The sequence below is a fragment of the Manihot esculenta genome, chromosome 18, assembly GCF_001659605.2.
Source record: "Manihot esculenta cultivar AM560-2 chromosome 18, M.esculenta_v8, whole genome shotgun sequence".
NCBI lineage: Eukaryota > Viridiplantae > Streptophyta > Magnoliopsida > Malpighiales > Euphorbiaceae > Manihot > Manihot esculenta.
This window is the reverse complement of record NC_035178.2, coordinates 33,306,065-33,450,243: the sequence shown is the minus strand read 5'-3', so window position 1 is coordinate 33,450,243 and position 144,179 is coordinate 33,306,065. Positions and strand designations below refer to the sequence as shown.

Below are 144,179 nucleotides of genomic sequence, written 5' to 3'. Positions count from 1 at the left end.
TCATGTAATAGAGTGGTAGTGGACATGTAATGTAATGTAAAGTAATGTAATGAGGATTAGTATTGTGCTTGGCCCTAATGTTTATTGTAAATCCCTGTTGTACATGATCTTTATGTAAATGTTTTAATGATGAGATATGTTGAACCAGGCTTGACATATGAGATGTTGACCCAACTGGAGCATTTGATGAGGGCTCCAATAAGGGGTTTTATGTATACAGTTATGATACATGCACAGGTCAAACTTAGTATATGAAAAGTTTAAAGTTTTTATAAAAATGTATGATCATGTATGGGATTTTATCAGATGTACAGGATGTATGTTAGACTTGCTATGGGTTCCGGCGACTTTAAGTCGATCTGAATCCTAGTGCCGATAGCGGTTCGGTTTCTGGGTCGTTACAGCTTAGCAAGGGGACTAATAGCCTCAGCAATAGCCTTACCTTTGCGGCAGCATGCCCCGCTTCAGCAAATTTATTTCTGAAACTAGCCATATCTACAAAAATCACAAAGTAAGTAAGAAAGATCGTTCGAAATCTAAAAGAAGACAGAAAGAAAGAGTACCCTCATCTCTAGCTAGGGAGGTGTTTTTCCCCAGGCTGGGAAAGCTTGGCAAGTGAGGACCTCAAGTCTGGCTTGCTTGCAGATGGCTCTGCCAAGACAAAATGACATTCCTCAGCACCTGGGTGATGTCCATTTTCTTTGGGGATTTAGCATTCATTAAGAGAAAGTCTAAAGCCTCGTCCTCATTCCTCCTTCGATAGATCCCATCCTTCCTCAATTCCACCCATAAGTGCTAGCTTGTTTGAAGGCTCTCAAAACCCTCCCATTTCGGTGATCAAGGACAAAAAACTTATTTTCCATCACTTCAATGAGAAAGTTATCCAATCGAACATGGTTAGGTGTTGTCGTTCACTAAAATACCAAAATTTTTCATTTTTATGGGTACCAAGTTGATAAAGCTGGGGAAAAATCGCTACACTCAGTTCGATGTTATTATTGAACCAGACGAACAGGAAAGCTACTAGGATTCTTCAGCTATTAGGATGCAGTTGGACAACTGAAAGCTTATGGAACTAAAGGACATCCACAAAAAATGGGTACATAGGGAATCAGAGACTGGTCTTCAACTGCTCCTCGAAGAAGATAATGGTATCCTCAATAGGAATCAAGTCATTCACACGAATGCGTTGAGAAGGAGCAAAGACACAAACAGTCTCTCGAGGAATTTGGTAGGTATCATAGAGACGGTCTACATTGCACTCCGATAAGATAGACGGTGTAATACCCGGCTAGACTCTAGCGTCGAAATCCCAATCTTCCGACGGAATCTCTGTTGGAATCCAGAATCTCGGATACTGGAACCTCTAGAAGGGTAAAATATGTTTTTACAAAATGATTTTCATGATTTTATTGATTGGTTTTGAGTTAAAGTTTTAAAATGAAAGAAAAATGTTTTTGAAAGTAAAATCCAAGTTCGGCCGCCGAACATGGTGCTGCCGCGGGAGCTCTCCTTTCGGCCCCCGAAGGTGGTCTGGCCAGCCATCTTTAAGAGGCCTCCAGTCTGAAAATGGGCGAGTTTTTCTCTCCATTTTCGGGTAAGGGTGAGTTCTTGCCCTCCCTTTGATGATTTTATGTTTTTTCTTTCAAATCCTTCAATGTTTTCACGAGTTTTCTCTTGTCTTTGAAGATCTAAGCTTAAACCCGAGTTTTGAAGCTTTGGAGACCGTTTGACTCATCTCCATATTGGGGTTGCTGTCACTCCTAGATCTCCAAGAGGTAAGCCTAGATCCTTGCCTCTCTTATGTTTTTTAATTAAGTTTTATGAAGGGTTAAGGGGTAAAGATGCATATTATGGTTAGATCTAGAGTTATAGGCTTTGAGTTGGGTTTTTTATGAATGTATGCTTATGTGATGTTTTTGTTGTTGTTGTTGGGGCTTAAGTCAGTTTTTAGGCCCCTTATGCATGTTGTGGGAAGTTGAGTGTGAGGATTTGAGAGTTTTGGGGTTGAAATGCATGAGGCAGAATCGAGTTCTGCCATTCTGCCAAACCCAGGTTCGGCCGCCGAAGCAGGGTTCGGCCGCCGAACCTACATGGGAGGCAACCTTTTGGCCGCCTAACATGCCCCCAAAAGCATGCACTTTCAGATCTGGAAGGGAGTTTCAGCTGCCGAACCCCCCCCCCCCCCGAAGTCCCTGACTTTCGGATCTGTGGAGGACCTTCGGCCGCCGAACCTGTCCCCGAAGGACCCCAACTTTTGGATCTGTAGAGACCTTCGACCACCGAACCTGCCGCCGAAAGTCCTCTGCCCAGCCTTCCTTTGCTTGTTTTATATGCATGTTTTGTGATGTTTAAGGGGGTTTTTGAGGAGTTGTTTAGAGTCTTAATAGAGTTATGTTTGGTCTCTCATTTGAGTCCACCTGTGTATGTTTGGACCCGAGAGACCGTAGAAGCCAGCAGTGAGTCAGCTGCTCTTTTGTCAGTAAAGCGTCAGCCAGAGGTGTAACGACCCGGAAACCGGACCGCTACCGGCGCTAGGATCCAGATCGGCATAAGGCCGCCGGGACCCATAGTGTCACGGTTTCAGATTTTAGCAATCGACAGGAACCGTGCGGCACTTGACTTGAACACCTTCAAGCCAAGTCAGCCTTAAGAATCACCCAATATCCTGTGAACATGAATACCCTGATTAGTCAATGTTATATAAATGAACAACGAAGCCAACAGACAGCATTCCATCAAAAGCCTCACAGTAGGTACAAAAGATAAGAACTGAACATGGAAATTCATGAACAGGCTACTTATTTTATTATAGGGGCAAAATAGTAATTATACATTATCATGAGACTCAAAATAGTAATTATACATTACATTCCAATAATGCCAGGGGCGTAGAATGGGCCTCGACCTGGTCTTTCTCTTAACATAGTGCCAGGGGCGTAGAATGGGCCTCGACCTGGACTTCCATATCATACCATATCATATCATACGAGGACTAAAAGATCATACAATACCCATCATCATCATATTATGCAATAACATAGTCGTGAATTCTAATGCAAACAACCTAATATATCTCATGGCATTCGTGATGCATGGACATGCTCAAAAATTGATTTATTTATTTTGAAACATAAAGAGTTATTCTACTCACCTCAGGCTAGCTCTGAAAAGACACTGAAGCAGCTATCTCACTGCTGGGGTCATCGGTTCCTCGGGTCCGAACCTACACAGGTGGACTTAGATGAGGGACCAAACATACATGAACATGACTCTAAAATACTCCTCAAAAACCCCCTAAAACACCTTAAAACAATCATAGAAAACATGTAAATGAAGGCTGAACAGGGCACTTTCGGCGGCAGGTTCAGCGGCCAAAAGTCCCTCCAGAGCCGAAACTCAGTCACTTTCGGCGGCACCTTCGGCGGCCGAAAGTTCCTTCCAGAGACGAAACTCATGCATGTTCGGCGGCACCTTTAGCGGCCGAATCTCCCCTCCAGAGCCGAAAGTCCAGCTTTCGGGGGCAGGGTTTAGCAGTTGAAAGCTTGCCTCCACAGGCAGGTTCGGCGGCCGAAAGTCCTTCGGCTGCCGAACCTGAGTTCTTTCAAAGGACAGAACTCAGCCTCCTCATGCACATTTTGCCTCCCAAACCATTCAAACATGCATTTAGCTATTCTACAATATGCATACACAAGCAAATAAGCATATAGGGGTCTCAAACTAACCTAAACCCCAACACAAACACATATAGCAACTCATCCAACATACATTACCCATAAACTCAACATTTACCATAACAACAAACAACTAACTTAAACATACATTTCTACCCCATAAATTTTCATAAAACTTGTTTAAAACATACAAGAAAGGTAGGATCTAAGCTTACCTCTTGAAGATCGAGAGGAGAGACGATCCTAACTTGGAGATGGGAGAAATCTAGCTCCTTGGGTCTCCAAGCTCCAAAACTTGATCTTAGCTTCAAAGATCTTCAAAACCAAGTTAAAACATGTTAAAACTTGAAAGATTTGAGGAAAATCACCAAAACCAACCATGGGAGGGCATGGACTCACCGTTGATCGAAAATAGGGGAGAAAGCTCGCCCATTTTCGGCCATGGGTCCTTTTATAGGTGGCTAGCCAGGCCACCTTCGGAAGCCGAAGGCGACTCCAAAACGCATGCATGTTCGGCGGTCGAAAGAAAGCCACATTCGGAAGCCTAACGTGCCCCCCTAAACTATCCCACGTTCGGCGGCCGAACCTAGAAATGCCTCCATGGTCTTTTTCATTCAAAACTCAATTCCTTTCTTACTTAAAACCATAAAATACATGAAAACATTTTGTAAAAACATGTTTTTACCCTTCTAGAGGTTTCCGACATTCGAGATTCCACTGGACGGTAGGAATTCCGATACCGGAGTCTAGCCGGGTATTACAAGAGGTGAGTAGAACTGAACTATATTTTAAAGTAACTAAATTTTAAGCATGTTCATGTATCACGAATGCCATGTTATGTAATAGGTTGTTTACATTAGACTTCACGAATATGATGCATTGCATAATTTACTATTGATGTGGATGGATATTAGATGACCCACTAGCCCTCGATATGATATGATATGGAAGTCCAGGGCTTGCCCATTCTACGCCCCTGGCACGATGTAAAGGAAAGACCAGGGCTTGCCCATTCTACGCCCCTGGCATAGTTGGATATGTTATGTTATGTTTAAGAGGAAGTCCTGAGGAGCTCCGTCGAGGGCCGGGCACATTGGATATGTAGAGGGTTACTGGTGACAAGTCCATCCTTGATGTGTATTGTTTGTGATGTGACACATTTCATATGAGCATATGTTTTTAAACTGTTTTTACTGTTCTGCTCACTAGGCTCTTGTAGCTTATCCTTTTCCCCTAACCCCAGGTTTGCAGGATCAAGAATAGCTCGAAAAGTTGGCTAGAGGTTGGTATAAGTGTATGTAATAGATTAGTAGTGGACATGTAGTATGTAATGGATTAGAATTGTGCTTTGCTCTAGTTTATGTTTTTGATAATCCCAGTGAACAAGTTTTTATGTAAAAGTTTTATAATGAGTTATGTTGATCCAAGCTTGATGTATATGATGTTTGACCATACTAGAGCATTTGATGAGGGCTCTAGTGTGGGCTTTATGTATACAGTTTATGATGAATGCACAGGTCGAGCTTGGTATATGAAAAGTTTGTGGAGCTGTTGCCATTTGTGGAGCAGACCTATGATACGGATCAGAAGAAGGCAAAGAGGTATACCATGAGACTCCACTCTAGGTATTCCTCCTTGATTCTTGCAGCGGAGAGGGAGAGCTTCCACACTATAGTGGATGCAGCACGGAAGATGGAGGCTAGTGCCATCATTCAGGGGACAGTTAATGTAATACCCGGCTAGATTCTGTCATCAGAATCCCTACTTTCCGGCGGAATCTCCGTTGGAATCTGGAATTTTGAAGATGCCAAAGGCTTCTAGAGGGGTAAAATGTGTTTTCTAAAAGGTTTTTACTGATTTTATGGTTTTAAATGAAAAAGAATTGAGTTTTGAAAAGAAAAGACCAAGGAGGCATTTGCCAGGTTCGGCCGCCGAAAGTGAAGTTCGGCCGCCGAACATGGGAAGGTTTTGGGAGCGCTTTTGGCCTCCGAAAGCTTTGTTTAAACGAACCAAGGTTCGGCCGCCGAATATGCATGAGTTTAAGGGGCACGTTAGGCTGCCGAAGGTCTTTGACCAGGCCAGCTATAAAGAGCCCTCAGATCGGAAATGGGCGAGTTTTCTCCCCATTCTCGAGCTCAGGTGAGTTTATGCCCTCCTTAGATCGTTTTCATGATTTCTCTACCCATCCCTCAAGTTTTTCATGATTTCTACCCTTGTTTTGAAGTTTTGAAGCTTAAAAAGGAGTTTTGGGAGCTTGGATCCTCCACACCTCCGAGTTAGGGACCGCACCACCCCTCGATCTTCAAGAGGTAAGTGTAGATCCTTGCTTTTCTTGTGTTTTAATGAAGTTTTAAGTAATTTTAAAGATGTTTTGATGGTTGAGTATGGGTAGATATGCATGTTAGGGTTTATGTGGGTTTTATGCCCAATGTATGTTATGTGATGTTTGTGTTAGGAAGTTTATGTTAGTTTATGCTCCTTTATGCATGTGGGAGAGTGTATGCATGATTGGGAGAGAGCAAGTGAGGTTTTGAGTAGTTTTGATGGTTTTGGCTTATGTGGGTCATAAGCTATTTATGTGTGCTTTATGATGTTCTTTGTTGGAGTTTAAGCTTGTTTAAGCTCCTTTGTGCATGGTTAAGGGTTTATGCATGTTTTGGAGAGGTTGGGTGCTTGTTTGGGGTGTTTGGAAGGTTTGGAGGCTTGTATGCATAAAAGGCTGAGTTCTGGATGAACTCAGGTTCGGCCGCCGAAGGTGGTTTCGGCCGCCGAACCTGCCTGTGGATGCATGGTTTGGCCGCCTAACCTTGGCCCCAAAAGTTGTGTTTCGGATCTGGAGCAGACTTTCGGCCGCCGAAGGTGATGTTCGGCCGCCGAAGGTGCCTGACTTTCGCATCTGGAGTGAGGCTTCGGCCGCCGAACCTGCATGACTTTCGTTTCTGGAAGGGACATTCGGCCGCCGAAAGTGCCTTGTCCAGCCTTTTCATGGTTATTTTCTATGCATGTTTTGAGGTTGTTTTAGGGGGTTTTTGGGGAGTTGTTTATGAGTTGTTTAGAGTGTGTTTGGCACCTCATTCGAGTCCACCTGTGTAGGATCGGACCCGAGGGACCGAGGAGGCCATCAGTGTTAGCAGTTACAGAGTCAGTTCAACATCTGCTAGAGGTGAGTAGAACTAAACTTAATCTTTTATTTTACGAAATCAAATGCCTAAAGCATGTTCATGCATCATGTTTATATGTAATAGGTTGATTGCACTAGTTACACGAATATGACGCATTGCATTATTTACTGTTGGTGTGGATGGACCAAGGCGACCCCAATAGCCCTATTTATGTTATGTTAATGAAGTCCTGAGGAGCCCGAAGGGCCGGGCATAATGAAGTCCTGAGGAGCCCGAAGGGCCGGGCACCATGTTATGTTACAGACAGAGGGAGTTTTGGTGGTCATGTCCATCCGTTATGCGAAATGTTTGTGCTTTGACGCATTACATGAAAGCATGTAATTAATGAACTATTTTCTTTGTTTCTACTCACTGGGCTTTTTAGCTCACCCCTCTCCCCTAACCCCAGTGTTGCAGGTAGAAGGTCGACCGGGAAGTCTCAAGAGTTAAGGTTGTGCTTATGTAATAGATTAGTGTTAGTGTGGACATGTAACATAAATTGAGATAATGTATTGTAAGATAATGTATTAGTGTTAGTATGTTTGGCTTGCTACGGGTCCCGGCGGCCTTAAGCCGATCTGGATCCTAGCGCCGGTAGTGGTTCGGGCCGTTACAGAGGGGTATCGGTTTCCGGGTCGTTACAGAGTGGTATCAGAGCTTTGGGCCTCATTAGTATGGTGTGTTGAGCAAAGATGCTCAAGGATTAGAGACATCCCACATCGGAAAGAGGTTGGTTTAGAGGTCATAGAAGGGCAAGCACAATAGGCAAAAATCATGTCCACTAGGATAGGATGTAGAGTCCTGTCTTGTATGATAATGATGTGGAATGCCATGATTTTATGCATGTGCATTAATGTTATGTACGGTATGCTATGTATGCTATGTATGTTGCAGGTTCATATGTTTTCATATGAACCGTATGATGCTAATGTTTGTTTGTTTGCTGGTGTGTTGTTCTTCAGAGGAGCTAGAATGCGAAGCACTCGTCGATCTGTAGAATCGACTGGAGTTCCATCTGAAAGGGAAGGTTTGGACACCTTTCCCCCTGCTCTGCCAAGAGCGCAGTCATGGGGAGTCTGCAGATGGGGAACATCAAGGGACCCTGGAAGGTCTTTTGATGTAAGCAGAGAAGGAATGGCTCCAAGAAGGATGTCAGCTAGTGTGAGGGAAGAGGAGTTGGATGTTCAGAGAAGAGATGTCAATTTGGGAATCAGAGTGCCAGGGGAAGGCATGGGAGATTCTCAGGAGAATGCTCAGACTCAGGATTCCAAAATTTCAAGTTCAGGAGGAATTGATCCCTCCACTCTGAGTACAGCCGCCACAAGAGGAATAAAGTGGGGCAAAACCCTAAGGGGGAAGAAGAGTAAGTTTTGGAAGAATTTGAAAGCTAGTCTGGGATTAGGTGGTGGTTCGAGCTCTGGCTCAGGCAGTTCAAGATGCATGAGGTGCGGAAGGCCGCACAAGGGAGTCTGTCTGATTGGGACTAATCTATGTTTTAGATGCGGTCAGGAAGGGCACATGGTACGTGAGTGTCCCATTGCGCCTCGGTTGGCACAGTCTTAGCGGGCAACTTCAGGTAGAGCGGCTCAGCCAGCAGCTCCAGCCCTGGTTCAGGTTAGTGGTCGAGGCAGAGGAAGAGGGTTAGCCTTTCTTTCTGAAGGTTCCCGTGGAGAAGGTCCGTCAGCTCCGGCTCAGATCTTCACCCAAGCTCAGCAAGAGGCAGACACATCGAACATGGTGGTGTCAGGTACGTTCACTTTTGAATGTTTTGATGTGTATGTTTTTGTGAACCCTGGAGTTTCTCTTTCTTTAGTTGCTCTAGGAGCCGTCGAGAGGTTGAGTTAATAGCTTCTGGGCTAGAGTGTTCTCTTTGGATCAGTGGACCCGAGTGTGATCCATCTGTGGCAGAGTCAGTCTGTCGGTTCAGTTATGTGTCAGTTGAGAGTAGATGCCTTCCACCCGACTTTGAGGTCCTAGACTTGACTGTCTGGACGTCAGTTTAGGGTTGGACTGGGTTTTTCTGCTCATGGTGCTATCTTGGTCTATAGAGACAAGGTAGTCAGGTTCAGAGGACAGGATGGGTCAGAGGTTTTCTTCTGAGGGAACACAATAGGGATGCCTAGAGGTTTGATGTCAGCCTGTCAGGTTCATAGGGTGCGTAGGAGGGGTTGTCAGAGGGTTCTAGCTCTTGTTTGAGAGTTTAGCAGTCAGGTCAGGGAACCAGCCTCAGTGCCAGTTGTTAGAGAGAGTTCTTAGATGTCTTTCCAGACGAGTTGTCAGGTTCACCATCTGTTAGGGAAATGGAGTTGAGCATAGGAGTGGTGTCTAGACCTAGAACCATTTCTATTCTCCCCTATAGGATGGCACCTGTAGAGTTGTAGAAGTTGTTAGAGCAGTTGTGAGACTTGGTAGATAAGGGTTTTATCCGACCTAGTACCTCACCCTGGATTGTTCCAGTGTTGTTGTGGGAAAAGAAGGATGAATCCTTGAGACTTTGTAACAACTGTAAGCAGTTGACCAAGGTCCCTACCAAGGGCAGGTATTCCCATGTAGGATGGATGATCGATTGAAACAGATAGTAGGAGCTGTTTGTTTTCCAAGATAGATCTGAAATTCGGGTACTACCTGTGAGAGTTAGAGTTAGTTTTGGGTTAGCAGTGACAAGAAGCCAGTTAGTAAAGATGAAGAGAAGAGAGTAAGGATCAGAGAAGCGCAGCGGAAGGTAGTGGAGTTCAGGAGAAGGTTGGGTATTGCTAAGGTGTTTCTTTTGGGAAAAAGTGTACCTGGGAAACCCGGGAGTTCTTACTCCAGCAGTACCTGTGTCTCTCTTTTAGGAGAGAGGTTTTTAGTTTTGCTTGCATGTTACTTGCTTGTTTATGTATGATTGATGTTATGTTTGAGATTGCCTGTTTGTTTGTGGAACATTCGGGGACGAATGTTCTTAAAGGGGGGAAGAATATAATACCCGGCTAGATTCCGGCATCAGAATCCCTACTTTTCGGCGGAATCTCCATTGGAATATGGAATTTTGAAGATGCCAGAGGCTTCTAGAGGGGTAAAATGTGTTTTCTAAAAGGTTTTTACTGATTTCATGGTTTTAAATGAAAAAGAATTGAGTTTTGAAAAGAAAAGACCAAGGAGGCATTTGCCAGGTTCGGCCGCCGAAAGTGAAGTTCGGCCGTCGAACATGGGAAGGTTTTGGGAGCACTTTTGGCCTCCGAAAGCTTTGTTTAAACGAACCAAGGTTCGGCCGCCGAATATGCATGAGTTTAGGGGGCACGTTAGGCTGCCGAAGGTCTTTGACCAGGCCAGCTATAAAGAGCCCTCAGATCGGAAATGGGCGAGTTTTCTCCCCATTCTCGAGCTCAGGTGAGTTTATGCCCTCCTTAGATCGTTTTCATGATTTCTCTACCCATCCCTCAAGTTTTTCATGATTTCTACCCTTGTTTTGAAGTTTTGAAGCTTAAAAAGGAGTTTTGGGAGCTTGGAGATTGTTGGAGCTTGGATCCTCCACACCTCCGAGTTAGGGACCGCACCACCCCTCGATCTTCAAGAGGTAAGTGTAGATCCTTGCTTTCCTTGTGTTTTAGTGAAGTTTTAAGTAAGTTTAAAGATGTTTTGATGGTTGAGTATGGGTAGATATGCATGTTAGGGTTTATGTGGGTTTTATGCCCAATGTATGTTATGTGATGTTTGTGTTAGGAAGTTTATGTTAGTTTATGCTCCTTTATGCATGTGGGAGAGTGTATGCATGATTGGGAGAGAGCAAGTGAGGTTTTGAGTAGTTTTGATGGTTTTGGCTTATGTGGGTCATAAGCTATTTATGTGTGCTTTATGATGTTCTTTGTTGGAGTTTAAGCTTGTTTAAGCTCCTTTGTGCATGGTTAAGGGTTTATGCATGTTTTGGAGAGGTTGGGTGCTTGTTTGGGGTGTTTGGAAGGTTTGGAGGCTTGTATGCATAAAAGGTTGAGTTCTGGATGAACTCAGGTTCGGCCGCCGAACTTGCCTGTGGATGCATGGTTTGGCCGCCTAACCTTGGCCCCGAAAGTTGTGTTTCGGATCTGGAGCAGACTTTCGGCCGCCGAAGGTGATGTTCGGCCGCCGAAGGTGCCTGACTTTCGGATTTGGAGTGAGGCTTCGGCCGCCGAACTTGCCGTCGAACCTGCATGACTTTCGTTTCTGGAAGGGACATTCGGCCGCCGAAAGTGCCGCCGAAAGTGCCCTGTCCAGCCTTTTCATGGTTATTTTCTATGCATGTTTTGAGGTTGTTTTAGGGGGGTTTTTGGGGAGTTGTTTATGAGTTGTTTAGAGTGTGTTTGGCACCTCATTCGAGTCCACCTGTGTAGGATCGGACCCGAGGGACCGAGGAGGCCATCAGTGTTAGCAGTTGCAGAGTCAGTTCAGCGTCTGCTAGAGGTGAGTAGAACTAAACTTAATCTTTTATTTTACGAAATCAAATGCCTAAAGCATGTTCATGCATCATGTTTATATGTAATAGGTTGATTGCACTAGTTACACAAATATGACGCATTGCATTATTTACTGTTGGTGTGGATAGACCAAGGCGACCCCAATAGCCCTATTTATGTTATGTTAATGAAGTCCTGAGGAGGCCGAAGGGCCGGGCATAATGAAGTCCTTAGGAGCCCGAAGGGCCGGACATAATGAAGTCCTGAGGAGCCCGAAGGGCAGGGCATAATGAAGTCCTGAGGAGCCCGAAAGGCCGGGCACCATGTTATGTTACAGACAGAGGGAGTTTTGGTGGTCATGTCCATCTGTTATGTGAAATGTTTGTGCTGCGATGCATTACATGAAAGCATGTAATTAATGAACTGTTTTCTTTGTTTCTACTCACTGGGCTTTTTAGCTCACCCCTCTCCCCTAACTGATACGAACCAGCAAGCACAATCACACGAGAATCAAGGAAGCAAGGATCCATTGGTGCTCCCTAGCGGACCAGTGACAAGGAGCAAAGCTAAGAAGCTTAAAGCAGCTATGAACTTACACATTCAAGAACAAGTAACACAAGAATTGACTGAGCTTACCTTTAGCAAATGTCTCGTGAAGCTTGAAGACACACCTAAGCTACTCACCTTGCTTAAAGTGTGTAATGGAGATAGCGCTGTCTAATTTATTCAGCATTGATATGATGGGCTTGCTACATTTTTATGATTTAACACTTGTTTTATTTTAACTTTGTTTGGGCTTGTATTCTGGCCATATTTTACCTTTTAAGTTTTAGAGTGTTGGGCCATGTTTTTGGGCTTATGTTTTAATACTTATGTGTTATTTTAGTATGTGATTGGGCTTGGGCCTTATGTGTTTAAGTCAGGCCCAAGAAGAGTGTCTTAGGGTTTTAATTGTTTTTCTCCTTACTATATAAGGATAAGAAACAATTGTAAGAGACAGCTTTGAATCAAATTATCAGAATTATTTTCATACCTTTGGCGTGTATTGCTTTGAGTGAGAGTGAGGATTTGCTTTCATCAATTGCACCAGGAATCTCGATTAACTTATCAACTATTTGTTGTGGCGTTTGTCAGATTCTCATCTAAATCCTTCGATCATTGGTGTTTCAGCTTCTCTAAGTTTGGGGTGCCATAGGAGGTGGGTTTATCAGATCTTTGGATTCCGTATCTACTTGTGCGTGTGGGTTTGAGGCTTGTGCCATAGGGTTCCGCGTCAGTTGGTATCAGAGCCAAAGTGAGGTAAATTCTTATTTATCTCAGGATCTAAAGTTTTTTTTTCTGAGTTTTCCTTTTCTTCGTTATTGATTTCTGTGAGTTTCCTTTCCTTCGTTATTGAGTTTTCCTTTTTTTCTGAGTTTTCCTTTTCTTCGTGCATCACAAAAAAAAAAATCGCAATACAAAAAAAAAAAAAAACGAAAAAAAAAAATTCCCTTTGCCTTATCTTGTTCTGGCAGAAATTGTGATTGTATCTATATTTCCGTACCTATCTCAATTGATTGCTGTAGTTTGTGGGAATCAATTTGGAAATTTGAAATTTGAATTGGGTTGAATCCAGATTAGAGACAAAAGAAATCTGCCTATTGAATTTTTTTTGATTTTTTTTTCTGTCTCTATTTGTGGGTCTTGATACTTGCCTTTTTGGGAAGATTTTAATAGATCCATATTTAATTTACTTTGAAGTGAATTAAATTCAAATTTTTCCAGATTCGTTTTTATTTGAATTCTAAGTTTCCTTTTTGGTTTAAGCTTGTTTTTATTTCCTTGACATTGCTGGAGTATTATTTGCTTGTGTCTATACTCTAGGTGATATTTTCAAGTAGCACACCACCTAGTTCTGGTGTTACTTTCCAAATTGTCAGTGCCTTCTTTCTAGTTTTTGTGCGCTTCCTTCTTTCCTTAGGTTTTTTTTCTTTGTTTCATTAAACGCACCTTGTGGTTAGTTTGTTGACCTTAGTTTCTGAAGTGCAATTGAAGAATCAGCAAAAGAGTGGTAAGTGTGCAGACACTTGAGTGCTTTCTTTTCTAACACAATATTTGCTAGTTTCTTTGTTCTTTGTTGATTTAAGGTAGGATGAGTAAAGACAAAAATGTGGTGGATAGTACTGGTGAAAGTGAATCGGACATGGGTAACGATTATGTTGGCCAAGTGGGCCAGCATCCTGCTCAGATCCCTTCGAACCATGGCGCTTGGGCTTGCTACGCTATAAGGAATTAGAGTTGCACCTCTGCTAATAGCTTAAGCTTTTGGCATGGTGGTAAGCGCTCGATCCTACAAGTGGTATCAGAGCAAAGTCTCCCTTTCTTGAAGATATAATTATCTTGGAGTAAAGATCTAATGGCAGCCCTCAATTCTCAAGAAGGTCAATCGGTTGTGAGACCACCTTTCTTTGATGGAAATGACTTTCTATATTGGAAAAATAGAATGTATTATTTCCTTAAATCAGAAGGAGTTGATTTGTGGGACATTGTAGAGAATGGGCCTTTCTTTCCCACAAGATTCATTGATGGAAACCAAGAGCAAAAACCTAAGAGTGAATGGAGTGAGCTAGAGAAGAGAAGGGTAGCCCTCAATGACAAAGCCATTCACATCTTGTTTTGTGCTCTTAGTAGAAGTGAGTACAACAAAGTGTGCATGAAGTCCACAGCCAAGGAAATTTGGGATGCTTTGGTTGTCACTCATGAAGGTACCAATCAAGTCAAGGAAAACAAGATGGAATCCCTCATCTATCAATATGAGTTGTTCAAGATGAAATCCGATGAAACTATTAGCCAAATGTATGATAGGTTCATTGAGATCATTGGAGGGATGAAATCTCTTGGGAAGACATTCACAAATGAAGAGTTGGTGAAGAAAATCCTAAGATGTCTACCTAAAGAATGGCTACCAAAGGTAACTTCCTTAAAGGATGCCAAAGACTTGACCAAAGTGCAATTGGATGAACTCTTGGGGAATCTCATTGACTATGAGATGACTCTAAAGAGAGAGCAAGTGGAGGAACCTAGCAAGATGAAAAAGAACATTGCTCTAAGGGTAGCCTCCGAAGATACTAGTGAGGAAGAAGAAGAGATAAGTGAGGAAGAATTGGCCTTGGTAACTAGGAGAATAAGGAAGTTGCTTCTCCAAAATAAAAGGTTCATCCCAAGGAAGAATTTTAGAAAGGAAAAGGGTGAATCAAGCAAAAAGGAAGTAGTCATTTGCTATGAATGTAATAAGCCGGGTCACTACAAAGTGGATTGTCCCAAGTTGAAGAAGCCCATCAAGAAGTTCAAGAAGAAGGCCTTCAAAGCAACATGGGATGAGTCAAGTGATTCCGAAGAAGAGGAAGTTGGTGATGAAATTGCCAACATGTGCTTCATGGCTCTAGAGGAAAGCTCCGATGAGGTAACTACTCTTGATGACTTTACTTTAAATGATGATGATGTTGAGTTTTCATATGATGAACTTGTAGGTGCTTTAAAATTGATGAATGATGAGCTTGAAAAGAGTCATAGGAAAAATAAAATTTTGAAATGTGAGTTAGCTAGCTTTAAAAAGGAAAGTGAGAACTCACCCAAGGAACATTTATCCTCAAATGATTCTTTACAAAAATCCTTAGATGAGCTCTCACTAGAAAATAAAAATTTGAAAAATGAAATCCTTGAGTTGAAAAATTCTCTTTCAAAATTTTTAAAAGGCAAGGACAAACTTAATGAGATTTTAGACTCTCAAAGGTCTCCTAGCATCAAGTATGGCCTTGGCTATGATAAATCAACTCAAGCAAATTTTTCTAAAACCGTTTTTGTTAAAGCTACCAACTCACATGAACCTAAGGTTTCTAGCTCAAATGGAAATGTGCCTAAAGTTTCTAGTAGCAATATGTCTATGAGGAATGCACCTACAAGGAATGAACATGTACACCAATCCACTAGTTACAACACTCATATAAGACACACACCTAGGCAAGTTGCACATAAGAGAAATGATCATTATAGAACACACACTTATAGTTCACAAAATCACTACTCCAATCATATCTCTTGCTCACATGCTTTTAATAAGCAAAGGAGAAATGGCCACATGAGAACTCAAACACACTCACTCACCTATGGACCTAGAGTAAGAAGGTTCAATGGTCATTGTCACTATTGTGGTAAGTTTGGTCATACCAACTACAAGTGCTCTATTAGAAAATTGCATCTTGGATATGGTAGCATATGGAAATTGGATAGTGGAATGACTAACCCTCAAGGACCCAAGTACATTTGGGTACCTAAAAGTGTTTGAATTCTTTCCTTTAGGTGTGCTTGAAATCCTCAAAAATTGAAAGCAAATGGTATCTAGATAGTGGATGTTCAAGGCACATGACCGGAAACTCAAATCACTTCATCTCTCTTGAAAAGAAAGACGGAAGTGGACAAGTAACCTTTGGAGACAATGGAAAAGGTAAAATTGTTGGTATAGGTAAAGTCGGTAAGGAAAACTCTCCTATTCTTGATAAAGTTCTATTAGTTGATGGTTTGAAGCATAATTTGTTAAGTGTGAGTCAATTATGTGATAAAGGTTGTAGAGTTATCTTTGAACCAAAATCATGTTTTGTGTCTAGAATGTCGGATAACAAAATATTGTTTGTTGGTGAAAGAGTTGAGAATATTTATCTTATTGACTTACAAGCTATGACTAACCAAGATATGAAGTGCTTTGTGTCTATTAGTGATAACTCTTGGATTTGGCATAGAAGGCTTTCTCATGCTAGCATGGATCTCCTCAAAAATTTGAGCAAAGATGAGCTAGTTGATGGTCTTCCAAAGATCAAATATGAAAAGGACAAAATATGTGATGCATGTCAAATGGGTAAGCAAGTTAAGAGTTCCTTTAAAGCTATTAATAAGGTAATCTCTTCTAGACCTTTGCAACTCTTGCATATGGATTTATTTGGTCCAACTAGAGTAGCTAGTCTTGGTGGCATGCATTATGGGTTTGTTATAGTTGATGACTATTCTAGGTATACTTGGGTTGTGTTCCTTGCTCATAAGGATGATTGTTTTGATGCTTTTAAAAGTTTTACAAAGAAAGTTTAAAATGAAAAGGGTTTTCAAATTTCTTCTATAAGGAGTGATCATGGTAGAGAATTTGAAAATGAAAAATTTGAAACATTTTGCAATAAGTTAGGGATCACTCATAATTTTTCATCTCCTAGGACTCCCCAACAAAATGGTGTTGTTGAAAGAAAAAATAGAACTCTTTTAGATATGGGGAGGACTATGTTAAGAGAGTATAATTTACCTACTTATTTTTGGGCGGAAGCCATAAATACGGCTTGTTATGTTTCAAATAGAGTTTTAATTAGACCTCTCTTAAATAAGACTCCTTATGAGCTTTGGAATGGAAGGAAACCTAGAGTTAGTTATTTTAGAGTTTTTGGTTGTAAATGCTTCATATTAAACAATAAGGATAATCTAGGCAAATTTGACTCCAAAACCGATGAAGGTATCTTCTTGGGATACTCTATCTCTAGTAAATCATATAGAGTATTCAATAAAAGAACCTTGATAGTTGAAGAGTCAATGCATGTTGTTTTTGATGAATCTAATCCCTTTGCTCCTAGAAAGGAAGTCTCTTGTGATGATGATCTTGTAGGTAACCTTGATGAGTTGACCTTTGAAGATCCTCAACCTCATGGAGATCAAAGTCAACCCAAGGAGGATTCAATAGATGCAAGGGAAGATGAAGTTGGACTTCAAGAGCAACAAATGCAAATTACACAAAGTCAAGGAGTCCAACATGACTTGCCAAAGGATTGGGCCTACAAGAAGGATCACCCCAAGGATCAAATAATTGGTGATACATCACAAGGGGTAACTACTAGATCCTCTCTTAGACATGTATGTAATAATATTGCATTCATATCTCATATAGAGCCTAAATCTATAGATGAGGCTATTGGTGATGAGAGTTGGGTTCTTGCTATGCAAGAAGAACTCAACCAATTTGAAAGGAACAAGGTTTGGACCTTAGTGTCTAGACCAAAACATCACCCCACCATAGGCACCAAATGGGTGTTTAGAAACAAGCTTGATGAAGATGGCAATATCATAAGGAACAAAGCTAGGTTGGTAGCTAAAGGCTATAACCAAGAGGAGGGCATAGACTATGATGAAACTTTTGCCCCCGTAGCTAGATTAGAAGCCATTAGAATCTTGCTTGCATATGCATCATACATGAATTTTAATCTCTTTCAAATGGATGTGAAAAGTGCCTTTTTAAATGGTTTTATTGAGGAGGAGGTTTATGTTGAGCAACCTCCGGGGTTTGAAAATCATGCCTTTCCAAATCATGTTTTTAAATTGTCTAAAGCTTTATATGGTTTAAAACAAGCTCCTAGAGCTTGGTATGAAAGACTAAGTAATTTTCTTTTGCAAAATGGTTTTTCAAAAGGCAAAGTGGATACAACTCTCTTTGTCAAAAATCATGAAAATGACATCCTTGTGGTACAAATATATGTTGATGATATTATATTTGGTGCTACTAATGTGTGTTTGTGTGAAGAGTTTTCAAAAGTTATGAAAAGTGAGTTTGAGATGAGCATGATGGGAGAACTCAAATTCTTCCTTGGGCTTCAAATCAAACAAGCTAAGGATGGCATCTTCATCAACCAAGCCAAATACACAAAGGAGCTAATCAAAAGGTTTGGAATGGAGAATAGCAAGCCAAGTAGAACTCCAATGAGCACAAGCACCAAGCTTGACAAGGATGAAAAGGGTAAGCCTATTGATGAAAAGCTCTATAGAGGTATGATCGGAAGCCTTTTATATCTCACCGCATCTAGACCGGATATCATGTTTTCCGTATGTTTATGTGCACGTTTTCAATCATGTCCTAAAGAGTCTCATTTGCATGCCGTTAAACGCATTCTTAGATATTTACATGGCTCATTGCATTTGGGGTTATGGTATCCTAGAAGTTCATCCTTTACTTTATGTTCCTACTCGGATGCCGACTTTGCCGGAAGCATTCTTGATAGGAAGAGTACCTCGGGTACTTGTCAACTTCTAGGACAATCTCTTGTTTCTTGGTGTAGCAAGAAACAAAATTCGGTTGCACTATCAACCGCCGAAGCCGAATATGTGGCGGCGGGTCTTTGTTGTAGTCAAATCCTTTGGATTAAACAACAATTAAGAGATTTTGAAGTATCTCTTGATCACATTCCTATTAAATGTGATAATACAAGTGCAATCAATCTAACCAAGAACCCCATTCAACATTCTAGAACTAAGCATATTGACATTAGACATCATTTCATTCGTGATCATGTGTTAAATGGTGATGTTGTTCTTGAGTTTGTGGATACAAACAACCAACTTGCTGATATTTTCACTAAACCTTTGAATGAAGAAAGATTTAACTTCATTAAAAGGGAATTGGGAATGCTAGATGGTAGTTGTTGAGTGTATTTTTTTTGTATCTTTTTGAAAGCATGTCAAAATTGTTTGTTATATTTTTTTAAACACAAAGGGGGAGGGGAAGCCCAAAAAATTCCAGGTTCGGAGGCACTTTCGGCCCCCTAACCTTCAATTTCAAGGGCAATATGAAAAGCGGGAACTTTTTTGTGTTTTCTTTTTTTTCTCTCTTTCGGCCGCCTAACATTTTATTCGGCCGCCGAACATTCTCAAGTTTCGGCAGCCGAAGATTAAGTTCGGCCCCCTAAACATGCCCAGTTTCGGCCGCCGAAGCTTAGTTCGGCCGCCGAAACTGCGCGTCCCTTAAAAACCCCCGCGACAGCTCATCATCTTCCTCGCGCGCCCTTCTCTCTCCCCGACGCTCTCTCTCTCTCTCCCCGAAGTCCTCTTCGTCTCCCTCTCCCAAATCGCTCGTTTCTGAGCCATTTTTCTCCAAAAACTTCCTTTTTCCTTCTTTTCCTTCACTCAAACGCCTCAAAACACCTCCTTTTCTTCTCAGGAACCCATTTCGCGCTTTTCTCCTTTGGGTATGTGTTTTTCTCTCTTTTTTTTGTTGCTTGTTTTTGGTTTATTTTCTGTTGATTTTATATTGTTTTTAGCTCCTAATATGACTAGGTTTGTGTTTCTGATTTTTTATGTGTTGATATGGGTATATGTAAAACTGCCTGTAATTTTTTTTTTCTTTTTTTTCTGTTGCTGTCTTTATATCTACATTGATAGCTGGGTTGTTGATATCTTTATGAAAACTGCCTGTTATTTTTTTTACTTGTTGCTCTTTGTTAGCTGGGTTATCTGTTGCCATGAGTATATGTAAACTCTGCTGGCTAATTTTCTGTTGCTCTGTATATGCTGTTAGATGGATTATTTACTGTTAGCTGGGTATCAATATGCTGTTAGCTGGATTATTTTACTGATTAGCTGGATTCATATATAAAAACTGTTAATATTTTTAGTTCTGAATATGGATGTGGTGCAATAACAATTATATGACTAGTTTGTGTTACTGTGGTTTATGGATTGAGTTTTGTGATAATGAATTGCTTATGGGTTGGTATTTTATTTTCTGTTTGTTTCTTTCATTGCCTCTTTAGCTGCTGTGTTTTAGAATGGGTAGAAAATCCACAGCCCGTAGGCACCCATATTTTAGAGGTCAATCCAGTAGAGCTCCTAGGTCTTCCTCCCCAGACCGTCCTGCCTCACCACCCTTTGAGTTCCCTGTAGTTAGAGAGCAGGATCCGGCTTTTGAGCCTTTTTCTCTCAGGTTTGTTCATCCTGGGAGAACAATCCATGATAATAGTGTTGAGCTTTTTCGCACTCAGGGTTTCCTACAGCCCTTCATTGTTCAGGGATGGGACCACCTTCTTATCACTCCAGCAGACACCCATCCTAGAATTATTAGGGAGTTCTATGCTAACCTACACACCTTTACCCGTCACACTCCCCCTCACCTAGTCAGTTTTGTAAATGGTCAGAGGGTTTACCTCACTCCTGACATCATTGCTCGTCACCTAGGTATCCCCAACTCTGGGGCTGTTGTATCCACCACTCATAAGTGGATTACTGGTGAGGTCTCTTCCCTTCACCAGACTAGGGTCATTTCAGGAGACGTAGATCGTGAGGAGCCCTCTAGGCTTAAGGCCTGTGACCTCAACACTCTCCCCAAAGTTGTTCACCACATAGTCACCTATGAGATTCTCCCTAGATCGGGTCATAGGACTGCACTCTCCTACTCTGACATGTTTGTAGTGTCTTGTCTGCTAGAGGGTCGACCCCTTAACCTGCCACATATTATGATTCACTCTATAGCAAACTCCCTTAGGCTGAGTCGAGGCTGTCTCCCCTTTGGTCGTCATCTTACTCTTCTTCTCCGAGCCTTAGGTGTTGACCCAGGTACCGAGTCGGCCTTACCTTTGTCTAGTGAGTACACACCCTATACTGAGGCTACCCTCCACCACATGGGTTTGACTAGGAGAGGCAATGAATTTTATAATTCTAGGAGAGATTTTGCAGCTCGCAGAGCAGCACATGCAGCAGCACAGGCACATGATGGTTCTGATGAGGAGTCAGATGATGCTTCTCCTACTGATCTTGAGACAGAGCGAGCTCCCAGAGGCGACACTAGTACCGGGCGGTCCACCGAGCAGGGTACATCTTCTCGGACTGCATCTGATCTGTATGATGCCATGGGTCGTCTGGAGTTGCAGGTTGCTCAGATGTCTGATCGCCAGACTCAGATGGAGCAGCAGTTAGCACGACTTACAGACCAGCAGCAGACCATGATCGAGCAGCAGAGTCAGATTTTACACTTCCTTCAGCAGTCATCTGGAGTGCCACCTCCTCAGCCTCCTCAGTGATATATTTTTTTGTTGTTTATGTAGTTGCTTTTGTTCTTTCCCTTTTGATATTGTGATATTTTTTTTGTTGTTTTTGATGATGTCAAAAGGGGGAGAATGGATGGTATTTTTTATGTACATATTTGATGATATTGGCTATATTTGGTTATTACCTTGGATTGTGAATATTGTGTGTATTCATTTGAGATGCATTCCTTGTTAGCACTCATTCATTCATATAGGATCCATTGCATCTCATTGCATTGAGTCAAAACCTCCCTTATGTGCCTTCTCTCATTTTAAATATGGCATAAATTATTTTTGACAGGGGGAGCACATTAAGGGGGAGAAATTTTTAAAATACACACACTACACTTATGATTATTATCCTAATGTTTACCAATTGTTTGTCATCATCAAAAAGGGGGAGATTGTTGGACCTAAATGTCCTAATCCTTGTTTTGATGATTAATAAACAATTGGTGTGCTACTAATTATCTTCAAAGGTGTTTGTATTGAGCTTGCAGGTTCCCTATTGAAATAAATGAAATTGCTTCAATCACAAAAGTGAAAAGTGCCAATTATGGAAGCATACCACAAGAAAGGGATAAGAAATTATTTTTGTTTATGCCTTGTTAAATTCTATTCATTGTGAATTTCAAGTAATTAATTGTGATGGCTCAAGGGTTCTTTCATTTCTAAAAGTTCTTTTAGATATGGCCACTTTTTTGAAGTACTTGGCTTTCAGGGACCAAAATGAAATTTTCCAAAAGAAGTGATTTTGAAATTATTTTTCATCAAAATGAAAGATCTAAAAATATAGGTTGCAAAAGTTCAAACGGTTTGAAAAAAGGATTTTTACAGCCTAAGTTATGATTTTTCAAAGATTTAAATAATTATTTTTTGCCCCCCTAAAGTCATCTTTCGGCTTCCGAAAGTCAGGGACAGAAACGAAAGTCCCCTATGTTCGGCCGCCGAACATTGACTTTCGGCCGCCGAAAGTGGGTCTTCAACCAGCCCCCTAAGTGTAACCTTCGGCTTCCGAAAGTGAGGGACAGAGACGAAAGTCCCACACCTTCGGCCGCCGAACATTTAACCTTCGGCCGCCGAAAGTGTGTTTTATGTCTGCCTCCGAAGCCTAAAGTTTGGCTTCCGAAAGTGAGGGACAGAGACGAAAGTCCCACACCTTCGGCCGCCGAACATTTAACCTTCGGCCGCCGAAAGTGTGTTTTGGGTCTGCCTCCGAAGCCTAAAGTTTGGCTTCCGAAAGTGAGGAACAGAAACGAAAGTCCACCATGTTCGGCCGCCGAACATTGAGTTTAGGCCGCCGAAAGTTCAGTTTTAAAGGAATAGTTTCTTCGCCCCAAATGGTTCGGCCGCCGAACTCTAAGCTTAGGCCGCCGAACCTGAGTTTTTCTGGGCACGGTATAACGGTTATTTCTGAACATAAACGGCTCTATTTGCATTTAATGCACCCCCAACGGCCATATTTATGAATGAACTATAAATACAACTTGTTTTTGTTGTTGTGAGGTTACAACAACCTTCTAAGCAAATATTAATTGAGATTACAGCATTTTTCATTCTCTCTCTCTCAAAACCTTGAGCCAAAGCATTGATTTCTTGAAAGCTTGTTTTGAGTTGTAATTGATTGGCTTCTCTGAGTGAGTAAAGGTTGATTGAGAGATTCTGTTGTTGTGAGTGTGGCATTGAGCAAAGAATTGCTCTTGAGTTGAAAAAGAGATTTGTAAAGAGCAAAGGCTTGCTCTAAGATTGTAAGGGTTTTGATCTTCACCCAAAGAAGATTTGATAGTGGAGTTGAACTCTCAAGTGGAGCTTGAGGAGAGGACGTAGGCTTGGATAGCTGAACCTCTATAAATCTTTGTGTTGATTTTTCTCTTCCCTATTCTCTTCTAATTTCTTGTCTTTGCCATTAAATTTTTATAAACCCAATTCACCCCCCCTCTTGGGTTGCCTCAAGGGACAACAGATTATGAGATCTTTAAGAAGTCAGTCAGTGGTGAGTTACAAAGGCTCAGTAGGGCTCTTGAGAGGATGACCGTAAGTATGGAGAGTTTGAAAGTCTCACAGGCTTCTACTTCTACGAGAATGGCTCATCGAATTCTTAACCCCGATAGACCACAAGTCCGAGAACCTCAAGTTCGAGGTGAAGTTGATGATACAGAAGATAATGTCGGACAAGGGAGGGGGAGAGGAGAAGTTCATGGAGGTAATAGAACAGGCGTAGGGTGGAATAGAGGTGGAGATGCTAGGCTTGGCAGAAATGATGATGACACCGAGACATACCAAACCAACACAATTGACGGTGACTTGAGCTCCATAAAGATGAAAGTTCCTGAATTTAAAGGGAATAACAATGCTGAAGAATACATTGAATGGGAGAGAAAAACTGAGCAAATCTTTGAGTGTCATAACTATACTGAGGAGAAGAAGTCTCATATTGCCGCCATTGAGTTCACGGGTTATGCCTCTTTCTGGTGGGATCAATTGAAATCCACTAGGAGGAATAAGGGCTTAAGGGCAGTTCCACCATGGGACTACTTGAAAGAGTTGATGCGCCAAAGATTTATTCCTTCGCACTACTATAGGGATTTGTACAACAGGTTGGCAAGACTGGTGCAAGGAGGAAAGAGTGTGGAAGAATACCACAAGGAGATGGAGATGATGATGGCTAGGGCTCATATTGAGGAGGATGAGCAAATGTTGATGTCCAGGTTTCTAGGTGGCCTTAACCACTACATTGCTGAAGAACTTGACATGTACCAATACAATACCATGGAGGATATGGTTGATAAAGCAATGAAAATAGAAAGGCGACACAAGGGCAGAAATAATCTTAAACTCACATACAAGTCCTCAAACAGTGGTGGTGGATTTCCAGGCTATAGAAGTGGAGAAAAGAAAGATTATAAAAGCCCAATCCAAGGGGGCAAAGATTCGGTGGCCACTAACAAAGGACCTTCTCAAGGGAATAACAAGGAACAGTCAGGTACTTCTAACTCTTCTAACCCTACTAGAGAGATAAAATGTTTTAAATGTTTGGGAAAAGGACATATTGCATCTCAATGTCCTAATAAAAGAGTTATGATAGCAACTGCTGATGGGGGTGTAGTGTCTGATTCTGATCATAGTGATGATGAGATAGATGCTAATATGACTGAATTGATTGATGCTCATAATGACTGTGATGATTCGGATGTGTTTGTTGATAACGTGTTGCTTGCTGAACGTGGTGAGATGCTTGTTGCTAGGCGTGCTTTGAATATCCAGGTTAAGGAAGAAAGCCTGGAACAACGGGAAAACATATTTCACACTAGGTGTTTGGTTAATGGAAAAGTGTGTACTGTCATTATTGATGGAGGTAGTTGTGCAAATGTGGCTAGTGTGTATATGGTGGAGAAATTGGGCTTGGCTTCTATTAAACACCCTAAGCCATACATATTGCAATGGTTGAACGATTGTGCTGAGGTCAGAGTTACACGCCAGGTGGTTATACCATTTTCTATTGGTAGGTATAAGGATGAGATCTTGTGCGATGTGGTACCTATGCAGGCAAGCCATATATTGTTGGGTAGGCCGTGGCAATATGATAGAAAGGTGCAACATGATGGGCTCAATAACAAGTACTCCTTCACTCATGAAGGACAGAAGGTTATACTCGCTCCTTTATCACCTCAAGAGGTATATGCTGATCAAATAAAGATGCTGGAGAGGGCGTGGGAGGCTTCGGCCTTGGCTACAACGGGGAGTGAGAGCTTGAGTTCTGCGGAAAAAATGAGAGACAAGTGTGAATCTAAGGGTAAAGAGACTGGAAAAGAATCAAGACCAATAAATGGCCCATTGGTGAGAGAAAAGATGCAAGAGGGGAGGGCAAAACAGACTTTTTATGTGAGAGCGAGAGAGGTTAAGAGTGCTATTTCTTTAGGGCAGCCCGTGTTGCTTATCAGATATAAGGAGATTTTATTTACTGACACTGATATTAACCTTTCTTGTTTGCCTTCTAGTTTTAAGTCTATGATGCAGGAATTCACTAATGTCTTTCCAGATGAGCTACCTAGTGGATTGCCACCGTTGAGGGGTATCGAGCATCAGATAGATTTCATACCTGGTTCTAGCATTCCAAATAGACCAGCTTACCGAAGCAATCCAATGGAAACAAAGGAAATGCAAAGGCAAATTGACGAGCTTATGGAGAAGGGACTGGTGAGAGAGAGTTTAAGTCCATGTGCTGTTCCTGTGCTGCTTGTTCCAAAGAAGGATGGCACTTGGCGAATGTGTGTTGATTGTAGAGCAGTTAACAAGATCACAGTGAAGTACAGGCATCCTATACCTCGGCTAGATGACATGTTGGATGAGCTTCATGGTGCCAGGTACTTTACAAAAATTGATCTTATGAGTGGATATCATCAGATTAGGATGAAACCTGGTGATGAATGGAAAACTGCATTTAAGACAAAGTATGGTTTGTATGAATGGTTAGTTATGCCTTTTGGTTTGTCCAATGCACCTAGTACGTTTATGAGGCTAATGAATCATGTGTTGCGTGCATACTTAGGAAAATTTGTTGTTGTTTACTTTGATGATATCTTGATCTATAGCAGGTCTCTCGACGAACATATTGAGCATGTTAGGTTGGTTCTGCAGGTTTTGAGGAAAGAGAGCTTGTATGCTAAACTTAAGAAGTGCACATTTTGTATAGATAGACTTGTTTTCCTTGGTTTTGTTGTGAGTGCACAGGGAATTGAGGTAGATGAAGAGAAGGTGAAAGCTATAAAGGAGTGGCCTATTCCTAAATCTATTTCAGATGTGAGGAGCTTTCATGGCCTTGCAAGCTTTTACAGGAGGTTTGTGCGCGATTTCTCTACGATTGCAGCACCACTCACAGGAATTATTAAGAAGGAAGTTGGGTTCAAGTGGGGAGAGGAGCAACAGAAAGCTTTTGACTGCTTAAAAGGGAAGTTAACATCCGCTCCTATATTATCTTTACCTAACTTTGATAAAACTTTTGAAATTGAGTGTGATGCTTCTGGCATAGGTATTGGGGCTGTGTTGATGCAAGAGAAGAAACCAATAGCCTATTTCAGCGAGAAGTTGAACGGAGCACATTTCAATTATTCAACCTATGAAAAGGAGTTGTATGCCTTGGTGAGAGCATTGGACGTGTGGCAACACTATCTCCTGCCCAAGGAGTTTGTGATACATACGGATCATGAGTCCTTAAAACACTTGAAGGGACAAGGCAAGTTGAATAAGAGGCATGGTAAGTGGGTTGAGTTTATTGAACAATTTCCATATGTGACTAAGTATAAGCATGGGAAAGACAATGTGGTTGCAGATGCCTTGTCTAGGAGGTATGCTTTAATTAATGTTATGAGTTCTAAATTGCTTAGTTTTGAACATGTTAAGGACTTGTACATTAATGATGTTGATTTCGGCAATGTGTTTGTGGCTTGTGAGCATGGAGCTTTTAACTCTTTTTATAGGCATGATGGTTACTTGTTTAAGGGTAAGAAATTGTGTGTGCCCAGATGCTCTATGCGTGATTTGCTTGTGCTTGAATCTCATTGCGGGGGTTTGATGGGGCATTTTGGAGTACATAAGACTTATGACACCTTATTTGAGCATTTTTATTGGCCCTCTATGCGCAAAGACGTTGAGAAAGTGTGTGCTTCTTGTATTGCATGTAGACAGGCCAAGTCTAAGTCTATGCCTCATGGTCTTTATATGCCTTTACCTGTTCCTAGTTCACCTTGGATGGATATTTCTATGGACTTTGTGCTTGGCTTACCTAGGACTAGGCGTGGTAGAGATAGCATATTTGTTGTTGTTGACAGGTTTAGCAAGATGGCTCACTTCATTCCTTGCCATAAAACTGATGACGCCATCAATATAGCTGACTTGTTCTTCAGGGAAGTGGTTCGACTTCATGGAGTGCCAAGGACAATTGTGTCAGATAGAGATGCAAAGTACCTTTCGCACTTTTGGAAAGTAGTTGGGTACTAAACTCTTATATTCTACTACTTGTCATCCACAGACAGATGGCCAAACAGAGGTGGTGAATAGAACTCTTGGTACCTTACTCAGAGCTATAGTGGATAAGAATTTGAACACTTGGGAAGAATGCTTGCCTTTCATTGAGTTTGCATATAACCGCAGCATACATTCTTCTACGGGGTTTTCTCCATTTGAGCTTGTTTATGGTTTTAACCCACTCACTGTACTTGATCTTGTTCCTTTACCTTTACATGAGCTTGCTAGCTTAGATGGTACTAAAAAGGCAGAATTGGTGAAGTCCTTGCATGAGAAGGCTAGGTCTAACATAGAGAAGAGGAACAAGGTGTATGCTGACAGGACAAATAGGAGACGGAAGGAAGTGGTGTTTGTTCCTGGTGATTGGGTTTGGGTGCACTTCCGAAAGGAACGATTTCCAAATCAGAGGAAGAATAAGCTGGATGCTCGTGGTCATGGTCCATTTCAAGTCTTAGAGCGAATCAATGACAACGCTTATAAAATAGACTTGCCAGGTGAGTATGGGGTTAGTGCTACCTTTAATGTGTCTGACTTGTCTCCTTTTGACCATGTTCCAGATTTGAGGACAAATCTTTTCGAGGAAGGAGGGAATGATACGAACCAGCAAGCACAATCACACGAGAATCAAGGAAGCAAGGATCCATTGGTGCTCCCTAGCGGACCAGTGACATGGAGCAAAGCTAAGAAGCTTAAAGCAGCTATGAACTTACACATTCAAGAACAAGTAACACAAGAATTGACTGAGCTTACCTTTAGCAAATGTCTCGTGAAGCTTGAAGACACACCTAAGCTACTCACCTTGCTTAAAGTGTGTAATGGAGATAGCGCTGTCTAATTTATTCAGCATTGATATGATGGGCTTGCTACATTTTTATGATTTAACACTTGTTTTATTTTAACTTTGCTTGGGCTTGTATTCTGGCCATATTTTACCTTTTAAGTTTTAGAGTGTTGGGCCATGTTTTTGGGCTTATGTTTTAATACTTATGTGTTATTTTAGTATGTGATTGGGCTTGGGCCTTATGTGTTTAAGTCAGGCCCAAGAAGAGTGTCTTAGGGTTTTAATTGTTTTTCTCCTTACTATATAAGGATAAGAAACAATTGTAAGAGACAGCTTTGAATCAAATTATCAGAATTATTTTCATGCCTTTGGCGTGTATTGCTTTGAGTGAGAGTGAGGATTTGCTTTCATCAATTGCACCAGGAATCTCGATTAACTTATCAACTATTTGTTGTGGCGTTTGTCAGATTCTCATCTAAATCCTTCGATCATTGGTGTTTCAGCTTCTCTAAGTTTGGGGTGCCATAGGAGGTGGGTTTATCAGATCTTTGGATTCCGTATCTACTTGTGCGTGTGGGTTTGAGGCTTGTGCCATAGGGTTCCGCGTCACTAACCCCAGTGTTGCAGGTAGAAGGTCGACCGGGAAGTCTCAAGAGTTAAGGTTGTGTTTATGTAATAGATTAGTGTTAGTGTGGACATGTAACATAAATTGAGATAATGTATTGTAAGATAATGAAATGTATTGTAATGCAAGTAAAAGTAGAGTTATGTTTGTGGATTAGTGCTGTTCTTGACCCTAAGACTTGGTTAGTCCCTGTCTAGTACATGATGTATGTTATGGTTTTATGTTGAGTTGTGTTTGAACTAATCTTGTGGTATGTGTTGTTTACCACGCTAGAGTTTGATGAGGACCCTAGTGGAGGTCTTATGTTTGTGGTTTGATGCATGCACAGGTTAGGTTCTAGTTCTTTGGATGTGACTCCAGCTTGATGTATGTTATGTTGACCCAGCTAGAGTTTTGATGAGGGCTCTAGTAGGGGGTTCTTTATGTTTTCAGTTATGTCGCATACAGGTCAGGCTCGGGATATACATCAAATGTTTAAGTTGCTATGTTAAAGTTTTGATCATGTATGGGATTTGACCAGGTGATAGGATGTATGTTTGGCTTGCTACGGGTCCCAGCGGCCTTAAGTCGATCTGGATCCTAGCGCCGGTAGTGGTTCGGGCCGTTACAGAGGGGTATCGGTTTTCGGGTCGTTACAGTTAAGCAGTCAGTGGCACAGTCTTCAGGTTCCAAGACCCCAAGCGGGGGAAGATTAGATCCCTCTTCTCTTAGTGCAGCAGCTTCAGGCAGTAAGAGGTGGAGTAGTACCACCAAAAAGTCAAAGAAAAATAAGTTCTGGAACAGGTTAAAATCAGGTCTGGGACTCGGTGGTGGCTCGAGCTCGGGATCTGATGGTGCATAGTGTTTGAGGTGTGGCAAGCTACACAAAGGAGTGTGCCGGTTTGGGACCACAGCCTGCTTCAGATGTAGGCAAGAGGGACACATGGCACGGGAGTGTCCTAGGGCACCTTTCATGGCACCGTCCCAGCAGACAGCTTCTGGTAGTGTGGCTCAGCCAGCAGCTCCAGCCATGACTCAGGGCAGTGGCAAAGGCCGAGGGAGAGGGGCAGCCTCTTCTTTAGTAGGTTCCCGAGGTGAAGGTCCATCAGCTCCAGCTCGGATCTTCACTATGACACAGCAGGAGGCGAACACATCCAACACCGTGGTGTCAGGTAATCTCATCATTGGTTGTACAGATGTGTATGCTTTAATGGACCCTGGTGCATCTCATTCTTTTGTTGCTCCGAGAGCCGTAGAGAGGTTGGGTTTGATAGTCTCTGGGTTAGAGTGTCCCCTCTGGATCAGTGGACCCAAGTGTGACCCATCAGTGGCAGAGTCAGTTTGCCGGTATAGTCCAGTGTTTGTGGAGAGTAGATGCCTTTCAGCTGACCTGGTGGTTCTAGACTTGACGGATTTTGATGTCATTCTAGGGATGGATTGGCTATCTGCTCATGGGGCTACCTTGGACTACAGAGACAAGGTAGTCAGGTTCAGAGATCAGGATGGGTCAGAGGTTGTCTTCAGAGGAGACAGGAGGGGTACGCCTAGAGGTCTGATATCATCCCTACAGGTTCGTAGGTTGCTCAGGAGAGGTTGTCAGGGGTTTCTAGCTCATGTGAGAGAGCTGGATAGTCAGGTCAGGGAGCCCGCCTCAGTGCCCGCCTCAGTGCCCGCGGTCAGAGAGTTTCCAGATGTCTTCCCCGATGAGCTTCCAGGACTACCACCTGCTAGGGAGATAGAGTTTGAAATAGAATTGCTGCCTGGAACCAGACCAATCTCTATCCCTCCCTACAGGATGGCACCAACAGAGTTGAAGGAGCTAAAGGAACAGTTGCAAGAGTTGGTAGACAAGGGTTTCATCCAACCGAGTACCTCACCCTGGGGTGCCCCAGTGCTGTTTGTAAGAAAGAAGGATGGATCCCTCAGACTTTGTATCGACTACAGACAGTTGAACAAAGTCACTACCAAGAACAAGTACCCTCTACCTAGGATCGACGATCTATTCGACCAACTAGCAGGAGCGGGTTATTTCTCCAAGATAGATCTGAGATCCGAGTACCATCAGCTGAAAATCAGAGAAGAAGATGTGCCGAAGACGGCGTTCAGGACCAGATATGGGCACTATGAGTTCCTAGTAATGCCGTTTGGGCTAACCAATGCCCCTGCAGCATTCATGGACCTCATGAACAGAGTTTTCAGTCAGTATCTGGATCACTTCGTTATTGTCTTCATCGATGATATCTTAGTGTATTCCAAAAACGCAGAGGAGCATGCCCATCATCTGAGGACAGTTTTGCAGACCTTGAGGGAACATGGCTTGTATGCCAAGTTCTCTAAGTGTGAATTCTGGTTGAGGAACATTTCATTCTTAGGGCATGTAGTGTCAGAACAGGGGATTGAAGTGGACCCCAAGAAGGTGGAAGCGGTAGCTAACTGGCCTAGACCCACTACAGTGACAGAGATCAAAAGCTTCTTGGGTTTGGCAGGTTACTACAGGAGGTTCGTACAGGACTTCTCAAAAATCGCCGCTCCTATGACCAGATTAACTAAGAAGAATCAGAGGTTTGTGTGGTCTGAGCAATGTGAAGAAAGTTTTGAAGAGCTAAAGAAAAGGTTGACGTCAACACCGGTGTTAGCTTTGCCTACCAGTAATAAAGACTTCACAGTGTTTTGTGATGCGTCCCGTGTGGTACTAGGTTGTGTATTGATGCAAAATGAGAGGGTAATTGCTTATGCTTCTAGACAGCTGAAGAAGCATGAGTTAAATTATCCTACACATGACCTGGAAATGGCAGTTGTGATCTTCGCACTCAAGATATGGAGGCACTACCTTTATGGGGTTAAATGTGAGATCTTCACAGATCACAAGAGCCTGCAGTACATCTTGAGTCAGAGGGAGTTGAATCTGAGGCAGAGGAGATGGGTAAAACTGCTTAGTGACTACGATTGCAAAATTCAGTACCATCCGGGTACGGCAAATGTTGTGGCAGATGCCCTAAGCCGGAAATCACTTGGCAATTTGTCCCATATTTCAGCAGAGAGGAGACCGATGGTGAGAGAGTTTTACAAGCTCATCAATGAAGGGTTGCAGTTGGAGTTGTCTGGTACAGGTGCTTTGATAGCCCAGATGAGAGTGACACCCGTGTTTCTGGAGCAGGTGGCTTAGAAACAGTATGAGGACCCAGAGTTAGTGAAAATTGCCAGGACTGTTCAGTCAGGCAAGAATGAAGAGTTCAGATTTGACAGCAAGGGGATCCTCCGCTATGGGAGTAGATTATGTATACCAGATGACGTGAGTCTAAAAGGCGACATTATGAGGGAAGCTCATAATGCTAGATACAGTGTTCACCCTGGAGCCACCAAGATGTATCAAGATCTGAAGAGAGTTTATTGGTGGCCAGCTATGAAGAGAGAAGTGGCACAGTTCGTGTTCGCCTGTGAAGTATGTCAAAGGGTGAAGCTGGAACATCAAAAGCCGGCTGGAATGCTTAACCCACTGCCGATTCCAGAGTGGAAATGGGAGAATATAGCTATGGATTTTGTGGTGGGGTTACCGGCAACATCCAACAGATTAGACTCCATATGGGTGATTGTGGACAGACTGACCAAATCTGCTCACTTCATCCCTGTTAGGAGTGGCTACTCTGTCGATAAATTGGCGCAGGTATTTGTTGATGAAGTGGTCAGGCTGCATGGGACCCCTGTTTCAATTGTGTCTGATAGAGGACCCTAGTTCACCTCTAGGTTTTGGCGGAGTCTGCAGAGTGCTATGGGTACCAGGTTGGATTTCAGCACTGCTTTCCACCCACAGACTGACGGACAGTCAGAGAGGACCATCCAGACAATTGAAGATATGCTCAGAATGTGTGTGCTAGATTTTGGCGGTTCTTGGAGGTAGCATCTACCCTTGGTGGAGTTTGCCTACAATAACAACTATCATGCTAGCATCGGGATGGCTCCTTACGAAACACTTTATGGGAGGAAGTGCAGGTCGCCTGTTTGCTGGGAAGAAGTTAGAGAAAGGGCCTTGGCAGGGCCTGAGCTAGTAGAGATCACCAGTAGAGTAGTGCCCATCATCAGAGAAAGGATCAAGACTACTGTGAGCAGGCAAAAGAGCTATGCAGACGTTCGCAGGAAGCAAGTGAAATTTCAGGAGGGAGACTTGCTGTTGCTCAAAGTGTCTCCTATGAAAGGGGTGGTTCGTTTTGGGAAGAAAGGTAAGTTAGCTCCTGTAACGACTCGGAAACTGGACCGCTACCGGCGCTAGGATCCATATCGGCTTAAGGCCGCCGGGACTCGTAGCAAGCCTAACATACATCCTGTATACCTAATAAATCCCATACATGATCAACATATACATGAAACTGTAAACTTTTTCCTTCCTTTACCAAACTTAACCTATGCATGCACATAACCATAAACATAAACCACACACTGGAGCCCTCATCAAATGCTCCAATGGAGTATCATAACATATATTAAGCTTGGTTAAACATGAACATCATAAAAACATTTTATAGATCATGTATCAAAGGGGATACCATACATATAGGGTCAAGCACAATTCTAATCCTCAATATCATTATTACATGACTATTCAATACTTTACAATTCATCATGTCCACATCTAACTATTACATAAACATAACTTTACTCTTCTTGACCTCCTGGCCTATCCCGTACCTGCATATCTGGGGGATTAGGGAAATGGGGTGAGCTACTAGAGCCCAGTGAGCAGAATAATAAAACATTTAAAACATATGCTATAATGGAATGCATCACATCACAGACAAATCACATCAATGATGGTTTTGTCACCAATAGTCCTCTACATATCCAATAGTGCCAGGGGCGTAGAATGGGCCTCGACCTGGTCTTTCTCTTAACATAACATACATAACATAACATTCCTATAATGCCAGGGGCATAGAATGGGTCTCGACTTGGTCTTTTTCTTAACATAGTGCCAGGGGCGTAGAATGGGCCTCGACCTGGACTTCCATACCATACCATACCATATCATATCACATCATATCATACGAGGACTAAAGGATCATCCAACACCCATCCACATCATCATCATATTATGCAATGCAACATATTCGTGAATTCTAATGCAAACAACCTAATATATCTCATGGCATTCGTGATGCATGAACATGCTCAAAAACTGATTTATTTACTTTGAAACATAAAGAGTTATTCTACTCACCTCAGGCTAGCTCTGACAAGACACTGAAGCAGCTGTCTCAATGCTGGGGTCCTCGGTTCCTCGGATCCGAACCTACACAGGTGGACTCAAATGAGGGACTAAACATACAAGAACATGACTCTAAAATACTCCCTAAAAACCCCCTAAAACACCCTAAAACAATCATAGAAAACATGCAAAGGAAGGCTGGACTGGGCACTTTCGGCGGCAGGTTCGGCGGCCGAAAGTCCCTCCTGTAGTAACCTGCCAAACCCAAGAAGCTCTTGATCTCTGTCACTGAAGTGGGTCTAAGCCAATTAGCTACAGCTTCCACCTTCTTGGGGTCCACCCCTATCCCATTTTCTGACACAACATGCCCCAAGAATGAAATACTCCTCAACCAGAACTCACACTTGGAGAACTTGGCATACAAGCCATGTTCCCTCAAGGTCTGCAAGACTAACCTCAGATGATGGGCATGTTCCTCTGCATTCCTGGTGTAATACCCGGCTAGACTCCGGTATTGGAATTCCTATCGTCCGGTGGAATCTCGGATGTCGGAGACCTCTAGAAGGGTAAAATCATGTTTTTGAAAAATGTTTTCATGTTTTTAATGGTTTTGAATATGAAATTGAATGAGTTTTTACAAGAAAAAAATCTTTGGAGGAAAACCCAGGTTCGGCCGCCGAAAGTCAAGTTCGGCCGCCGAACATGCATGCGTTTTGGAGGCACGTTAGGCCCCCGAAAGCATGAGTTAGGGAAGTTCATGTTCGGCCGCCGAAAGTCAAGTTCGGCCGCCGAACATTGCATGGATGCGGAGACACATTCGGCCCCCGAATGTGGCCTGGCCAGCCACCTATAAAAGGGTCCCTTAGCCGAAAATGGGCGAGCTTTTTCTCCCCATTTCGGCCAAGGTGAGCATTCCGCCATCCTTCCCCAATCTTGAGTTTTTCCTTCCTTTTTCCATGATCTTTACAAGTTTATAACTTTGGTTTTGAAGATCTTTGAGCTTAGAACAAGTTTTGGAGCTTGGAGACCAAAAGTTGGAACTTCTCCCATCTCCACGTTTAGATCTCCTCAACCCTCGATCTTCAAGAGGTAAGAGCCGATCTTAAGCTCCTTATGAGTTTTAAATAAGTTTTATGCAAGATCTATGGGTAGAAATGCATGTTAGGTTATATGTTGATGTTATGGGTATATATTGATGTTTTGAACAATGTAGCTTGTTTGTGTGTGATTGAAGTGTTGTAGAAGGGGTATATGTATGTTTGAGGCCCCTAGGAACTTGTATGCATGTTTTGGTTGAGATATATGCATGATTTATGGTTTTGGGAGGCAGGAGGTTCATTTGAACCAAGTTTCTGCCCGTTTGGCAGAAACCAGGTTCGGCAGCCGAAGGGAGTTTCGGCCGCCGAACCCCTTTTGTGGAGGCAGCATTCGGCTGCCGAAGGTGCCCCCGAAAAGAGACTTTCGTCTCTGTCTGGCACTTTCGGCCGCCGAAGGTGCCGCCGAACCTACCTGAGTTTCGCCTCTGTCCAGGACTTTCGGCCGCCGAAGGTGCCGCCGAAAGTGCCCTGTTCAGCCATTTCATGCATATCTCTATGTGATTATTTCATGATGTTTTAGGGGGTTTTCGGGGAGTAGTTTGGAGTTATGTTCTAGCATGTTTGGTCCCTCATTTGAGTCCACCTGTGTAGGTTCGGACCCGAGGAACCGAGGACCCCAGCAGTGAGTTCAGCTGCTTCGGTGTTGTCAGAGTCAGCCAGAGGTGAGTGGAACTAAACTTACTCTTTTAAATTAAATGTTTTATCATGTTTCATGCATCATGATTATGCAATAGGATGATTGCATTAGTTTCACGAATATGCCGCATTGCATCATTTGTTGTTGATGTGGGTGAATGTTGGATGACCCAATTAGTCCATGACAGGAAGACCAGGACCCCATTCTACGGCCTGGCACGGAAATGAAAGACCAGGACCCCATTCTATGGCCTGGCACGATTGTGGACTCGAAGACCAGGAGCCCAGAGGAGGCCCTGGGATAATGGTAAGTAATGTATGTATGACAGGAAGACCAGGACCCCATGCTACGGCCTGGCACTATGTTAGCTTGGACTAATTGGTGACAAGTTCACCCAACCCTTATGTGAATTGTTTGTGTTATGATGCATTCTCATAGAGCATAGTGTTAATGTGTTTTAATAGTTCAGCTCACTGGGCTTTTAGCTCACCCCTCCCCCTCTACCCCCAGGCTTGCAGGTACAGTATAGTGCGGGAGTCCGAATAGAGTAAAGAAGTTATGCCTTTGTAATAGCTAGTAATGGACATGATCAAAATTGTAATGTAAAAGTACAGTATAGTTATGTAATGAGTTTTATGGATGTTAGTATGTGCTTGACCATAGATTGTTGTATCCCTTTTATACATGATCTAGAGATTTTGATGATGTTTATGTAAACCAGCTCAACACAGGTTATGTTACCCCTTGAGGGCACAGATGAGATCCCACAGAGGGATCAATGTTATGTTAATGTTATGCACAAGTTGAGTTTGGTTGATGAATATGTAAAGAAAGTTTTAATTTTTATGCTTATTGTTGATCATGTATGGGATTATACAGGTTTACAGGTATTATGTTAGGCTTGCTACGGGTCCCGGCGGCCTTAAGTCGACCCGGATCCTAGCGCCGGTAGCGGTCCGATTTTCGGGTCGTTACAGAATGGTATCAAAGCCCTAGGTTCATATGGTCGGACCTAGAGTGTCGGGCTCATAGATGTTATAGAAGGTCAAGCACAATAGGAAAAGATCATGTCCACTAGGATAGGATGTGGAGTCCTGTCTTGCATGATGATGTGAAATGCCATGATAATATGCATGTGCATTAATGATATGCTATGATATGTGATGTATGTGATGCGGGTTCATGTGTGCCCACATGAACCATATGATGCTAATATTTATGTGTTGTCCACTGTTTTTCAGAAAACAGGATGAGAGGAACTCGTCGATCAGCAAGATTGACTGGAGTACCACCTGAGGATGAGGGCATGAGCGCCCGTCCTCCAGCATTGCCTAGGGCAATGTCTAGCAGGTCCAACAGGGACAGAGTAGCAAGAGACCCTAGAAGGTCTTTGGATCTGGGTAGAAGCAGATCAGTCAGAGGAACAGTTCAGGGAGGAGCGTCAGAGGATATGGGGGATGATATGGACGTGGAACAGAGGAGGGATGGCAGTTTGGGAGTCAGTATGCCAGAAGAAGGAATGGGAGAGTCCCAAGGAGGCACTCAGGCCTCGGGATTTGTACAGCCACCTCACTACCCACATTTCTCACAACATCCCGAGTATTCGATGGGAGGTACATCGGATTACCCTAGTTTCACCCCTTATCCCACACAGATGCCATACCCACCATACTACCCACCATACTCTCAGTACCCAATGTATCCACCTCCACCCTACTATCCAAATCCAGCAAACCCTACCTCAGAAAATGTTACACCACCTCCACCACCTGCAGAACCAGCAGCCCCAGTTGCTCAACCTCCTAGACCTAGCTCAGTCAGTGGGAGCAAGGTCAAGATGACAGACTATATGAAGCTGGGTGCTCCCCAGTTTGAAACCGGTAATGATCCGTTCGTGTACTTGGAGCGGGTCAAGGCAATTACAGATGAGATAGGGGCTGATGACAGTAGAGCCATTCAAATGGCCGGGTTCACGCTCAAGTGCAAGAAGGCACGGGAGTGGTTCAAGAATTATGTGAACCCGAGAGTGGACCGCATGACTTGGGAAGAGTTTGCAAATGAGTTTGCAGGATGGGCTTTTCCTGATAGCTCAAGGGAATTGAAGATGATAGAATTCGAACAGTTGAGGCAGACTGATGACATGAGTGTAGACGAATATACTGATAGATTTATGGAGTTGCTGCCATTTGCAGGGCAAGACCTTAGCACAGACCAGAAGAAGTCGAGGAGGTATATCATGAAGCTCCATCCCAGGTATTCCTCCTTGGTACAGTCAGCAGATAGAGAGAGTTTTCACGCCATAGTAGACATGGCTAGGAGAATGGAGGCTAGTGCCATCGTTCAGGGGACAGTTAAGCAGACAGTGGCACAAGCTTCTGGTTCTAAAACTCCGGGAGGGGGAAGGTTAGATCCCTCTACCTTGAGTGCAGCAACTTCAGGCAGTAAGAGATGGGGTAAACCCAAGGGTAAGAAGAATAAGTTCTGGAGTAAAGTCAAGTCCAGTCTGGGATTTGGGAGTGGCTCAAGCTCTGGTGCGGATAATGCAGTTTGTGCGAGGTGTGGTAAGCCACACAGGGGAGTATGTCGGTTTGGGACGAACGCCTGTTTCAGATGTGGTCAGGAGGGGCATATGGCTCGAGATTGTCTAAGAGCAGTCCCGATGGCTCAGTCCCAGCAGACAGCTTCAGGCAGTGTAGGGCAGCCAGCAGCTCCAGCCATGACTCAGGCCAGTGGCAGAGGCAGAGGGAGAGGAGCAGCCTCTTCTTCAGCGGGTTTCAGAGGTGAAGGTCCATCAGCCCCAGCACGGATCTTCACAATGACACAGCAGGAGGCAGACGCATCCAACACCGTGGTGGCAGGTAATCTCGTCATAGGTTGTTCGGATGTTTATGCATTGATGGACCCTGGTGCATCTCATTCATTTATTGCTCCGAGAGCCGTCCAGAGGTTGGGGTTGATGATCTCTGGGTTAGAGTGTCCTCTCTGGGTCAGTGGACCCAAGTGTGATCCATCAGTGGCAGAGTCAGTCTGTCAGTGTAGTCCAGTTTTTGTTGAAGGGAGATGCATGTCCGCCGACCTTGTGGTTCTAGATTTGACAGACTTTGACGTCATTCTAGGGATGGACTGGTTATCTACCCATGGTGCTACCTTGGACTGCAGGGACAAGGTAGTCAGGTTCAGAGGTCAGGATGGATCAAAGGTTGTCTTCAGAGGAGACAGGAGGGGTACACCTAGAGGTATGATCTCAGCTCTTCAGGCTCGTAGGTTGCTCAGGAGGGGATGTCAGGGGTATTTGGCTCATGTGAGGGAGCTAAATAGTCAGGTTAGAGAGCCCGCCTCGGTGCCAGTGGTTAGAGAGTTCTTAGATGTGTTCCCAGACGAGCTGCCAGGTTTACCACCTGCTAGGGAGATAGAGTTCGAGATAGAACTGATGCCTGGAACCCGACCGATCTCTATCCCTCCCTACAGGATGGCGCCAGCAGAATTAAAAGAGTTGAAGGAGCAGTTACAGGAGCTGGTAGACAAGGGCTTCATCCGACCGAGTACCTCACCCTGGGGTGCTCCAGTTCTGTTTGTGAAAAAGAAGGATGGATCTCTTAGACTTTGTATCGACTACAGGCAGTTGAACAAAGTCACTACCAAGAACAAGTACCCATTGCCAAGGATCGACGATCTATTCGACCAGCTAGCAGGAGCGGGTTGTTTCTCCAAAATAGATCTGAGATCGGGGTACCATCAGTTGAGGATCAGGGAAGAGGACGTACCAAAGACAGCTTTCAGGACCAGATATGGGCATTTTGAGTTCCTTGTAATGCCGTTTGGGTTAACTAACGCCCCTGCAGCATTCATGGACCTCATGAATAGAGTGTTTAGCCAGTACCTGGATCACTTCGTTATCGTCTTCATAGATGATATCTTGGTGTATTCCAGGAATGCAGAGGAGCATGCCCATCATCTGAGGTTGGTTCTACAGACCTTGAGGGAACATGGCTTGTATGCCAAGTTCTCTAAATGTGAGTTCTGGCTGAGGAGCATTTCGTTCTTGGGGCATGTAGTGTCAGAGAATGGGATTGAGGTAGACCCCAAGAAGACAGAAACTGTGGCTAACTGGCCTAGACCCACTTCAGTGACAGAGATCAGGAGTTTCTTGGGTTTGGCAGGTTACTACAGGAGGTTCGTTCAGGACTTCTCAAAGATAGCAGCTCCTCTGACCAGACTAACTAGGAAGAATCAGAAATTTCTGTGGACCGACCAGTCCGAGGAGAGCTTTGAAGAGCTCAAGAAGAGGTTGACTTCAGCACCAGTTTTAGCTCTGCCATCTAGTGGAGAGGACTTTACAGTCTTTTGTGATGCGTCCCGTGTGGGACTGGGTTGTGTGCTTATGCAGAACGAACGGGTGATTGCTTATGCTTCTAGGCAGCTAAAGAAGCATGAGTTGAATTACCCCACACATGACCTTGAGATGGCAGCAGTAATCTTTGCACTCAAGATGTGGAGGCACTACCTCTATGGGGTAAAATGTGAGATCTTCACAGATCATAAAAGCCTGCAATACATCCTGAGTCAAAGAGACTTAAATTTGAGACAGAGGAGATGGGTAGAGTTGCTGAGTGACTATGATTGCAAGATTCAGTATCATCCGGGTAAGGCGAATGTTGTGGCAGACGCCCTAAGCCGGAAGTCACTAGGCAGTCTATCCCACATCACGGCAGAGAGGAGACCAGTGGTGAAGGAGTTTTACAAGCTCATCGAGGAAGGTCTACAGTTGGAGTTGTCTGGTACAGGTGCCTTGGTTGCTCAGATGAAAGTGACACCCATGTTTCTGGAGCAAGTGGCTCAGAAACAGCATGAGGACCCAGAGTTAGTGAAGATTGCTAGGACTGTTCAGTCAGGCAAGGACAGTGAGTTCAGATTCGACAATAGGGGGATCCTCCGCTATGGGAGTCGACTGTGTGTACCAGATGACATAGGGCTAAAAGGAGACATTATGAGAGAGGCTCATAATGCAAGATACAGCATTCACCCCGGAGCCACCAAGATGTATCAAGATCTGAAGAAAGTTTACTGGTGGCCAGCTATGAAGAAAGAAGTGGCACAGTTTGTGTCAGCCTGCGAAGTATGTCAGAGGGTGAAGCTGGAACATCAGAAGCCGGCTGGAATGCTTAACCCGCTACCTATTCTAGAATGGAAATGGGAGAATATAGCTATGGACTTCGTAGTGGGGTTACCGGCGGCGTCCAACAGATTGGACTCCATATGGGTGATTGTGGACAGACTCACCAAATCTGCTCACTTCATCCCTGTCAGGAGTGGCTATTCTGTGGACAAGTTGGCGCAGGTGTACGTTGATGAGATAGTCAGACTGCATGGGGTTCCTGTTTCTATAGTGTCAGATAGAGGGCCCCAGTTCACCTCCAGGTTTTGGCGGAGTCTGCAGAATGCCATGGGTACTAGGTTGGATTTCAGCACTGCCTTCCATCCACAGACAGACGGACAGTCAGAGAGGACCATCCAGACCATAGAAGATATGCTGAGAATGTGTGTGCTGGACTTTGGCGGTTCTTGGAGGCAACATCTACCTTTGGTGGAGTTTGCCTACAATAACAGCCATCATGCTAGCATCGGGATGGCTCCATATGAAGCTTTATATGGAAGGAAGTGCAGATCACCTGTTTGCTGGGAAGAGGTAGGAGAGAGGTCCTTAGCAGGACCCGAGCTAGTAGAGATCACCAGCAGGGTGGTGCCCATAATCAGAGAGAGAATCAAGACAGCTGCAAGCAGACAGAAGAGTTATGCAGACATCCGCAGGAGACTAGTAGAGTTTCAGGAGGGGGATCTGGTATTGCTCAAGGTGTCTCCAATGAAAGGAGTGGTTCGGTTCGGGAAGAAGGGTAAGCTGGCTCCGCGGTACATCGGACCCTTTGAAGTCCTGCAGAGGATTGGGAATGTATCGTACAAGCTGGATTTACCTGCTTCGATGGAGAGAATCCATCCGGTTTTCCATGTTTCTATGTTGAGAAAGTTCGTGTCAGATCCGGGCAAGGTTCTTAGTGAGCCTGATGTGGAGATCCAAGAGGATCTCACCTATGTTGAGCAGCCAGTACGGATCCTAGACACCCAGATCAGAAAGCTAAGGAACAAGGAAATCCCGATGGTGAAAGTCCTGTGGAACCACCACAATATAGAAGAATGCACTTGGGAGACACGGGAGTCCATGCTCCGGCAATATCCTCATCTCTTTTAGAGGTTAGTCTCTATGTGTTTATGTGTGTATGTTATATTGTTTGGTATGCATGTACTAGTTGAGGAACATTCGGGGACGAATGTTCTTAAGGGGGGGAGAATGTAATACCCGGCTAGACTCCGGTATCGGAATTCCTACCGTCCGGTGGAATCTCGGATGTCGGAGACCTCTAGAAGGGTAAAATCATGTTTTTGAAAAATGTTTTCATGTTTTTAATGGTTTTGAATATGAAATTGAATGAGTTTTTACAAGAAAAAAATCTTTGGAGGAAAACCCAGGTTCGGCCGCCGAAAGTCAAGTTCGGCCGCCGAACATGCATGTGTTTTGGAGGCACGTTAGGCCCCCGAAAGCATGAGTTAGGGAAGTTCATGTTCGGCCGCCGAAAGTCAAGTTCGGCCGCCGAACATTGCATGGATGCGGAGACACATTCGGCCCCCGAATGTGGCCTGGCCAGCCACCTATAAAAGGGTCCCTTAGCCGAAAATGGGCGAGCTTTTTCTCCCCATTTCGGCCAAGGTGAGCATTCCGCCATCCTTCCCCAATCTTGAGTTTTTCCTTCCTTTTTCCATGATCTTTACAAGTTTATAACTTTGGTTTTGAAGATCTTTGAGCTTAGAACAAGTTTTGGAGCTTGGAGACCAAAAGTTGGAACTTCTCCCATCTCCACGTTTAGATCTCCTCAACCCTCGATCTTCAAGAGGTAAGAGCCGATCTTAAACTCCTTATGAGTTTTAAATAAGTTTTATGCAAGATCTATGGGTAGAAATGCATGTTAGGTTATATGTTGCTGTTATGGGTATATATTGATGTTTTGAACAATGTAGCTTGTTTGTGTGTGATTGAAGTGTTGTAGAAGGGGTATATGTATGTTTGAGGCCCCTAGGAACTTGTATGCATATTTTGGTTGAGATATATGCATGATTTATGGTTTTGGGAGGCAGGAGGTTCATTTGAACCAAGTTTCTGCCCGTTTGGCAGAAACTAGGTTCGGCAGCCGAAGGGAGTTTCGGCCGCCGAACCCCTTTTGTGGAGGCAGCATTCGGCTGCCGAAGGTGCCCCCGAAAAGAGACTTTCGTCTCTGTCTGGCACTTTCGGCCGCCGAAGGTGCCGCCGAACCTACCTGAGTTTCGCCTCTGTCCAGGACTTTCGGCCGCCGAAGGTGCCGCCGAAAGTGCCCTGTTCAGCCATTTCATGCATATCTCTATGTGATTATTTCATGATGTTTTAGGGGGTTTTCGGGGAGTAGTTTGGAGTTATGTTCTAGCATGTTTGGTCCCTCATTTGAGTCCACCTGTGTAGGTTCGGACCCGAGGAACCGAGGACCCCAGCAGTGAGTTCAGCTGCTTCGGTGTTGTCAGAGTCAGCCAGAGGTGAGTGGAACTAAACTTACTCTTTTAAATTAAATGTTTTATCATGTTTCATGCATCATGATTATGCAATAGGATGATTGCATTAGTTTCACGAATATGCCGCATTGCATCATTTGTTGTTGATGTGGGTGAATGTTGGATGACCCAATTAGTCCATGACAGGAAGACCAGGACCCCATTCTACGGCCTGGCACGGAAATGAAAGACCAGGACCCCATTCTACGGCCTGGCACGATTGTGGACTCGAAGACCAGGAGCCCAGAGGAGGCCCTGGGATAATGGTAAGTAATGTATGTATGAAAGGAAGACCAGGACCCCATGCTACGGCCTGGCACTATGTTAGCTTGGACTAATTGGTGACAAGTTCACCCAACCCTTATGTGAATTGTTTGTGTTATGATGCATTCTCATAGAGCATAGTGTTAATGTGTTTTAATAGTTCAGCTCACTGGGCTTTTAGCTCACCCCTCCCCCTCTACCCCCAGGCTTGCAGGTACAGTATAGTGCGGGAGTCCGGATAGAGTAAAGAAGTTATGCCTTTGTAATAGCTAGTAATGGACATGATCAAAATTGTAATGTAAAAGTACAGTATAGTTATGTAATGAGTTTTATGGATGTTAGTATGTGCTTGACCATAGATTGTTGTATCCCTTTTATACATGATCTAGAGATTTTGATGATGTTTATGTAAACCAGCTCAACACAGGTTATGTTACCCCTTGAGGGCACAGATGAGATCCCACAGAGGGATCAATGTTATGTTAATGTTATGCACAGGTTGAGTTTGGTTGATGAATATGTAAAGAAAGTTTTAATTTTTATGCTTATTGTTGATCATGTATGGGATTATACAGGTTTACAGGTATTATGTTAGGCTTGCTACGGGTCCCGGCGGCCTTAAGTCGACCCGGATCCTAGCGCCGGTAGCGGTCCGATTTTCGGGTCGTTACACCTGGAGTACACTAAGATATCATCTATGAAGACAATAACAAAGTGATCTAGATACTGACTGAAAACTCTGTTCATGAGATCCATGAATGCTGCAGGGGCATTGGTTAACCCGAACGGCATTACAAGGAACTCATAGTGCCCATATCTGGTTCTGAACGCCGTCTTCGGCACATCCTCTTCTCTTATCCTCAGCTGATGGTACCCGGATCTCAGATCTATCTTGGAAAAACAACTTGCTCCTCCTAGCTGGTCGAATAGATCGTCGATCCTTGGCAACGGGTACTTATTCTTGGTAGTGACCTTGTTCAACTGCCTGTAGTTGATACAAAGTCTGAGGGATCCATCCTTCTTTCTCACAAACAGCACTAAAGCACCCCAAGGTGAGGTACTTGGTCGGATGAAGCCCTTATCTACCAACTTTTGCAACTGCTCTTTAAGCTCCTTCAATTTAGCTGGTGCCATCCTGTAGGGAGGGATAGAGATCGGTCTGGTTCCAGGCATTAACTTTATTTCGAACTCTATCTCCCTAGTAGGTGGTAAACCTGGCAGCTCGTCTAGGAAGACATCTAAAAACTCACTGACCATGGGCACTGAGGCGGGCTCTCTGACATGACTATCCAGCTCTCTCACATGAGCTAGAAAACCCTGACAACCCCTCCTGAGCAGCCTACGAGCCTGTAGGGCTGATATCAAACCTCTAGGTGTACCCCTCCTGTCTCCTCTGAAGACAACCTCTGACCCATCCTGACCTCTGAACCTGACTACCTTGTCTCTGCAGTCCAAGGTAGCACCATGGGTAGATAGCCAATCCATCCCTAGAATGACGTCAAAATCTGTCAAATCTAGAACCAAAAGGTCGGCTGAAAGGCATCTCCCCTCAACAAAAACTGGACTACACTGGCAGACTGACTCTGCCACTGACGGGTCACACTTGGGTCCACTGACCCATAGGGGACACTCTAATCCAGAGACCATCAAACCCAACCTCTCGACGGCTCTCGGAGCAATGAAAGAATGAGATGCACCAGGGTCCATTAAGGCATGAACATCTGAACAACTAATGATGAGATTACCTGACACCACGGTGTTTGATGCATTTGCCTCCTGCTGAGTCATCGTGAAGATCTGCGCTGGAGCTGATGGACCTTCACCCCTGAAACCCGCTGAAGAAGAGGCTGCCCCTCTCCCTCTGCCTCTGCCACTGGCCTGAGTCGCAGCTGGAGCCACTGGATGAGCCACACTACCAGAAACTGTCTGCTGAGACTGTGCTACAAAAGCTGCTCTAGAACACTCCCGTGCCATGTGTCCCTCCTGCCCACATCTGAAGCAGGCGGTCGTCCCAAACCGATAGACTCCCTTATGCGGCTTCCCACACTTCATACATACTGCATTGTCCGCACCTGAGCTCGAGCCACTTCCTAATCCCAGAGCTGACTTGATCTTGCTCCAGAACTTATTCTTTTTGGAATTAGCTTTACCCCACCTTTTACTGCCTGAAGCTGCTGCACTCAGAGAAGAGGGATCTAACTTTCCCCCACCTGGGGTCTTGGAACCAGAAGGCTGTGCCACAGACTGCTTAACTGTTCCCTGAATGATAGCACTAGCCTCCATTCTCCGGGCCATATCCACTATGGCATGGAAACTCTCCCTCTCTGCTGACTGGATCAAGGAGGAATACCTGGAATGAAGCCTCATGATATACCTCCTAGCCTTCTTCTGATCTGTGTCTAAATTTTTCCCAGCAAACGGCAACAGCTCCAAAAATCTATCTGTGTACTCATCCACACTCATTTCCTCAGTCTGCCTCAATTGCTCAAATTCAATCATCTTCAATTTCCTTGAACTGTTAGGGAAAGCCCAACCTGCAAACTCATTAGCAAACTCCTCCCATGATAGACTATCCACCCTCGGGTTCACATAATTTTTAAACCACTCTCGGGCCTTCTTGCACTTCAGTGTGAACCCAGCTATCTGAATGGCTCTACTGTCATTAGCTCCTATCTCATCTGTAATCATCTTGACCCTCCCAAGATACTCAAACGGGTCATCACCTGTTTCATACTAGGGAGCATCCAGCTTCATGTAATCGGTCATCTTGACCTTGCTCCCTCCAGATGAGCTAGGTTTAGGTACTTGGGTTTCTGGGACAGTAGGTTCTGCTGGTGGTGGAGGAGGTGCAACATCCCCTGGGTTAGGGTTTGTTGTACATGGGTAGAAAGATGAGGTGGGTACATAGGGTACTGTGGGTATGGTGGGTATGGCATGTGAGAGTGATAAGGGTTAAAGCTGGGGTAATCTGATGTACCTCCTATCGAATACCCGGGATTCTGTGAAAAGGGTGGGTACTGGGGTGGCTGAACAAATCCCGAGGCCTGAGTGCCTCCCTGAGACTCTCCCATGCCCTCTTCAGACATACTCACTCCAAGACTGCCATCCCTCCTCTAATCCACATCCATATCATTCCCCACATCTTTCGACATTCTACCTTGCACTGTTCCTCTTCTGCTCACATCAAAAGACCTTCTAGGGTCCCTTGATGTTCTCTCCCTGCTAGACCTGCAGGACATTGCCCTAGGCAATGCAGGAGGACGGGCATCCGTGCCCTCGTCCTGAGGTAGTACTCCAGTCAATCGTGCAGATCGACGAGTTCCTCTCATCTTGCTTACTGAAAAAAACAGCACACATCACATAAAACATTAGCATCAAATGGTTCATGCGCAAACACATGAATCCGCATACATCCATCACATACATAGTATATCATCAATGCACATGCATTAAATCATGGCATTTCACATCATCATTCAAGACAGAACTCTACATCCTATCCTAGTGGACATGATTTTCCTATTATGCTTGACCTTCTAGAACATCTATGAGCCCGACACTCTAGGTCCGACCATATGAACCTAGGGCTCTGATACCAATCTGTAACGACCCGAAAATCGGACCGCTACTGGCGCTAGGATCCAGATCAGTTTAAGGCCGCCGAGACCCGTAGCAAGCCTAACATACATCCTGTATACCTGATAAATCTCATACATGATCAACATATACATGAAACTGTAAACTTTTTCCTTCCTTTACCAAGCTTAACCTGTGCATGCACATAACCATAAACATAAACCACACACTGGAGCCCTCATCAAATGCTCCAATGGAGTATCATAACATATATTAAGCTTGGTTAAACATGAACATCATAAAAACATTTTATAGATCATGTATCAAAGGGGATACCATACATATAGGGTCAAGCACAATTCTAATCCTCAATATCATTATTACATGACTATTCAATACTTTACAATTCATCATGTCCACATCTAACTATTACATAAACATAACTTTACTCTTCTTGACCTTCTGGCCTATCCCGTACCTGCATACCTGGGGGATTAGGGAAATGGGGTGAGCTACTAGAGTCCAGTGAGCAGAATAATAAAACATTTAAAACATATGCTATAATGGAATGCATCACATCACAGACAAATCACATCAAGGATGGTTTTGTCACCAATAGTCCTCTACATATCCAATAGTGCCAGGGGCGTAGAATGGGCCTCGACCTGGTCTTTCTCTTAACATAACATACATAACATAACATTCCTATAATGCTAGGGGCGTAGAATGGGCCTCAACCTGGTCTTTCTATTAACATAGTGCCAGGGGCGTAGAATGGGCCTCGACCTGGACTTCCATACCATACCATACCATATCATATCACATCATATCATACGAGGACTAAAGGATCATCCAACACCCATCCACATCATTATCATATTATGCAATGCAACATATTCGTGAATTCTAATGCAAACAACCTAATATATCTCATGGCATTCGTGATGCATGAACATGCTCTAAAACTGATTTATTTACTTTGAAACATAAAGAGTTATTCTACTCACCTCAGGCTAGCTCTGACAAGACACTGAAGTAGCTGTCTCACTGCTGGGGTCCTCGGTTCCTCGGGTCCGAACCTACACAGGTGGACTCAAATGAGGGGCCAAATATACAAGAACAGACTCTAAAATACTCCCCAAAACCCCCCTAAAACATCCTAAAATAATCATAAAAAACATGCAAAGGAAGGCTGGACTGGGCACTTTCGGCGGCAGATTCGGTGGCCGAAAGTCCCTCCAGAGACGAAAGTCATGCACAAAGTGCCGCCGAAGGTTCCTTCCAGAGACGAAACTCATGCATGTTCGGCGGCACCTTCGGCGGCCGAAACTCCCTTCCAGAGCCAAAAGTCCACTTTCGGGGGCAGGGTTTGGAAGCCAAAGACTTGCCTCCATAGGCAGGTTCGGTGGCCGAAAGTCCCTTCGGCTGCCGAACCTGAGTTCTTCCAAAGGGCAGAACTCAGCCTTCAAGATGCACATTTGCCTCCCAAACCATTCCAACTCAAGCCAACACTTCCATAAGCAAAAAAGGGATCTCAAACTAGCCTAAACCCCAACCAAAACACATCAAACATGCATATACAACATACATTGCTCAAAAACTCAACATTAACCCAAAAACTCAATAATAACCTAAACATGCATTTCTACCCCATAAACTTTCATAAAACTTGTTTAAAACATGAAATGAGCTAAGGATCTACCCTTACCTCTTGAAGATCGAGAGGAGAGGCGATCCAACTCGGAGATGGGGGAGATCGAGCTCCTAGGGTCTCCAAGTTACCAACTTCACTCTTTTTGCTCAAATATCTTCAAACTAAGATAAAACTAGTTAAAACTCGAAAGATTGGAGGAAAAATCATCAAAAACAACCATGAGAGAGCATGGACTCACCGTTGGCCGAAAATGGGGAGAAAGCTCACCCGTTTCGGCCATGGAGCCCTTTTATAAGGGCTGGCCAGACCACCTTTCGGCAGCCTAAAGTGCCTCCAAAACTCATGCAAGTTTGGCGGCCGAACATGAGGTTCGGCGGCCGAACCTGAACCACTTTCGGAAGCCTAACTTGCCCCCCTATACTATCCAATGTTCGGCGGCCGAACCTGGAAATGCCTCCATGGTCTTTTTCATTTAAAATTCAGTTTCTTTCTTACTTAAAATCAATAAAACACATTAAAACATTTCATAAAAACATGATTTTACCCTTCTAGAGGTTTCCGACATCCGAGATTCTACCGGACGGTAGGAATTCCAATACCGGAGTCTAGCCGGGTATTACAGCTCCACGGTACATTGGACCCTTTGAAATCTTGCAAAAGATTGGGAATGTATCGTACAAGTTAGACTTACCTACTTCAATGGAAAGAATCCATTCGGTTTTCCATGTTTCCATGTTAAGGAAGTTCGTGTCAGATCCGGACAAGGTTCTTAGTGAGTCTAATGTGGAGATCCTAGGAGATCTCACCTATGTTGAGCAGCCAGTGCGGATCTTAGACACGCAGATCAGAAAGCTGAGGAATAAGGAAATCCCGATGGTGAAAGTCCTTTGGAATCACCACAACAACATAGAAGAATGTACCTGGGAGACACGGGAGTCTATGCTCCAGCAATACCCTCATCTCTTTTAAGGTTAGTATTTTTGTGCTCTTATGTGTTTATGTGTACTATGCCATGTTTTGCTTGTTTGGTGAACATTTGGGGATGAATGTTCTTAAGGGGGGGAGAATGTAATATCCGGCTAGACCCCGGCATCAGAATTCATATTTTCCGATGGAATCTCGGATGTCGGAACTCTCTAGAAGGGTAGAATTATATTTTTCTAAAATGTTTTCATGTATTTTAAGGTTTTAGGTACAAAAGAAATTGAGTTTTGAAAGAAAAGCACCAAGGGAGGGAAACCCAGGTTCGGCCGCCGAACATGGTAGAGTTTTGGAGTTGCCTTTGGCTTCCAAAGGTGGTCTGGCCAGCCACCTATAAAAGGCCCCATATCCAAAAATGGGCGAGTTTTCTTCCCCATTTTCGGACAGAGGTGAGTCCATGACCTTCCATGGTTATATTTGAGATTTTTCCTTCGATCTCTTCAAGTTTTAATGAGTTTTAACTTGGTTTTGAAGATTTTTGAGCTTAAGATCAAGTTTTGAAGCTTGGAGACCCCGGAGCTCATTTCCTCCACAACTCCAAGTTTGGATCGTCTCTCCTCTCAATCTTCAAGAGGTAAGAGTAGATCCTACCCTTCTTTTATGTTTTATGAAAGTTTTGAGGGGTTTTAGAGAGTTTTGTGCATGATTAGGTTAGTTGTTAAAAGGTTAGGGTTTATGGGAGTTTAAGGATGAAATGTATGTTAAATGTGTTTCTATGTGATGTTTGTTGGGGTATAGGATAGTTTGAGACCCCTAAATGCTTATGAATGTGTTTATGCATGTTTGGGAGTATTGTGCATGGTTTGGTTTGAGTTTGGGAGGCAAAATGTGCATGTGTGGCTGAGTTTTGCCATTCTGGAAGAACTCAGGTTCGGCAGTCGAAGCCATGTTCGGCCGCCGAACCTGCCTGTGGTGACATGTTTTGGCTGCCGAACCCTGCCCCTGAAAGTTGGACTTTCGGCTCTAGAGGGGAGTTTCGGCCGGCAAAGGTGCATGAGTTTCGGCTCTGGAACCACTTTCGGCCGCCGAAGGTGCCGCCGAAAGTGGCTGAGTTTCGGCTCTGGAGGGACTTTCAGCCACCGAACCTACCGCCGAAAGTGCCCTGTTTAGCCTTCCTTTTCATGTTTTCTATGATTGTTTTAGGGGGTTTTTGGAGGGATGTTTAGAGTCATGTTAGTATATGTTTGGTCCCTCATTTGAGTCCACCTGTGTAGGTTCGAACCCGAGGAACCGAGAACCCCAAAAGTGAGATAGCTGCTTTTCAGTCAGTTCAGAGTCAGCCTGAGGTGAGTAGAATGGATCTTTATGTTTCAAAGCAAATAAATTTTAAGCATGTTCATGCATCACGAATGCCATGATATATATATATATTAGGTTGTTTGCATTAGAAATCACGAATATGTTGCATTGCATTCTATGTTGTTGATGTGGATGGATGTTGGATGACCCATTAGCCCTTGATATGATACGATGACGATGGTACGATATGTAAGACCAGTGAGGCCCATTCTACGCCCCTGGCACGATGTAAGAGAAAGACCAGTGAGGCCCATTCTATGCCCCTGGCACATTGGAATGTTATGTTATGTTATGTTAAGAGAAAGACTAGTGAGGCTCATTCTACGCCCCTGACACCATTGGAATGTGTAAAGGGCTATCACTACAAAAAAACAGTGATTTAGCGACCAAAATTTTGGTCGCTAAAAGGAAGAATTTGGTCGCTATTATGAAATATTACAAAATAGCGACCAATCAGCGACCATTTTTTGGTCGCTAATTTAGTGTCATGGCAAATTAAGTATTACAAAATAGCGACCAATCAGCAACCATTTTTTGGTCGCTAAATTTTGATCGTGAAATGATCGCTGTTTTGATCGCTAATTTGATCGCTATTTCGTTGTTATTTAATCGCCTCAGGGAAGAGCATTTGGTCGTTATTTCGTTGCAAATTAATAATAAAATCAAAAAAATATTTGTTATTTAATTTGCTTTTGTGACTAATTAGTCACTAATATTGACCCAAACTTCCCATTGAAAGTTTCAATAATACTATTGACCCAAAAAGTTTCACAGCTTGACTTTTTTTTTTGTCGAATTCACAGCTTGACTAAATTCTACAACAATAAAATAGTTAATAAAACAGTACAAATGGACCTTAATCAGTTCTCTGAGAGGGCCAATAAAAAAAACCCTAACTCTATTGTTTAATGTTAACTAGATCCTAAGGTATCATCATGTCCTGAACCAACCAATCAAATCCCTCAAGCAGCCCCTCCCCTGTGTATGCGCTACAGCCCACGATTTTCCAATGCCTGGTTTTGTCCATATTCTCCAGGTTTAGTACCTGCAGAAGTTTTGCAAACTCCATTTTAGAATTTCAAAAGACGAAAGCAAGGCTATAAATCAGACATAATAACTTTGGAAGAAAAGAAAAGGGAAACCAAAAAATTCTATATATATATATATAGTAGCTTTAACCTGATTATGTTGGAAGTCTAAGGTCAAGATACTAAGGCATGCTTAACCATTTTGAACCATGCTCCTTTGTTAATTTTGGCCACTAAGTATTGCAAAAAAGTCTAAAATGCCTTCAATACGGAAGAACTAATTAGTAGGTTTTTTATAAAACCGAAAAACCAACAAATGAATTTTTCCAAATTACGAGAACTAAATAGTAAAACACTTAAAAGCTAAAACTAACAGAAGCACTAATTAGTAGATTTAAAATGTTAGAGACGTTTTAATGTATTTTTCAAAATTGAGGATCCAATTAATAAATTTTCTCATAACATAGGGACTAATTAGTAAATTTCTCTTTTCAATTTTCTGGCTTATTCTAAAATCTTTCTTATGTTTGACCTCAACTATTTTGTGATTGAGACTCAGTACGTTGAGCTGAGTGTCTAATATGTTTTTCCTTCTTGTTGTGTTTAACTCAAGCTTCTATCAAGTCATTAGGATTGAGCCATTGTGGATTTTGTGCCAAAAGCATAGTAGGCCTGGAAATTCTCACAGGAATTTGCATTTGATTAAATATTAGCCAAACATAAAGATTATACAGGGATGAAACCTTTGAAAAACCTGGCAGTATAAATTTATAAAACATTTCAAGCAAGGATAAGAAAATAGATGAAAAATTACCATTTATAAGTTTCAGAACAGACTCTGAGCTAGTATTAAGTGTTGGTTGTAAGAGAGGACCAATCACCAATCCTGGATTTATTGTAACCATGTCTATTCCATTCTCTTTTGTAAACTTCCAAGCAGCTTCTTCTGTTAAGGTTTTTGAAAGCATGTACCATAACTGACAAGAAACAAGACAATTTGTTGAACATATACCGACAATTAATGGTTTCTGGTCTGCATGCTACAATGCATAAAACATGTTACACAACCAAGCCAAAGAAAAGTGAAAGGAAAAACGAGAGAATTTTTACATATTTTCAGAACAAAAAATTATAGGACAGAGGTTCATGCATCATTTTCCTATACAAGATATATATTTTAAAGTAAAATATCAATATTAAAATCACATAAAACACTAACATTAACAGAAATCATACCTCAGATTTGTCAAGGTAGCTTTAATGATGTTCCAAGTGTCTTTGTGATAGCACTTACTTGTAAGCACTGAGACATACCATATTAGGCTCCAATATATGATTAAAAGAATTTGCTTAAAAGAATGAAAAACTTAATCCATCAATAATGGATTTTAGATCTAGACAAAGAAAAAAAAACATGCATATGCTGAATGATATCACTTGGCATATTTAAACAATGCTAATTGACACCATATACATGGCTTGTGATCTTATCACTTAAATTGAATGTGCTTCTCTAGCCTTTTCCTTCATTTTCCTTTTGGCCTATTAAAGTTGTCCGTGTATTTTGAAAAATTAATTGCTTGCAACTTGTGCTTATTGTCCTAAGTAGAAAATGACCAAAAAAGAAAATTATCTTTTTTAAGTGTTTAACTTGCAAGCAACGTGTATGTATGCTGTATTTGCATATGAGTGGACTGTATAGGGACAGGTGCAAGCAAAATGTTGCCTCTTTTACAAGACAAACACATGGAATGGTGCAGTCAATTCACCCAAAATGCATATGAAACATTTCCTTTTATGTTAAAATTACTTTCGGGAAAGCTTCTTTGTGACTGCCAATCAGCCATAGCCACATTAAGACTTGAGTATTCAATAAGCACGGTCCTTTTGAACCTTTTATAATCAACTAAACTCAATGCTTTTGTACAAATAGCAAATAAAATAACATCCACACAACTAACTATATTAACTTATATCATCTTTATTTTTTAAAAAATTAGTTAGGACGGTTTTTTTAAAATTTATTATAACTATAAAAAATAAAGAGAATTTAAAAAAAAAGAACTTTGATTAATGTAAAAGTGCGAGAAAGATATCGGCCTATGGACAGTTATGTGGGGCTTTCACTTTCATTTTTTTCCACTTCTCTCTTCAATAACCTAACCCAGTCACTTTCTTTCCAAGTAAACTTCCACAAGCAACCACAAGGAATCTCTAGCAAAAACAACCCCCTTCTCTTTCTTCATCTAGAATTTTTTTTTATATATAATTAAAAAAACCCTTTAAAAAAACAAAAAAAAGAAGTTATGTGCTGGCCTGTCACCATAGTTTGATCAGTGATCATTACCGTTGGCCAAGATTTATTCAAAGTAACACTATAGCAATCAAACATACAGATTATAAAAATCTAAAAGAAATCACAACAGGAAACCTATGAAACAAGGCATGCTCTTAAGTGGGTCCATCTGGACCCACACCCTAATTGTCACCTTTTGCAAAGATAAGATCACAAGCCATGCATCATATCATACTTGTTAAGTGATATCATTAGGGCTTAGTGCTTAATAATTGCTAGTGCTTACAAATATTCAGTAAATAGTCAAAGAAATCAGTAGGAACCTACTTGTGGTTTACCATTTGCCTAATTTGTTAAAGAAACTGAATTTGACTAGATTGTAGTACATTTTCTTGAGCTGGAGCACAGCTCTTATGAAACCAATTAGAGTGGCTAATACACTGTTTTTTTCTGGAATAGCAAGCACTTCCAATGACATTATATTGGGTATGAGAACCAGACATGAAAATGAATTGTTTGTTCCCATGTTGAAGTTGAACAGACATATTAACTTGTTAACAGATTTTTATGCAGTGTTCATAGTTATGGTTAGCAAATTGTCTTTATAAAGTGCTAATGGGGCAGCAAGGGAGTTATTTGGTTGCCTTTAAGCTAATCCTCGACATAACTTGTTTTTGGATGGTTTAATTCTTGACTGAAAACCAGCTATATATGTGTCTAGGATAACATGCTAAAAAGCTACATAAATAACACTATAGTAAATTCCAAAAAAAAAAAGAGAAATTAAATGCACTTTAAATGCTAACACAAGGGAGCAAGGTAATCAAATGCAGCAGATGACAAACAGTGACTTCTTCAGTTTCACATCAAAGCTTCTGCAGAAGTCGTTCATAATCAGGTAAGCCAAAAGTGATGTATCTAAGACTCTTAGTACAATAGCTGGACTCACCATATTGGCTTCTCAAAATTCCTAATTTCACACAATTCTTGGAATCACACTCTTTCAACACATTTATATAAAAAAAAATCAAATATAACTTCTAAATTTAAGAAATAGAAAAAAAAATCAAAGGAATCAAAGTGATAAAGTAAATATTCAAATTTACAAAGCAAGGATTCACTTACAGAGTTAAGGAGAGAGAAGCAATAGAAATCCAAGAGAGAAAGCGAAGGAGTGAGCAAGCGAGAGCGAGCGAGACCGAGCGAGAGAGACCGAGCGAGAGCGAGCGAGAGCGAGCGAGAGAGAGCGATCGAGAGAGACCGAGCGAGAGAGAGAGAGCAGGGAGGAGAGGAGAAGGGGGAGAGAGAGCACAAGTGAGTTAGAGTAAGGGAGAGGGATGTCGGTCAATAGGAAGTGAGTAAGGGAAGAATTGTCAGTCGATCGGCACAATGAGTGAGGGAAAGGGCTGTCGGCAGTAAGGGTGAGTGAGGAAAGTGGCTGTCGGTAGTAAGGAGAGTGAGTGAGGGATGCAATGTGATTTTAGAATTAGGGTTTCAATATAAAATTGTATTTTGTAAAATTAACTTAATATAATAGATAATAATAATTTAAATTGAGTAGAATTAATAATAATAACTTAATTAGATATACATATACACCGATAAAGATATATAATAATAAAAAAAATAGTTTACAACTTAACTAAAAAATATATTTAAAAAAACTATTAGGACTTTTTATTTTAGAAATGTATTAGTTTTCAATTAAAAATTAAGTAATTTTTTAAGTTATTAATTTTTTAAGTTAATTTTTCAATTAAAAATTAATTACTTAATTTTTTAAGTTAAAATAAATTAATTAATTTTTTAAGTTAAAATAAATTAATTAATTTTTTAAGTTAAAATTAATTAATTAATTGTTTTAGTTAAAATAATTAAAGATTTAGTCGTGTTTTATTCCTCTTTAATCATAATATTTAGATCTCACAAACCTCAGAAAGCACACATCTGAAATCACAATTTCAAAATATCCATCCAAACCTGCAGTGACAGAGGACGTGGCGAGGAGCAGCACTGGACGGCAAGACTGGAGCAGAGGAAGCGGCAGAGAAGAGCAAAGAAGCAAGCTGACCAGCGGACGCAGGAACCGGACGCAGAACGACGTTGACAGCGTGGAGCAGAGGAAGGATCGGCGGGAGGCGCACGGCTGTACCAGACGAGTGACGGAGAGGCCGAATGGGGGAGGGAAGGGCGGCAGTAAACTTGAGAGTTGAGAGAGATTTAGGGTTGAGATTTAAAGGTTCTTTTGATAGCATGTTTGTTTATTTAGGTTTATTTTTTATCTTTCAATTAAGATTTTATTTTTATAGTTTATATTATTTAAAATGTTTTATACTATATGTTTATTAATTTTGTCTTTAATGGTATAATTTTTTAAAAGATAAATAATATAGTTTTATTATATTAAAATATTATATTGTAATAATTTACAATAAATTGTACTAAAAATAAGAATATAGGTAAAATTATAAAAAAAATATTTTAACAGTATATTTAATCTTAATTTAAAATTTTAAATAAAATAAAATTTAATTAAAAATTAAATTAAAATTTTAAAAATAAAATGGTCGCTGATTGGTCGCTGTTTAGCGACTAAACTAATTAGTCGCTAAATATGGTCGCAAATTATAACATTATATTCCCACTCAAAAAATAGTCGCAATTTCGTCGCAAATGTGGTCGCAAATATCTCGCGCCACTAATTCCTGCTAAATTTAGCGACGATTTAATATTTGGTCGTTAAATAGCGATCAAATAGCGACCAATTTTTGGTTGTTGAGCTTTTTATTAAATAAAAATATTATTTTATTCATGTAGTAGCAGAATGGTCGCTGATTGGTTGCTATATAGCAACCAAAAATTTTGATCGCTAATTTTGGTCGCAATTTCACAGTTTTTTTGTAGTGTATTGGTGACAAGTCCATCCTCGATGTGAATTGTTTGTAATGTGATGCATTTCATGAAAGTATGAGTTTTAATATAATGTTTTACTATTCTGCTCACTGGGCTCTAGTAGCTCACCCCTTTCCCTTAACCCCCAGGTTTACAGGTTCGGGATAGGCAAGGAAGTCATCAAGAGTAAAAGTACATTGTATATAATAGTTAGATGTGGACATGAGAAAATTAATGAAAGATATGGTAATGTAATGTAAAGTATTGTATAAGAATGTTATGAGGTTTAGTATTGTGCTTGGCCCTAATGTGATGTTAATCCCCTTTTGTACATGATCATTATGATAAATATTTTAATGTTATGAAATGTTAGGCCAAGCTTGATGTATGATATGATGTCCCACTAGAGCATTTGATGAGGGCTTTGGTGTGGAGTTTATGTTATGGTTTTGATGCATGCAGGTCAAGCTTGGTGAATGAAAAAGTTTAAATTTTTTATGTAAATGTATGATCATGTATGGGATTATCAGGTATGACAGGTTGTGTGTTAGGCTTGCTACGGGTCCCAGCGACCTTAAGTCGATCTGGATCCCAGTGCCAGTAGCGGTCCGATTTCGGATCGTTACATAGTATGTAATGGATTAGAATTGTGTTTTGCCCTAGTTTATGTTTTTGATAATCCCAGTGAACATGTTTTTATGTAAAAGTTTTATAATGAGTTATGTTGATCCAAGCTTGATGTATATGATGTTTGACCATACTAGAGCATTTGATGAGGGCTCTAGTGTGGGCTTTATGTATACAGTTTATGATGAAGGCACAGGTCGAGCTTGGTATATGAAAAGTTTAAATTTTTATGAAAATGTATGTTCATGTATGGGATTTTTATCAGGTACACAGGATGCATAGTAGGCTTGCTATGGGTTCCGGCGACCTTAAGTCGATCTGAATCCTAGCGCCGGTAGCGGTCCGTTTTTCGGGTAGTTACAGACGGGATATCACTAATTGAGCTCCCTTTGCTTTTCGGAGCCTCCCTCAATAGAACAATGGGGCCGAGACACAGATGGGGCCATCGGAGGAGGAGCTTGAAGTAAAACCTCCACTAAGGGAAAGAGAAGAGGAAGTATGCTTGTTCATATTGAAGAGAAAAAGGAAACAGAAATTATCGTAGGAAGTATAAATGGAAAAGAAGTTGTGAATGAGTCTTTCAGAAAGAAAAAGAACACAGGAGAGATTAAAAATGGTATTTGGAAAGAATAAGGGCTCTTATAAAATGGTTTTGACGGTAGACTTTAAATGCGACACGATAAGCAGTGCTATAGTCATCATTGAGGGGGCTAGATAGGCGAAACGGCATGAGTAGCAAAAAACCAATCTCAAGAGGCCACGTGCCCCAGACCTCGAGAACAACTATCTCCTTTGAATCTGAACAATCAAAGACCAACGAGGGGACCTCTAATGTTACATAATAATTGCCCAAAGTAAGCCATGAGCTATCACCGCAAGACAGGGCTACGTGGCAAGGATTTGATAAATGGAAAATGCAATCCAACCCAAGGAAAGGAAGATCCGAACACTTTAACACCTGGTTCATCATCAAAACTCACCATTCCCTCGACAGGGCGAATCTCAGCTCAAAGTTACCGTTATTAGGCACAGTCCAGCGTATCTCCATTATGCCTTTAATCGCGAGATTACCAATCTATTAGTTGGCGACATCCCTTATCAAATAGTCGGCCACATCATCATTGAATTATCGAAAAATACTATATTTATCTTCACTTACAGTATGAAAGGAGGAGAATCACAGAGGCAAAAGTACGCTATTGTTTTATACCATTCAAATTCAAAAAAATTCATTGCATTTCCTCAATTCTTCAGATACTGACTTGAGCGTCGGAGTGGCTGCCATGGATACCCACCACTTCACGTTCTCTTCTTTGCAGGTCTACCTAATCACAGCGTAGCTCCATTCCGGCTACGTCATCAATCTAGTCTCTACTACATCAGACTTATTTTGAGAGGTCTCCTAGAGATAAGATAAAATTAAATAGGGTTATATGTTACTATAGTCTAAAAAATGAAAAGTGAATAATAATTTTGGAACAATTGAAAAAGAAAAGATAGACAAAAATTATAAATTGGAGGGAGTATATCAAGTAAATAATACACTCATTGGGATAAATATTTAAATTTGTTAAACAACGTTCAATTATAAAATTAACTTTAATTACTACTAAGATAAAAAAAAAATATTTCAATAAAATCATTACGAATTATAAATCTGTGTCGACAATCTTTTTATTAAATACGGATAATAATTTTTATAGTAATTTAGAAAAATAAATCTATCAATTGCAAATAGAAATAAATATAAAATTTATTATTAATTTTATCGATGAAAATATGTGGTCAGTAATTACCAACGACAATATTTGATAAATAATAATTAAAAAGAATAAAAGAAATTAATTTATCATAATATTGTTATTGTTATTTAAGAATTGATACAAGATAATAGAAAATTACAAAAAAAAAATTCACTAACATAAAATTATATAAGTATATAATGCACTCAATGGAATAAATAATTAAATTTGTTAAAGAATATTCAATTATAAAATTAACTTTAATTACTACTGATGTTACATAACAATTACTCAAAGTAAATTATGAGTTGTCACCGCAACACTGGCCACGTAGCAAAAATCTGATAAGTGGAAAATGCGGTCTAGTCTAAGGAAAGCCAGATTCGAATACCTTAATACTCGGTTTATTATTAAGACTCGCATTTCTCTCGATACAACGTGTTTCGGCATAAAGTTATTATTATCAGGCACAGCATATCCCCATTATGCCGGTAATCATGGAATTACCGATCTATTAGCTGGCGATATCCCTTATCAAGTAGTCGGTCACATCATTATCGAATTATCGAGAAACGCTATATTTATCGCCACCTTCTTACAGTATAAAAGGAGAAGAATCACAGATGCAAAGATACGCTATTCTCTTACACCTTTTAAATTTAAGGCAATTCATTGCATTCTCTCAATTTTTCAGTCTACTGATTTAAGCGTCGGAGTGGTTACCGTGGGCACCCACCACCTCATATTCTCTCCTTTGCAGGTCTAGCCAATCACAACATAATTCTATTCCGCTCACATCTTCAATCTAACCTCTGCTACATCAATTACTAAGATAAAAAAGAATATTCTGATAAAATCATTATGGATTATAAATCTGTATCAATAATTTTTTTTAAATACGGATAACTATCTTTAAAATAATTTTAAAAATACATCTACTAATTGCAAATAGAAAAAAAATAATGAAATCCATGATTAATCTTACGAATGAAATATTTGGTTAGTAATTATTAATGATACTATTTAGTTAGTAATAATTAAAAGGAATAAAAAAATTAATTTATCACGATACTATTATGTTGATTAAACAATTTATCTAAAATAAAATTAAAGTTTTCATTAAAATTAGATAAAAAAAATTATACAAATATATAATATATTTATGAAATATAATTATATATATCAAAAGACTAAAAATTAAAAAAGTAATTTTAATAATATTAAAAAGATAAAAAAATAATAATAACAAAAATATCACAGATTACATATTTTTACCGATTTTTTATGCATGAAATTCTAGGATCAATGTTGAAAATTTGTTTTAAAAAAAAATATGTTAACCAAATACAAATAAAAAAAATGTGAAAATTATCAAATAAAAATATCAATGAAAAATGTCGTCGAAAATTACCAACGATATAATTTCATCATTAATAAATAAGAAATTGAAAAACTTAATTTTTTTTATATAATTTTATAAAAAAATAGAAAATTACCAAAAAAAAATTCACCGTGAATTAAAAAAAAAAAATCTAAACGATTACCGCTTTTCACATTTTATCCCAACTTTAAAATTTTAGACCATAAAAATAATTCTTTTATATTTACTTCAATTTTAGCTACTTGCCTTAATCAATTCTGATAAAAACATTTGTAGTTCACGTGTTATGTCATATAAAATTATTTCTCAAAAAACCTATTGGATAAAAATATCAGAACATTTACTTTAATTCATATTTATATCTAAAACTTATAAATTTTAGATAATAAAACTAAACTTTTTTCGGTTTGTTACAATTATAACTGAAAATACTAAATTGAATATGAAAATTTTTTAAAAAATTACAATATAATTTTTGAAGTTTTATTTGACTAATAAAATAGTTTTTAAAATACATATTTTTATTTCAACAAATGTCTTTTTTGTTAATCTCATTATTTACTTCTTCTTCTCATTTTTTTACATATATTATAGTTTAACAAAAATTTAAAATATAAAAGATTTTAGTATAAAATATATAATAATTTATTTTATTTAATATTATCGATATAAAATACAGTTTTTTATCATATCAGTAAATAAATTAATATACATCACAAATTTACTTTTATATATGTGAATAAAATAAAAATATTGAATATCTCAAAGAGACGTGATTAATTTATCTAAATTTTTATAAAAATTATAAAAGAATGGTTTTACATACTAAAATATATAATATTTCATTTTATTTAATAGTATTAATATAAACTACAATTTTTCATATGGTAAACGTATGTACATAAGAATGGTGAATATAAATCTTTAATGATATTTTATTTAAAGAAAAATTTATTTGTAATAAATATTTATTTAATATTATGTACGATAAATATAAAATAAATGCGCTTTCAATATAAAATTTAAATTAAAAAATTAGAAATTATATTATAATTTATAATTAATTTTTTTATATTCAATTTAGTACTTTTGGTTATAATTATGACAAATTAAAAAAGATTTAGTTTTATTATTCAAAATTTAAAGTTTTGAATATAAATATGAATTAATATAAACGTTTAGATTTTTTTTATTCAATAGGCGTTTGGAGAAATAATTTTACATGGATTATAAATTTTTTAATTAAAATTAATTAAGATAAATTATTAAAATTGAGATAAAATGTAAAAGAATTGATTTTATTAACTTTTTTACTGGACAGCACATTATAAATTTTTTGATGAAAATTAATTAAAACAAATAATTAAAATTGAGATAAAAATGCAAAAGGATCGACTTTATTTACTTTTTTCACTTGGACAGCACATTAATTATAAGTAATTAAATTTAAGTTATTTTAATAAATTAAACGTAAGTAATTAGATTTTAGAATATTACAACATATATAGCATAGTATAATAAAAACGTTGAAAAGAAATAATAATACTCATAAAATTATTGATTTGTCCTTAATTTAAAATTATTATTTTTAATTATATGACTTAAATAAAATTATAATAATTACACAACAGAATTAGCCGTATAATAATAATAATAATTAAATTCACATAATAAAAATCTTATTAATTAATTAAATATATAAATAAAAATGTATGATAATAATAATTTCATTTATAAAAATAATAAATATAACTTATTTTAATAAAAATAATTATCATAAATTTAATATTATTAATAAAATTTTATAAAAAAATTATTATTGTAGTCATTTTAATTATCAAATCTAGGGTAATTAAACTGATAACTAATACATGAATGTTTTAAAAATCATGAAATAATAACCAAATTGAACTAAGTATACCTTAATTTAAATCAATCATTGAGTTTGATTTGATTATTCAATTATAATCAAATCATCTTTAAAAATATATAAATAATTAAAATTTAACATGACAACAAATAATCGATAAACATTAAAATTATAGTTTAAGTTAATAAAAGATTTATTATATATATTATGTATATACATAAATTCATATTTTGCGTTAAAATAATATAATTGAAATCAAATTTTAAGATAAATAAAATATAAATCATAATTTTATTAAAATATTTTTAACTGAAATAAGTGTCTAGCTATGAAATAATTAAAATTTATGCTAAAATGAAAAATATTTTTTTATAATTAAGAAATATAATCTCGAGCAACATTATTTTTTTTTTAAATCATCCATCATCACTATTTTAAAATTTTTGATCTATATACATATATAAAGCCAGTTAAATTAAGAATATTAAAATCGATATATACTTAATTATATAAATTATGGATAAACTTTAAATCTCTATAGATGAATTGTCTTTTCATTTGTAAAGTAATTATTTTTTATGAAAAATAAGTGGAATTATCAAATGTTTTTAATAGTTCTGCAAAATCATAATAACTAAAAAAATAAAAAATAAAAATAACTGAAAGATAAAAACATGTCAAAACAATACAATATATAAGTTTAATATTTATTATAATTGAATATATATAATTAAAAAACATAAAAATATATAAAGTAGATACTTAATGATAATTTGCTTAACATATAAAGTATAATATTTATTATATAATTTGATATTTTTTTATTTATTCTTTATGAAATTTAAGATAAATTACTCAATTCACCTCATTTTACCTATGTCTTAATGTAATAAGACATATTTAATGAATGAATTATATATCAAAAAATAATAAAAAATTATATTTAGTATACTCTAGGCTAATATATATTATATTTTTATTTCCATTTATAAAAATTTAAAAATAATTAAATAATAATTTACTTTATAAATAAATTTAAAATATTACTCTTGGGATCATGTTATTGCCAATATTTTGTATTTCAAAATGGTTTGTTATATTTTGAGTGATGTGTGATATTCCTCTTTCTCCATCAACAAAGTTATATATCATAAAATTTGAGAATTTTATTATACTCAAACTTGTTGACCAAGATATTTAAGTCTTTCTGTACAATAATTTCAATGAATCATTAATGTTTAATGATCATATTCAATGATATATAAATAGTTTATTGTATTTTTATAAAATTTCCAATTAAATTGATAATATTATCAAAATTTCAAGAATTTTATTTTATTTAAACGTATTGACTGGGATTATCAAAATTTCTTTTTCAGATAACCATCCCAATAATTCATTAATTTCTTAAATTAATATCAAATATGATCTAATATGTATTCAAAAATTTTTAATTACTATTCTGTGACCAAACTTTAATTACTACCACTATTTGTTTGGCATTCATATTTATTTTTTTTTTAAAAAATGCAACAAATATATTAATGAAATATATTTAAAAATATTTTCATATTAAAATTTAACATTTCCGTTTTAAAAAATAATTAAATAATAATTTACTTTATGAATAAATCTAAAATATTATTATTATAGAAAGCATATCTAAAATATTATTATTATTATAGAAAGCATATTGAAACACATATGCTTAATCTGTTCAAGTTAAAAACATTTCACTTGATTTCCAAATCTCAAATTCCACATAATTAAAAAAAAATTAACATATATATTTAAAAAGTTACCAAAAATTAAGATGAGTTTAAATTTGCCTAGAAATTAAAATTAATGTTATTATTTTAATTTCAAAGTGCTTTAAACTACTTAATACATGTTGTTATTATTATTTATCATTGAAATAATTTTAAACAATTTTAGGTTGTAATACCTGCACATCTTTTATCTCATTCTCCATCTTTAATTCTGTTTCATTTTTGGTAGATTACATTATTTTATTATGAATTTTCTATTTAGTGGTGTGTGATATATATTCCTCTCAATCAAGACAACTATATATTATTAAATTTTAAGAATTTTATTCTATCTAAATTTGTTAACTAGAATATTTAAGTTTTGCTTAACAAATAAAATAATAAGTATTTATAATTTAAATAATTAAATATATATATATATAAATGATTTTTTCCACTTACATTTATTTTAATTTCTAAGGACGTTTAGAATGAGATATTTTGGTGAGCCACTAGAAAAAAAAAATTATATTGACTTGATGTCAATTATATAGATAAATGATAGATAAATGATTTATTATATTCTCTCAAAATTTTTAATTAAAATAATAATATTAAAAAAATTTCAAAAATTTTAGTCTATCCAAACGTATTGACTAAAATCATTAAAAATTTCTTTTTAGATAAACATCACAATAATTTATTAATTTCAGTATTGTGGTCTACTATTCATTCACAATTTCCTAATTACCGACCAAACTTTAATTATGATTGTTTTGCATTATTATTTACCTTTTAAAAAAAATACAACAAATATATTAACGAAATATATTTAAAAATATTTCTATATTAAAATTTAATATTTTCATTTTAAAAAATAATTAAATAATAATTTAATTTATGAATGAATCTAAAATATTATTAGTATAGAAAGCAAGTTTAGACATCAAATGCAGTCCCATATTTATTCAAAATTTCTTAATTACCATTTATCATTCAGTAGCCAAATTTCATAATCAAAGCCAAATTTCATAATCAACTTCAATTTAAGTGGCCCACCCAATTGCATATGAGAAAATTGAATCCATCTCTAATATTAATTATCTAAACGAGATTAATTATATTCCATAAGAAATGAAATAACGATAAAATATATGAGTATAAAAAAAATACTAATTATTAGTGAGATTGAAGCATTTTATAAATTTCTTATCATTATATTCCATAAGAAATGAAATAACGATAAAATATATGAGTATAAAAAAAATACTAATTATTAGTGAGATTGAAGCATTTTATAAATTTCTTATCTCATAATTATTTTCTTTTTTTCTTGTTAAGTAATAGTTGTAAAACTCGTAAACTTATTATTTTTTAATTTATTAGTACTTCTAGAATTAGAATATATAAAATTGAAAAACAAAAGTAAAATCTAATGAATTTTTATTTTCAAAATTTTTTTCGTAATTTTATTTTTAAAATTTAAAAATAAAATAAAATTAATTTTTTAAAATTTAAATTTTTAATGAAAACTTAATATCTCTTTATAGATTCTTTACAATAAATTTTTCTTAAAAAAAAGAAGGAATCAATAAAAAAATCTAAAAATATATTTTTTAAGAGAAAAAATAGTTTATTGGAACTTTTTAAGAGAAAAAAAATACCTAGAAATTAAATTAATATAATTTCGAATAAAAAGTGATAGAAAAAATACAAAAGAAAAAAAAATCATAGCAGTAGACTTAGAATTTTATTTACAAACTTATTTTCTTTGACCATAAAATTATGGTATGTGAGAATGATTATTGACATATATAATAATCTATATGGTTCTTTTTTTTTCAATTTCCTTCGACCTCTTTCTCTTTCTTCATCGTTTTCGATCGTCTCTCCATGTCTTTTATCTTTCTCAAAATATTATAATTTCAAATCATCAATAATATTGTTAATATTACTTATCATTGTTAATATTACTTATTTCAGTGTTTTAATTCTTTTAAAAAATTGGTTTGACTAATCAAATTTCCACTCTTAGCTTATTCCGATTTCCTAATGAAAGTTTGGAATCAAATGGAGAATTATCACAAGAATCTCATATTACATATTCTAATGTAATCATCAATGGCCCAACAATCCTGAGATACCCACCTCAATTTAATTGGCCCACTCAATCTACATGATGTTTTATTCAATGTAGTCAAATCAGTTCAGCAATCTTAATGGCATCAACAAAGCATTGAAGGGAGATGGATTGAAGCTTTTTATCTTTCTTCTGTGACACTAAGCAATGAACCCTAAATCAATTGCAACACTAAAATAGGATTTGTGGAGTAAAACTTACGGTTATTAAACATTATAATAAGTATGTATGATGTTAGTGTATTAGTGAAATAGTGGACCAAGACATAGAAGTAGTAAAAATTTGAAATTGAGGAATTCGTATTTTCTAGTCCTACTCCTATCAAAATAAGGAAGTAACTAATGTGAAGGAAATCTTAGAAAATTTCAATCAGGTAAATAATTTTCATGCTTAGAAATGGATTAGGATGATTAAAGATTATTTTTTTTTTTTCCCTATATCTTTATCATTGTATAACTTCTCTGCAAACACACACTTCATTACATATTCTTTGGTTGATCCTGCCCTGAGTTGGACAGTTCCAGAATTTTTTTTGTTGTTGACAAGAAACCATTCTTAAGGCAATCAGTATTTCGTTGTTTATTTATCAAATGTCAATCAGTTCGGGTGGAAATAGAATGTAAGAAAGTGAGAGAGATCAAGTATTATTAGGTAAGTATGCTCAAAGGAAGGAAATTAATTACATACCTGTGAAGTGAAGTGAAGGGATCCAATCAACTCAAAGCCATTGATGAGTGTAAGCGATCCTCTTACAGCAATAGAGCACTAAAAATTAAACCCAAAAAGGGGGTTTATCAAGATAAACATTTCTCAGAATTTATTAATAAATTACATACCAAAAATAAATAAATTCATTACAAAGTTTTAGCATTGAATTATGCAAGAAAGCAGAAATCCGTAAAGGGCTTTTTCACATCAATCTTGCACCCATTCCATTGACCATTGAGCTTCTATGTGCACTACAAATATACAAATTTCTAAAGCTAGCAGCTGCATGCGTTTAACATATCTAACTGAAGCAGATTTAAAAGTTGCAAAGGCCATATCACTTGATAAATATGTACATAAAAGCATCTTCTAACTGTCTTTATTTGGGGAACATATAAAATAGGCTGCACCTTTACGTATGCAAAAACAGCCCTCCAATATATGAAATGCAAAGTATTAATATGTGAAGCTCAATCGCCTGAAAAACCAAAGTAATTTACATGACTATAACCCATTGCTTAAGATAAGAAGCCAGCTTAAACTGCAAATAATGAGGATGATAAAATACCTATACAAGGTACAAAATGAAATATGTGTTTCAAACTCCTCTGATCTATAATCAACATGTTACTACAGTATGTAACATATAAAGCTGCATAAATCTTAATAGAAATAAACTTACAGTATGTCGTCCATAACTCCATATATAATTCTGGAGACATGATTCAATTTAAGATGCTTCTCGTCTTTTTCTGATAATCACATTAGAGAAGAAGCATCCTGAAAGAAACAAAAGCAAGGACATTGAGCATATAAAATTTTGTTATAGGTAAGTCATGCATCCAATACACCATACCATAAGAACCAAATGTATTTGAAATATCTCCTTGCACACATTTAGCAGCAACTTACAACCAACAAAAAGTCTAGGCAAAAAATACATGACAAAAAAAAAAGACAGCACTGCATTTTAAAGGAATAACAATGGTAATGAATTGTGTAACTACACAAATATAACAAAAGTTTTGTTAGAGATTTTTCAGAAATTTCGCAAATTAAAGATAAATCAAGCCAGAATAGGTAAACTAAAGAGCAAAGACCAGAAGCATACACACACTAGATCACAGTGGAATAGAAATTTTGTAATTTTAATTAGTAGAACAACCACAAAAGCCGAGAAGAAAATGATGACGAAAGGAAGCATTAACTTAAAAATGAATATTAAACAACCCATGAACCTCTAAGGAAAAAGTAGATAATAAAACAAAAGAAAACTTAAAAATGTACGAAAATTAAAGATAAACGAAACCGCAGTTAAACGACTGAATGGAGGATAAAAAAACATGCAAATCATTCAAAACAAATAAAATAAGCAAACAATTAGAGAAGCATTAGTTACATCCTCAACTTACCTATCATAGCAGAATCTCCCAATCAAAACCAAAAATAAATCACAGCAAGACATAGAAAAGAAAAAAAATGAAAATCATAAATATAAATAAACTTAGACATAGAGAGAAAGCAAGAACAAAACTCGATTACCCATCAACATTAGAAAAATACTCACCAGCTCTCCACCATAAATCACGCCTAATAATGGAGCAACCAAGGGAAATGATGTTTATGAAGCATGAATGGCACCATCTGTACTAACCCACTTCTGAATTAGATGACAGTATAAGCACAGGGCTACCAGCATCCTCAAAAGAATTCCAAATCCAAACTGAACAGCACAATCATCCATGGCATAGAACCTATAATTTATAACACATGAATATTAGTTAAATGTAATTAATCCTAATGACAAAGTAACCCTACCAGAACATGTAGTATTTATACCTCAACATGCATAAACATATAGTAAAAGGTATGTTAACTGAACACACTAACCAAGAAGAGTGAAAGCAAATGGAATATAGCAAGCATATATACAACATAAAAAATTCAAAGTTCGCTTGTCCTTTTAAGAGTTTATTATGATAGCTTTTGTGACAAATTGCTCCAGATATAGCTCTGAAGAGCTAAAAGCATTCCAAAATACTAGCTCATACTGATTTTAAGATTTACATTATATATCAAAAACAAAATTGATTAAATGAACATTACATCTGATTTCACTTCATAACCGAGCTCTTTCAATGCTCTTCCTAAAACACAGTTCACAGTTTCATCAATTTCTCAAATCCAAATGACTCTTAGTACATTTAAACTGCATTTAGCCCAAAATGACTCAGAATCTAAATGAATTATGAAACTGAAAGTAAAAAATTCAAACAATTAGCAATCTAAAAAAATCAATATAGAAAAAGAGCATCCAGTTTATCAGTAACTGAATAGCCAAACGTACCGAGGAATTCATAATTTTTACAACTGATAAATGGCACCCGACTTGGAAGGGAAAAAGAGTTCCCGAAGTGTTGAATCCACCACTCGGCACCTCTAAAAGAGAAAACAACTCAATTTAACATCAAAACTAAAATAGCAAAGAGAAGAAAGAGATGGTGAAAATAGCATACGTGCATTCTCAAATCAAAGGAAGGAAAACTGAACCGCAGGAATCGAAGGAGAATAGGAAGCATAGGGCAAAACAATGGCCGATAAAAGAGACATAAATTGGGAGGAGAAAGGGAAGGAAGGGAAACGAACAAAGCTATGAAGAAAAACGCTGTTGTTTTACATCTATAGCGAGCGAGCAAGGGAGAGAATAAGAGTAGCAGATATAGGCTTTAAATGGAAGCAGGCCAGCCCAGAAAAGCTCTCTATACGGCCCAACTTTAGTTTAATTTTCAATTCGCTAAATGGTGAAATTTATATTCATAAGTGTCAAACATATTAAATTTATTTTTCAGTTTAAAAATATCCGTAAATTATCATTAAAAAATTAAATTTATTTAAAATAATGCAAAATAAATCAGATGGAGCATGATTTTCCTATTTGACTTTTTAACTATAGTTCAAAGGCATTTTTGGATAAAGAAATTAAATTTTATATTTTTTTATCTTATTAATAATTGAAAGATAAATTTGGCCTTTTTACTTTTTACAGTTATTAAACTAATTATAAAATTATACATTACAAAATAGGTTATGTACGATATTCTTTAAATTTTAAGTTTTGCTTATTTAAAAAAAATTCCATATTTTCTATCATTTAAAATGTTTAAATAATTTAGTTAATCGAAAATAGTGAAAGAAAGAAATAAGTTATTTTTAAAAAAATAACTTTCCTTCCTAAAAAACTATTTTTTACACTATTTTTATATATAAATTTATTAATAAATTTTATTTTTAAAATTAAAATTAAATAATAAAAAATAATTTATTTTGTTGAAAAATATTTTTTATAGAAAATATTTTTTTATTTTTTAAATATAAATATTTGTTTACAAACAAACGGTAAATAAGAGGTTAGAGCTAAGTGCAGTACGAAGAAAAGCAAAAATCTATGATATGACCGCTTTTCACAGTCTCGTATACGATAATTTGTAATTATATTTTAAATATTAAATTAAATATTTTATTTTTAATCATATTATATTTTTGTTTATAATATACAAAAATTATAAATTTATATTTTTGTATATATTATAAATTTATAAATTAATATACATAGTATTAAATTGAGTTACTAAATTAAATATTTCAAGTTGATTTTACATTAACTTTGCCTTCAAATTTTGAATAGAATGGATTAATCTTTAAAAATAATAATAATTCTGTAAAAAATTGGCTTCACTAATAAACATAATATTCAGGCTAACCTGATCCTTATAATAAGGTCCATTTCTAATGGAAATGAGAGATATTTAATAAAAAAATTTGGAAAATCAAATTGAGAATCATCTAAAAAAATCTAATATTACATATCCTGATGTAAGGGCCAACAATTCTTAATTTGAGTGACTTACCCAATTTCAAATAAGAAAATTTAGGCCATTGACATTTCAATTTCAATTTCCATGAGAATTTATTCAATATTCTATAAGATAGTTTCACCGGCCTGATTTATATAATTAATGGTTATTCTTTTACTTGTAATTCAGTTTTTAATATGATTTTAAGTATCAAAGGCATGCTTGATTAAAATTAGATTGTTCATATTAAACATTATGTATCTGGAGAGATATATATGGATAATCAATAGAGATCACTTTCACTGGAAGTTTAATTGTCCTTTTCAATATTATTTATAATGTGACTCGATAATCATATCAGAATTTTTTTAAAAAAAATAATTATATCAAAATATTTGAAAATAAATTAGTTGTTAATGATTATTGATTAGGCGAAAAGCATTTTCAAATAAATTTTTAAAAAAATTGCCATCCTTCTCCAATACTATAAAAGTAAAAAATCTTAAATCTGTAAAATACATTATGCTCCAATACTCATTAAATTCTCTAAATTCATTTTCTTCATGCTATTTATAAAGTGTCATATCCTATATCTTATTTGATTCAATTTTGTTTCTTTTCTTTAAAAATAAATATTGTAATATTGTTCCTTATTTTGTCCAAAGAAGGGGAGGGGAAATAATTAAGGGTTTGAAGCTTTTTGTCCAAATAATTACTTAAATTTTTATAAAAAATAAAATACAAATAAAAACTCATTAAACCTTAGATCTCAAGTTCTCAACCGAACAAATCATAATTTGGGCCGCTCAAATTTTAATATCGATTGGTAGCTAGGACTAGAGAAAGCTGGTTGACTAGTTAGTAACATTACATTGGGTGGGTGAAAATTTTGTGATTTCCCATACTTCTTTTCAAATTAAAGATTTTATAGGCATTTCAATACATTTTTTTTTTCAATATTCTGGATTAAAATGAGAATTTTTTTTTAAAATTATAAAAAATAAAAATTATAAAATCATATAAAATCTAAATTTTATTAAAATTAAGTTATTATACACAAAACTTTCATTTCATAAGAGTGCAATCACTCATAATTTATATATATTATGATCGCTTTGCTAATTATACATTATATATATAAATGTATTTTTATTTTTTTAAGTAGGAGATTGAGTATAGAAATTCAAACTTAAAAATTAATTTATTTTTTTAAGTAGGAGATCGCTTTGCTAATTAAAAAACTTCCCATAATTAAATAAAAAAAATTATGAATCATAATATAGCAAAATTTAAATTTTCAGTGAAGCATATTATCAATTAGACTATTATTAACTATTTTTTTCAATGAAAAAGGTATATTATTTTTTAATAATTGTTTTATTAACAATCAAAACTTTTATAATAGATGAATTATTGAAATTAAAAAGAAACCATTAACCTAGATTATAGATGGTAAGAACTCATTTGTTAATGAAATCAAATCTCAAATAATAAATTATTATTCATCAATTTAGTACAAATAATTTCAAAAAAATAAATATATAAATTGTTGCAAAATCATTCATGATTTTATTTCCACATATAATAAAAATTTCTTAAATTAAAAAATTTTTTAAAAAAATTATTCAATTAAATTTCTATAAAATTCGTGATTTTAAAGGGATATATGATTTCATTGCATATAATTTTTGGTATATGCAAGAATAATTAACTAGTGATGTAATATTTGGCAAGTCTTGATGGCATGTCCAGCAAACATTGCCATTGAGCTTCTATGTGCACTACAAATATACAAATTTCTAAAGCTAGCAGCTGCATGCGTTTAACATATCTAAGTATTAATATGTGAAGTTAAATTATTTCTCAGATTTAATTTGTTATGATTTTCAGTATTAACATTATTTTATTTAAAAAATAATAAAAATAAATTTTTTTTGCAATTTCTTACTTGCCCTGAGAAATTGACATGTCATTTATCATAAAATTTAAGTTTTTATACCATTTATATGTTAACTTAAATAGAATAAGTTGATCATTATTCATTTTATTAGTCTTGTTTTTAAGACTTATTTTGAAAACTAATGAAGTATGATACTTATTTAAATAATTGATAATACATGTTCTTTTAAATGAGTTGCTGTCTTTTGTTGAAAATGATTTAAAAGATATTATCTAGACTATATATTTATATGAAAATTAAAAGGTGTCATCAGAGAAAAAAAAAAAGAAAAAAATAATAGCAAAAGTAAAAAATTAGAAATAAGTATATTTCTAAAACATTAGAAATAAGTATATTTCTAAAAAATTAGAAATAAATATATTTCTATGATCCACTCCTTAATTGATTACCAACCCGATGGCTCAAGTAGCGCAGTACTAGGTGATTCCGTATGAAAACATCGGTGTTTGGGAGAGTATCACCCCTTTTGAGTCGTTTAAAAACTTGCCTCATATCTTTTAATCTGGTAGTCATGAGCGGAGCTAGTAGCCTCTGAGCTGAATAACCTGAGACAAGTGGCTCAATAACTATTTGTTTCACGTTCGCTTTATCAATTTCAGACAAGATATAGTAGAAAGTGTAAAAAAATAATAAATTCCCAAGTCTTTAAATTTTTTATGGTCTAGTCAAAAGAGTTCCTAAAATTCTATTCTTTCAAAATGGCTGTTTAATATTATATGCCATTCTAATATTTTATGTGCTTGAAATTGAATTGAAGACAACTTTATAATTTGAGAAACACGTTTTAAATATAAAACTTGTTGAAGTGAACTTTGGTAAAATTAAGCTATTTTTGTCTTCATCTTATTGCATGACAAATTTGGTTCTTTATTTTGAATAAATTAAATTTCAGAATGGTTGAGGATAAGGGCTGTGTTTCATTGTTTTATTTGAGTTTCTATACTTGAGGACAAGCAAAGGTGCAAGTGTGGGGAAATCTGATGAGTTTCTATCGCCCCCTCTCTCTTCTTCTCCATCTTATCTTTTCTTTTTCTTCTCCTTTTCTTTTAACTTTTGTAATTTTATTATAACCCTTAAAGGCTAAACAATTATTTTCAGTTGAAAGTTAATTTAAATTAAGGTTTTATTCAAAGTGTGAGGTTATGTGCTTTAATTTTTTTTCATCTTATTTCTATTTTCTGTTAATTTCAGAATTCAAGGAATACAACTTCAGAGAATTCAAGGGGTCTATTGAATCTCTTGGGAGGACAACATATTGCTAATTAATCTAATTAAATCCATAATTGTTTAATTGGGTTAATAACAAGTAGCAATTAACATAATAGTTTATATTAAGAAATTAGTAGATTTGATTTAAATAAAATGGGTGTTTTTATTGATCAAGTTTGTGTTATTCTCTCTTAGTGCAGTTGACTAATTAAATCTACACGCGTGTTGGAATTATTAGTTAACTAGAAATTAATTTAAGCGCGAAACAGATTAATTTAAATATAAAAAAGAATCGGTGGAATTCTCGTGTTTGACTACAATAACTAAACAATAGATAATAAAATAAATTATTTTTCTTATCATGATCAACTGCAAAACACCTCAATTTGATTATTTTCCATTGAAATTTTTAATTAATTATTTGTTTCTCAATTTTCAATTACATTATTTATTATTTTTCTTGATTTGTTTAAGACAAAACCGCTTTCATCAAAAAATTCTTTTTCTTCTCAATTTTCTATTTTAATTGGTTATAATTAAACAGAATCAAGGTCTCTGTAGGATCGATACTCACTCACCCTATATACAAGTTCTCATCAATTAAGATAATGAAATTAAATTTTAAATTGACGGATTTGACATTCGTAAAAAATATTTAGAGCGACTAACAAATTTTAAAAAATTGACTTGTAGGGATCGTGTTAAGTGGTTGTGTTTTATGAAGGTATCGTGTTAAGTGGTTGTGTTTCATGAAGGTCTCCAATTTCTGCACTAAGTTGATAATGCAGCTCTTGTAAGAGTTGATACTTGTACTACATTGCAAATTCCTAAGGAAGCTGGCCTTGAAGTCCCAGCTTGAAATTTTCAAAGTATCATAATGCATGCTTGAAATTTGGCAGCTGAAAAGTTGTGTTCTTACAAGATCCAATTGGGGAATGTCCCAACCAGCTTATTATGAGAGAGATCAATGAAGTGAATGTCATACTGGTAGAGAAGAAATTAAGCTAGGAATTGTTCTAGATTCCAAATTCAAGTGGTGACAGTTGGAATAACCATTTCGTTAAAAATAATTGCTAATTTGCATAAGCAGTTCTAAGAACATTCAACATTAAAACTAAAAAAGAAAAAGAAAAAGAAGAACTAAGATTACTAATTTTGTGCCTTAAGAATAAATTTAATAAGTAACCAGATAAGAAAAATAATGAGCTGCTTTGTTGTTAGCTTGTTTACAGATCAACTAGAAAGAGAAATCAAAATGAATTCTTTGGCTAAGAAAAGCTCTGCAATCAGCAATAATTAAACTAAAGTTTGACCAATCCTCCTCCTCTGAAACAACTACTACGGATAACTCCAGTGAATCAACTTCTAGGTCTAACATTGCGGGCTCCGTGAAAAAATATTGTAACAAATTTGCATTTATTCCAGAATTATTGTGTAGAGCCGTCTAGAATCATCTTTAGATCTGTATAAATATCCATGTATTCTCATGACGAATGATACAAACAAATTCTCTAGTCTTCTGACCTTTCTCTGTTTTATTTGCTCATGGTATCAGAGCAATAAACATGTGTTTTCATATTGGCATTACCACCAATGGCCACCACCATTGCAAAAACCAAAACAGACACTGAAAATAGTATGCTGTGCCTAGAAAACACTAATAATCCTAATTTTGTACTCGTTACTACCCCCTTGAATGGAAAAAACTACCTCACATGGAATAGTTCTCCTTTATCAGGTATGATCATGCCAAGAATCATATCTTACTTACGGAGCCTCACCAAACCCGACATAACTTACTCAACTCAGCAATTGAGTCAGTGTATGTAGAGCTCACAAATTTCACATTAGAATGCACATGTATTGCAATACCTGAAAGGATACCCCTCCAAAGGATTATTCTTCCACATCAATTTTGATTTCCACATTCAAGCTTTCTGCGATGCTGATTGGGCATCCTGTTCCATGTCCCGAATATCCTTAACAGACTTCTGCATCTTTCTTGGATCATCCATGGTATCATAGAAATCAAAAAAAACAAAATACTGTGAGCAGCTCATCTGCTGAAGCTAAATATCGAAATATGGCAACAACAGTGTGTGAACTCCAATGGATAACTTATATATTGAAGGATTTTCAAATCTCATCACCATTACCGATCTTCCTCCACTATGACAATAAAGTTGCCTAACATATTGCAGTAACATATTTTCCATAAGTGCACCAAGCACCTGGACATTGATAGCCATATATTCAGAGATCAGATAACAATGATTTCATCAAAACCATTCACATTCCTTCACGACTTCAGTTAGCTGATCTCTTTACAAAACCCCTAGACACATCCATTTTTAATTCACTGCTCTTCAAGATGGGACTGTTTGATTTTCCTCCATCTCCATCTTGTGGAGGGGCTGAAAAATTATTGAAACGATGCATTGCACAAAGACGGGAGCAACCAAAAGTTCAATTTAGTAATGGGAGTAAATAAAACGGTGCGCACCAATAAAAGCTTTTCAGCTCAAATTAGCGATCGTTCTTCAGCTCAATCAGATACAGTGCTAAGCACACTAGCATTACCCACGTGAAGAGAAGAATTTGGTGACCTATGAGTTAGAATCTGTTGTAACAAATTTGTATTTATTCTAGAATTATTGTGTAGAGCAGTCTAGAATCTTCTCCAGATCTGTATAAATATCCATGTATTCTCATGATGAATGATAGGAAAAAATTCTCCATTCTTCTGACCTTTTTATTTGCTCACTCCGTGATTCAGAAGCCATGAGAACACCTCATGGCCCCTAGCATTCTTGCAGCAAAGTAAACCCAAGAACCATTCCTTTAAAATTGCATCAATCTAGAGATCTTTTCCTTCCTAAACACTAGAGAGCAGTATTCATATTTCCCTAAGGTTCTTCCATTTCACTAGACCAACATCCTTAGAAACCAGAATTCTACCAGAAGCAAAATAAGGGCAACATCAACATTAAAATTAAATGTATATATATTGTATTACAATGTGTCTTTCCGTCAGATTATTGCTTGAAATCAGTTCTGACAAACCCAAATGGAAATTGAATAAATACAAACATCAACATAATAAAACCACAACACGCGCCAATGCCTGTTGATGCGGAGGATTGCTGCCAACACCAATAGGATTGTGACATAGGCTCCACTGAAACTCCAATAGAACCACACCATATCAATACCCCCTTCATCTTCCTCTTCTACATCAGCAGATGGTGGTGGTGTTTGTGGAGCTTCATCACTTTTGCAGCTCTTATGAATGCATTGTCCACAGAGACCAGGATTACCTCTGTAATTGTTTTCATCGAAAGTTCCAAATTGCGCTCCATCAGGAACCCTACCTGATAAATTGTTGTATGAAACATTGAAAGTTTCCAAAAAGGTCAGCACAACTAGTTCACTCGGGATTTCACCACTTAAATTATTGTTGCCAAGATCTAAGCTCTCTAAACTTCTTAGATTTGAAAAACTGACTGGTATAGATCCTGTTATATGATTGTGAGACAAATTCAATGATCGAATTTCATGCAGGTCTCCAATTTCTTGAGGAATGCTGCCACTTAACTCATTGCATGATAGATCTATTCCTGCCATTGAGTTGATAATATCACCCTTGAGTTGTATCTATATTTCGTTGCAAATTCCACTTCCACAATTGCTGGAATATCATTTGCTTCCGTCATCCCAAATGATATATTATTGCCAAAAGAAATGTTACTAAAGCATGCAGGTACGGAACCAAAAAGTAAGTTGCGTGAAATATTCATTATATTCGCATTTCTTAATTCACACAACTGATTAGGAATACGGCCTTGTAATGCATTCCCTCCCAATGAAAGCACATGCAATTCAGAGAACTGACCGATCCAAGATGGAATATTTCCAGAAAAATTGTTATCCCTCAGATCAAGTGCCACTAAATTAGGACTTCTGAGAAGCTCATGGGGTATGGGTCCACTTAGATTGTTCTTTTGTAAAAACAGAAAGAGCAATGATGAAGAATTGAAGCAGGAAGGATAGACCCCATACAACCTATTTTTTTAGAGATCTAAAAAGACGAGATCGGTCAGATTACATAGAAGTTTGGGAATTGGACTGGATACCTTGTTATTGGATATGTCAAGGTTTGATAGGCTGCGGCTATTCAACAAGTCTGCACCTACCATCACACTGAAGTAGTTGTTTTTCATATCCAACACCGTCATGCTTCTCAAGTTCATACCCTGAGGAAAAACGTTCCCTTGAAAATTGTTGTTTGATAGAATCAGTGTACAATACATGGTACAATTTGCGAACAGACTTCTTGGCAATTCTCCCGAGAAATTATTATGGGATAAATCCAAAACAGATAGTGCTGGCGTCTCACTGATTGAAGAAGGAACATTACCACCGAAATTATTCCTCGACATGTTTATATATTCTAGTCTTGGGAGGACCAAGCCAAACTCCTTAGGCAGCATACCAGTGAGATTATTGCTCGAAATATCTAACTCAACTAGACCATGCTTGATATTGGGCAGTTGAAAAGTTCCTGTGAATGAGTTGTTTCTCAAATTCATAACTACTAACTTGGAATTATTTTGTAAGATCCAGGTGGGGAATGTTCCAACCAACGTATTATGAGAAAGATCAATAAAGCGTATGTCATGTTGGTAACGAAGAAAGCTAGGAATTGCTTTTTATACCAAGTAGCCTGCTATTTCCAGGAGAGAGTATAAATGCTTCAAGTTTTGAGTGGTTGGCCAAAGCGCTAAATGAGAATGAGCCTTCAAACTCATTGCCATGAAGATGCAAATACTTGAGGGATGTGAGTTCAGAAACAATAGATTGAATGTTTCCACTCAACTGATTGAATGACAGATCAAGAAATTGGAGGTTGGTCAAGTTGCCAATACATTCTGGAAGAGGGCCAGAAAATTGATTTCGTTGGAGATCCAACTCAACCAAACTTTTCAGTCCGCATAATCCTAAGATAGAAAAATATTAAGCAAATGAAAATTTCTTTTGAAGAAAAATTTAGAATTTAATTAGTACCCAAAATGTATTTAACTATTATTTTGTGTATGATATCATTGAAAATGTTATTATATTATATTTAATTATGCTATTATTAGCTCACCTAACTGAATATAAATAAATATTTTTTTTATATATTCTTTTATATATATATATATGCATATTAATAACGAAACTCACTTTTAAACCATATACATAAAATTTGATTTTAAAAAATTTATAATGTGATCATAAAACTCTACAATTTTTAGTGTTGTCTTATTTTAAAAAAATGTACAAAATAATATATAATTACAATTACATTATATTTTTAATTCATTAAAATTATTTAATTCATTAAAATTATTTAATTAATTTTTTTAAACATAACTATTCTAATAAATCTCGAGTTTTATAAGTAATATTAGTAAAAGAATAATATTTAATTTTATAAGTAATAAAATGTCTCCTATGTTAAAAGGGGCAGCATGGCTTTGTTTTGGCAGTATACAGTTTTTGGAATTCCTAGCCCAATCAAATAATTATATTGGAATCAAAAAGACAATTGATGTTATAAGAATCCAACCGATTCAAATGAAATTTATATTTTGTAACTCCATTACTTTTAAAATATAGTGGAATATCAGCTTTAAAAATATGTATCATATGTAAAAATGAGAAATTTCATTATTTTCTTTAGTGTAGATTAAAAAATCAGTTAGGAGTGTTATACAATTAAAACAGTTACGTTGTAATTTATATTTAAATAAAAATAAAATAATTAGATTTAATTGTGAATTTTATTAAAAATTGGAGGCTTGTAATTTCATTATTAAAGACTAATATGCCTATTTTTTTTCCAAGAATTTATAAGAGATATTAATTTTTTTATAGATGAATAACAACCGTTTAAAAATCCTTATATCTGTTTCTATAAATTTATAAATGCACAAATAATTGATGTTGTGGTAGAATGAATGTAAAAAAAATAATTTTAAAAATCAAACATACTTTGGATAGGAAATGAACCTCCCAATGATAATAATATGCTTTTATTGAAACTATTCCAACTGATGTCTAACTTCTTTAATTTTTCAAAACCTGTAAACCATTCAAGGATAATGAGAAAAAAAAATAGTCTAACTTATTTTCTCAAAATTACAATTTAATCTAATAATTTTAATTTTCATAATTTACTAACTTATACTTCATCTTATATTTCTCATAATTTACTAAATTATCAGAAACTAAAATTTTATACTAACAGTATTAATTTGAAATGTTAATATTAATTTCTGTTACTATATATTTTATTTAAAAAATCTCAATTTAAGCATTGATTTTGTGAATTATATAACAATTTATAAAAATTATTAGTTTATAAATGCAAATACAAATTACACATTACTTTAAAACGATACTTAATTTTAAACAAATAGCAAAAAGTATAAATTTATAATATAAATATATAAAATTTTATATAAATTCACTTATAGTTGAATCCAAAAAATTCGATTTAAATAAATATTTTTCTATATTTTTATATATATATAAAGGGCATGGTTGAGTGGGTTTAACTAACTATGTAAAGCTAATAACTTCAAAGAGTCAAAGAACTTTGAAAATATACTTAAAATTTTATGTAATTTTTAATTATGTGTATTTTTAATTCACATAACAAATAATAAATATTTATTGATTTTAATATTTTTAATTTAGCTTGCTTTATATATTTATATTAATTGAAAATCTTAACATATAAATTAATAGCGATGATGAACGATGTTAAAAAAAATAATTTATCAATTAAATATAAAAAAATTACTTTTCTTTTTAGCATAAACTTTAGTTATTTTGTAGCTAAACACTTATTTCATTCAAAAATATTTTAATAAAATTACAATTAAAGTTAATGTGATGACCACTTTATTCAAATTTATTATTAACTGTAATTTAAATAATAAAAAATAATTTTAATTATCTTTTAAATTTTATTTTGTCAATAAAATAGCATTTTAATTAAATTTTTTATTTAATTTAAAAATATAATATATGTTATGCTTAGAGTATAATAAATAAAACATTTTTATTATTTTTCACTATGAGTTACACATTAAATTTGAAAGAATAATTCTATTAAAATATTTATATATATAATTTATTCATTAAATATGTCTTAATATAATAAAAAAATAGGTAAAAATGAGGTGAATTGAATAATTCATCTTAAATTTTTATAATTTAAAAAGCAGCGTGATTCGCATTACTTATTTATGCAAATAAATAAAAAATATCAAATTATATAAAATAAATATTTTCTCTCTCATAATTTTTGTCCATATTTTTTATTGTCATAAAATTATTATTAATTTTTTTTACACTATAATAATATTTTTTATTGTCTGAAAATATCCTTTAATATTTAATAAAATTTAATATATTTAAGAGGTGTATAATTGAAAAGTTTATAAAAACACTATTTTTTCTTAATAAGTGTGAAAACAAAAATAGGCAAAAATTGTAGGAGTAAAAAATTATCAAATTAGAGTTTCTGGAAAATAATTTATATTTTTTAAATAATATTTTTTATATAATAATTTATTTTTTATTATTTAATTCTAATCTAAAAAAAATAGTGTGCTCTGCATTATAAACAATAGATTACTGCTTATTTTCTTAAAAATTAAATTAAAATAAAAAATTTATCAAAGTGTACAAACAAGTTAAAAAATTCAAATTAACTAATGTATTAATTAATTTGATGAAGATTTTTACAATAAATAATGAAAATTTTAACATTCCTATTTAAAATGTATTTTATTTCAAAGACTCATATATATTCAATAGGTATATAAATTGTAAATGAGAAAAAAATATAATCTGTTTTATAATTTTTTTTAATTTATTTTTTCACACATATTAAAAAAGTATAATTTTTTTATTAACTTTTTAATTATATCCATTTTAAATACATTAAATTTTATTCTAACTTTCTACACTTAAGATTTTGTAGTATTTCACTATTACGTTCTGTATATAAGTCTAAATCTCCAATAAAATGAGATATAATATTGTAGACTAAATAAGCTAAGACAAAAGATTGTGGTTGTCCTGTAGTTGTATCCATGACTGGTTCTCCTGTTCTACTATCAATTCTTCTTGCATTTAATATATTAGTTTTTATCTCATTACTTAATAATTTGTCCCACCATGTTCTAAGTTCTCTTGTGAATCCTAGTATTATATTTTCAGCGGCATCTTTTTCTGTAATGCCTACGCGTTGTTTATAAATATTTCCTACAATTACCATTTCTTTGGTTATTTGTATTATTTCTGTTTCAGATAAATCATCTATATTCCATTCGTAAATATTTTTTGCATTATAGTGTTTTTGTTTTCTATCTAATATTTTTAAATCATCTGGTCTCTTTTCGTATTGTCTGCCTATGGTATTTACAGGAATATCATCACTTTGGTTAGAGTATGAGTCTTCTAAGGGATTATAGATGGTATCTTCCTCGGAAGAAGAAGTGTCATTATATTCTGTTAAAATAGTTATTTTATTTTTATCTTTGCTAGTACTTTCACTTGATATCTTACTTTGTGTAGGTTCTTTTATTTTAATGCCTCCTATAGGTTTTGGGGAAGTACCTTGTTCTTTTATAATGTTTTGTAAGAATTTTGACATATCTTGTAATTCTGTTTTTGGACTTATTGTTACTATTTCTATGGGGTTTTGTGATGAAGGTATCATTTTTGTGAAAGGTTGCTTAATGGGGTTTTATAGCTGGATCTATTAGATCATATGGTTTTGGATTACTATATCGTTGGGATAGATATATAGTGTTTGGTTTTGGTATCAAAGGAGATGGTGCCTGGGGTGTTTCTATGTGTTCTATATTTGTAATGTCTTCGTGATTTCTATCTATCTTTTCTTCTATCCTATCTAATTGTTGGCCTATGATATGTAATGATACATTGGTCCAATTGTTTTGTAGGCTGATGTCTCTTATGTGGTTTTCTTCAATATTTTCAGTTTTTACTATGGGTTGCATTCCGTGAGATATTTGGTTCTTTTTGAAAAATACTATGTCAAGTGGTGGTTTTTCACATTCATGGGCGAGATCACTAACTCCTCCTTCATTATTTACTTTGTGCCATTTATGTATTTTCTTTTCCAATACATTTAATTTCTTCTCATGAAAATATTTTAAATATGTAAAAAAATGGTATAGTTTTTTCTACTTGTTCACAAAATGTAAAGAATTGTTTTTTAATTAAACTTTGTTCTTTTCTGGAATAGGTTTGCAAAAAGAGGTCCCTTTTCCCCCGGTTTTGATCGGACATATAGTCAGCTTGAATTTGGTCCTTATCAAGGGTGAAAGGTTGGTTTAAGGTATTTATAGTAAAATCACTATCTTCGTAAGGTTGACTAAATTGTCCCTGTCGAAGGACACCTTCTTGTATTTTAATACCTTGCGTAGTATGTTGTGGTTTTGTATGTTGGTCAAATGTTTCTTCTATTGGTTTAGTTCCAGAGGTTTCTCCTACAAAAGGTCCTTGATAATTAGGAAGAGGAATAGTAGAATCTTCTGATATACTATTATCTGGTGGTATCTCTATACTATGTCTTCTACGAGATGTATCTAAAGAATGTCGAGAGGGTTGATATATACTAGGAGTTGTTTGTCTAAACGAGTTTGATCTTTTATACTTTAATTCTAATGATCCATCATCATTTTGAATGATATAGTCTATTTCTTTATTTTCCTTAAAAGGTTTGTTAGGAATTGTCTTGACTGGATATTTCCAGCTTTCTGGTAAAGTTACATCTTTCCATTGTATAGTTCTGGGGATGGTTATATTTGCTTTGGATTGATCAATTTCCCAAAATATTGTTTCTCCGTCTGTCCTTTTATGATTTATAGCATTAGGACATAAACCTGTATTCATTATTTTATAATTCAATCTATAAAATACTTCATATATGTGAGATCCTTTTAACATATTATAATTATGAGTTAGAATATCTAATGTTAAAATTTTCATTATATGAGGGTCTGTTAATGATATGGTAAAATTTGGAAAACAATTTGAATAAATTGGTCCATTTGTTAGACTCGTTTCAAATAATCCTAATAATGAATCTTTATAATTCATATGTCTACAATCACGTAGAGCTACATGCATGCTGGTATTTAATCCTTCAACAGTTAATGGTTTTATAGCAATTTGTACTAGGCCTATGTGCATAAATTTATAACCTTGGTTTAGATATTTTAATATCGTTTTTTGACTTAATAAACTCATAGATTGTTTATCAGCATATAAGGGTATAACTTTTTCTTTTGTTTTAATTGCTCTAGCTGATTTGAAATCTAATATACCTGTTTTATAAATTGTCTCTACTGGTGTCTTTGGAGGTTTCCAATTTGTTAATTGTTGGTCATTCCATATATTTTCTCTTGATAATATTGTTTGATTATGATCTATGTTAATATTTAAATCATTTATGAGTTCGTCGTCCGGTCTCCTAGATCTAGAAGATCTATTTCTCCTAAACATATTCATCTTAAATTTCTAGGGTCTTCGCATACACTTCCTTCTCTACTCACACTGCAGGTCTTACCACTCTTTGCCTGACTTATGGTTTTCGTGACACAGTTCCAACCCTAAAACTTTAATTTGAATTGTTCAAGCTCCATAGAGTCTTCACTGGCTCTGATACCATTAAACGCTCCCAGGTATGACTTAAATATTTTTAATGTATCAAAAACTTAAATATTTTTAATATATCAAAACAAATTTAAAACGTATAATACCAGTAATTAAAACAGAATTCATATAGTATATATACAATGGTCCATACATACATCATTCCAGATATGTATAAAAATATATAAAAATGTGTACAATTACTAGACATGGTTTAAAAATTATTATTACTCAATAATATTTCAAGATACATAAGCATAGAATTAAATAATTCTAATGTTCTTTCTACTTCTCTACAATCACAATATTCATTATGGTTGATGGTATGGTAATCGCTAATAAATCTGCCTTGTTGAATTAAACAATTTTTAAAACTTATTACTTCTTGTCTATTGGTTAAATCAATTAAACTTAAATTTTCTAATGCTGATTTTATAAATCTCATGATAAAAAATCCACAGATAAACACAATAGTCAAACAGTAATTAAATCAGTAAATAATAATAAGCCAAATTAAGATGATAATCCGCTAAATTTAAATAGTAATCTGCTAAGTTAAACTGATTATTAATTAAATAATTATAACCTATTTGTAAATATCCATCAGCGATATAACAATTAATTATTACTTGATTAAACATTTTAATATTGATTTTAATGCAGTCGAATGAGCAACACACTTTCTGATGTGGAAGATCGGTATAAACCGCAACCACAGAGCATACTTATCATGAAAGCAATTGATTTTAATTGGTTAAGGTTCCTGCAACGTTATCCTGGATTGCCCAGAAATAACTCAGAGTGATGATCGGAGAGAGAAAGAGAAATAGGTGCCGTCAACACGGACTTATACGGTAGCAGTTGGTAAAATATAATTGTATTAAAAATAAAATACAATGTACTACCTTTTGTACTACTTATACAATCACTGGTACTACTGCTACTACCGAGTTATTATAAACTTCGGTATCCTTACATGAGAAAGATAAACTGGAATACATTTGAGAGAGAAAATTTTTCTTCGAAATTTTTCGGTGTCCTCTTCATGGTTCAGAAGTTTCCTTTTATAGACGCGGACTTCAAATTTTTATGGAATTTGGTTGAGCGGTCCGTCCCCTGTTAGTGCTGCATTATTGATACGTGGGTCCCGCCATTATCTCTTGTTTGGTGAATCATTGGTTACTGTTTTTGTCTTTTCTTCTTTTTGCTTTTCACTTTGTCTGCCACTATCTCTTGTCTGGATACGTGGGTCCCGCCATTATCTCTTGTCTGGTGAATCATTGGTTACTGTTTTTGTCTTTTCTTCTTTTTGCTTTTCACTTTATCTGCCACTATCTCTTGTTTGGTAGTGCCTTGTGACATCATTGCTTGCTTTAGAATTTTGTCTTTGTTGGCCACTTGTCTGCCACTTTGTCGATGCTGAGTGCTTTTATGGGTCCTACATTTCTGCTTGTGTGAAGAAATCGTCATTGTCGGTGGATAAATCCACTGGAGAGGAGACAGAACTTCTTGTTTCTTTTATTTCTTCGAGCAATTTGTCATATTCTTCTTCGGAGACACACTTGGCCATTTGGGCCATTATTTGTTGTTTCTTGGCTAAAAAGGTTTCTTGTTTGGTAATCTGGATTGGGCTTAATGTTTTGACATATTGGGGTTGTGAATCAAGAAAATGCTCAACAGCTTTGGAGCCGCAATTGGCTAGATCAGTCTTCGGCCACCATTTAATTTTGTGTTTGCGGACTAAATTGGGTATTTGGAAATTATTTAAGGTATAGTCTTTAATTTGGTATTCTGACATATAAATCCAAGGGATGTGGAAAAGGTGAGAATAAATCAGCCATTTAGGCGATAAGAGGATGGTTTCTGGTAATTGAGTATTATCGAAGAAGTGGTCTTGGGCTGAGATAATTTGTTCTGGTATAATGGTGGAATCAATACCGAACTTATGCCACCAGTGATGGAACCAATATGGTACTGGGTAAGAAAAATCATCAGAAATATAAAAGAAAAATGAAATTGATAATTGGTCATTTTGTTTTAGGAACGTACGTTCCCAAGCAAATTGATAATCGTAATAATTAAATTTGGTTATTTGTCCATTTGGTAAAGAAATATCTTTACTTTTATGCGGTTCTTGTCCCCAATCAGAAATGGTAAATACTTTGATTATTCTGACTTTACAATACCTGATTTTATGTTTAATATGAGGATCAAAATTATTATACATAAGAATAGAATTTGTTTGGACAAGTATGGTCTCATAAAAAGATTGGTTTTTGGCGAAATTGTCAGGGATATAAAAATGGGTTTTTGAAAAAATGGACTCACAAAGTTGGTAAACATTAAGGTTTGGATTTTGTGACCAATATTCTGGTTCAATAGTTAAAATAGTATCTTCAATGGACTTGTAACTATACTCCGGCTGGGTTATTTGTAATGGTTGTGTTGGTGAAGATATTGGGCTTGGACTTGAGCTTTGCCCAGTGACAGCTTGTTTAAAGGTCGAAGGGGTTATTAATTTTTGGGGTTGTAAAGGAGAGAATTTATTTAACAAGTTAACTTGTGGACTTGGAGATCTGGATTGAGGAGAACTTGGTCTTGTAATAAGGGCACTGGACATTGGACTAAGAGGTCTATTTAGTATACTTGTGCTACTAGTAAACATGGGCCTATGCATGTATGCATTTTGTCTAGGACTTTGTCCTGATGATGATGATAATGATAAGTTTAAATTTGGTCGAGGACTTTGTCCTGAAAATAAATTTACATTTATTTTTTGTGCCTCATTGGTCTTTTGTCTTAATGAAATCTTAGATGCTTCTTCTGCTTTGTCCTTGCCTGTATTCATGATGTGCCCTGCAAAAATTCCCTTGTTAGAAAATCAGCAATAGAATTGTCAGTGCTTTTAATATGTTCTATTTCGAAGTCAAATATAGATAAAAAGGCTTGCCATCTAGCAAAAATGTGTTTAGCAGCTAGGTTTTTGACATCCTTGGTTAATACATCTTTAGCTGCTTTACAATCAACTCTAATTGTAAATTTTTGGTTTAATAGGTCACTTTGAAATTTTGTTACACATAAAACAATTGATAAAATTTCCTTTTTAATGGTAGAATATTTTTCTTGTGTAGGATTCCAAAATCCTGAATAATATCTAATAATATAATCTTTACCATTTATGTTTTGTTTAAGAATACCTCCGTATCCTTGATTGGATGCATCTGTTTCTACTATTTTAGGAAAATCAGGGTTACAAATATTTAAACATGGTAGCTTCTTGACATATCTTTTAATTTCTTGAATAATTTTTGTATGTTCTTCTGTCCATGGTTTAGGATTTGTTTTTAACCTATTATATAATGGTTTACAAAATATTCTTAAATGTGGGTAAAAATCAGAGATGTAATTTAATGATCCTAAAAATCTTTGTAGTTGGTTTTTATCTTTAATTTCATCGGGAAATTTGTCGGCAAACTCTATACTTCTTTGAATGGGTACTATTGTATTTTTATATATTTCATGTCCTAGAAATCTAATTTTTGTCTGAAATATTTTCATTTTTGATTTGCTTAATACTAGTCCATTTCTTTTTATTATTTTGTAAAATATTTGTAAATGTTTAATATGTTGATTAATATTCTGGCTAAATACTAGAACATCATCTATATAGGTTATGATGAAATCATATGGTGTGAAAATGTCATTCATAATTTTTTGAAATTCGCTTGGTGCATTTTTTAATCCAAAAGGCATTATATTCCATTCATATTGTCCAAATGGTACTGTAAATGCAGTTTTATATTTGTCTTTTTCCTCTATTTGTACTTGCCAGAAACCTGATTTCATATCAAAATTTGAAAATATTTCTGCTTTGTAAAGTCTGTTTAACAGATCTTGTTTATTTGGGATGGGGTATCTTATCCATCTTAGAACCTTATTTAAGGGTTTGTAATTAATCACTAATCTAGGTGCACCTCTTTCTATTTCAGCATTTTTATTAACATAAAAAGCTACACATGACCATGGTGATTTACTTGGTCTAATTAAATTTTTGTTTAATAAATCTTGTATTTCTTTTTTACAAAATTCTAACATTTCTTGGTTCATCTGTATAGGTCTTGCTTTAATTGGTATATTTTGTTCTTTAAAGTCTGGTTCATATGGTAAAGTTACTATGTGTTGTTTCCTATTCCAAAATGCTGTTGGTAAATCTGAACATAGGTCTTTTTCAAATTGCTCTTGAAATGTTTTAATTTGTTGTTTAATATGTGGATTTTCTAACTGTTCTTCTATTCTAATGGAATTTAAATCTTTTTTTAAAAAGTTTATTTGATTTTCTAAATTATTAATTTTACTTATGTTTTCTTGTTGAAATAAATTAACATCATGGTAATTAATTGGTGTTAGGAATTGAAATATAATATCCTGTCCTAATACATTGGTTTCTAAACCTAATTGTGTGACTTTAAAGGGGTATAACATTTGTAAAAATGGATTTCCGAGGATAATTTGTGTATTGAGATTTTTAATTAACATGAAACTGGTTTTAAAACATATCCCATTATTACAGATATGTGCTTTTGGTATTTTATAATCTATTTTTACTTTTGTAGAATTTGCTGCTGATAGGGTCTGTTTTGTTTTATGAAAATATTTACTAGGTATGATACCTTGGTCTATACAGTTCATATCTGCACCTGAGTCTAACATTGCTATAGTTTCTAGTGTAAAGTCTTTTATTGTCAAATTTATTTTTACATACCATTTTTGGTATCTTATACTTGTAATGTCATTAAATTTTAATACTGTTTCTCCTTCACTTTCTGACGTTATTTCTGTTGGTTTCTGTTCTATGTTTACTTTATCTTTTCCTGAACTTTGTCCTATTTCTACATTTTGCATTAATTTTTGATTTTGTTCTAAATAATCACATCTTAATTTTAATTGTCTTACTTCCAATTTTAATTGTCTTATTTCAGATTGTAAATCCATAGAGGAAATTGTTGTTACCGATTTTTTATTTTTAAACAGTTGTTCAATATCTTCAAATTTGGTTGGTGGTACAGTGTCTTGTTTTATTTCTTCATTAAGTAATTTTGTCAATTTTTTAAACATTTTTCTTTTCAAATTGGAATCTTGTACTTGTTCTATTTGTTCTAATACGTGTTGATATTCTGTTAATACATTTACTTTATTATTACAATGACATATCTCTCCTTGACAATTATGATTATTATCTGAACTACTTATTGTTTCTGCTGAATTATCACTACTATATTCATCATCTAATTCTGAAGAAGATAACTTATCTTGGTCAATTTTTTCTAACAATTGTTCTATATTGTCTATTTTTAATTCTAAACCTAATTCATGTATTTTTCTTCTTGCAGGATACTCCTTTGCATAATGTCCTTTTTGGTTACACAAATAACAAGTTATATTAGTTTTATCATTAGATCTTTTAAAATTGTTTTTCTTATAATTATTTCTTTTAAAAGGTCGCTTTGTAAAAGGTTTTTTAGTCATCTGTTTATTATATCTATTATATGACTTTCTAGGGTACTTATATTGTTTATAAATTTTATTTTTAAAAGGTTTATATCTTTTATGTTTTTGTTTCTTTATGGTTCCAAATCCAAATTGTTCACACCAATTTCCTAATTCTTTTCGAGATTGTCTATTTTCCATTTTTAATTTTTGTTGTAGTTTCATATCTCTACATAGTCTAATGCCTGTTAAATTTACACAGGTTATTAGGTCGCCGTATGTTAAGTCATCATAAGAAATGTGTCCAAATTTTTGTTCAATTGTTTCTTTTACTTTAGTTGCAAATAATCTTGGTAATCCTGTTAAAAATTTTTCTTTCCAATGGTAGGCATTTGGGTCTGCTAATGCATAAACTCGTTTTAAGAAATTGTCTTTATACCATCTAAAATTTTCTAACTTTCTACACTTAAGATTTTGTAGTATTTCACTATTACGTTCTGTATATAAGTCTAAATCTCCAATAAAATGAGATATAATATTGTAGACTAAATAAGCTAAGACAAAAGATTGTGGTTGTCCTGTAGTTGTATCCATGACTGGTTCTCCTGTTCATTATTGGTATTTTGTAATTTAAATCTGTTTTATTTTAAATCTGTTTTAAATCTGTAATATTTAAATCATAATATTTAAATCATACCTGGGAACGTAAATCATACCTGGGATCGTAAAATGGTATCAGAGCCAGTGAAGGCTCTATGGATCTTAAACAATTCAAATTAAAGTTTTAGGGTTGGACCTGTGTCACGAAAACCGTAAGTCAGGCAGAGAGTGGTAAGACCTGCAGTGTGAGTAGAGAAGGAAGTGAATGAGAAAACCCTAGAAATTTAAGATGAATATGTTTAGGAGAAATAGATCTTCTAGGTCTAGGAGACCAGACGACGAACTCATAAATGATTTAAATATTAATATAGATCATAATCAGACAATATTATCAAGAGAAAATATATGGAATGACCAACAATTAACAAATTGGAAACCTCCAAAGACACCAGTAGAGACCATTTATAAAACAGGTATATTAGATTTCAAATCAGCTAGAGCAATTAAAACAAAAGAAAAAGTTATACCCTTATATGCTGATAAACAATCTATGAGTTTATTAAGTCAAAAAACGATATTAAAATATCTAAACCAAGGTTATAAATTTATGCACATAGGCCTAGTACAAATTGCTATAAAACCATTAACTGTTGAAGGATTAAATACCAGCATGCATGTAGCTCTACGTGATTGTAGACATATGAATTATAAAGATTCATTATTAGGATTATTTGAAACGAGTCTAACAAATGGACCAATTTATTCAAATTGTTTTCCAAATTTTACCATATCATTAACAGACCCTCATATAATGAAAATTTTAACATTAGATATTCTAACTCATAATTATAATATGTTAAAAGGATCTCACATATATGAAGTATTTTATAGATTGAATTATAAAATAATGAATACAGGTTTATGTCCTAATGCTATAAATCATAAAAGGACAGACGGAGAAACAATATTTTGGGAAATTGATCAATCCAAAGCAAATATAACCATCCCCAGAACTATACAATGGAAAGATGTAACTTTACCAGAAAGTTGGAAATATCCAGTCAAGACAATTCCTAACAAACCTTTTAAGGAAAATAAAGAAATAGACTATATCATTCAAAATGATGATGGATCATTAGAATTAAAGTATAAAAGATCAAACTCGTTTAGACAAACAACTCCTAGTATATATCAACCCTCTCGACATTCTTTAGATACATCTCGAAGAAGACATAGTATAGAGATACAACCAGATAATAGTATATCAGAAGATTCTACTATTCCTCTTCCTAATTATCAAGGACCTTTTGTAGGAGAAACCTCTGGGACTAAACCACTAGAAGAAACATTTGACCAACATACAAAACCACAACATACTACGCAAGGAATTAAAATACAAGAAGGTGTTTTGCGACAAGGCCAATTTAGTCAACCATATGAAGATAGTGATTTTACTATAAATACCTTAACCCAACCTTTCACCCTTGATAAGGACCAAATTCAAGCTGACTATATGTCAGATCAAAACCGGGGGAAAAGGGACCTCTTTTTGCAAACCTATTCCAGAAAAGAACAAAGTTTAATTAAAAAACAATTCTTTACATTTTGTGAACAAGTAGAAAAAACTATACCATTTTTTACATATTTAAAATATTTTCATGAGAAGAAATTAAATGTATTGGAAAAGAAAATACATAAATGGCACAAAGTAAATAATGAAGGAGGAGTTAGTGATCTCGCCCATGAATGTGAAAAACCACCACTTGACAGAGTATTTTTCAAAAAGAACCAAATATCTCACGGAATGCAACCCATAGTAAAAACTGAAAATATTGAAGAAAACCACATAAGAGACATCAGCCTACAAAACAATTGGACCAATGTATCATTACATATCATAGGCCAACAATTAGATAGGATAGAAGAAAAGATAGATAGAAATCACGAAGACATTACAAATATAGAACACATAGAAACACCCCAGGCACCATCTCCTTTGATACCAAAACCAAACACTATATATCTATCCCAACGATATAGTGATCCAAAACCATATGATCTAATAGATCCAGCTATAAAACCCATTAAGCAACCTTTCACAAAAATGATACCTCCATCACAAAACCCCATAGAAATAGTAACAATAAGTCCAAAAACAGAATTACAAGATATGTCAAAATTCTTACAAAACATTATAAAAGAACAAGGTACTTCCCCAAAACCTATAGGAGGCATTAAAATAAAAGAACCTACACAAAGTAAAATATCAAGTGAGAGTACTAGCAAAGATAAAAATAAAATAACAATTTTAACTGAATATAATGAAACCTCTTCATCAGAAGATGATACTATAGACAATCCCTTGGAAGCATCAGACTCTGACCAAGAAGACAATATCCCTGTAAACACTATGGGAAGAAATTATGATAAAAGACCAGATGATTTAAAATCTTAGATAGGAAACAAAAACAATATAATGCAAAAAATATTTATGAATGGAATATAGATGATTTATCAGAAACAGAAATAATACAAATAACAAAAGAAATGGTCATAGTAGGCAATATTTATAAACAAAGAGTTGGCATTACAGAAAAAGATGCCGCTGAAAATATCATATTAGGTTTTACTGGTGAACTAAGAACTTGGTGGGACAAATTATTAAGTAATGAGATAAAAACTAATATATTAAATGCAAGAAGAATAGATAGTACAACAGGAGAACCAGTCATGGATCCATCTACAGGACAACCACAATCTTTTGTCTTAGCTTATTTAGTCTACAACATTATATCTCATTTTATAGGAGATTTAGATTTATACACTGAAAGAAATAGTGAAATATTACAAAATCTTAAATGTAGGAAGTTAGAAAACTTTAGATGGTATAAAGACAATTTTCTAAAACGAGTATATGCATTAGCTGATCCAAACGCATACCATTGGAAAGAAAAATTTCTTACAGGATTACCTAGACTATTTGCAACTAAAGTAAAAGAAACAATTGAACAAAAATTTGGACACATTTCTTATGATGACTTAACATATGGAGACCTAATAACCTGTGTAAATTTAACAGGCATTAGACTATGTAGAGATATGAAACTACAACAAAAATTAAAAATGGAAAATAGACAATCTCGAAAAGAATTAGGAAATTGGTGTGAACAATTTGGATTTGGAACCATAAAGAAACAAAAACATAAAAGATATAAACCTTTTAAAAATAAAATTTATAAACAATATAAGTACCCTAGAAAGTCATATAATAGATATAATAAACAGATGACTAAAAAACCTTTTACAAAGCGACCTTTTAAAAGAAATAATTATAAGAAAAACAATTTTAAAAGATCTAATGATAAAACTAATATAACTTGTTATTTGTGTAACCAAAAAAGACATTATGCAAAGGAGTGTCCTGCAAGAAGAAAAATACATGAATTAGGTTTAGAATTAAAAATAGATAATATAGAACAATTGTTAGAAAAAATTGACCAAGATAAGTTATCTTCTTCAGAATTAGATGATGAATATAGCAGTGATAATTCAGCAGAAACAATAAGTAAATCAGATAGTAATCATAATTGTCAAGGAGAGATATGTCATTGTAATAATAAAGTAAATGTATTAACAGAATATCAACAAGTTTTGGAACAAATAGAACAAGTACAAGATTCCAATTTGAAACGAAAAATGTTTAAAAGATTGACAAAATTAATTAATGAAGAAATAAAACAAGACACTGTACCACCAACTAAATTTGAAGATATTGAACAACTATTTAAAAATAAAAAATCGGTAACAACAATTTCCTCTATGGATTTACAATCTGAAATAAGACAATTAAAATTGGAAGTAAGACAATTAAAATTAAGATGTGATTATTTAGAACAAAATCAAAAATTAACGCAAAATGTAGAAATAGGACAAAGTTCAGGAAAAGATAAATTAAACATAGAACAGAAACCAACAGAAATAACGTCAGAAAGTGAAGGAGAAACAGCATGAAAATTTAATGACATTACAAGGATAAGATACCAAAAATGGTATGTAAAAATAAATTTGACAATAAAAGACTTTACACTAGAAACTATAGCAATGTTAGACTCAGGTGCAGATATGAACTGTATAGACCAAGGTATTATACCTAGTAAATATTTTCATAAAACAAAACAGACCCTATCAGCAGCCAATTCTACAAAAGTAAAAATAGATTATAAAATACCAAAAGCACATATCTGTAATAATGGGATATGTTTTAAAACCAGTTTCATGTTAATTAAAAATCTCAATACACAAATTATCCTCGGAAATCCATTTTTACAAATGTTATATCCTTTTAAGGTCACACAATTAGGTTTAGAAACCAATGTATTAGGACAGGATATTATATTTCAATTCATAACACCAATAAATTACCATGAAGTAAATGTATTTCAACAAGAAAATGTAAGTAAAATTAATAATCTCGAAAACCAAATAAAATTTTTAAAGAATGATTTACACTCTATTAGAATTGAAAAACAGTTAGAAAATCCAAACATTAAACAACAAATTAAAACACTTCAAGAACAATTTGAAAAAGATCTATGTTCAGACTTACCAACAGCATTTTGGGATAGAAAACAACATATAGTAACTTTACCATATGAACCAGAATTTAATGAACAAAATATTCCAACCAAAGCCAGGCCTATTCAAATGAACCAAGAAATGCTAGAATTCTGTAAAAAAGAAATACAAGACTTATTAACCAAAAACTTAATTAGACCTAGCAAGTCACCATGGTCGTGTGCTGCTTTTTATGTAAACAAAAATGCTGAATTAGAAAGAGGACCTCCTAGGTTGGTTATAAATTATAAACCATTAAATAAAGCTTTACAATGGATTAGATACCCTATACCAAATAAACAAGATTTATTAAATAGATTATATAAAGCACAAATATTTTCTAAATTTGACATGAAGTCAGGATTTTGGCAAATACAAATAGCTGAACAAGACAAATATAAAACTGCCTTTACAGTACCATTTGGACAATATGAATGGAATATTATGCCCTTTGGACTTAAAAATGCACCAAGCGAATTTCAAAAAATAATGAATGATATCTTCAACCCATATGAATTCATAATTACTTATATTGATGATGTTTTAATCTTTAGTCAACATATAGATCAACATATAAAACATTTAAATATTTTTTACAAAGCAGTAAAAAGAAATGGGTTAGTCTTATCCAAACCAAAAATGAAATTGTTTCAAACCAAAGTAAGATTTTTAGGTCATGAAATCTATCAAAATACTATAATACCAATTCAAAGAAGTATAAATTTTGCTGATAAATTTCCAGATGTAATTAAAGATAAAAATCAATTACAAAGATTTTTAGGCTCGTTAAATTACATTGCTGATTTCTTACCAAATTTAAGAATTTTATGTAAACCTCTATATAGTAGATTAAAAAAGAATCCTAAACCATGGACAGAAGAACATACAAAATTAATACAAGAAATCAAAAAACATGTAAAGACTTTACCATGTCTAAATATTTGCAATCCACATATGTCTAAAATTGTCGAAACAGATGCTTCTGACCAAGGTTATGGTGGAATATTAAAACAAACCATTAATAATAAAGATTATATTATTAGATACCATTCAGGAGTTTGGAATTCTACCCAAGAAAAATATTCTACTATAAAAAAGGAAATCTTATCAATTGTTCTATGTGTAACAAAATTCCAAAGTGATCTTTTAAACCAAAAATTTATTATTAGAGTTGACTGCAAAGCAGCCAAAGATGTTTTAACTAAAGATGTAAAAAATTTAGCTGCTAAACATATTTTCGCAAGATGGCAAGCATTTCTATCCATATTTGAATTTACTATTGAACATATAAAAGGGACTGATAATTCTATTGCTGATTTTCTAACAAGGGAATTTTTGCAGGGCACATCATGAATAAAGGCAAGGACAAAGCAGACAAGGACAAAGCAGAAGAAGCATCTAAGATTTCATTACGACAAAAGACCAATGAGGCACAAAAAATAAATGTAAATTTATTTTCAGGACAAAGTCCTCGACCAAATTTAAACTTATCATTATCATCATCAGGACAAAGTCCTAGACAAAATGCATACATGCATAGGCCCATGTTTACTAGTAGCACAAGTATACTAAATAGACCTCTTAGTCCAATGTCCAGTGCCCTTATTACAAGACCAAGTTCTCCTCAATCCAGATCTCCAAGTCCACAATTTACCTTGTTAAATAAATTCTCTCCTTTACAACCCCAAAAATTAATAACCCCTTCGACCTTTAAACAAGCTGTCACTGGGCAAAGCTCAAGTCCAAGCCCAATATCTTCACCAATACAACCCTTACAAATAACCCAGCCGGATTATAGTTACAAGTCTATTGAAGATACTATTGTAACTATTGAACCAGAATATTGGTCACAAAATCCAAACCTTAATGTTTACCAACTTTGTGAGTCCATTTTTCCAAAAACCCATTTTTATATCCCTGATAATTTCGCCAAAAACCAATCTTTTTATGAGACCATACTTGTTTAAACAAATTCTATTCTTATGTATAATAATTTTGATCCTCATATTAAACATAAAATCAGGTATTGAAAAGTCAGAATAATCAAAGTATTTACCATTTCTGATTGGGGACAAGAACCGCATAAAAGTAAAGATATTTCTTTACCAAATGGACAACTAACCAAATTTAATTATTATGATTATCAATTTGCTTGGGAACGTACGTTCCTAAAACAAAATGACCAATTATCAATTTCATTTTTCTTTTATATTTCTGATGATTTTTCTTACCCAGTACCATATTGGTTCCATCATTGGTGGCATAAGTTCGGTATTGACTCCACCATTATACCAGAACAAATTATCTCAGCCCAAGACCACTTCTTCGATAATACTCAATTACCAGAAACCATTCTCTTATCTCCTAAATGGCTGATTTATTCTCACCTTTTCCACATCCCTTGGATTTATATGTCAGAATACCAAATTAAAGACTATACCTTAAATAATTTCCAAATACCCAATTTAGTCCGCAAACACAAAATTAAATGGTGGCCTAAGACTGATCTAGCCAATTGCGGCTCCAAAGCTGTTGAGCATTTTCTTGATTCACAACCCCAATATGTCAAAACGTTAAGCCCAATCCAGATTACCAAACAAGAAACATTTTTAGCCAAGAAGCAACAGATAATGGCCCAAATGGCCAAATGTGTCTCCGAAGAAGAATATGACAAATTGCTCGAAGAAATAAAAGAAACAAGAAGTTCTGTCTCCTCTCCAGTGGATTTATCCACCGACAATGACGATTTCTTCACACAAGCAGAAATGTAGGACCCATAACAGCACTCAGCATCGACAAAGTGGCAGACAAGTGGCCAACAAAGACAAAATTCTAAAGTAAGCAATGATGTCATAAGGCACTACCAGACAAGAGATAATGGCAGACAAAGTGAAAAGCAAAAAGAAGAAAAGACAGAAACAGTAGATAGTGGCAGACAACGTGAAAAGCAAAAAGAAGAAAAGACAGAAACAGTAACCAATGAGTCACCAGACAAGAGATCATGGCGGGACCCACGTATCAATAATGCAGCACTAACAGGGGACGGACCGCTTAACCAAATTCGATAAAAATTTGAAGTCCGCGTCTATAAAAGGAGACTTCTGAACCATGAAGGGGACACCGAAAAATTTCAAAGAAAAATTTTCTCTCTCAAATGTATTCCAGTTTATCTTTCTCATGTAAGGATACCGAAGTTTATAACAACTCGGTAGTAGCAGTAGTACCAGTGATTGTATAAGTAGTACAAAAGGTAGTACATTGTATTTTGTTTTTAATACAATTATATTTTACCAACTGCTACTGTATAAGTCCGTGTTGACGGCACCTATTTCTCTTTCTCTCTCCAATCATCAATTTGAGTTATTTCTGGGAATTCCAGGATAACGTTGCAGGAACCCTAACCAAAATTAAAACATTGCATTTATGATAAGTATGCTCTGTGGTTGCGGTTTATACCGATCTTCCACATCAGAAAGTGTGTTGCCCATTCGATTGCATAATCAATATTAAAAATGTTTAATCAAGTAATAATTAATTGTTATATCGCAGATGGATATTTACAAATCGGTTATAATTATTTAATTAATAATCAGTTTAACTTAGCAGATTACTATTTAAATTTAGCGGATTATCATCTTAATTTGGCTCATTATTATTTACTGATTTAATTATTGTTTAACTATTATATCATGAGATTTATAAAATCAGCATTAGAAAATTTAAGTTTAATTGATTTAACCAATAGACAAGAAGTAATAAGTTTTAAAAATTGTTTAATTCAACAAGGCAGATTTATTAGTGATTATCATACTACCAATCATAATGAATATTGCGACTGTAGAGAAATAGAACGGACATTAGAATTATTTAATTCTATGCTTATGTATCTTGAAATATTATTAAGTAATAATAATTTTTAAATATGAATAAGAGCCAATGAAGGCTCTATGGATCTTAAACAATTCAAATTAAAGTTTTAGGGTTGGAACTGTGTCACGAAAACCATAAGTCAGGCAGAGAGTGGTAAGACCTGCAGTGTGAGTAGAGAAGGAAGTGTATGCGAAGACCCTAGAAATTTAAGATGAATATGTTTAGGAGAAATAGATCTTCTAGGTCTAGGAGACCAGACGACGAACTCATAAATGATTTAAATATTAATATAGATCATAATCAAACAATATTATCACGAGAAAATATATGGAATGACCAGCAATTAACAAATTGGAAACCTCCAAAGACACCAGTAGATACAATTTATAAAACAGGTATATTAGATTTCAAATCAATTAGAGCAATTAAAACGAAAGAAAAAGTTATACCCTTATATGCTGATAAACAATCTATGAGTTTATTAAGTCAAAAAACGATAATAAAATATTTAAACCAAGGCTATAAATTTATGCACATAGGCCTAGTACAAATTGCTATAAAACCATTAACAGTTGAAGGGTTAAATACCAGCATGCATGTAGCTCTACGCGATTGTAGACATATGAATTATAAAGATTCATTATTAGGATTATTTGAAACGAGTCTAACAAATGGACCAATTTATTCAAATTGTTTTCCAAATTTTACCATATCATTAACAGACCCTCATATAATGAAAATTTTAACATTAGATATTCTAACTCATAATTATAATATGTTAAAAGGATCTCACATATATGAAGTATTTTATAGATTAAATTATAAGATAATGAATACAGGTTTATGTCCTAATGCCATAAATCATAAAAGGACAGAGGGAGAAACAATATTTTGGGAAATTGATCAATCCAAAGCAAATATAACCATCCCCAGAACTATACAATGGAAAGATGTAACTTTACCAGAAAGCTGGAAATATCCAGTCAAGACAATTCCTACCAAACCTTTTAAGGAAAATAAAGAAATAGACTATATCATTCAAAATGATGATGGATCATTAGAATTAAAATATAAGAGATCAAACTCTTTTAGACAAGCAACGCCTAATATATAACAACCCTCTCGACATTCTTTAGATACATCTCGTAGAAGACATAGTATAGCGATACAACCAGATAATAGTATATCAGAAGACTCTACTATTCCTCTTCCTCATTATCAAGGACCTTTTGCAGGAGAAACCTCTGAAACTAAACCCATAGAAGAAACATTTGACCAACATACAAAACCACAACATACTACGCAAGGTATTAAAATACAAGAAGGTGTCCTTCGACAGGGACAATTTAGTCAACCTTACGAAGATAGTGATTTTACTATAAATACCTTAAACCAACCTTTCACCCTTGATAAGGACCAAATTCAAGCTGACTATATGTCAGATCAAAACCGGGGGAAAAGGGACCTCTTTTTGCAAACCTATTCCAGAAAAGAACAAAGTTTAATTAAAAAATAATTCTTTACATTTTGTGAACAAGTAGAAAAAACTATACCATTTTTTACATATTTAAAATATTTTCATGAGAAGAAATTAAATGTATTGGAAAAGAAAATACATAAATGGCACAAAGTAAATAATGAAGGAGGAGTTAGTGATCTCGCCCATGAATGTGAAAAACCACCACTTGACAGAGTATTTTTCAAAAACAACCAAATATCTCACGGAATGCAACCCATAGTAAAAACTGAAAATATTGAAGAAAACCACATAAGAGACATCAGCCTACAAAACAATTGGACCAATGTATCATTACATATCATAGGCCAACAATTAGATAGGATAGAAGAAAAGATAGATAGAAATCACGAAGACATTACAAATATAGAACACATAGAAACACCCCAGGCACCATCTCCTTTGATACCAAAACCAAACACTATATATCTATCCCAACGATATAGTAATCCAAAACCATATGATCTAATAGATCCAGCTATAAAACCCATTAAGCAACCTTTCACAAAAATGATACCTCCATCACAAAACCCCATAGAAATAGTAACAATAAGTCCAAAAACAGAATTACAAGATATGTCAAAATTCTTACAAAACATTATAAAAGAACAAGGTACTTCCCCAAAACCTATAGGAGGCATTAAAATAAAAGAACCTACACAAAGTAAAATATCAAGTGAGAGTACTAGCAAAGATAAAAATAAAATAACAATTTTAACTGAATATAATGAAACCTCTTCATCAGAAGATGATACTATAGACAATCCCTTGGAAGCATCAGACTCTGACCAAGAAGACAATATCCCTGTAAACACTATGGGAAGAAATTATGATAAAAGACCAGATGATTTAAAAATCTTAGATAGGAAACAAAAACAATATAATGCAAAAAATATTTATGAATGGAATATAGATGATTTATCAGAAACAGAAATAATACAAATAACAAAAGAAATGGTCATAGTAGGCAATATTTATAAACAAAGAGTTGGCATTACAGAAAAAGATGCCGCTGAAAATATCATATTAGGTTTTACTGGTGAACTAAGAACTTGGTGGGACAAATTATTAAGTAATGAGATAAAAACTAATATATTAAATGCAAGAAGAATGGATAGTACAACAGGAGAACCAGTCATGGATCCATCTACAGGACAACCACAATCTTTTGTCTTAGCTTATTTAGTCTACAACATTATATCTCATTTTATAGGAGATTTAGATTTATACACTGAAAGAAATAGTGAAATATTACAAAATCTTAAATGTAGGAAGTTAGAAAACTTTAGATGGTATAAAGACAATTTTCTAAAACGAGTATATGCATTAACTGATCCAAACGCATACCATTGGAAAGAAAAATTCCTTACAGGATTACCTAGACTATTTGCAACTAAAGTAAAAGAAACAATTGAACAAAAATTTGGACACATTTCTTATGATGACTTAACATATGGAGACCTAATAACCTGTGTAAATTTAACAGGCATTAGACTATGTAGAGATATGAAACTACAACAAAAATTAAAAATGGAAAATAGACAATCTCGAAAAGAATTAGGAAATTGGTGTGAACAATTTGGATTTGGAACCATAAAGAAACAAAAACATAAAAGATATAAACCTTTTAAAAATAAAATTTATAAACAATATAAGTACCCTAGAAAGTCATATAATAGATATAATAAACAGATGACTAAAAAACCTTTTACAAAGCGACCTTTTAAAAGAAATAATTATAAGAAAAACAATTTTAAAAGATCTAATGATAAAACTAATATAACTTGTTATTTGTGTAACCAAAAAGGACATTATGCAAAGGAGTGTCCTGCAAGAAGAAAAATACATGAATTAGGTTTAGAATTAAAAATAGATAATATAGAACAATTGTTAGAAAAAATTGACCAAGATAAGTTATCTTCTTCAGAATTAGATGATGAATATAGCAGTGATAATTCAGCAGAAACAATAAGTAGTTCAGATAGTAATTATAATTGTCAAGGAGAGATATGTCATTGTAATAATAAAGTAAATGTATTAACAGAATATCAACAAGTTTTGGAACAAATAGAACAAGTACAAGATTCCAATTTGAAACGAAAAATGTTTAAAAGATTGACAAAATTAATTAATGAAGAAATAAAACAAGACACTGTACCACCAACTAAATTTGAAGATATTGAACAACTATTTAAAAATAAAAAATCGGTAACAACAATTTCCTCTATGGATTTACAATCTGAAATAAGACAATTAAAATTGGAAGTAAGACAATTAAAATTAAGATGTGATTATTTAGAACAAAATCAAAAATTAACGCAAAATGTAGAAATAGGACAAAGTTCAGGAAAAGATAAATTAAACATAGAACAGAAACCAACAGAAATAACGTCAGAAAGTGAAGGAGAAACAGCATTAAAATTTAATGACATTACAAGGATAAGATACCAAAAATGGTATGTAAAAATAAATTTGACAATAAAAGACTTTACACTAGAAACTATAGCAATGTTAGACTCAGGTGCAGATATGAACTGTATAGACCAAGGTATTATACCTAGTAAATATTTTCATAAAACAAAACAGACCCTATCAGCAGCCAATTCTACAAAAGTAAAAATAGATTATAAAATACCAAAAGCACATATCTGTAATAATGGGATATGTTTTAAAACCAGTTTCATGTTAATTAAAAATCTCAATACACAAATTATCCTCGGAAATCCATTTTTACAAATGTTATATCCTTTTAAGGTCACACAATTAGGTTTAGAAACCAATGTATTAGGACAGGATATTATATTTCAATTCATAACACCAATAAATTACCATGAAGTAAATGTATTTCAACAAGAAAATGTAAGTAAAATTAATAATCTCGAAAACCAAATAAAATTTTTAAAGAATGATTTACACTCTATTAGAATTGAAGAACAGTTAGAAAATCCAAACATTAAACAACAAATTAAAACACTTCAAGAACAATTTGAAAAAGATCTATGTTCAGACTTACCAACAGCATTTTGGGATAGAAAACAACATATAGTAACTTTACCATATGAACCAGAATTTAATGAACAAAATATTCCAACCAAAGCCAGGCCTATTCAAATGAACCAAGAAATGCTAGAATTCTGTAAAAAAGAAATACAAGACTTATTAACCAAAAACTTAATTAGACCTAGCAAGTCACCATGGTCGTGTGCTGCTTTTTATGTAAACAAAAATGCTGAATTAGAAAGAGGAGCTCCTAGGTTGGTTATAAATTATAAACCATTAAATAAAGCTTTACAATGGATTAGATACCCTATACCAAATAAACAAGATTTATTAAATAGATTATATAAAGTACAAATATTTTCTAAATTTGACATGAAGTCAGGATTTTGGCAAATACAAATAGCTGAACAAGACAAATATAAAACTGCCTTTACAGTACCATTTGGACAATATGAATGGAATATTATGCCCTTTGGACTTAAAAATGCACCAAGCGAATTTCAAAAAATAATGAATGATATCTTCAACCCATATGAATTCATAATTACTTATATTGATGATGTTTTAATCTTTAGTCAACATATAGATCAACATATAAAACATTTAAATATTTTTTACAAAGCAGTAAAAAGAAATGGGTTAGTCTTATCCAAACCAAAAATGAAATTGTTTCAAACCAAAGTAAGATTTTTAGGTCATGAAATCTATCAAAATACTATAATACCAATTCAAAGAAGTATAAATTTTGCTGATAAATTTCCAGATGTAATTAAAGATAAAAATCAATTACAAAGATTTTTAGGCTCGTTAAATTACATTGCTGATTTCTTACCAAATTTAAGAATTTTATGTAAACCTCTATATAATAGATTAAAAAAGAATCCTAAACCATGGACAGAAGAACATACAAAATTAATACAAGAAATCAAAAAACATGTAAAGACTTTACCATGTCTAAATATTTGCAATCCACATATGTCTAAAATTGTCGAAACAGATGCTTCTGACCAAGGTTATGGTGGAATATTAAAACAAACCATTAATAATAAAGATTATATTATTAGATACCATTCAGGAGTTTGGAATTCTACCCAAGAAAAATATTCTACTATAAAAAAGGAAATCTTATCAATTGTTCTATGTGTAACAAAATTCCAAAGTGATCTTTTAAACCAAAAATTTATTATTAGAGTTGACTGCAAAGCAGCCAAAGATGTTTTAACTAAAGATGTAAAAAATTTAGCTGCTAAACATATTTTCGCAAGATGGCAAGCATTTCTATCCATATTTGAATTTACTATTGAACATATAAAAGGGACTGATAATTCTATTGCTGATTTTCTAACAAGGGAATTTTTGCAGGGCACATCATGAATAAAGGCAAGGACAAAGCAGACAAGGACAAAGCAGAAGAAGCATCTAAGATTTCATTACGACAAAAGACCAATGAGGCACAAAAAATAAATGTAAATTTATTTTCAGGACAAAGTCCTCGACCAAATTTAAACTTATCATTATCATCATCAGGACAAAGTCCTAGACAAAATGCATACATGCATAGGCCCATGTTTACTAGTAGCACAAGTATACTAAATAGACCTCTTAGTCCAATGTCCAGTGCCCTTATTACAAGACCAAGTTCTCCTCAATCCAGATCTCCAAGTCCACAATTTACCTTGTTAAATAAATTCTCTCCTTTACAACCCCAAAAATTAATAACCCCTTCGACCTTTAAACAAGCTGTCACTGGGCAAAGCTCAAGTCCAAGCCCAATATCTTCACCAATACAACCCTTACAAATAACCCAGCCGGAGTATAGTTACAAGTCTATTGAAGATACTATTGTAACTATTGAACCAGAATATTGGTCACAAAATCCAAACCTTAATGTTTACCAACTTTGTGAGTCCATTTTTCCAAAAACCCATTTTTATATCCCTGATAATTTCGCCAAAAACCAATCTTTTTATGAGACCATACTTGTTCAAACAAATTCTATTCTTATGTATAATAATTTTGATCCTCATATTAAACATAAAATCAGGTATTGAAAAGTCAGAATAATCAAAGTATTTACCATTTCTGATTGGGGACAAGAACCGCATAAAAGTAAAGATATTTCTTTACCAAATGGACAACTAACCAAATTTAATTATTATGATTATCAATTTGCTTGGGAACGTACGTTCCTAAAACAAAATGACCAATTATCAATTTCATTTTTCTTTTATATTTCTGATGATTTTTCTTACCCAGTACCATATTGGTTCCATCATTGGTGGCATAAGTTCGGTATTGACTCCACCATTATACCAGAACAAATTATCTCAGCCCAAGACCACTTCTTCGATAATACTCAATTACCAGAAACCATTCTCTTATCTCCTAAATGGCTGATTTATTCTCACCTTTTCCACATCCCTTGGATTTATATGTCAGAATACCAAATTAAAGACTATACCTTAAATAATTTCCAAATACCCAATTTAGTCCGCAAACACAAAATTAAATGGTGGCCTAAGACTGATCTAGCCAATTGCGGCTCCAAAGCTGTTGAGCATTTTCTTGATTCACAACCCCAATATGTCAAAACGTTAAGCCCAATCCAGATTACCAAACAAGAAACATTTTTAGCCAAGAAGCAACAGATAATGGCCCAAATGGCCAAATGTGTCTCCGAAGAAGAATATGACAAATTGCTCGAAGAAATAAAAGAAACAAGAAGTTCTGTCTCCTCTCCAGTGGATTTATCCACCGACAATGACGATTTCTTCACACAAGCAGAAATGTAGGACCCATAACAGCACTCAGCATCGACAAAGTGGCAGACAAGTGGCCAACAAAGACAAAATTCTAAAGTAAGCAATGATGTCATAAGGCACTACCAGACAAGAGATAATGACAGACAAAGTGAAAAGCAAAAAGAAGAAAAGACAGAAACAGTAGATAGTGGCAGACAACGTGAAAAGCAAAAAGAAGAAAAGACAGAAACAGTAACCAATGAGTCACCAGACAAGAGATCATGACGGGACCCACGTATCAATAATGCAGCACTAACAGGGGACGGACCGCTTAACCAAATTCGATAAAAATTTGAAGTCCGCGTCTATAAAAGGAGACTTCTGAACCATGAAGGGGACACCGAAAAATTTCAAAGAAAAATTTTCTCTCTCAAATGTATTCCAGTTTATCTTTCTCATGTAAGGATACCGAAGTTTATAACAACTCGGTAGTAGCAGTAGTACCAGTGATTGTATAAGTAGTACAAAAGGTAGTACATTGTATTTTGTTTTTAATACAATTATATTTTACCAACTGCTACTGTATAAGTCCGTGTTGACGGCACCTATTTCTCTTTCTCTCTCCAATCATCAATCTGAGTTATTTCTGGGAATTCCAGGATAACGTTGCAGGAACCCTAACCAAAATTAAAACATTGCATTTATGATAAGTATGCTCTGTGGTTGCGGTTTATACCGATCTTCCACATCAGAAAGTGTGTTGCCCATTCGATTGCATAATCAATATTAAAAATGTTTAATCAAGTAATAATTAATTGTTATATCGCTGATGGATATTTACAAATAGGTTATAATTATTTAATTAATAATCAGTTTAACTTAGCAGATTACTATTTAAATTTAGCGGATTATCATCTTAATTTGGCTCATTATTATTTACTGATTTAATTATTGTTTAACTATTATATCATGAGATTTATAAAATCAGCATTAGAAAATTTAAGTTTAATTGATTTAACCAATAGACAAGAAGTAATAAGTTTTAAAAATTGTTTAATTCAACAAGGCAGATTTATTAGTGATTATCATACTACCAATCATAATGAATATTGCGACTGTAGAGAAATAGAACGGACATTAGAATTATTTAATTCTATGCTTATGTATCTTGAAATATTATTAAGTAATAATAATTTTTAAATATGAATATTACCATGTACGCATTTTTATATATATCTGGAATGATGTATGTATGGACCATTATAGTTATACTTTATGAATTTTGTGTTAATTATTGGTATTTTGTAATTTAAATCTGTTTTATTTTAAATCTGTTTTAAATCTGTAATATTTAAATCATAATATTTAAATCATACCTGGGAACGTAAATCATACCTGGGATCGTAAAATGGTATCAGACATAATAAAAATCTTATTAATTAATTAAATATATAAATAAAAATGTATGATAATAATAATTTCATTTATAAAAATAATAAATATAACTTATTTTAATAAAAATAATTATCATAAATTTAATATTATTAATAAAATTTTATAAAAAAATTATTATTTTAGTCATTTTAATTATCAAATCTAGGGTAATTAAACTGATAACTAATACATGAATGTTTTAAAAATCATGAAATAATAACCAAATTGAACTAAGTATACCTTAATTTAAATCAATCATTGAGTTTGATTTGATTATTCAATTATAATCAAATCATCTTTAAAAATATATAAATAATTAAAATTTAACATGACAACAAATAATCGATAAACATTAAAATTATAGTTTAAGTTAATAAAACTCATCATCTACCCTCATAAAAGTTAAAAAAATAAAATAAAATAAAATACTTTCTACCTATTTCTTAATTATAATGTTTTTCAATAGTGAAATTGAGAGTTAGATTTATTAGAAAATAATATTGAAGATACAATTGGCTAATCTATACTACTTGTTCTTATTACACGACTATATTTTTTCTATTAAGGACTAAATTAACCACGGTTATAAGAGTTTGATGATCATAAACTTTAAGCTTTTGCACTTCCACTTATATTTTTGCATCAATTTTGATGATCTGAGATCCAGAAAATAGGGTTTTACAATGAGTTCTGTAAAACTGGAAAAAACTTAGACCTAGAGGAGAGTATTTCTCCTTTTATATGTTTCCTTTTGTCTGCTAGTAACGTGTTAACAGAACGTATATCATTGGACCACCTGTTCCTGCTACGTTGATACGGGCGTACGAGGGAATCAGATCTCTGTCCTATGCGTAACGGCCCCTGATTCTCCTCGGGAGCGCATGCATATGGACCCACATGACGAACTGGTGGGTCTCCCTCCTGATTCCGGACTGGACCGGAAGATAAGTCACGGGCTGAGCCCAAGAAGGATCTATTCATCGGGCCCAAGAGGTTAAGCCGACCTGATTGAGGAAATGGGTTGGAGTCCGATCTGGAGGGGAACGGGCTGGACTAGTCTCTCGAGGAAGGCCTTGGACCCACCTCCCCTAAATGATGGGCTCACGATATGGGCCTGGCCCCAGTCCGAGGTGGAGAAATCCAACGGTCATCAATTGCCCCTTTACCTTCTCATCAGTTATTGCCCGACTGATGAGGGGGTAAATACCGAAGATCATTATGACTGCGCCGCCTAAGTACAGTCTGTCCCAAAACATCTTTTCATCTCGCTACTGTTTCAAATTTCAAATTTTCTCTGTCCTTTCGAAACCTTTGCTCTCTTTGGTCTTTTGCGTTGTCTTCATCGTTCTTCTGCCTCAACCACTTTCAAGGTACGCTCTTCTCTTCGTCCTCCCATGGATAGCCCAAAGATTCTCGACGTTTTTAGAGTAAAGTCAAATGTTACTCCTTCCTCTCTGAACAACTTCTTTTCCAGGGAGTACTTAGATACCCCTCTTTTTCGTATTCGGGCTCCATACCCAAATGAGAGGATCATTCTTCCTGATCCTCCCCCTTCTGACCTAATCGATCCCCAAAAGGATCTTAGCCTAGTCTTTTTCGCTAAACAAAGGGAGTTTGGCTTAACCTTCCCCTTTTCTCTTTTCTTTACCGAGGTCTTCCGGTACTTCAGGATAACCCCTCGGATGTTAGTTGTAATACCCGGCTAAACTCCGGTATCGGAATTCCTACCGTCCGGTGGAATCTCGGATGTCGGAAGCCTCTAGTAGGGTAGAATCATGTTTTCATAAAATGTTTTAAGGTATTTCATGGTTTTAAGTAAAATGGAAATGAGTTTTTGCATGAAAACAACCTTGAAGGAAAACTCAGGTTCGGCTGCCGAACCTCAAGTTCGGCTGCCGAACACACATGCCTTCGGGAGCGCCTTTAGGCCCCCGAAAGCATAAGTGAGGAAAGTCCAGGTTCGGCCGCCGAACATGGCATGCATGCGGAGGCACGTTCGGCCCCCGAACGTGGCCTGGCCAGCCACTATAAAAGGGTCCCTTAGCCGAAAACGGGCGAGCTTTTTCCCCATTTCCGGCCAAGGTGAGTTCTCCGCCACCCCCTCACCGATCTTGAGTCTTTTCCTTCAGATCTTTCGAGTTTTTCACTAGTTTTCATCTTGTTTTGAAGATTTCCGAGTTTTAAGCAAGTTTTGGAGCTTTGAGGTCCAAGAACTCAAATCTCTTCCAACTCCAAGTTTGGTCGCCTCTACTCTCGATCTTCAAGAGGTAAGAGTCGATCTCTAGCTTATATTATGTTTTAAGCAAGTTTTATGCAAGTTCATGGGGTAGAAAATGCATGTGTAGCTTATGTTGAGCTTATGGGTTTTTGATGTGATTTTGAACAATGTGAGTTGCTTGTGTGTTGTAGTTGGGGTTTTTGATGGTTTGATGCCCCTAGGAACTTGTATGTTTGCTTATGCATGATTGGGAATGTTGTAGAATAGGTTTATGCATGTTGGTTTGAGTTTGGAGGCACAAATGCATAGGGGAGCTGAGTTTCTGCCATTCTAGGAGAAACCAGGTTCGGCAGCCGAAGGCACTTTCGGCCGCCGAATATGCTTGTGGAGGCAGCCTTCGGCTGCCGAAGCTTGCCCCCGAAGGGAGACTTTCGTCTCTGTCTGGGACTTTTGGCCGCCGAAGGTGCCGCCGAACATGCATGAGTTTCGCCTCTGTCTGGGAGTTTCAGCCGCCGAAGGTGCCGCCGAACCTGCCTGACTTTCGGCTCTGGAGGGACTTTCGGCCGCCGAACCTGCCACCGAAAGTGCCCTGTTCAACCATTTCTTGCATGTTTTTCTATGATTATTCCATGATGTTTTAGGGGGTTTTTGGGGGATAGTTTAGAGTTATGTTCACGTATGTTTGGTCCCTCATTTGAGTCCACCTGTGTAGGTTCGGACCCGAGGAACCGAGGACCACAGCAGTGAGTCTGTTGCCCCAGTGTCTGGTCAGAGCTATCCAGAGGTGAGTGGAATAAACCTTTATGTTTTTAAGTAAATCGATTATACAGTTTTGAGCATGTTCATGCATCATGGATGCCATGTGATGTTTAGGTTGCTTGCATTAGAATTCACGAATATGCTGCATTACGCATTTTGATGTTGATGTGGATGAATGCTGAATGATTCGTAGCCCTCGATCTATGATATGACGATATGATATGTACGGTACGGAAAGTAAGACCAGTGGGACCCATTCTACGTTCGCTGGCACTATGTAAGGGAAAGACCAGGACCCATTCTACGTTCTGGCACAGTTGGACCATGTTATGTTATGATATGTAAGGGAAAGACCAGGACCCATTCTACGTTCTGGCACAGTTGGACCATGAAGGGGGCTATTGGTGACAGGTTCATCCTTGATGTGATTAGCTGTGATGTGATGCATTTCATGTTATCATATGTTTTAAATGTTTTATTATTCTGCTCACTGGGCTCTAGTAGCTCACCCCTCTCCCAATTTCCCCAGGATTGCAGGTACAGGGTAGACCAGGAGGTTTACAAGAGTAATGAAGTCACGTGTATGTAATAGTTAGTGTGGACATGATAGATGTATTAATGTTATGTAAAAGTACAGTTTCAGTCATGTAATGATATTGAGGATTAGATATTGTGCTTGACATTGTGTATGAGGTATCCCTTTTATTACATGATCAAAATGTTTTATTATGTTCATGATAGCCAACTCATCTTATGATATATCGCCCATTGGGGTATTGATGAGATCCCACAGAGGGATCATGATTATGATTATAGCTATGTGTTGTGCATGTTCAGGTTGAGTTGGAAGTTTGAAAGTAAAGTTTCAAATTTTTATGCATTTTCTTGGTCATGTATGGGATTAAACAGGTTTTCAGGATGTATGTTTGGCTTGCTACGGGTCCCGACGACCTTAAGTCGACCCGGATCCTAGCGCCGGTAGCGGTCCGATTTTCGGGTCGTTACAGAATGGTATCAGAGCCTGGTTCATAGGATCGGACCTAGAGTGTCGGGCTCATAGATGTTCTAGAAGGTCAAGCACAATAGGAAAGATCATGTCCACTAGGATAGGATGTGGAGTCCTGTCTTGTATGATGATGTGTAATGCCATGATTATATGCATGAGCATTAATGATATGATATGAATGATGTATATGTGATGAGGGTTCATGTGTGCCCACATGAACCATATGATGCTAATGTTTGTATGATGTGTACTGTTTTTCAGAAAACAGGATGAGAGGAACCCGTCGATCGGCAAGATTGACCGGAGTACCACCTGAGGATGAGGGCACGAGCGCCCATCCTCCTACATTGCCTAGGGCAATGTCTTGTAGAGCCAACAGAGAAAGAGTGTCAAGGGACCCTAGAAGGTCTTTTGACGCTAGTAGAAGGGGGACAGATAGAGGAAGAAGTTCTTCAGATGTGAGGGAGGTTACGGAAGAGGAGCAGAGGAGGGATGGGAACCTGGATGTGAGCATGGAGGAAGAGGGGACAGGGGAGTCTCAAGGAGGCGTTCAGGCCTCGGGGTATGGTTTTCCACCTCATTATCCACCCTTCCCACAGGGTTCAGGGTATCCGATGGGAGGTACATCGGATTACTCCAGCTTTAACCCCTACCCTACCTACATGCCTTATCCACCTTTCTATCCACCTTACGAACAGTACCCAGCTTATCCACCCTCACCCTTCTATCCAAACCCGGCAAACCCCACCTCGGGGAATGCTGCACCCCCACCTCCACCACCCACAGAACCAGCAGCCCCAGTTACTCAACCTCCCAGACCTAGCTCAGCCGATGGGAGCAAAGTAAAGATGACAGATTACCTCAAGCTGGATGCTCCCAAATACAAGTCAGGGGATGACCCCTTTGAATATCTGAAAGTAGTGAAGACAATAACTGATGAGCTAGGGGCGAATGATAGCAGGGCCATTCAGATGGCAGGGTTCACTTTAAAGTGCAAGAAGGCACGGGAATGGTTCAAGTGTTATGTGGACCCGAGACTAGACGGCATGACATGGGAGGAATTTGCGAATGAGTTCGCTGGATGGGCTTTTCCAGACAGTTCCAGAGAACTGAAAATGATTGAGTTTGAACAGTTGAGGCAGACAGAGCACATGAGCGTGGAAGAGTTCACGGATAAATTCTTGGAGCTATTGCCTTTTTCAGGGCAAGCTCTAGATTCAGATATGAAGAAAGCCAAGAGATATGTGATGAAGCTGCATTCTAGGTACTCCTCACTGATTCAGTCAGTTGAGAGAGAAAGTTTCCACACTGTGGTGGATATGGCTCGAAGGATGGAAGCGAGTGCTATAGTTGAGGGGTTAGTGAAGCAGTCAGTGACCCAGTCTTCAGGGGTTAAGACCCCCGGCAGAGGAGGGCCAGGTCTCTCTTCTCAGAGCTCAAGTAAGAAGAGGTGGGATAACACCACCAAGAAGCCGAAGAAGAATAAGTTTTGGAATAAGTTGAAATCCGGTCTGGGTTTTGGCGGTGGCTCGAGTTCAGGCTCAGATGGTACAGAATGCTAGAGGTGTGGAAGGCCGCACAGGGGAGTGTGTCGAGCTGGGACTAATGCATGTTTCAGATGCGGACAGGAGGGACACATAGCTCGGGAGTGTCCTAGAGCACCTTTTATGGGCCAGCCCCAGCAGACAGCTTCTGGTAGTGTGGCACAGCCAGCAGCTCCAGCCACAACTCAGGGCAGTGGCAGAGGTAGAGGGAGAGGGGCAGCCTCTTCTTCTGGTTCCCGAGGCGAAGGTCCATCAGCTCCAGCCAGGATCTTCACCATGACTCAGCAGGAGGCTAACACATCCAACACTGTGGTGTCAGGTAATCTCGTCATTGGGTGTTCTGATGTGTATGCATTAATGGACCCGGGTGCATCTCATTCATTTATTGCTCCGAGAGCCGTTGAGAGATTGGGTCTGATAGTCTCTGGGTTAGAGTGTCCCCTATGGGTCAGTGGACCCAAGTGTGACCCGTCAGTGGCAGTGTCAGTCTGCCAGTACAGTCCAGTTTTTGTTGAGGGAAGATGCCTCTCCGCCGACCTTGTGGTTCTAGATTTGACAGACTTTGACGTCATTGTAGGGATGGATTGGCTATCTACCCATGGTGCTACCTTGGACTGTAGAGACAAGGTAGTCAAGCTCAGAGATCAGAACGGGTCAGAGGTCGTCTTCAGAGGAGACAAGAGGGGCACACCTAGAGGTCTGATATCAGCTCTTCAGGCTCGTAGGTTGCTTAGAAAGGGATGTCAGGGGTACTTAGCTCATGTGAGAGAGCTAGACAGTCAGGTCAGGGAGCCAGCCTCGGTGCCAGTTGTCAGAGAGTTTCAGGATGTCTTTCCAGACGAGCTTCCAGGTTTACCACCTGCTAGGGAGATAGAGTTCGAGATAGAGTTGGTGCCTGGAGCTAGACCGATCTCTATCCCTCCCTACAGGATGGCCCCAGCCGAGTTGAAAGAATTGAAAGAACAGTTGCAAGAGCTGGTAGAAAAGGGCTTCATCCGACAGAGTACCTCACCTTGGGGTGCTCCGGTCTTGTTTGTGAGGAAGAAGGATGGATCCCTTAGACTTTGTATCGACTACAGGCAGTTGAACAAAGTCACTACCAAGAATAGGTACCCTCTGCCAAGGATCGATGATCTATTCGACCAGCTAGCCGGAGCGGGTTGTTTCTCCAAAATAGATCTGAGATCTGGGTACCATCAGCTGAGGATAAGGGAAGAGGACGTGCCAAAGACAGCTTTCAGGACCAGATATGGGCATTTTGAGTTCCTTGTAATGCCGTTCGGGTTAACCAACGCCCCTGCAGCATTCATGGATCTCATGAACAGAGTGTTTAGCCAATACCTAGATCACTTCGTTATCGTCTTCATAGACGATATCTTAGTGTATTCTAGGAATGCAGAGGAGCATGCCCATCATCTGAGGATGGTTCTACAGACCTTAAGGGAACATGGCTTGTATGCCAAGTTCTCCAAGTGTGAGTTCTGACTTAGGAGCATTTCGTTCTTGGGGCATGTAGTGTCAGAGAATGGGATTGAGGTGGACCCCAAGAAGACAGAAACTGTGGCTAACTGGCCTAGACCCACTTCAGTGACGGAGATCAGAAGTTTCTTGGGTTTGGCAGGTTATTACAGGAGGTTCGTTCAGGACTTCTCAAAGATAGCAGCTCCTCTGACCAGACTAACCAGGAAGAATCAGAAGTTTCTGTGGACCGACCAGTGCGAAGAGAGTTTTGAAGAGCTTAAGAAGAGGTTGACTTCAGCACCAGTTTTAGCTCTGCCATCTAGTGATGAGGACTTTACAGTCTTTTGTGATGCGTCCCGTGTGGGACTGGGTTGTGTACTAATGCAGAATGAGAGGGTGATTGCTTATGCTTCTAGGCAGCTGAAGAAGCATGAGTTGAATTACCCCACACATGACCTGGAGATGGCAGCAGTAATCTTTGCACTCAAGATGTGGAGGCACTACCTCTATGGGTGATTGTGGACAGACTCACTAAATCTGCTCACTTTATCCTTGTCAGGAGTGGCTATTCTGTGGATAAGTTGGCGCAGGTGTATGTAGACGAGATCGTCAGACTGCATGGGGTTCCTGTTTCGATAGTGTCAGATAGAGGGCCCCAGTTCACCTCCAGGTTTTGGCGGAGTCTGCAGAATGCCATGGGTACTAGGTTGGATTTCAGCACTGCCTTCCACCCCCAGACTGACGGACAGTCAGAAAGGACCATCCAGACTATCGAGGATATGCTTAGAATGTGTGTGCTGGACTTTGGCGGTTCTTGGAGGCAGCATCTACCATTGGTGGAGTTTGCCTACAATAACAGCCATCATGCTAGCATCGGGATGGCTCCATATGAAGCTTTATATGGGAGGAAGTGCAGATCGCCTGTTTGCTGGGAGGAAGTTGGAGAAAAGGCCTTGGCAGGGCCTGAACTAGTAGAGATCACCAGCAGGGTGGTACCCATAATCAGAGAGAGGATCAAGACTGCTGCAAGCAGACAGAAGAGTTATGCAGACATCCGCAGAAGACAGGTAGAGTTTCAGGAGGGGGATCTGGTATTGCTCAAGGTGTCTCCAATGAAAGGAGTGGTTCGCTTTGGGAAGAAAGGTAAACTAGCCCCACGATACATTGGACCCTTTGAAATCTTGCAAAAGATTGGGAATGTGTCGTACAAGCTGGATTTACCTGCTTCAATGGAAAGAATCCATCCGGTTTTCCATGTTTCGATGTTGAGGAAGTTTGTGTCAGATCCAAGCAAGGTTCTTAGTGAGCCTGATGTGGAGGTCCAAGAGGATCTCACTTATGTTGAACAGCCAGTACGGATCATAGACACCCAGATCAGAAAGTTAAGGAACAAGGAAATCCCGATGGTGAAAGTCCTGTGGAACCACCACAATTTGGAGGAATGCACTTGGGAGACACGGGAGTCTATGCTCCAGCAGTACCCTCATCTCTTTTGAGGTTAGATCTCTATGTGTTTATTTGCTATGTATGTATGTATGTTATGTTTTATGCCATGCTATGTGCTAGTTGAGGAACATTCGGGGACGAATGTTCTTAAGGGGGGGAGAATGTAATACCCGGCTAAACTCCGGTATCGGAATTCCTACCGTCCGGTGGAATCTTGGATGTCAGAAGCCTCTAGTAGGGTAGAATCATGTTTTCATAAAATGTTTTAAGGTATTTCATGGTTTTAAGTAAAATGGAAATGAGTTTTTGCATGAAAACAACCTTGAAGGAAAACTCAGGTTTGGCCGCCGAACCTCAAGTTCGGCCGCCGAACACGCATGCCTTCGGGAGCGCCTTTAGGCCCCCGAAAGCATAAGTGAGGAAAGTCCAGGTTCGGCCGCCGAACCTCAAGTTCGGCCGCCGAACATGGCATGCATGCGGAGGCACGTTCGGCCCCCGAACGTGGCCTGGCCAGCCACTATAAAAGGGTCCCTTAGCTGAAAACGGGCGAGCTTTTTCCCCATTTCCGGCCAAGGTGAGTTCTCCGCCAACCACTATAAAAGGGTCCCTTAGCCGAAAACAGCCGAAGGCACTTTCGGCCGCCGAACATGCTTGTGGAGGCAGCCTTCGGCTGCCGAAGCTTGCCCCCGAAGGGAGACTTTCGTCTCTGTCTAGGACTTTCGGCCGCCGAAGGTGCCGCCGAACATGCATGAGTTTCGCCTCTGTCTGGGAGTTTCGGCCGCCGAAGGTGCCGCCGAACCTGCCTGACTTTCGGCTCTGGAGGGACTTTCGGCCGCCGAACCTGCCGCTGAAAGTGCCCTGTTCAGCCATTTCTTGCATGTTTTTCTATGATTATTCCATGATGTTTTAGGGGGTTTTTGGGGGATAGTTTAGAGTTATGTTCACGTATGTTTGGTCCCTCATTTGAGTCCACCTGTGTAGGTTCGGACCCGAGGAACCGAGGACCACAGCAGTGAGTCTGTTGCCCCAGTGTCTGGTCAGAGCTATCCAGAGGTGAGTGGAATAAACCTTTATGTTTTTAAGTAAATCGATTATACAGTTTTGAGCATGTTCATGCATCATGGATGCCATGTGATGTTTAGGTTGCTTGCATTAGAATTCACGAATATGCTGCATTACGCATTTTGATGTTGATGTGGATGAATGCTGAATGATCCGTAGCCCTCGATCTATGATATGACGATATGATATGTACGGTACGGAAAGTAAGACCAGTGGGACCCATTCTACGTTCGCTGGCACTATGTAAGGGAAAGACCAGGACCCATTCTACGTTCTGGCACAGTTGGACCATGTTATGTTATGATATGTAAGGGAAAGACCAGGACCCATTCTACGTTCTGGCACAGTTGGACCATGAAGGGGGCTATTGGTGACAGGTTCATCCTTGATGTGATTAGCTATGATGTGATGCATTTCATGTTATCATATGTTTTAAATGTTTTATTATTCTGCTCACTGGGCTCTAGTAGCTCACCCCTCTCCCAATTTCCCCAGGATTGCAGGTACAGGGTAGACCAGGAGGTTTACAAGAGTAATGAAGTCACGTGTATGTAATAGTTAGTGTGGACATGATAGATGTATTAATGTTATGTAAAAGTACAGTTTCAGTCATATAATGATATTGAGGATTAGATATTATGCTTGACATTGTGTATGAGGTATCCCTTTTATTACATGATCAAAATGTTTTATTATGTTCATGATAGCCAACTCATCTTATGATATATCGCCCATTGGGGTATTGATGAGATCCCACAGAGGGATCATGATTATGATTATAGCTATGTGCTGTGCATGTTCAGGTTGAGTTGGATGTTTGAAAGTAAAGTTTCAAATTTTTATGCATTTTCTTGGTCATGTATGGGATTAAACAGGTTTTCAGGATGTATGTTTGGCTTGCTACGGGTCCCGGCGGCCTTAAGTCGACCCGTATCCTAGCGCCGGTAGCGGTCTGATTTTCGGGTTGTTACATTAGTTCCCAATTTCATTCTGTTCATGTCTTCTTTTGAATCTGTGTGCTTGAGTTGGGGGTTCACACCCATGGTGCACTTATTCGTATCCTTCTTCCGGCTAGTCAGAGCAACCCAAGGTCTTTATTATTTTTTCCCTCGTGGGGGGCTTTCAATCTTTTCGGGTCATAAAGACTCAATAAAGGGCTGGATGGAGGGCTTTGCAGTAGTGGAGCTCAAGAAGGAGTCCGGGCTCATCTGGAACCTAGAGCTTTCTTAGGAGGATGTTTCACTGAACTGCAATGACCTGCCCCAGCTGAGCCTTACCAAACAAGTTGGGTATATTCGACTGACTTCTGTTGAAAAGAAGTATGATGTCGAGAAATGTATGTTTGTATCAAATCTCCGTGATATTAGAAACGCGGGTATTTTACTTCATCTAGCCGTGTTGTTTTATCCTTGTGAATTTTGTGGCACGTTGTCTTACTTTGCGCTGATTTTGGATTTTTGCAGCCTCCGATGTGAAGATGGACCAGATCAAGCCCCCGAAGAACCTTATATTGTCTCGCGAGAGCATGAACGCGGCTCTGGACGCCCTCCGGGCCGGGCAATCGGTGAAAGAGGCTACCTAGGAGGTGGCCAAGACTATTTCTATCACAACGGTGGGTAAGCCTCTTGCTCCACCCTCCTCCCGAGCTTCCCAACCGAGTATCCGGGGCGCCAGGTCTTCCAAGCTTTCCAGCCGCAGCAGGTCGAGCTCAGCTCCCCAATCTTTCCAAACCTCCATGCCTCAGCGGGCTTCTAGTGCAAACACGGAGGGGGCTCCGAAGGCTGTTGCCAAATCAACTGAAGACTCCGAGCTCATGAGGACGGATGATCTTCAGTCCTCTACTGATGTCTCCATGGAGCTTCTGGAGATTGCCCCCACTGATGAGGGGAGCCCTAGGAACACAATTGAGGCCGTCCCAAAAGGACAAAATGCCCAAGAAGTTTCTCCTGGGGTCGTCCCTACAAGGGGTGTTGAATCTGAGCCAGCGGAGAGGGCTCCTCCTCAAAGGGAGACAGCAATTGTTTCTCGGGGCGCGACCAAGGAGGTCAGGGGTAAGCGTCCTGCTCCCTCTGACGCTCTTGCCTCTATTGCTAAGAAATCCCGAGCATCTAGACGTACTGCCCCTGCCCTGCCTCCGCTCGAGAAGAAGAAGACCTCGGTGGTGCCCCTGCTTTCTGCTCCCGACAATGATATCCTGAACGCAGAGGACATCACCCATCAGTCTCCAGCGACCGTGGTCGCTGAAATAATCGGGGAGCGAATGTTCGGTGGAGTCACACAGGCTTTAGATCCTCGTTTGTTGGCTCTTTCTGGCCATCTGGCTAGCTCTACTCAGGAGCAGGTGGCCTTCCGGGCTCAGTCTAGGGAGCAGCTGGGGAATATTGCTAGGGAGATGCTCCTGATGGTGAGTCTTGTTTGATTCCCTTCTTGTTCTTAATTTGTTTCTGCCTTTCCTTACCCCCTAGCCTTATTTGTCTTCCCTTTTACCAGGTCACTGGCCTATTCATGGAGATAGATGCCCGAGACCACACTCTCAGGGACTCTGTGAACCGTCGTGTCGAAGAGGCGCGCCTTGAGGAAAATTTATCCGCGACCAGTGATGCCCGGGGCAATCTTGCCGCTGTCAAGGAGGACTACAGGTCCCTCCAGTTTGACTTGCGCGCGACCTTAGAGGCCCGTAAGCAAGCTGAGGAAGAGGCTGGTAAGGTGCAAAAGCATGCCCAGTCCCTGGAAGCAGAGTTATCTTACGGTCAAAAGGTTCTTAAAGAGTCTGATGAGAGGGCAGCTGCAGCAGAGGTTCGCTGTGAAGAAGTTTTAAAGCAGCTGTCCTCCATGGCGGAGGCCTTTCGTGAAAGGGATGAGGCCGTGAGCCAGAGGGAGGAGGTCCAGCATCAAAATGAGCAGTTAAAGGCAGATTTTGATGCCATGCTGACTCAAAGGAATGAAGCTCTAGCTCGGGTTGTGGTTCTGGAGCAGGAGCTGAGCAAGCAAGTTAACAACGTTAAGGACTTGACTTTGGCAGCAGAGAAGTCTCACCTTTAGAACCAGCAGCTCTGCCAACAAGTCGAATCCTTGGAGAAGAAGTGCTCGGCCCTGCTCGAAGAAGCCAAGCTGGCTGAAGATAGGACCCAGCTGGAGTGTGAGAGGCGTTTGATGGAGTACAGGGCGTCGTCATGGGGCATTTGAACGCCTTGAGCATCCTCTAGAGAAAAAGTAATGGCCACTGGAGAGTGCTCAACGACCTGCATGACCTCGGCGCCACTGCCTTCCCCCTCTCGACTCCTCTTCTTTCCTCTACGGCTCATCCGACCTCCTGTTCCCCCCACAATCATGTTAATGGTCCCACTAGACCCATCATTCACTGCTCCTACTCTCCTCGGCGCTTGGATTGCCTGATTGGGCTGGGGTCTCTGCCCTTCCGGTTTCTTCACGAAGTTCTTCAGGTGTCCTCTTTTTATCAACCTCTCGATTTCTGTGATCAACTGGAAGCAGTTATTGGTGTCATGGCCATGAGTGCGATGGAACTGACAGTATTTGTCAGGATTTCGCTGGTCGGCTTCTGTTCTCAGGGGTCTGGGCCACTGTAAGAATTCCTTGTCTTGGACGGCCATGAGCACTTCAGTTCTAGAGGCATTAAGTGGGGTCGGCTTCTCTGGAACCCACGAAGGGGGTGGCTTCTGTTCTGAGACCTGAGGAGGGAGAGGTCTTTGGTCCCTTTGCTCCCAGGGCTGTCTGTAAGACTCAGGCCTTTTGCCATGTTTCTTCTCGTGCTTCTCCGGCCTCCTTTCCTCCGGGGCTTTCTCCTTACCTGCCACTCCCTTGGTGAATCGGCTTGTCACCAAGGCATCATCCTGCCTTATATACTTCTCAGCCCTTTTCATCAGCTCGGCCAGTGAGGTCGGAGGCTTCCTGCTTAATGAGCTGAAGAACTCGGCAGAGGTCGTCTCCTTTTGCATGGCCTCCACCGCCCTTCCCTCATCGAGCTCGGGAATCTGCAGGGCCTCCGTATTGAAACGAGCGACATACTCCCTGAGCGATTCGTCTCTTCTCTACCTGATTGTCTTCAGGTAGCTTGTCTTCCTATCTGCGGGCACTCCAGCAATAAACCGGCTGATGAAGCGAGTGGCCAGATCTCCAAAACTGCTGATACTTCTAGCCTCAAGGTTATTAAACCACGCCCTTGCTGGCCCCGAGAGCGTCATTGGGAATGCCTTGCACATCAAGGCATCTGACAGAGTCTGCAGCTCCATGAAAGTCTTATAGTTGAGGACATGCTCTCGGGGGTTTCCAGCTCCGTCATAAGCCGCCATCGATGGCATCATAAACTTCTTAGGAACAGTCTCCTGCTGCACCCACTTCGAGAAAGGTGAAGAAGTGGGCAGGAGGGTTTGGCTCTGATCCTTCTTTCCCAGCTCGGCCAAGAGCTGCTCTCTCAACTTCTGCAGCTTTTGGTCCACATTCTCATCTTCCTGCCTGGGTTTCTTCTCCAGGCGGTATTCCTCCTCCTCTGCTTCACTTCTCGTCCACTTGGTTGTCCCGGCTGAATAGTTGTCAGCTTTATCATTCTCTATCATCTCCCTCACCCTCCTTCCATGGACTCGGGCCTCCGGTTCTTCCTCTTCCCCGGCTCTTCTCCCTCTTTCTCCGGTACCGCGGCTGCTGGTTTGAAGGCGGTCAAGGGCAGGTTAGGGCTCATTGGTTTGGGGTTCTTCTACCACTGGGAGTATACTCATCGGGGTGCTGAGGCCCCTTTGTTGCATTATCTACTCCAACCAGTGGGCGGTGTTCTGTAGTTGGAGGGCCATGGTTTGAAGGTCCTGGTTAGATAAGGTAGCGGTGGGAGCATTCTCTGCCAAGCTTGGCAAGGGATTGAGAGAAATAGGTGTTTGGTTATTTAGTATTGTAGGACTAGAAAAGGAGAACTGCTGCCCCTCTTGGGCAGAGCTCAAGTCATTTGGGATGTTAAGGTTGCTTTCATTGTGATTAGCCATCGTGGATCTCAGTGGGTTTTGTTAAGAGTGGAACTCCGGTGATGAAAAGATCTCCTTCGTTCCCACAGACGGCGCCAATTGATGATCTGAAATTCAGAAAATAGGGTTTTACAATGGGTTCTGTAAAACGGGAAAAAACTTAGACCTAGAGGAGAGTATTTCTCCTTTTATATGTTTCCTTTTGTCTGCTAGTGACGTGTTAACAGAACGTATATCATTGGACCACCTGTCCCTGCTACGTTGATACGGACGTACGAGGGAATCAGATCTCTGTCCCACGCGTAATGGCCCTTGATTCTCCTCGGGAGCGCATGCGTATGGACCCACATGATGGACAGGTGGGTCTCCCTCCTGATTCCGGATTGGACCGGAAGATAAGTCACGGGCTGAGCCCAAGAAGGATCTATTCATCGGGCCCAAAAGGTTAAGCCGGCCTGATTGAGGAAATGGGTTGGAGTCCGATCTGGAGGGGAACGGGCTGGACCAGTCTCTCGAGGAAGGCCTTGGACCCACCTCCCCCAAATGATGGGCTCACGATATGGGCCTGGCCCCAGTCCGAGGTGGAGAAATCCAGCGGTCATCAAATTTAATTTGCAATCACAAAATTTCAGTTATCCATAATACTACAATTTAATTGATTAACTTAAAAGATAATTGTCCAAAAACTTTTTGAGCTTTATCTATTTCTTTTTTACTATAACTTTGACAGATTATTGTGTTTATAATTATCAATAAAAACAATCTTCTTGATCAGCATATTGATGTTTAGAATTTTTAGATGACAAATAGTTTCAGTAGTTTTTTTTATAGATTCTGTTTTATAATATATGATATTTAAACTCTATTGTTTGTAGAAAAAATATATATATTTGTAAAATATTTCTCATAAAATAATATTTTTGTGAAAAATATTTTCCTTAAAAAATATTTTCGAACGAAATAATTTATTTTCTATTACTTAATTTTAATTTAAAAAATAAAATTTATTTAATAATTTCATTTTTTCAAAAGAGAAATTATTTTTCTTAAAATGATTTATTGTTTCTTTTTATCAGAAAAATATTTTTCATTGATTAAATTTTTTGAGTGTCTTAAACACCAAAAAATATAAAAAATATTTTCTATAAAATAAATAGAGTTTTAACATTGTTTAAAAATTTGAAACTTAAAATCACTAAGTACAAATATAAGCTAACATTTATTCAAAACATAATTATGGATGAAATAAATTATCAAAATTTCATCATAAAAATATTTGATCCTTGTGGACTTGCACAATTTACTATTGTCAATGAAAATGGATTATTTGGTATCTAAATTCACTTTTTTCATTTCAATTAATTTTGCATGATGCAATTGCTCAAAAATTAATTTTATAGTCTATTTATAATGGCAAAAAATTAAGAAAATTGAGATTTATTATACAAAATTAAAAGGTTTAAGTTATAAGTGTGACAAAACATAAAGCATTAAATTTTTGGTTCCATAGATAAATGAACAAATTAAACTATATATAATTCATATCTTGAAGAGATAATAATTTATACTACCTAGTTACTACTCTCTCTGTCCCATATTTTTTATTCATTTTATTTTTTTACTCATATTAAGAAATGTATTTTTTTAGGCCTATTTGCATAAAAAATTCAAAACTTTATGTCTTTTTGTGATTTAATCTAAATCTATTAAAATTGGTATAATTGTCCAGAATTGCAAACTCTTTCACAACTGTATCAAAATTTAGAACAGAAAAGGAGAGGAGTGTGTCTCGATGATATGGATATCCACATGAATATTTTTTTTATTTTTTTTATTAAGCCCTTATGACACCTAAATTTACTCACATGAATACAGTTACATGTCTATCTAACCAGAGTTAAGTAATTCAAAAATTAACAACCTAAGTAAACAAACCAAAATAAAATTCCTATACCAAAATTATTTTTCCAAATCATAAAAACAAAAGATCCCTAATTCTTCGAAAGGGAGAACGAAGTGAAGAATCTGAAGAAGTGAATGAAAGGGAGAACGATAGAATGAAAGGAAGAAGCCGAGGTGAAGAATCCTTCAACTTAAAAATAGAGGGACAAGGTTCGACGTTTGCAAGCAAGTACTTTGTGATAAAGGATTCGTTTATCTCTACATGCAAGCAACTGGAATCGATAATGGCGGCCAACAGTGCGTTGTCCTCCACAGATAAAACAACTCAAATATATTGCCCAGTCCACCCAGAATTTCCTGCGTCATTATTAACATCATTTACCAGAAAAAGCCCAAGAAGGAGATTTTACTGTTGCCTATTGAAGAAGGTATATTATGCTTTTAGTTTAACTTGTTTTGAACTGAAGATGTGATTCTTATTATATGGGTTGTCTTTGATAGAAAAATAATTGTGATTTTTTCTTATGGTATGATGATGAGCTAATTCCTGAATAAAGGGACAAGTGTATTTTTGATGTCATATTTGACAAAATGGAGAAGGTACAAACTGCATTATCAAACAAAGAATAACAATAGATTGAGCTGAAAAGGAAGTTGAAATTTGTAGAGTCAAAGATGATGAAGAAGAAGGAAAAAGTGTTGAAACTTAAGGAAGACAAGTACTTCTTACAATCTACAATCCAGAAAATGCAAGCTGATCAGTGGAAAATGAGAAGCATTTTGATTGCTTACATGATTGTTATGTTCTTTTTATTTATTAATGTAATGAAGTAGTTCCTCAAATTGATCAATAGGATAAACATTGGTAGTTTCTCTTTGTTGTTTATTAATGCAAACTGATCAATAGTTTCTCTTTGTCATCGGTAATGTTTTTTATTTGACTATGTGATAAGTATTCTTGATGGTATATGAGCATTCTTAATGGTTTCAGTTTAAGTTACTGTGCAACTAACAAAATAACATTAGTCTACTTAAATTAACAATATTGTAAGAACTTTCTACGGCAAAAAAAAATAAAAAATTCTTTCATTCAATTTGATAATGACTAGTAGCATGTACAAGATAGTTCACATTCATCAAACTGACCAATATACCAACTAAAAGAGTCATGTTAGATAATCAACATTGGCATAATACTGTATTAATTCTAAAGAGACAAGTTACTATTCTTCTATCTCTTAAAGCCATATTTCTTGAAGGTGCAATCTATTGGTGTCTTTGTATAGCAACTTCACTTGTTTGTTTCTTTGGTCTTTCTCTTTTTCTCTATATTAATAAATAATTATATCTTAATTTTAAAGTAACAAATTCCATACATTTGCACACAGTTCCTAAATTGTTTTCCATTCTCAAATACCATACTAATAACAAAGTCAAAATTAGTGTGATCAAATGTAGGGTTATACAAAACCTGTTTCTACCTTTTTCTTTGGATAAGTTTACCTAGCTTGTTCTTATTAGCACTCAATAGACTATCAAAATCCTCATCTCCAGATTTTTCATACTCACTTAGTCATTTGAAATAACCACATTACTATTACCCATATCAGGAAATAAATTATTAAAATGTTGTATGGTCATATGCATTTTCTACCCTAACGGCCTTCTTATTTTGTATGGAAATCAATTGCTCTTCATCGTCAGTTTGTGATTCATCTATAAAAGACTCATCACTAGAAATAGAATCACTTGAATTTAAAGGGATAAAGTCTTCATCTTCACCACTATTACTAAAAATAGGTGCATCATAAATAGGCAATTCAGTTTGAATTTCTTGACTGTTAACATTCTCCTCACCTACACTTCCTTCATGTAAATTTTCTTCATTGACACTTTCATTACTATAATCTTTAAACTCAATGTATAATTTGAGAAACCCAAAATTAGCCCCTTCTTCCCACATTTTACTAACATCACTATCATTAAAAATCATTTTTTGAATGTCTCATTTTCTTCTAGGATGATAATATCCTATTTTAGACACTTCACCAAACCCTTCTTCTTTACATCTTTTCACTATGTCACCATAACTCATATCACAACAGTTACGCCAACCACTCTCTCCCTCCAATATATGCAAAAAGTGGTCCCATAGTAAATTTTTCACCTATCCAAACCTCAACAGGGCAACTGTATAAAGTTTTACATTGCAATAAATAGTTTGTATTAACTATTATCAATTCAAACAATAAAAATAAACCCTAATCTTGCGTGAAAATAAACCTCATGACTTATAAATGTAATACTTTATACACTACATGACAAATACGAAACAAACAAACATAAGAAATAAACAATTACCTCTTCTTCTTTTTATGTTTTACTTGCTTCAAACCACCACTTTTTGTCTTCATCGTGCTTCTAAAAGTTTAGGCAACTTATAAAGAGTGCTCTTTCTTATATCGTGTAGACCACTTCGCAAGACCTCAGTTTCTTCACTAATAAACGAATCCCTTATTATAGAGTACTTGATTGCAAATATCGAACCTCGTCCTTCTATTTCCAGATCAAAGGATTCTTCACTTCAGCTTCTCCCTTTCATTCTCTCATTCTCCCTTTCGTTTACTCGTTCGGATTCTTCACTTCATTCTCTCTTTCGGTGAATTAGGGATCTTTGTTTTATGATTTGGGAAAGTAATTTTGATTTTGGGATTTTATTTTGGTTTGTCTAATTAGATTTTCAATTTTTTAATTACTTAACTCGGGTTAGATAGACGTCTAACTGTGTTCTTGTGAGTAAATCTGGGTGTCATAAGGGCTTAATAAAAAAATAGTAAAAATATCCATGTGAATATGCTACATCATCAAGACATACTCCTCCCTTTCCTATTTCAAATTTGGATACAATTCCAAAAAAGTTTGCAATTCTGAATAATTGTACCAATTTTGATAGATTTTGATTAAATTGCAAAAAAAAATCGTAAAGTTTTAGATTTTTTATGCAAATAGGCCTTTTTTATATTAACTTTCTAATTATATCCATCTTAAACAAATGAACTTTATTGAATATTAAGAGATATTTTGAAAGGTTTCTTAGAAATAAAAAAATTAAATAGGGTTATAATAGTAAATTTATATGTTACTAGTATAAAAAAGAAAAGTGCACAATAATTTTGAAACAAAAAAAAAAAAGATGAACAAAACTTATGACACTGAGAGAGTATTATATTATTTCAACTTACTATAATAGTGTCAAAATGTGGTCTTAAAAATCATAAAATTACCTTTAAAGTTCTAATTAAATAATCTTAAGAACAATATAAGCTCCAACTCATTTTACTTCCAATAAAGATAGATATAAAAAAAATTATTTTTTTATTTAAAAAAATAAAATCCATCATAATAATATTTAAAAAAAAATTATTAAGCTAAAAGAATAAGAAAGACAAGTTCAACAATATTTTTTAACTAAACAAAATTTTCGATTATTCAGATTTTACTAAATGAAAATGCTTCATATATATGTATTTATATATATTACATAAAAATAATTATAATTTATCTATAATATAAAAATAATTAATCAAATTAGAAAATTTTTCTATGACTAAAAATAATTAAAAAGTAAGGATAATTTAAATGGTAGGTTATAATATTTTTAAAATTTAATAGAGTTTAAGAATTTATAATTTTAAAAATTGAAAAATATTTATTAAAAGTAAACCACGAAAAATATTAAAAAGTTACAATAATTATAAAATATAAATTATTGAGATTTTTTTAGATAAGCCTATTTTTTTAAAAAAAAATCTGCATTATGTCACACTCATAATCTGACTTTATAATTTTATATAATAAAACCTTATATTTTTAATTAATTGTATTTATAGCATGACCTTTTTGATATATTATAAATGAAATTATAAATGTACTGTATCAAATAAATTTTTTGTCATTTAATTTGAGACATTATTAGATACTTTTTTATTAAATTACTATGTATTATAATTTAATTATATTATATTTTAATTAACATTAAATTAATTTAAATATGCATTTAAAAATATTTTATTTTACTATCATTAGTTTCCTTTAATATTTCACTGTGGATGTGGCAGATACTTTACCATGTGACAATTCCATAAGATGCAACATATCACATAAGAGTAGTCTAGCATAAAATAAAGCAAGTCTAAGAAAGAGAATAATCCATTTGATGTATAAGGAGAGTAGTCTAACCTAAAATGAAGCCAAGAGTAAGAATAAGACAAGATACAACATAACACATTTAACTTTAATTTTGAAAGTTTGTCTCCAAAATTTTTAAGAACTGCCGTTATTATTTTATTTAATTTTAAATTTTAATTTTACTTTATTTTTTTCTTACACATGGTATGTGTCAATAAAACTTTTTTTTTTTTGGTTTTTTTTTTATGATTTGGTGGTTTTTGTGAGTACTGAAATGGAAAAGTAGTTGACAAAAATTTTTATCATTGAAGATTAAAATAATATGAAAAATAATGTTTTCATTGTAAAAAATACTATTTTATCCAAATAACTAAATTTTAATTTAACTCATTAACTGTGGATAAATAAAATAATTTAATAGTAATTTTAATTTTAATTACAGATATATTATATTTAAATTAAATAACCTTATCTAAACTAATTTTATAAAAAAAATTAAAAATTGCAGCTATTATTTTATTTAATTTTAGATTTTAAAAACTGCAGTTATTTTTTTTTTTAAATTAAAACTAGGAATGATTATAGAGTCCATTTTAACCAACTTCACAGTGGGTTTTGTTTCTTTTTTTTTACTTATCACAATACACGTGTGAGGGTGACCGTCTATCAAGCAGCTTTTTTTTGGGTTTTCTCCCAAATTGGTTTGGTGGGTTTGTGATATTTAAATGGGAACAATATGATGAAGACTATAAAACTGGTAGGGGAAGTGGTTGGAAAAATTTTCATTAAAGATTAAAAATAACATAATAATATTTTCATAGTAAAGATGTTTTTTTTTTTTTTTTTGAAATGGTTCATAGTAAAAATGTTGAGTTTAAATTAGAATTTAATTTAACTCATATTAACAATAGATAAATAAAGTAAATTAAAATTAATTTAAATTTTAACTGTTATATTTAAATTAAATAATTTTATTTAAACTAATTGTATAAAAAAAATTAAAAGAGAACATTTAATATTGTTTAAAAATTTGCAATTTAAAACCACTAAATACAAATTGAAGCTAATATTTCACATTATGGATGAAATAAATTATCAAAATTTTATCATGAAAATATTTTATCTGTGTTTATGTAGACTTTCATAATTTTACTAGAGTTTATGAAAACATAGTATTTGGAGCCTGAATTTATTATTTTTCTATTACAATAATCATGACGAAATTAATCAAAATCAATTTCATGATATGCTTATAATTGTAAAGTATTGGAAGGGTCGAGTTTTATTATATAAAATTAAAAGGCAAAGTATTAGTCTTTTTAATTTAATGGATAATTCATTAAGATAAAAAAAATATATAATTTATATGTTGATGAAATAATAATTTATACCAGTACATTACAGTTATATCGATTGAAACTATAATAGCATTGCAATGTAGTTTTAAAAATCATTAAATTAACTATAAAATTTTAATTAGATAATTTTAAAAACAATATAAACTGATAACACAATAATCATTCAAAATAAGTTATGAGTTATCACAATAAAATAGAATCACGTGACAACAAACACGATAAACTGATGCACGGTCCCACCTGTAGAAAGGAAGACCTGGACACCATAGCACCCGGATCTTCACTAAAACTCGCTCTCCTCTGAATAGTCGAGTCTTCATATAATGTTACCGTTAGCAGGAACAATCCATCAAATTTTCATTACGCCTATAATCACGGGATCACCAATCACTTAATCGATGGAATCTCTTATCAATTAGCCGACACCAAGCAAATTTTCAGGAACTGTCATAATTAATTCCATGTTTTTACAGTATAAAAACCAATGATCCCAGAGACAAAGGTATGCAATTCTTACACAACTACTATTAAGTTCTAAGAATTCCTTATACTCGCCCTATTTTTCAGTTTATTGATTTAAGTGTCGGAGTGGTTGTCGTAGGTACTAACCACCTTACCTTCTCTTTCTTGCAGGATTGACCAATCACAACAACTCCATTTTGGCCACATCATTTAGTTTTATTACCGAGAAAATTCATTGAATTTTCTCTGTTCATTTGGACTAAAACCGGTCCCTTATTCCCTTTCTCTTAAAAAGAAGTTTTTTTTACTCCCTCTCGAAATGGCTGGTAATTCACGAGCTACTGCTAAGGTTGCTACCAATGAGGGCGCTATCATTTTTTTCACTCCTGGCAGTGGATAAATCACATCTTCTATAGCCAACGAAACTGATCTCAATAATTTGAACAATGAGCAAATGCTCCAATATATCAAAAGATTGCAGGCTAATCTCGAGCAGTACAAAGCTGGAGGGGAGGCATCTTTCACGACTCCTAAGGAAAGGGAGGAAGCTTCCATCGATACCCCGAGGACTCGGGCAGAGGAAATTCAAAAATGGTCTAAAGGAAAGACCAAGTTCAAGGAAGAAGAGTCATCAAGCAATGCTCCAAAGGACGTTGATTGGAAGCTGGTATGGGTCGTTCAAAGATACCAGAAGGAGCAAGAAGAGGACTTCGGCCTGGATAATGCCTCGCCTCTTTCAAAAGAGATCTTGGTAGAAACATTCCCCGCTAAGTTTAAAATTCCTATTTTAGACAAGTATGATGGGACAGTAGATCCTAGGAGTCACCTGGCGATATTTAGGACGACTATGCAACTTCAAGATGTCAATGACTTTGTGTTATACCGAGTGTTTCCCTCAACACTCATAGGTTTAGCTTAAAAATGGTACCAACATCTCAGTCCAGGTTTAATTTAAAGTTTTGCACAATTCACTATGTTGTTTAAGTCTAGGTGGAGGGTTTAAATCATGAGATAGCATCTGATGTTAGGAAACCCAGAGATTACTCTGTTACGAAACCTAGAGATTACTGCAACCCAAACACGCAGCGAAAAAATTAAAAATCTCTATTTTTCTTTCCAAGATCCGTGTGCTTCGTTTAATTCGAAAGGAAGGATAGGCTACTAACCTGTTAGACTCGATGAGAAGATACAATCCCGGACTCAAAGTGCTGCTTTTCAACGAACACCCGCTATGGTATCCACACGAACGTCTTTTATCCTTCTAGAGTACTAGCTCTCTCAAAGATGGATAAGCTATGTGCTTTTCCAATCTGCAGCTCAAAACAAATTCTCTAAAACTTTCGCCCCCACAATTCGCAGCAGGAGTTATATACGTTTTAAGTCTTTTACTTTTCCCAAACTTCTTTTCATAAAAGAGTTGTGTGCATAACCCACTATCACAATCTCACAGATACTCAAATATCTTACGTGATAGTTTGTTTTGATAAGAAAAATCGAAGAATCTTTTATCTGTAACAGTTACAGATAGACTGCAGATCTTTTTAAATATTATTATCTCATAATAATAATTAATATTAATAATAATAACATCTTTATTATTATTAATTATACTAATGGGCTTTTAGCCCATTAATATAGCACATCAACAACGTTCTTTTGTGTGTGACCCAATAGGCTCATATTAATTGACAATAGGCCTAGTCCGACAAGGCCCATAAATCATAAGCGGCCTCTAGCAAGACATTATAACTACCTAATTAATATGAGGATCGATAGTCCGATAAAACCTAATAAATAGAACATGCATTAATCCCTTTGTCACACGATATCTAGTTTGAACATAAGTCATGGTCAATGTCAAACTTATAATGTTCAAACTTATGATTTCTAGATCTCTAAGTAGACTGATAAAATCAAATGATATTGATTACACTATCAATTCATTTGAGCACGGCCATGCATTTCTCAGTCTCACTTATCGAGGGGCCCAGAAGATATCTCTCTCAAAGAGAGGGACAAATTCTATCTTGATTGTTCAATATCCTCTACATAATTTCTATTATGCTCAATCATAACCTTTATGATTGTCTGATTAAAGACATAATAGTCCTTATGTTGGAAACTATGACAATCTCAAGTCAAAGGATTAAGACATAACTACTTTGAGATTCACTTATGACAATAATCCATATAGTGATCTCAATGCTGGTCCATCCAATATTTTGTTCTCTAACAAGTATCTATGATTATTGAATTATATCAACATATACATAATCATCTCATGATTATCAATCAATAACCATACTAGTTATATTTTATTATTATCAACTTAATAATAAGTAACCAGGGATGTTAATCATTATTATATAACATGCAAACAAATAATAATGATAGTAAAATCTCTTTTATTAATAACCAAAACGACATACAAAATAGTCCAAGATAATGGCCTAGGGCAAATACACTAACATCTGAAGCCTTGAAGAAAGAAACCCATAATGTCAAGTTTATGGATTCCCTAATCAAGAACCAATCCACTATGTATCAACAGCTAATGGACAAAGCCCAAAAGTACATCAGGCTGAATGATGAAATCTAGACATTAAGAGAGGACAAAAAGACGAGTTAAAAGCAAAGCCAAAAGCTAGAAAAGCGAGGATATGAAGGAGACCACAGAAACTACCCAGTCTCCCAAAGGAAGGATGACCAGAGTAAGTATAATAATGATACTCTGTTGAATGACTCACAAATACGTATTCTAATGTGGATCAGAAAAAATAACAAAGAGGTCAGGTGGCCTCAACTTTAAGAGAGTCGAAGGGCGAGATAAGATCAAGTATTATCGTTTTTACGAAGACCACGGACACACAAGAGAGGAGTGCCGGCAGCTGAAAGATGAGATCGAGAGATTAATAAGGGACGACACACTTTGAAAGTTTACCAAAAAGGATAGAGAAGAGAGGAGGCTTGATCCTGAGGTAACAAATCTTGAAACTACACCTAAACAGAAGCCTGTAGGGGTTATACATGTAATTACAGGAGGATCTAGTGATGGTGAGGAAAAGAAATAAGCGGGTTACAGAAGAAGTCTCGAGTGTTCAATAAGAAGAGTCGAGTTGTAGGAAGCTTAGCCTTTAGAAGGGTAGATGTCACATGTGGTATGACCTCGTTTGGTAAGTTGGGCAAAAAATTACCATTTAGGGTCTCAAGGGTTTTTCATCTAGGGTCTTGTAAGTAGGCCAATTTAGATGGCCGAGTCTTTCTCTATGGGTAGAAAATTCGTAATCTAAGAAAGTTCTATCAATAGGTAATGATGTATTTTCATGTGTTATGTTCTTCAGTAATAAGGAATGTTGCGGTTACCTTCTTCAAAAGATTAAAGAGCATCCATTAAAGGCCCCAAGGTGGGTTATGTCAGGCCATAATCTAAGTGTTAGTCTCACTAAACAAGACATCTTATGCCAAGCCACAAGGCGGGTTCCAACAGGCCATAATATGGGTGTTAATCTTGCTAAACAAGGCATCTTATGCCAGGCCACGAGGCGGGTTCCGCCAGGCTATAATCTAGGTGTTAATCTGGCTAAACAAGACATCTTATGCTAGACCACAAGGCGGATTTTTCCATGCCATAATTCGAGTGTTAGTCTCGCTAAATAAGGCATCTTATATCAGGCCACAAGGCACAAGGCGGGTTCTGCTAGGCCATAATCCGAGTGTTGTCTCGCTAAACAAGGCATCTTATGCCAAGTCACAAGGCAGGTTCCGCCAGGCCATAATCCAAGTGTTAGTCCTACTAAACAAGGCATCTTATGCCAAGCCACAAGCTGGGTTCCACCAGGCCACAATTCGGTTGTTAGTCTTGCTAAACAAGGCATCTTATGCCAGACCATAATTCAGGTGTTAGTCTTGCTAAACAAGGCATCTGATGCCAAAGCCACAAGGCAGACACTCACCGGGCCATAATCCGAGTGTTACTCCCGCTAAATAAGGCATCTGATTCCAAGGCCATAAGGCAGACATTCCGCCAGGCTCAATAACCGACTGCTGGTCCCAGTTTTACAAAGTTTCCCAAGTTATTTATTTTATGGCTATGAATCAAGTTAGTGACTGAGTGTTATGATCAAGTAATAACCCATTAACCATCTTTTAAAGAGATTTCTTAAGTCCTGTTCGACGATGGTTGGATGAGAGTTATGAGCAAGTACGAAACATATAAACATTCAATAAAAGCAAAAGAGATGTTTTCATTAAAAATACGAAAGAATTACATAGCAGGAAGATCTTCAAATCCCTTCTCTCGAGTCTCAACTACATCATTGTTTTCTATATCTATTACGTTATCTACAGAGACTCGGCTTGTGGGATTTTCCTTAGCTTGCCCTTCCTCCTCTTGCTCGCCCTCATCTCCTTCCTCTAGAAAGATGTCATCTATCCAGGTAAAGTTTTTTGAAGGGAACTTTTTCACCACCTCCTTCTTGATTGAGTCTTGGCCTTCGACGAACATCTCCCCTCTTCGAGCCACCGTCTCCTGAAGCTCAGCCTCTAGTTTAACAATTCTGTTAAAGGCGGCCCGATTCTCCTCCACTTGAGACTACAGCTCTTGGACATGGCACTGAAGCAGGGCCACTTAATCCTCGATTGCTTTTGCCCGATTCTCAAGGGCTGAATTTGAAGTGTTTGCTTGATTTAGGTCAGCCTAGGGCCTACCCATCGACTTTAAAGTCTCTCTCATGGTGCCCTCCACCTCCTCAACCTCAGCCTTTAGCCTCGAGTACTCCTCCTGAAGGAGATTTCTATCCATTTCATGAACCTTGAAATCTCGCCTTAGAGCCTTATTACGCTCCTTGCCATGTAGGCACAAAAAGAACTCTACATCACAGAATGGATAATATTGTCGTAGAGACCATCGGTTGTGATAGCTTTCAGACGATGATGATCCCCGGGCCTCAGAGCGTTCTTGGCAATAAGAATAGAGAGGCTGGGCTCTTCAAAAAGGGAGGTAGTCTGAGTTAGAGCCAATGCCAGGTGTTGGATACCTCGAGGCCATGCTACTCCAACATCAGCTTCTTTGGGAGCACCAGCTTGAGTAGGCGCTGTAAGAGGAGTACCCCTTCTAGAAGACTCGGGCTGAGTAGGAGTCATTTCTTCAGTTATGGGAGGGGGAGGGGGAGGAGAAGGAGGAAGCAGGATAACCTCCTCAGCGCGATGAAGCATGCTTAAGTGGAGGCGTGATCGCTCCAACAATGACCTTGCCCTTCGTAACACCCCCTATTCGGTTATTTAATTAGACGAACTGAAGACGTCGCATTCTGTGGAGGTTCTCTTATTATATATTCATCTAATTTAATATTTTTTTCTATTCATCATAATTACACCATATCTCACTTTTCTTATTCCTTTAATTTCTATTTTTATTATCTAATCTAATATATTTTTTTATTTATCTTATTTGTTAGGAAACCAAGAGATTACTGCTGTAACGATCCGGAAATCGGACCGCTACCGGCGCTAGGATCCAGATCGACCTAAGGTCGCCGGGACCCGTAGCAAGCCTACTATACACCCTATAATACCTGATAAATCCCATACATGATCATACATTTCCATAAAAACTGAAATCTTTTCATACACCAAGCTTGACCTGTACATGCACTAAAAATGAAAACATACAAACCCCATACTAGAGCCCTCATCAAATGCTCTAGTTGGATCACATATCATATGTCAAGCCTAGTTCAACATAATTCAACATTAAAACATTTCATATAGATCATGTACAAAAAGGGATTAACCATACATTAGGGCCAAGCATAATTCTAATCCTCATTACATCACTGTATGATAGAGCATATTTTAGTCCATATTATCATGATCTTATTGATGTTTATTTACACCTTTTCTGCCTAATTTTGTGGTTTTAATCATGTTTTGCAGATATTAGGTGTAAAGAGACAATCTGGAGAAAATGCTCTTCAAACTGCCAAAAAGTGCCAAATATGGAAAGTGCCAAAAAAGGAAAGTTTTCAAATATGGAAAGTGCTAAATAAGGAAAGTTTTCTGATAAGGAAAGTGCCAAAAAAGGAAAGCGCAATCAACAGATTCTTTGAAATTCAAATTGCAGATTCTTCTTTCCTTATTCAGAAGGTGAAGCCAATTATGGAAAGTGTCAAATAAGGAAAGTTTTCAGAAAAGGAAAGTCCTCAAATAAGGGAAGTGCAGAAGCAAAAGCAAATAAGGAAAGCTCAGTCAGAAGATTATTTGAAATTCAAATCGCAGATCTTTCTTTCCTCATTCAAAGATATACACACACTGCAGCAGTCAAATCTTCTTATTTAGGCAGCAAGATCTCATGAAGACGCATTTGCCTCTTCTGCGTTCAGCATTCAAAATTCAAACGAAGGGTCCACCTAAAAAGGAAAGACTGGACAGATTCACTTTCCCTTCTGCATTCAATGACTGCGCTCCACTTCCTCTTCTGCAATCCGCGCGCATCCTTCTTCTTCTGAAGCCTGATCCGCGCGCCTCCTTCCTTCCGGAGAATTTGCAACGCGATTCTTTCCTTTTCAGCACTTTGGATAGCCTCTTCACTAATTAGGAAGCAAGTATGACCTAGGGTAGCACTTTCAACTATAAAAAGACACATAAGGAGCCTCCACACAACCTTTAAGCCCCCTTGGGAGGCACCTACGAGATTCACATCTCTTCTTCTACCTTTCTTCTTTTCTTTTATTTTTGGTTTTGTTTCAGCCATGAGAGGCTGAAATCTTTTATTTTAGTTGAAGATTAGGTGATGCTTTAGTTGTTTTATGGATTGGGAGACTTGATCAAACATTATTCAACTTTTGGTTATTCAATATTTGTGCAATTTCATGCTTGATTTCAATATTGCTTTGTTGTTTAGATCTACATTGATTCTTAATTGCAAAGTAATAATATGTTAGTTTGGATGATTTAAGTCCGTAATTGCTTGGATTATTCAAACATAAGAACACTTGGTGTAAAAACTAAGAAAATTATATGATCTAACGACATCTCATGCGTTTGAGTAGTTAGGATTGGATCTCTCTCTTTCTTCATGCAATTAACAATTGTTTGATGCCTAAGGCCTAAGGACGTTCCTTGGTAATTTATTAATTAGTAATTAATTAGAGGATGTTCCCTAATTGGTTTAATCATAAGGAGAGACATGGTGGTGAGAAGCGTCTTCCATCTCCATAACTAATCTATTGAATCAATCAAAAGAAACTAAGTGTCAATGATCAATCCCAACAACTGAAGTGGATCCAATTCTTCAACTAGAGCTTTCTTATTATTTATTTCTCTTTTATTTTATTATTCGCTTATTTTAATTGCTTTCAGTAGTTTATTAATCAAATCAATCTCAAAACCCCCTATTTTACTTTTACTGCAATTTATTTTTATTCCGCTTTTAGTTTATCTCGTTTACAGTTTATCTCGTTTTCAGTTTTATTCCGTCTCAGTTTATTTTGCTTTCCGTTTATTTGTCTTTCAGTTTTATCTCGTTTCAGTTTATTTCTCTTTCAGTTATATTTGCTTTCAGTTTATTTCTTTTTCAGTTTATTTTTATTTCAGTTTATTTTATTGGTCTTGATAAGGAAAATAGGTAAGTTCTCAATTCCCTGTGGATTCGATCCTTTCACCACTATCTGCAGTTGTAAATTGTTGATAACCAGAAAGGTTATTTTTGACCGGCTTGGACAACAGTGAGTCAAAAATTGGCACCGTTACCGGCGAGTTGATTTAAGTTATTTGTTTTTCTTTCAGGACCAAATTAAAAAAAAAATAAAAAAAAATTGAAGACCACCTTTGCGCAAGAGCACCTTCTGCAACACATTCGGCCGCCGAACTTCATCAACTTTTGGTCGCCGAACCTCATCCTCATTTTGCCGCCGAACATCTCACCAAGGCACAGTCACCATCGCAGATCTGAATCATGGATGAGGTAAGTAGATATGATTTTTCTTTACTGACATCTTTTATGAAAGAATTTGCCATAGGACTAGTTCAATAGGTTCAAGCATCCCAGCCACCAAGACCATGTAGGATCCGTGGATATGTGGGACATCCAACTGATCAATGTCCCACACTTTATCAGTATGACCAACCAGTGCATACATTTGGAGGATTCGATAGCCAGCCTAGACATGCATATGGAGGATTCTATGAACAGCCAAGACATGATCCCTACCATAACACGTACAATCCAGGTTGGGGAGACTATCCAGACTTCAGTTATGCAGAGGCTAACGACTACCAGGACTATCAAGGATATCAAGCCCAACCAGTACCTCTAAGTTCCATCCAGCACCTTGAAAAGATGATGGAAACAATGGCAAGTTCTATATAAACCTCCAACAGCGGGTGGAACAATTTGCCACCGCATCAAATGCAAACATGTTGAGAAGAGAGCAAGAGTTTCAAGATGATGAGACAGATGATAAAAGTTGGCAAGTACAAGAACAAGCTGCTGAAGAGACACAATCAAAATACTGTTTGTCCAAACAAACTGATCAAACAGAACCTGTTGATAGTTTAGATGTCATTGATTATTTGAGCAAAGATATTTTTTTATATAAATCAAGATGATATACTAAACAATGATCCTTGCAGGGAAGAGAGCCAGAAAGAGCCAGAATTGAAAGAAACTGACTGTTGCATCCAATAGGTGGACTGCAAACATGTGCAGAACAAAGGAGAGCCAATCGCACCTCTTCAGAGCAGCCTTGCGCAGACTGAAACCACCCCCTTTCGGCCGCCGAACTCCACCACCTTCGGCCGCCGAACCTCTCACCACGGCTTCCATCGCCTGAAACTCCTTTCAGCCTTCCAACACAAATAGTCCATGCTCACAAGGAACAAATGGTATTCCAAGCACCTAAACCAAAGGACCATGCAGATCAATGCCTTCCCAAACCTCTGGATAAGATAGAATTTATTTTGCCTGAACTTAATGCCAAATTGCAGCCACCTATGGAGAAATATCAATTGAAGTTGGAAGTGCTAAAAAATGCAAACATAAGGGCTAGAGGCACACCTCATCTAAAAGAAGAGAAGCTAATCATGTTACTTCATGAATACATGGAAAAAGTAGGATGGGTTATGACCAAATCAAAAGGAGTGCTACACTTTCTACTCAATTCAGTTGGGACCCTTTTCCCTTCCCCAATTACTTGAGCCTTGATCAAGTGGATCACACCATGCACACCACATCCAGGGGAGTACTCAGTTTCTTTTACATTTTAATATTTCCTATACATTGAGGACAATACATGATTTAGGTGTGGGGGTGCATATTTCTGACTTTTAATTTTTAATTTTTGCTTTAGTTTTCAGTTTGAGTTTTTGTTTTCATTTTGAGTGTGATTTTTTTTCATTTTTTTTCATTTTTCCACAGCTTCTCGTTTGTGTTTTGATTTGCTATGCTCAAACTCATGAACTATGCTGGATGAGCTTTTCTTTCCATGACCCTATTGATGTGATAACTCTTTAAACTTATGTTGAATCAATTGCAGTGAGTTATATTCATGCTTGAAAATTGCCTTTTGAATTGAATCTTTGAGCTTGCCATGGTGAAAAATGTATTGATGACACTCATTAGAGAGAATGAATTTAAATTGTGTGAATGAACTTAATGTGACTTGTTTTAGCAATTGGTGTTGATTTGCCCAAATCATTGAGAGAAAGAAAATTCAGCAAAGGCAAAGACCTCAAAAGCATAAAGTAAAAACTGTTCCAATGGTCAAAAGACTATGAATAGAGCTAGTAGCCACTTGGACAGGTGACCAACTGAGTAACTGGGGGTGGGTATCACCAATATGTACCTTCACGTCAAAAGGTTGGTGACTTTTTCAAGCAAAACTTAAATGCAAAAGGCTGAATATGGTACTTCAAGGTAAGGGCAAATCACTCTGAAAGCTAAAAAAAGTCTTATCTGAATAAATAATATGTGCATGTGTGATCTCTCTCTTGAGTAAAACAAATCCTAGTCATGGTAAGTAAAGGGAAACAAGGAAAGAAGGTGAGTAATCTTCATGCATATATTCTTCACTGCTGTAACGACCCAAAAATCCGGACCGTTACCGGCGCTAGGATCCAGATCGGCTTAAGGCCGCCGGGACCCGTAGCAAGCCTAACATGTAACCTGTAAACCTGTTTAATCCCATACATGATCAACAATATACATAAAAATGAAAGCTTTTCTTTCATACATTCTAACATACACCAAACTCAACCTGTGCATGCACTAAACATAGTCATAATCATAAACTTGACCCCTCTGTGGGATCTCATAAATGCCCCATGGGCGATACATCATAAGTTGAGTTGGTTAAACATAATCATCAATAAACATTAAGATCATGTATCAATAAGGGATTACAATAAACTATGGTCAAGCACACTTCTAAACCTCAATATCATTATACATAACATAACTATTCAATTTTACATCATCTTACAATTTATCATGTCCACTTTCTAACTATTACAATTACAAGACTTTACTCTTCTTGACTTCTCTGTCTAGCCCGTACCTGCAATCCTGGGGGATTAGAGAAAAGGGGTGAGCTACTAGAGCCCAGTGAGCAGAATAATAGAAAACAACATTTAAAAATCTCATGCCATCATGTAATGCAACACATCACAACAAATCACATCTCGGATGGTATTGTCACCAATAGTCCTCTACATTCCAAAGTGCCGGGACGTAGAATGGGTACAACCGGTCTTTCTCTTAACATAACATATCATAACATATCATAACATTCCAATGTGCCAGGGACATAGAATGGGTACAACCTGGACTTTCTCTTACATAGTGCCAGGGACGTAGAATGGGTACAACCTGGAATTCCATACCATATCATGCCGTAACATCATCATACCATATGAGGACTAAAGGATCATCCAATAACCAATCCACATCAACATCATAAATGCAATGCAACATATTCGTGATTTCTAATGCAAACAACCTAATTCATCACATGGCATTCATGATGCATGAACATGCTCAACTGTATAATTCATTTGCTTTAAAACATAAAGGTTTATTCTACTCACCTCTTGGCTAGCTCTGACAAAGACTGATGCAGCTAACTCACTGCTGGGGTCCTCGGTTCCTCAGGTCCGAACCTACACAGGTGGACTCAAATGAGGGACCAAACAACTAGAACATAACTCTAAAAACATCCCCCAAAACCCCCCTAAAACACCTCAAAACATCCATGCAAAACATGCAAAGAAAGGCTGGACAGGGCACTTTCGGCGGCAGGTTCGGCGGCCGAAAGTCCCTCCAGAGCCGAAAGTTAGGCAGGTTCGGCGGCACCTTCGGCGGCCGAAACTCCCAAACAGAGGCGAAACTCATGCATGTTCGGCGGCACTTTCGGCGGCCGAAACTCCCAGACAGAGGCGAAAGTCCTCTTTCGGGGGCAAGCTTCGGCAGCCGAAGGCTGCTCCCACAAGAGGGTTCGGCGGCCGAAAGCCCTTTCGGCTGCCGAACCTGGTTTCTCCTGAAGGGCAGAAACTTGGTTCAAACATGCACAAATGCCTCCAAAGTCATACCATCATGCATTTAGCTCAACCAAAACATGCATACAAGCTCCTAGCGGTCTCAAACTACCTTAAACCCCAACTACAACACATCAAACATACATTTATAAGCCACATTGTTCAAAACTCATCAAAAACCCATAAACTCAACATAAGCTTACTCATGCATTTTCTACCCCCATGAACTTGCATAAAACTTGTTTAAAACATAATGTAAGCTAGAGATCGACTCTTACCTCTTAAAGATCGAGAGTAGAGGCGATCTAACTTGGAGTTGGGAGAGATTTAGCTCCTTGGGCCTCCAAGTCCAAAACTTGCTCAAAACTTGAAAATCTTCAAAAGAAAGCAAAAACTTGTGAAAATCTTGAAAGATCTGAAGGAAGAACTCAAAGATTGGTGAGGAACGACGGAGAACTCACCTTGGCCGACAATGGGGAGAAAAACTCACCCATTTTCGGCTAAGGGACCCTTTTATAGTGGCTGGCCAGGCCACGTTCGGGGGTCGAACGTGCCTCCGCATGCATGCCATGTTCGGCGGCCGAACTTGAGGTTCGGCGGCCGAACCTGGACTTTCCTCACTTATGCCTTCGGGGGCCTAAGGCACACCCGAAATGCCTGCATGTTCGGCGGCCGAACTTGAGGTTCGGCGGCCGAACCTGGGTTTTCCTCCAAAGTTGTTTTCATTCAAAAACTCATTTCCATCTTGCTTAAAACCATAAAACACATTAAAACATTTTATGAAAACATGGTTTTACCCTTCTAGAGGTCTCCGACATCCGAGATTCCATCGGACGGTAGGAATTCCGATACCGGAGTCTAGCCGGGTATTACAACTGCAATGATTCAAAATAGGGGTCTAAAGTAAGAACTTAAGTGGAAATAAAGATCTAGAGTAAGAAAGCTTGTTTGACTATGTTTATTTGCTTGAGGACAAGCAAAAGGCAAGGTGTGGGGGTATTTAATAAAGCATGTTTTAGTCCATATTATCATGATCTTATTGATGTTTATTTACACCTTTTCTACCTAATTTTGTGGTTTTAATCATGTTTTGCAGATATTAGGTGTAAAGAGACAATCTGGAGAAAATGCTCTTAAAACTGCCAAAAAGTGCCAAATATGGAAAGTGCCAAAAAGGAAAGTTTTCAAATATGGAAAGTGCTAAATAAGGAAAGTTTTCGGATAAGGAAAGTGTCAGAAAAAGAAAGCACAATCAACAGATTCTTTGAAATTCAAATTGCAGATTCTTCTTTCCTTATTCAGAAGGTGAAGCCAATTATGGAAAGTGTCAAATAAGGAAAGTTTTCAGAAAAGGAAAGTCCTCAAATAAGAGAAGTGCAGAAGCAAAAGCAAATAAGGAAAGCTCAGTCAGAAGATTATTTGAAATTCAAATCACAGATCTTTCTTTCCTCATTCAAAGATATACACACACTACAGCAGTCAAATCTTCCTATTTAGGCAGCAAGATCTCATGAAGATGCATTTGCCTTTTCTGCGTTCAGCATTCAAAATTCAAATGAAGGCTCCACCTAAAAAGGAAAGACTGGACAGATTCACTTTCCCTTCTGCATTCAATGACTGCGCTCCACTTCCTCTTCTGCAATCCGCACGCATCCTTCCTCTTCTGAAGCCTGATCCGCGCGCCTCCTTCCTTCCGGAGAATTTGCAACACGATTCTTTCCTTTTCAGCACTTTGGATAGCCTCTTCACTAATTAGGAAGCAAGTATGACCTAGGGCAGCACTTTCAACTATAAAAAGACACATAAGGAGCCTCCACACAACCTTTAAGCCCCCCTTGGGAGGCACCTACGGGATTCACATCTCTTCTTCTACCTTTCTTCTTTTCTTTTATTTTTGGTTTTGTTTCAGCCATGAGAGGCTGAAATCTTTTATTTTAGTTGAAGATTAGGTGATGCTTTAGTTGTTTTAT

The 144,179-nt window shown here is 36.7% G+C and overlaps 2 protein-coding genes and 1 long non-coding RNA gene across 6 annotated transcripts; 1 reads left to right on the top strand and 2 right to left on the bottom strand.

The window, feature by feature from the left end:
* Positions 1-51,562: 51,562 nt before the first annotated feature.
* Positions 51,563-69,984, bottom strand: LOC110607637. 4 transcript variants are annotated; one of them, XR_006349413.1, is made up of 9 exons: positions 69,796-69,984; positions 69,627-69,718; positions 68,847-69,033; positions 67,962-68,059; positions 67,690-67,757; positions 67,259-67,336; positions 53,112-53,178; positions 52,690-52,852; positions 51,563-51,892 (listed from the first exon to the last, which is right to left on the bottom strand). It is a non-coding gene; the product is annotated as an uncharacterized LOC110607637 (long non-coding RNA). The 4 variants fall into 4 exon arrangements; XR_006349412.1 differs by lacking the exon at positions 67,690-67,757 and having other exon boundaries at positions 68,822-69,033; XR_002486752.2 differs by lacking the exon at positions 67,690-67,757.
* A 5,467-nt stretch (positions 69,985-75,451) lies between these two features.
* LOC110607638 (receptor-like protein 56) lies at positions 75,452-79,315 on the bottom strand (the record flags this gene model as incomplete). Its single annotated transcript, XM_043953175.1, is given in 3 exon segments — positions 75,452-77,946; positions 77,949-79,012; positions 79,014-79,315. Coding segments are annotated over 3 exon segments (1,962 nt in total), but the record flags the coding sequence as incomplete, so codon positions are not given.
* Positions 79,316-119,535: 40,220 nt separating this feature from the next.
* Positions 119,536-120,842, top strand: LOC110607867 (myosin heavy chain, striated muscle-like). The gene is made up of 2 exons (XM_021747029.1): positions 119,536-120,204; positions 120,291-120,842. The coding sequence occupies exons 1-2, from the start codon at positions 119,536-119,538 to the stop codon at positions 120,840-120,842; spliced, it is 1,221 nt and encodes a 406-aa protein (XP_021602721.1).
* The last annotated feature ends 23,337 nt before the right edge of the window (positions 120,843-144,179 follow it).

Bases quoted from the DNA above. Each gene is read 5' to 3' on its own strand.
- LOC110607867 (XM_021747029.1), top strand. From the start codon at position 119,536: ATGCCTCAGCGGGCTTCTAGTGCAAACACGGAGGGGGCTCCGAAGGCT. The intron at 120,205-120,290 runs GTGAGTCTTGTT...CCCTTTTACCAG, and splicing joins CTAGGGAGATGCTCCTGATG to GTCACTGGCCTATTCATGGA.